Genomic DNA, 116,420 nt, shown 5'->3' on the forward strand with positions numbered 1-116,420 from the left:
AAAAAGAGTTTGGTTATGAGTGTTGATCAGAATTTTCAGTAATGTGAAAGTAGTATGTTTTGTTATGAGTTATAACAATTTGAATTAAGTTTTGAAAGCTCTTTCCAAAACTCATAACCAAATAAATTTTCTTACTTCACATGTCAAATCAAACTTTTAAAACTCAATTCCACACTCAATTCAACACTCTATTCAAAAATCATAACCAAACAAATTTTCTACACTCAAATCATAATTTCAAAACACACAAACTCAAAATACAACTTATATTCTCAAATCATAGTTAAAAAGTCTTACCAAACGGAGCCATAAAGTTTCAATATAATTTTTGTATTTTTATATATTTATTAATTTTTAAAAGTATTTTTTTACAAATATTTTATTTTTTAGATATATCTAAAAATATTCACTAAAATTTTAAAAATAAAAAAATAAAATTTTAAAAAATAAAATTTTAAAAATATTCACTAAAAATAAAAAATACAAAAAAATTAATTTTTAACAACAATGTGTTAAGCAAAACGGGTCCATTTTTCCAAAATGACATCGTTCCATTCCATCCCCTTTCTACTAGATGACGTGGACATATTCAGACCCTTAGATTGTCTGCCTACCACGTGTCCCAATCTCCTTCGTATTGTTGGACAGAGCTGGATAGAAGAAGGCCGGAGAGGAGGCTGATCCATCTTAGGCGACGCATACGTTAGCGAGTGACACAAAGGTAGTGTTTGGGGAGAAGTTATTGGTGCTCCAATAGGATTGTGACTGGGGGATGGTTTAGGTTTATGAATTTGTGTTGAGTGGTCATAAAGTATGTAAAGATATGCCAATAATGATAGGGAAAGAATATAGTTGCCAAATGAAATCATTTTTTTTTATTGGAAATTGGAAACTCTGGCCCTTTTTGTCAGGTTAGATTTTAGCTTCTTTTTTTTTTAATTAAAATTTACAAAAAAATAAAATAATAAATAAGATAAAATATCACATAATCAATAAGGTGCCGTTTGGTAACACTTACGTTTTCAGTTTTCTGTTTATATTTATAAAAATTTAAAAAACTCAAATAAAAACTTGTTTGGTAAAATTTTTTATTTATAAATCAGTGGTCTCAGTTTATAAATTTGGCCAAAAAATACAAACACAAAAAATGTGTTTCCGTTTTGAGTTTTGAGTTTTTTTTTTTTTACCACCTAACATTAGCCACCACCCGCCAGCATTTTCCACCACCGTCTTCCGCTACAACCACCCACACCCCACCCCCCACCACCACCTGCCACCACCCACCACCCACCACCCGCCACCACCACTCACCACCCACCCACCACCCACCTGCCACCCACTCGCCACCACCACCCACTCCTCACCGCCAACGCCGCCGCTACCACCACCACCACCACCACCCACTTGCCATCCACCCGCCACTCGCTACTACCATCCACCGCCCGCCACCACCACCCGCCACCTACTTGCCACCACCACACACCACTCACCACTCACCTGCCACCACCAGCCACCCACCACTACCTGCCACCTACCACCTACCCGCCACCACCTGCCACCACGACCTACCACCCACCCACCAGTCACCACCCACTCGCCGCCGCCACCACCTACCCCTCGCCGCCACCACCACCACCACCCACCACCCGCCACTACCATCCACCGCCCGCCACCACCACCCGCCACCTACTTGCCACCACCATTCACCAACCACCTGCCACCACCAGCCACCTGCCACCCACCAGCCACCACCACCCACCATTACCACCATTACCCACCACCCACCGGCCACCCACTTACTATCACCACCCACCACCCATCACCACCCACTCGCTACCACTTACCACCAGTCACCGTCACCGTCACCCACCCACCCACCCACCACCACCACCACTACCACCCGCCATCTGCCACCCACCTGCCACCACCACCACCACCACCCACTCACTACCACCCATCACCCGCCACCGTCACCCACTCACCCATCATCACCACCCACCCACCACCACCCGCCATCCGCCACTCACCTAGCACCACCACCGCCACCCACTCGCTACCACCCGCCACCGTTACCCACACACCCACTACCACCACCCGTCACCACCACCCGCCCGCCATTACCCACCACCACCCGCCATCCGCCACCCATTTGCCACCATCACCCACCACCCACTACCACCACCACCACCACCACCACCCACTCGCTATCACCCTTCACCGTCACCCACCAAGCCACTACTACCACCAGCTACCCACCACCCACCGTCACCACTTTTCACCATCGTCTTCCGCCGCCACTTGCCACCACTTACCATTTCTCACTCTTTTTTATATATTTAAAATTTTTTAAACATTTTGTCAATTACCAAACGCGTTTGTAGTTTATGTTTTTCTAAAAATAAACAAAAACTAGTTTATAAATTTTTTGTAAATATAAACTGAAAACGTAAACGTTACCAAACACACCCTAATTATTTTATTTTTTCTATCAAAAACATCACATTTAGGCCTCGTTTGGCAACCGAACTTTTTAGCCAAAAAGTTACTAAATTAGCCAAAAAGCCAACAACCCATACCAAAAAGTCAAAGATTCTCTTTTCTCTCTACTTTTTGCATATCTTTTCGTAAAAAATTAAAAAGTCATCACAAACATACTAATTTTTTTTAGCTCATATTTTAGTCAAATAGCCAAAAAGTTACTAAATTAGCTTGTTCCCAAACGAGGCAATTAAAAAAAAATTTAACTATCTTCTCAATACAAAAATTAGTCTACTAAGGGATTGTTTGGGGTGTTTTAAATAAGTGCACTTTTTGTCTTTTTAGACTAAAAAGTTGAGGAAAAAAATATGAATATTTGTATTAACTTTTTGACTTTTTATGAAAAAATTATATAAATAAGTGTGTAGGAGAAGATAGTGTAGTAGGCCGTACAGATGGGCAGTGCAGTCGGCTAGGTGAGTAAATGGGAAAAGATTGCCTCCTTTTCGGATTTTGATTGGATGGTGTTGTTCAGCCTGTTGGGGCCCACCGCGGGTCCCCTTTTTCTAATCGAAACTGTTTAATGTGTAGAACTCGTCGAGTACTATATGTTTGTAAAAAATCATGTTGATTGGATATCGATAGCTCTCTAATCGTGTTAGTTTTTTTTTGTCGACTGTTAACTATAACACCATCCAATTTTTATACAAAACTGATTTGATCATATAGTTAGCGATATTTGATAAACGTGATTTTTTACAGCCATATAGTATTAGATGAGTTCTACATATTGAACAGTTCGGATTATCAAAATAGGACCTATGGTGGACCCCACGACCCCAACTTTTCGATCCAACTTAGTGAATGTACACATGTAATTTTTTTTTTTCCTTTCACTGCAGTTGGCTTGACGTCAGTACGTTGATGGACCAAAAAGTTGATTTGCTTTTTAATATTTTAATATTTATTTTTTATTTATTTTTTTTGTGAATAGTGATAACTTTTTTATTTTTTTGGTAACTTTTTGGCTTTTTTTAAACTTGTCAAACCAGCCCTAAAGCTATGTTTAGTTTTGGATTTTTTGCTAAAAAAGCACAAAAGACAAAATTTGTTACATAAGCCAATAAGACAAAATGTTATATCCAAACCATAATCATTACACGTTTTCTCTCACAAAAATCAAAAAAATCAAAAATAAAAATCAAACGAGGCTAAAATAGCCAAAAAGCCAGGCTATTGGACTCGTTTGTAGGAATGGCAACGGGCCGAGGCAGGGCCGGGGATCACACTCTCCGTCCCCGATCCCCGACAGTGAAAATCCCTCGTCCCCAACCCCTAACGGGGATCGGGTTTCCCCGATCTCAAAAATTCCCTAGTCAAAAAATAAACTAAACTAAACAACAACAACATATCTGATATTCAACAACAACAATAGATTTGATATTCAATAACAATAGATTTAATACTCAAAAACAACAGATTTGATATTCAACAACAATAGATTTAATATTCAACAACAACAAAAGCTCTAAATCTGATTTGATATTTAAAAAATGCTTCAAATCTGCCATTTTAAAAAAGTTCCAGATCTGATATTCAACAACAACAACAGATTTAATATTCAACGACAACAACACAACATATTTAAAAAATAAAGAGAGAGAGAGAGAGAGAGTAGAAATTGCGAGAAAGAGAAAGAGAAAGAGAGAGATAGATCTGCGATGGTGAGGCCATAATAGAATGGCAAAGGTGGTGGTGGAGCAACGGTAAGAGAGGGAGAGGAGATGAGTTGCGATCGAATGTCGTCGTCGAATGGTGGAGGCGGTGGTGGAGCAGCGAGTGAGAGATTGAGGGGAGAGGAGCTGCAATCGACTCTTGTCATCGAATGGCGGAGGGGATGAGACGTCGTCTCTGGTGGCATCCTAGTTGGTTGGGTTGTGGGACTCCATCTCTATGGTTTGCTCATCTGCTTCAATCGATGTTGGTTTGAGGTTAAGGTTTCGAATGAGACAGAGACAGGGGTTTTAGAGGTCTAAGAGAGAGAGAGATAGAGGTTTGAGAGAGAGAGAGTGGTTCAAATCTACGTAAGAGAGAGAGAGATGGGGGTATATATATATATATGAATGATAAAAGGGTATAAAGGTAATTTTACTTCGGGGAAAACAGGACGGGGATGAGGCTGGGGATGGGTCGGGTTTGAGGCTGTGAAAGCTATCCCCGTCCTTGGCCCGAAACTAATCGGGGATGCATTTTCAAATACCATCCCCAACCCGTCGGGAGTATTTTTCAAGAAAAAACCATTGTAATCGGGGACGGGGGGTCGGGTCCCCGTTGGGCCAGGTTTAAATTGCCATTTCTACTCGTTTGGGAAGTGGGTTGGTTTTTTAACTTGTTAGTTATTTTAGCCTATGATTAAAAAGTCTCATTTGGGAATGACATTTTGGTTTTTTTGACTTTTTATAAAAGAAAAAATGTAATGATTATGGATTGGATGTGATGTTTTGTCTTATTAAGCTAAAAAACCTATTTTGTCTTTTTGTGGCTAAAATAACCCTAAACCCAACCCAACCCTTCTTCCCAAATAGAGACTTTAACTCTTCCTAGACGAAGACTAAAATAATTAAAAATTAAAATAACTTACTAAAATAACTAATTTTCCAAACAAGACTTTAAAAAGAATGTACGTGGTTGAGATTAATTAGTGTATTATAAAAATACTATAGATTGTACATTAATAATCTTAAATAAATTTCGAAAATTTAAAAATTTATAACCTAATTGTTTTCTTATTTTGTTAGGGGCTGTTTCGAATAGTCTCCAAAGAGTAATCTTTCGAGCGGTTTGGATAGAGTCAAAATTTAACCCAATTCTCTTATTCTTCTTCTTCTTTTTTTTTTTTTTTTTGCTAAAAAAAACATTTAACCCAATTCAAAGTTGTAAGAGCATCAGCATCAGCAACGCTACAATAGCTTTGAAGCTATTGTAGACAGCAGAAGTGAAGAATATGTGCTCCATCAGACTCGGTATCTCGTTCATCCATTTTGCCAACGCTACAGTGCCTTAACTGATGAAGCGAGCTACTGTTCATAGGTTAATCAATTTTTTATTATATTTTCTTTCCCGCGCTTCTTTCTCCAGCCAACAAGAACACTATCTGTCATACCACCATTACTATCAACACCTACCAGAGCCATCACAAATTTCATTCTCACCATCTTGGAAGTTCATCAGGTTCTCTCTCTCTTTCATTCTCTGTAAATCACGTATCAGTTGATGAACTAGATTTTGTTGTTATACACATATATGTTATTGTATTGTAAAATCATGTATCAATTGATGAACTAGATTCACTTTCGTTATTATACACATATATGTTCTTGCATTGTAACTATTTGATAAAATGCCTCACTAGTTTGTCCAAGATGCTATGCCAACTGATTGATTCATTAGTAAATCAAGAATGTTGATTTTGAACATAGCTTTACAGAACACCAAAACCATTTCTGTTCTCATTTTTTCAACTTGGATCTCTATTGAAAAAAAGAAAAAGAAAAAAGAATTAGCTCAAAAATAGAACAACAGGGAGAATTCTTAACCTTCATATGAGCAACAGTTTTGAATACATGGAAAGGGTGTAACTCAGAGTTGCACCCCTTTGATTTCTAAGTTGCATCCTCTTTTTTGTATATTTTTTTCTCCCCCTACACTAAATTGTAATTTTCCCTTAATTGATTCCTATTGCACATTAGGATTGGAATAGTTAAGGATGATAATTTTGGAATTTTGTATATTTGTCATCTCTATTAAATAAATAAACACATGTGGTTATTTTGTTAAACAATTAGTGCACTCACAACTCTTGTAGGGATGGAGTCAAATGGAGACCCATTTTTTGCCAATCTTTTACAAGACGGATCTAACATTGATAGCCAATTCATGGAGTCTCAGTATATGAGTCAAGTTGGTCAAGTGGTTGCCCAAGAGTCTCCATTCTCTACTCAATTGGAATCCACTGCTAAGAAATCACGTTGAGGCAACTTTTCCATAAAAGAAGATAATATGGTTGTATCGGCTTAGCTGAATACTAGCTTGGATGTAGTGCATGAAAATAAGCAAAAAAACAAGACCTTTTGGAGGAGAGTTAGGGAGTACTTTCACGAGCATAAGACATTTATTAGTGAACGTAATGATAATTCTTTGATGAATCGGTGGTCAACTATTCAACTTGGCACTAATAAGTTTTGTGGTTACTTTGCCCAAATTGAATCATTGCATCAAAGTGGCGTTAACGAGCAAGACAAGGTATTAATTACATTGATCTTTATACTTCTCCTAGCATTTTCATTTTATGTTAAAAAGCTAATTATTGGTTTTCAATTTTTTATTTTAGATTGGCAAGGAAAAAATCATGTACCAAGAGGTTAATAAAACCTCATTTCAATTCGAACATTGTTGGAATGTGTTGAGGCATCAACCAAAATGGTTTGAGCAATGTCAAAAGAAAAAATCGAAAAGGATTAGAATGACCCATCATCTTCACCTTCAACACCAGACCCAATCAACCTAGCAGAAGATGATATCTCACCATTGGAAAGACCTATGGGTAGAAAGGCAGAAAAGGAGCGGTTGAAAAAAGTAAAGAACCATGACAGTTGTTCTCCAATTGTGGATTTACTGAATGAGGTGAAAGAAGAAAGAAAAAAAGGAACTGAGAAGAAACTTGAACTTCTTCAAAAATCTTATCATATTCATGCTTTAAGGGCTCGAACTGAACAATTGAAAAAGGAAGAGAGAATCATGATGATTGATACAAGTGAGATGTCCCCAATGCAGCAAGAATATTGTCATCTACACCAACTAGAAATCATTGAGAGTAAGAAAAAAATTAATGATGTGGAGTAATTGGATGATTTCTATTTGGATGATTGTAATATTTGACATGTTTGGCATGCTTTTGTATTTGGATGTTTTTGGAATGCTTTTGGAATGTTTATGTTTTGATGTTTTTGGAATGTTTTATGTTTGGATGATTGAATCCCAAATAGCTTCCTTGTTTATGTTTTTGGAATGTTTATGTTTATGTTTTGATGTTTTGATGACTTCGTGTTTGGATGATTGAATCCCAAATGGCTTCCTTGTATGTATGTTGTGGGAAGCAAAACTAAACTGGAGGAAAACCATGGCTGGTTGTCCCACCGGGTGTCCCACCGGTCGACCGATTCACTTCCTGTGTTACTGTTGCTCTGCCGTTGATCTGTTGCTGTCTTGGGCCTTATTTTATACCTATTTTAACATCATTTTGCACTCCAAAAATATGGTTAAACACAAGGATAATTTAAGGATTATAATGATTGAATTAAACCTTCTCAATTCAATTATAATCCATGTTTCAAAATAAATCAAAACATAATAAAAACAATCAAAAATGGAAAATAAAGATAATTTTGTTCCTTTCTTTATTTCCTTCACATGTTCTTTTCACACCATAGTTTTTGTTTTTATATTTTTCATTACTAAAACAAATAATTAAAACATAATACATTTATTTGTCTAAAAATAATTAAAACATGACACAATGTTCTACGACTGACTATATAGTTGCCACAAGTGCTCAACAAAATCTGATTGGAGTTGAGAATGAATTGCTCTGTTTCTGATGCGATGATTTTGTTGAATGAATTCTATAAGCTCGGTTGTACGCTCATGTGACACTTGTGCTAAAGGGGTTTCGTCGATTTGTTCAAAATCAATGTCTTGTGCTTCATTGTCATCTCACTCATCCTCAATGATCATATTGTGCAATATTAAACAAGCCTTCATAACAACTTTAATTGACTCAAGATTCCAAGATCGTGCAGGGCCATGCACAATTGCAAAATGTGCTTGAAGCACCCTAAATGCACGCCCTACATCCTACCTATACGCTTTTTGGGCCATAGCAAAATGTTTTTTCTTGTTTCCTTGTAGACATGGAATTGTTTTCACAAATGTTGGCCATGGTGGATATATATCAGCAGCAAGATAATATCCCATTGTATACTCATTACCGTTGATGGTGTAATTGACTGGAGGAGCACGCCCTTGAGCAAGCTCAGTAAATACAGCAGACCTTTCTATAACATTGATATCATTATGAGACCCGGGTAACCCAAAAAATGCATGTCATATCCAAAGATCATATGATGCAACTGCTTCCAAAATAATTGTTGGTTCATGGGTGTGACCAATATACATACCTTTCCATACAGTCGGGCAATTCTTCCATGTCCAGTGCATACAATCAATGCTTCCCAACATTCTAGGAAAGCCATGACTTTTGCCCACTGTTAGTAGTCTAGCAATGTCATTGTTGTTTGATGACCTCAAATACTGATCGGAATAAATTTCAACCACCGCTTTGGCAAAATAATATAGACTTTTCATTACGGTACTTCCTCCAATCCTCAAGTATTCATCCATAAAATCAGTTGCTACTGCATAAGCGAGCATTCTAAGTGTTGTAGTCATCTTTTGAAGGAAAGATAAACCGAGCACTCCAGCACCATTTCTTTTCTTGACAAAATATGATTCATGAGCTTCTACCGTAGATTGAATACGGAAAAAAAGAGAATGTTTCATTCGAAACCTCCTTCGAAATATATTGGAAGGATATATTGGTGGATCAGCAAAACAATCTAGAAAGAGTCTTTGGTGACCTTGCAAGGAATTGCGCCAAATGAATTTGCGGCGTCAATTAGAATTGTGGCGTGATCTTGATGAACTATTGGCTACTAGTCGTTGCCCTTCCATAGCAGCTATTCCAATTGTCTCTAACTCATCGTCGGAGTCAGAGTCATAAAGAATCATATCGTCTAGAGAATGAAGATCCATATAGAGAAAATAAATACAAAATGAAATAGCAAAATTAGATTGATGTGAATGAAATTAGATAGCAATTGATTTTATTTATATTGAAAGACTATGACCGTTGGAATATGACCATTAAAATATAGCCACTGAAAGATGACCGTTAAAATATAGCCATTGGAATATGATCGTTAGAATATAGCCGTTTTAAAAATATGATAGTTGGAAAAAAATATATTTAAATTGAAAAAGATAAAAGAATAAAAAAATAATATTTTAATAAAATAAAATTTTAAAATAGAGAGTTTGATGGAGTGTGTATATAAAAAAAAGGCTAGCTAAAATAAAAAAGTGAATTTTGGGTTATAATTTGATTCAAAATTTATTGAAGCTGATGCAGATGCTCTAAGTATGTTATAAATGATTTTTTTTTTTTTTTAAATAAAAATTGTCAATGAATAACTTTAGGAAAAATCACAATCTAGTATACCTTTTCAGAAAGGGAAACAAAAAATCAAATCAGTGGTAAATCTTTAGCAATTTTAACAATTAAACTCATAAATTTTTTTTATTAATTTTTAATTTTTTGTAATAATGCAGTGTAATTTTCTCATGTCTTTAAGATTTATTAAATAATAAAATTTAAAACAATTCTATATATGTTTTGTGAAATTAATTACACAAATGTCATAACTTAAAGTTGTAGGAGTTATAGGTAAAAAAAAATGAATTATACTCAAACACACATAAATATAATCAAATAGATTGTAGATCACACTAAAATTATAATAAATTATAATTAGCACCGTATTATATGTGAAATAATATCATAATTAGGCCTTGTTTGGGACACTCTAAAAAAATCAAAATGTCACTATCCTATTTAAGTCACATCATCTTATTTGAGTCATATCACTTTTTTACCATACCACTTCAAACACAACCCATACCTAATCCATATTTCACAAAAAATTAAAAAATACACTTATTTAGATCATCTCAAATAACCCTTTAATATCACAATATTGAGTGATAACCAACACAATAACATATTCAAAATAATGTATAACTAATACTTGGTTTGGTAACCTTCCAAAAAGACAAAAAGTCAAAAAATTATTTAAAAAGTTAAAAAATTATCACTATTCACTAAAAAAATATTAAAAAAATAATATACAAATATTCATTCAAATCAACTTTTCGGCCACTGACATGATGAACTACTTAGTGAAAGGAAGGGAAAAAAGATTTCCATATGTGTCCTAAACTAAATTGGATGATAAAGTTCGGCCGTATAGGCTCATCATGGGTCCTGTTTTGATAATCTGAACCGTTCAATATGTAGAACTCATCTAGTACTATATGCTTGTAAAAAAAACACGTTTATCAAATATCGTTAACTACATGATCAAATCAGTGTTGTATAAAAATGGATGGTATTATAGTTAACAGTTAACAAAAAAAACTAACACGATCAGATAGCTATCAATATTCAATCAACGCAATTTTTTACAAACATAATAGTACTTGACGATTTCTACACATTGAACGGTTCCGATTAGAAAAATGAAACACGTGGTGGGTCCCTACACGCCAAACAACACCATACAAGCAAAGCCCGAAAAGGAGACAATAATTTTTCATCTACTCTATAACCCACTCCACTGCCAGCACCGTACGGCCTCCTACACAATCTTCTCCTACACATTACTTTATATAATTTTTTAATACATATTTTTTTTTTAAAAAGTGAAAAAATTAACCCAAACATTCTTATTTTTTTTCTCAACTTTTTTGTCTAAAAAGTCAAAAAGTGCACTTATTTAGGACACCCTAAATAACCCCTAAAATATGTATAATTAAATTATAATAATAATATTTATTAAACCTAAATGAGAGTGCCCTAAGACCATCTCCAACGGTTCATCAAAGTTGACATCAAATTTAAAATTTGATGAAAAAGTTACTATTTGGTGCTCCAACAGTTGCACCAAATTGATATCAAAATGAGATTTCACCAAACAATTTATCAAACTGAGGACAGAAAGTAGATTTCATCAAAACACTGTTTGTAACCGTTGGATGCATAAACCGATCAACCAGCCGGTTGCCCGGCCGGTTGACCAACCGGTCGCCCGGTGTACCATATCAGTGAGTGGTTGGTTTGAATCCTTAGATGGTTGGTTTGAACTGGGTTGGATTGAACTGTGACCGTTGGGGGCAACCGGTCAACCAGCCGGTTGACCGGCCGGTTGACCAACCAGTTGACCGGTTTGGAAATTTCGGCTACAGTGCAATAACAGGTTGATCCTGGTTGGTTTAACTTGTTTGAGTTGGTTTATTTGGACTAAAAAATATTTTGTGGATTATGAATAATTTGCAGGGTGATATAAATTTAAATTCCCTACATATTTGAGAATTAGCCATTATAATAATTTGTCGTTGGATGGACATAGTATTTTGAAAATCTACTCTTATTTACCGTTAGATGGACAGAGTATTTTGAAAATCTACTCTTATTTACCGTTGGATGGACAGAGTATTTTGAAAATTTACCGTGGATGATGTGCTCTAGAAAATAGATGTGATTTCTATATCTTAAATTGACAGAGTATTTCATTTTGAGAATAGCATTTATATGTTGTGAATTTTTTTTCTTTTGTGTCATTACATATTTGTTTCCCTTGAAATTTTAATTAATATTATCTGATTCTGAGTTTGAGCTTTATATCATTACAATATTTTTTAGTAAGTGTATTGTCTTTTTTCCAAACTATGGAAGATTTCGAAATGTTTGAGAAATCACAAATGTTTGAGCACAACACTCATATTAATTTAATGTCGGAATCTTCACGAGAGCAGAACACGCAGAACAGTGATAATCATTTCATTTCAAAAACTTCTCGTGTTTCTCGTGGTAAAGCGTTCACAATTATAGAAGATGAAACTTTATGTAGATCTTGGTTAGCAGTCTCTCAAGATCCCATCACTGGTAATAGTCAGACTATGGCTATATTTTGGGAACGAGTACTTGTTTATTTTAATTCACAATTCAGTAGTGAATCAAATCGAAATCGTATTTCTTTGACTCACCGTTCGTCTGCCATGCAAAAGGCAATTAATAAATTCTGTGGTTTTCTTGAACAAATTCAACTGAGGCAACAAAGTGGAACAATTGAGGCAGATATGGTAAATGTATTTATGTTATTAAATATCAATTTTCTTTTTTAAATGTATACTTGTTATTGAAATCTTTGTAATTTTTTTTTTAGGTCACTGAAGCAAAGAGGATGTATCATACAATACAGAAAAAACACTTCACTTTTGATACATGTTGGGAGATTTTGCGCCAAAGTTGTAAATGGGATGAATTTCGATCAAAAAGAACCACACAACCTGTTGATCCATGTTCACATTCACCAACTGAATATGAGGCTTCTCAATCCAACCAGAATAATGCGGTGCACGAACAACCATCTAATACATCAACACGACTAATTGGTACTAAGGCAGCGAAACAAAAGTTGAAGAATCAAACAACGCACGATAGTAGATTTGATGAAATGGCTGCCAACCAATCCAAAATTTTTGAAGTGTTATCAATTATCTCCGCTAGAACTATTAAGCGAGATGAACAAAAGGCGATAGACCGTGAGCAGAAGGCTGCAGATTGTCGAAGAAGGGCCGAAGATAGGGAGGAACAACTAAAACTCCTATCTATGATGAATGAAAGAGAACAACAAAATGAAGATCATAAAATTATATCAATGGACATGACAATTTTAAATCTTATGCAATGAGCGTACTACAAAGATCTTCAACGACAGATTTTATTTCGAACAACTAATAAATTGCCTTGAAAGGTTTCGCATTTGTGGGTTTCATCTATTGGTTTTATTATTTACAAATATTTCGTCTAACTTGTATTGGTTAGTTTTATTGATTTTATGATTTTCCCCTGATACGTATTTTCGCCATATTTCAAGTTTATTATCTAATTGTTGCCATGTTTTTTGTATAGAGAGATCTTTGGCCTGTAGTTCAATGAACTTTTTGTAGCATTTTCAAGATGAATTACAGTTCATGTCCTTTGTCGACTACGCATTAAAATGGAAAACAACAATATAAAGGCTTAATAACTGCATAGGCCAATGTCATAACTTGGAAGGGTTTTCATTAATCTCGCCCTCTTTAACAAATTGCCCCAACAAAAGGTTGTGAAAATAACAACATATTCTCTAATAAATTTCATAATGTCAAACACATCAACATTCATTATCTGGTGGTGGTGGTGGTAGAGAAGGGTAGTAGTGATGGTATATGTCATTTACGCGATGCTCAATGTCCACACGAAAATCACCAAATTGTTGAATTAATGAGTTCTCTGCAGTGGCAAATGTATCAAACTGAGTACCCAACGAATTGACCTGATTAGCCATTTGATGTTCCCATTGAACGCGTTGATTATACCGTTGTTCTTCCATGGCTAAAAACTCAGTCCAATATTGAGGTTGTTCAGTTGATGGCATCACATTGGCAGGAGGATCTTCTGGAGCATCATCTGCTGGGACTTTATCTTCTGAATCTTCTGGAGCATTAACACTTTCCCTTAAATTGGAGGCTGCACCAGCACAGGTGACTGTATACTGATTAATGGGTGAGGAAAGTTTCATCTCCATTTCATCTACAAGGCGAACCTTAAAATGTTTGAAAATTTTTGTTAACAGTGCCCCAAACAATAATGACCGACCCGTGAATTGACCTTGATTTGCCAGTACCATTTCTTTCATAATTATGTAACACAAATCTAACTTCTAACCAACTTCAAAACAGTATAACAAATAGGCATTAAAATATGGGACCGCATCATGATGTCCTTTTTTTGGAGTGACATTTTCTATAATCCACCGGTGGAGAATCCGAAGATAAGGTTCTAAATGTCTTGCTTGTAAACTAGTCCCAGTAAATCTGTCCTGACAAATAGTAGTATACACATCAGTAGCATTACCAACAATATTAGCTAACTCAGCCTCAGTCTAAAAATGAATATTTTCATCACCTAACTCAACTCCAATAATGCTTGCCAAAGTAGGAATATCAAACTGTATACCCTTTCCTTTCACATGTGACAAAAGATTAAAATTTCCATCTTGTTCCTGAGTAGCTCTTAGGTGAACATGAAATAGAGCTACCAGCCGTGGATATACCTTTTGAGGTATATTAATTAAGTTTAGCCATCTCATTGCTTCAAGTTTACTAATTAATAGTGCATCATATTGAGATGGAAGATTTACCCTCCTCCCTGTTACAATTGGTCGGCTAGAGAAGTTTAGAAAGGCTAGTGCATGACTTTCAGTGAGAAAATCATCAGTAGAATATGACTGATTTTGAGGCTGTTGTTGTTCGCGTCGTTGAGGGTTGGAACTTTCACCAACTTGGGCTTTCGCTCTTTTAGTTCTAGGCATGATGTCAGTATCTGTTGAATTTTAATGAATATGTGTTACATATGAAAGCTGAAAACATTTACTTAGAATTCACATGAACATAGTTTTCATATTACAATGCATATTAATATGGGAAAACATTACCATATTTCAGTATGCATACTAATTATATGTTATTTTCATATTACATGTTTGATGTACCCTAAAAATCATTACTGAATATGCTGTATGAATTACAGTTCTATATGAATGTGTTGCCTTAATATGCTATGAAAGTCAATAGGGAGTTCAAAATTCATATGATACAGTCTCTATGTTGCCTTAAAATCAAAATTCATACCCTCAAAATTCAAAATTCAAAATTCATTTGTTGTATTACAGGTCTGTGTTGCCTTAAAATCAATAGGGAGTTCATTTTCATATTCAATGAATGGTAGTGAACATATTCTCTATTCTGTATGAATGATCCTAAAAATGATCATATGGCAGTACATCAGAAGTAAATTTTTAACAAGTTTATTTTTAAAATCTTGAACATGATAATTTCTAAAATATTGAACATAACATTGGATTAAAACATAAATTTCATGCTCTTCACAAAGTTAAAGTTGAACAAATAAAACATAAAATTGAAAAAAATACAGCATACACACTTGAAAAATACAGCATACACCCTGAAAGGCAAAAAATAAAAATAAAAAAACACAGGGCCGGTTGACCAACCAGTTGACCCGTGCCATTCACCTAACAGAATACCACCTCTTGGATGCTGCCTTCTTGTACCTCTTGGATGTTGCCTTCTTGCTCCTGAATATGCAGGGTTTGGGATTCACACTTACACTACACTCAATATGCAGAGGTTGGGATTAGATTTTGGTTAAGCTGAATTTGAGGGTAGTGGTGGAGGGAATACAGTGAATGTGTTCTTAGAGGCAATCTGTGGGGAGACAAGCAATCTGTGGGCAGAGGTATTCAGTGAAAGTTGTTAATTTTTTTATGGCAGGTTTGTATACAATTTTGAGCTGATATAGAGGCTCCATGCTTCAGGTAGGTGGTGAGGAATGGTAGTTGGTTCAAATGAGGCATGGTAGATGGAATGCATGCAATAAATGGTAGGTTATATATGTCAAATGAATGGTAGTTGAGGCAAATGTATGTAGTGTGTGGATAAATAATTGAAGCTTTTATGATTTGTAGGTGGAATGCAGTGTGTGCATTCAATAATTGAAGATTTATAACTATGTTCGGACCACCCCTTCCCCCCAACCACACACACTCAAAAAAATTAAATAAATAAATAAAACAAGAAGAAGAAGAGAGGAAAGGAAAACTTAAAGATTTTCCCCTGGTTCATGTTGTTTTAGGCTAGCTATTGCTCAGCATGGTAGTGCTCAGCATGGTTAGTATTAACATAAAGGGTAATCCAAACTTAAATTATTTAAGCATAACCAGAAACCTTTTTTCCACAGTTGCATTCTGATGTAACAATGATGCCAAGTGCCAACATTGAAGAAGGATACAAGAATAGAGAAAGGGGCATATATTTTCTGGAGCCTCTGCCTTCATGTTGCTGTCTGAAATCATGTGAACACTATTTTGGCAATTAATCAATTATTTTGGCAATTATGTGAACAATTATTTTGGCAATTAATCAATCATGTGAAGACTATTTTGGCAATTAACCAACAACCTTAGGTCTGTTTGCTTGTGCAGATGAATAATTTCATTTTGACTTGAGTAATGCAAAATAATGTTAAATTTGTAAATGACTTATTCTTAAATTTTGTGTTGTTATAAAATAGAATATATTTTGAATCTCTTGTCCCTTTGTATACAATTTTCAGCTGATATAGAGGCTCCATTCTTGAGGTAAGTGGTGAGGAAATGAATAGTAATTTCATATGCAGTAATTCAAGAGTTGACCTCGAATTAAGAATACTAATTGAAGACATTATTATTAAATTATGATTATGCACTTCAATAACAGTAATTGAAGACATTATGATTATGCACATGAACAGCATGAACATCAGTTATGTATAATTGAAGACATTAAGAATACTAATTGAAGACATTATTATCATTTGGAACTGATTAAGTTATGTATATTATCATTTGTAATTGTCATGAACTGAACACTTCACCATTCTGAATATTAAAGATAGAATCATTACAACAACACATCATCACATAACTTCTGAATTACTTAGTTAATATAGTGCCTCATATTGAAGATTACAAACAAGAGAACATTCTATTCCAAAACTTCAATATAGTGCCTCATATTGAAGATTACAAACAAGAGAACCTTCCATTCCAAAACTATAAAAAAAATTACATGTATTGATGTGGTGAATTTAGTGTTCACCATGAAGATGCCACATATGTTCTACTAAATCATTACGGAGGGCATGATATGCATCCTTATCTTTAATACCTAAATGACGAGACAAAAATGATTGGAAGTCATTGGTAGGAGTAGCGAAAAGTTGCACTGGTGTGTTGGTTGATAAAATATCATAATTGAAATCAAGGTGCTCCTCCCTCTCATCTTCGACAATCATATTATGTAATATAATGCAAGTCTTCATTATGTTGGCAAGCATTTTCGAATCCCAATAACGTACAGCACCGCTTATAATTGCGAATCGAGATTGAAGGACTCTGAATGCCCGCTCTACATCTTTCCTGGCAGACTCTTACATCATTGCAAAATGTTGTCTCTTTGCTCCTTGGAGAGAAGAAATAGTTTGAACCAATGTTGCCCACTGAGGGTATATACCATCAACAAGGTAATAACCCATATCGTATCTATGTCCATTAATCGTGTAATGGACAGGGGGAGCTTTACCTTGCGCAAGATCAGAAAATAAAGGCGATCGGTCCAACACATTCAAGTCATTATGTGAGCCAGGCATTCCAAAAAATGCATGCCAAATCCATAAGTCATAAGATGCTACTGCTTTAAGAATAATGGTTGGCTTTTTTTGATGGCCTACATATTGACCTTGCCATGCCTTTGGACAATTTTTCCACTCCCAATGCATGCAATCTAAACTTCCTAACATGGCAGGAAACCCCCGAACCTCCCTAATAGCAAGTAATCTAGCAATGTCAGTTGGTGTCAGAGATCTCAAATATTCTTCTCCAAAAATTCCAATCACTGAATTACAAAATTGTTGCAAACTTTGAATTGCAGTGCTTTCCCCAATACGTATGTAATCATCAACTGCATCTGCTGCGACACCATATGACAATATTCTTATCGCTGAAGTTATTTTTTGTAGGGGAGATAATCCAAGTACATAAGTTGCATCTTGTTTTTGAACAAAATATGAATTGTGTGTTTGGATTGCATTCAAAATTCGTAGATACAAAGGACAACGCATTCGAAAACGTCTTCGAAATATTGTAGGTGAATACACTGGACTTGCAGCAAAATAATTTGCAAACAATCTGTCATGACCCTGCCTTTTATCTCTGTGTATATATCTATGACCTATAACAAAACCACCTATCTTCTTTGACCTATCACTTGACTTAAGAATCTGAAGCATACTAGTATTATTCTGCTCATAAGCTCCTAAAAGTGTGACGATATATTCATCATCAGACTCATCATTAGAGGAAGAGGAAGAAGAAGAGAATGAAAATGAAGTAAATATCATGGATTTCAAGGTATTCATTGTGCTCTGTTTTGTTTAAGGTATGATCGTATTTGTCTGGCATATGGATAATAGGTTTATATGAGAGCATAATCCATATGCCAGACATATATGTAATAGAGGGAAAAAGAAATAGGAAAAATAATTGGGAACTGAAATGGAGGGAAACAAAAAAGAAAGAAAAAAAAAAAAATAGGCTGACCGGTCGACCAACCGGTCGCCCCCTTTCCCCGGTTCAGAAAGCTGGGTTCAAACCGTTCAAAAGGGTAAAACAAAAATAATAGCATTTTACGCATACAGGTCGACCAACCGGTCGACCCACCGGTCGCCCCACGACATTTGATGCACCGTTGGAGCAAGTGATATCAGATTTGGTGAAATGGGTCATTTTTTACTCAGATTTGATGAAAAAGGAAATGCACCGTTGGAGATGCTCTAATCTCTAGATTAGGGACGATTATTCACTAGGTCAAAATTACGACCAGCTGGCACAAGTACAAAAACTATCATCGCATACGCATGATCGCCAACTCCCAATTCTCTCTCTAAAAGAAATTACGAGAAGCATATACATAGGTTACGTTTGGTAGAATTTTATAAATATGATTTGAAAGTATGAGTTGTATTTTGAGTTTGTGAGTTGTGAAATTATGATTTGAATGTAGAAAATTTATTTGGTTATAATTTTTGAATAGAGTGTTGAATTGAGTTTTGAATTGTATACGAAATTGAGTTTTGAAAGTTTGATATAATATGTAAAATAAAAAAATTTGTTTGGTGGTGAATTTTTAAAATAATTTTCAAAATTTAATTCAACATATAATTGATAATCAAATATACAATTCATAACTCGATATCCGTATTTTTTATCAACAGTCATAACCAAATTATTTTTAAAATATTCAAATAAAAAATAATATTTTTTCAATTAATTGTTTTTAAGTAATTTTTTTGAATAATTTTTTTTCAAATAACTTCTTTGTCAATTAATTTTTCTGGCAATTCATTTTTTAGGCCTATATAAACATTAAAAATATTTTAAAATTATTTAGAAAATTAAAATATTAAAAATATTAAGAAAATTAAAATATTAAAAATATTCTGAAAAATAAAATATTAAAAATATTTCAAAAATTAAAATATTAAGAATATTAAAAATATTTTGAAAATCAAAATATTAAAAATATTCCGAAATTCAAAATATTTACAATTAAAATATCAAAATATTAAAATTAAAATATTAAAATGTTTTTATGAAAATTAAAATATTAAAAATATTTCGATAAAATAAAATAAAATATTTTAAATAAAAAATATTTAAACTAAAAGTTAAGTTATTTTTGAGTTTTGAATTGGGTGTTTGGTTATGTGTTTTGAAAAGTAATAATTATAGTCTCCATTTGGGAAGTGGATTGACTTTTTGACTTTTTGATTTTTTTGACTATTTTAACTTGGGCTAAAAAGCTTGGTTTGGAAAGAGTTTTTTAATTTTTTGACTTTATTATTTTTTTCGAAAATGTCTCGTAGCTCAAAAGGGTCGAGCTCGAAAATGGAAGAAGAGGAGGAGAGAGGGAGAAAGAGAGAGGAGAGGGTCCGTCGCCGTAGGTCATCGCCGATAGTCGCAGCAGACCGTCGCCTCGCCCAGTCCCGATCGTCTGTCCAGCCCCGCTGACGTCGCAGCACCACCGTCATCTGCCCAGTCTCCCCTCCTCCTCCAACCGGTTTTTATGGCCTCCTCCCCTCCCTCCTCCTCCTCCTCCTCCTCCTCCCTTCTCTTCTTCTCCCTTCTTCTTCTTCTTCTTCTTCTTCTTCTTCGTTCTGTAACAAAACCAGGGAAGAAAGAAAGAAAAAAATAAATAAATAAAAATAAAAATTCGACACCAAAACGACGTCGTTTTGGTGTCGAGCCGTGATTTCGAGCCGCGGTTTCGAGCTACGTAGCATGGTCGTATTTTTTTTTGTGAGAGAAAAGTGTAATGATTATGAGTTGGATATGAAATTTTGTTTGTTGTAGCTAAAATAGCTTATTTTATCTTTTGTGGCTAAAATAGTTACAAAAGCCCTTACTAAACGGAGCCTGAATGAGTTTTGAGAAATAAGTGTAAAATTATGATTTGAAAGCCGCAACTAAAAAGTTGTTTGGAATATTTTAAATAAGTGCACTTTTTAATTTTTTTGTAAAATATGAATTGGATATAGATTAAGTTTAAAGTAATAAAATAAAAAAGTAATGTCAGTCATATAAAATAACATGACTTAAATAAAATAATAATTTTTTAACCTTTTAATTTTTTTTTTTTTTTTTTTTTTTTAAAGATGCCCAACCAGCCTAAATAGCATACTCGTGGAACGATGTTTTGAAATTTAAACCGAAGGCCATATACGCTATCTCTGTCACCATTTTCTGTCTCTTCCATCTCTCTCCGCGCTCCTCCCATGGCGGCGGTGCAGATGGAAGAGCTAACCTCCGGCGCGAGCGGTCGCATCATACCGGTGTTCAAGGACCTCCGCCGCTCCGTACTCTCCTACGACTCCCTACGCCGTTCTCTCATATTCATCCGATCAATCTTCCTCTGGTTCTTCCTCCTCCTCCCCCGCAATCGCCTCTCCTCCTCCTGCTCTCCGCCGTCTTCCGCCGCCTCTCCGGCTTCTTCATTGGTGAAGCGGAGGTTTGCGATCAGGAGAGAGGAGGATGACACTCTGAGACGGCGAGCCCTCGCCGAGGGTTTGTCGATGGTGGCTGAAACTGACGACCGGACTAGCCCTTGCCAATGGAGTACGTCTCTGTTCTTCGGAGTGAGGCGCAACGCATTGTTTGTCCGCTCTTGGTTTCCGGTCTCCGGTGAATTGAAGTATGGTTTTTTTTTTTTTTTGCTAATTAAAGTAATTAACTAGGTTTTTTTTTTTTTTTTTTTAAGAATACAACTGAGAATTTCCGATAAGTTATCATTTTCGGCTTCTTTTGTGATTTGTTTGGTTACTGAGAAAACAGAGAAAATCGTTTCTTAGGAAATTTTTTTTGAAACTGTCAAATTTGTGTTCCATCTTGTTTTTCCTTTCTCAATAAATGTGACTTCAGTTTGATGAACACTGGATACTAGTAATCGAATTGCAAGTTTCTTTTCTGAGAAAAAAAAGTAATTATGTTTGATTTATTTATTTATTTCCTGATTCTGTGGGTTAGTATGTAAGAATTTTAATAGTCTGTTGCAACTGGTTGAAATATTAAATGGAAAAAGGAAGCATTTGATATTCTAGGTTAATATGAATTTTTTTCTTGTTAAACTTGCCTTGTCGATTAGAATAACCCTGTTGATATGATTAAATTATTATATTTTTTAGTTAAAGTGCAGATATAAAGTTTAGTGGTGCCTGCTTATTGATGGCCTTGTGTCAAGGGCATCTGATACTGATTAGTGAGTTATTTTCAATTTATATTCCATATTCCGTATTCTATATTCCATGCCTTCATTATTTAATTACTGACTTAAATTGTTTGTATTTCACCTGTGATTGGTTTGATGATTTTTTTGCTTTTTTCCATTGGAGAAGGCAAATAAGCCTTCGGTACCAGATAAAGCCTATGAAACTGAAAAATAAGAAATATGTAGTTTTATAAGAGGGACCAAGGGGGGGCCACCCGTACACATTACAAAATAAGTACGAAAACTAAGGAAGCCATCTCTTAATTTTACTTGTTATTTGGAGTGACTAATAGGGCGGTTAAATTATGTAGTTATGTATGTGCGGATCTTTACTCTATCTTCAAGGCAGCAATAGGCTTTTGACATAATGAAGGAGCATTGCTTTGAATTTCAGCATGGGATTAAACATAAGTGAAATTAGAGATGATGTGAAACTTATTAAAATAGATGCATATTGGAATTTCTTGGTCTTCATTCTTAATCACTGTGCTCTGTACTTGATTTGGAATTTCTTGGTCTTCAATTTGGAGAAGCTTGCTATTACATTCGTTGATGGGTTGAATTACTTGATTGGATTTTGGAGAACTATAAGGCTACTTGACCTAGTGATTCCTTCTAAATGGGCCTACAAGTAGCAAAATAGTTCTTAGGTTGCATATTTCACTTTATTTGTAACATTGTAAGGAGTTGGAACAAAGTTTGAAGAACTCTATATTTGCTGTATGCATAAGATTCCTTTTTATCTCAATGTACCTTATCCTTTTCTGTAATCCTGCGAGGAAGCTGCAGTCAGAAACTTAGCAAATAGAACCTGGAATAAATTCTGCTCCCACCTCCTCAACTTATGGCTGCTTTTATTAAACAGGAGGAAGTATATCAAAAAGTTTATGAGAAGCTAGGAGAAGATTTAATATATTCTTAAGGCTCTTAATGGATCCCACCACAATTGCCTTTCTCACTTCCATAATTTCCAGTGACTTTCGTAATTGCCCTCAATCACCATAAACCAGTTGGCATTCATAGAAGCTTTAACATAGAATAGAAAATTGTTTCAAGGTAATTGATGAAGACAATCCTTCTTTAGTTATTTCTCTCATGTTTTATGTCTTTATTTATTTTTTGAATCTCTTGGTTTTCACATGAGACCTCAAAAATCATGAAATTATGATCCCATGACTTTAGTTGATTTTAGTTTCATGATTTGTCAAATCATATTACTTCAGAATTCCTTTGAAACGAATAACTCTACCAATTAAATTTTGTACGTATGATTTAAACTAGAATGAAGGAATAATGGGCTTTCATACTATTGTATTCTGATCTTATTGTGGTTTTCGCTCCACACATCTGGTGCATATATTTATTTATTCCCTTCTTTTCTTTTGCCTTTTTCCAATTGCTCTCTTGCTTATAAACGCTTGAATGTTTGTGATTTCAGGGGTATCATGGTCGTTATACATGGGCTTAATGAACACAGGTAAAATTGATGACTTTTGTTTGACTTTCTCAATTTCTTTTGGATACTATTACTCACAGTGTCAGTGCTGAACTGTGAAAATTTGAGAGTGCAGCACTGCAGCACGAGGGGTAAGACTGCTAGTATGTGAAGCTCATTGGTGTATTTTCTTATATAGTTGAATAATAACGTTACAAATTTTTTGATGATGTTCATTTTCAGTGGACGATATGCTGATTTTGCAAGGCAACTAAATTCATGCAACTTTGGCGTGTATGCAATGGACTGGATAGGTAGCTATACTATGTGATTATATCTATTTTGTTCTTGTATCATTAAGTTGAAAATGATGCTGTTGTGTGTTTGTGTGTGTGTGACCTTTTATGTCAAATTCATTCCATATCTACTACATCGCATTAATAAGCCGAATTCGTGTAATGTATGTGATCCTTTCTGAGATTTCAAGATTTGATTTGATTTGATTTTTTGTCATTGTTCATCATCATTGGGACAGGGCCGTCTCCATTGTTTAGAACGATTACATTGTTGTCCACCAGAGAAGTTTTTGGTACACCTTGGCCTTAAAAGTTAGTTTACTGGATGGGAAGAATACGTGTATGAATGTTAGGAATCAAGGCGTGTTGGTTCAGCCATGACCACCATTTTTAGTTTCAGTAGCATTTACCCATTGTTTTGGTGTTTTAGTCTATTTCGTAAAAGCATTGATATGTGTGCTTTATGCTTCAACTATGACTTGCCACCAAGTAAATTATACCTTTTGAAGATTAGTTACTCCAATATTTCATTGTCCTAATTATTTCCATGAAATATGAAATTGTGCTGATTGGAATTTGATGAGCTTACCAAATACTACAAGAATGGCTTTTGGCTGGCCCTAAAAGCTGGTAGGTTTGCATTTTGGTGATCGAGTTATTTTGTTCTTTTTGTAGGTCATGGTGGGAGTGATGGATTACATGGATATGTGCCATCACTTGATCATGTTGTGGCAGACACTGTAAGTTCATTTTATCTTCATAACTTGCTCATCGTGCTACTTCTACTCAACTTGATCAAAGACAAGAATATTTTTGTCCAACCTATTTGGGGATCGATACATGAATTCTCTGCTCTATACAGGGATACACACTATGTTTTCTCATATGACAAATGCCTTTCTCACTATCTCAGCCTATACCCTTTTTCGGCTTTTACCATCCTAGCACACACCTTTAACCGAAATACCATCACTGGCACTTCCAGCAATTATCTTGATGAAGCATTTCAAAAGTAGTTCATCACTAAGAATTCCTTTTGTATGCATCATCGAGCTGGTTGAATTGATGGTTTATGTTATTTAATTTGATAAGCTCTCTTCTTTTTTTGTTTCAACAGGGGGCTTTCCTGGAGAAGATCAAATTGGAAAACCCAGGGATGCCATGCTTTCTCTTTGGTCACTCAACTGGAGGGGCTGTTGTTTTGAAGGTAAAGCATTTCAACAAATTTACATACTGTAAGTTCAATTGATTTCCAGTTACCATTTTATATTGGTGATCTGCTCCTTTATATAGGCAGCATCATATCCACACATTGAACAAATGCTGGAAGGGATTATACTGACATCACCAGCTTTGCGTGTCAAGCCAGCACATCCAATAGTTGGTGTAAGCTTTTGTTTTTTTCTTTTTCTCATGAACTACATATAAGCATGCTTTGACACTTAAATAATTATTTTGATATGCTAAACACACTCCAAGTTTGGACATTAAAGTACTCTAAATATAACCTCAAAACCAAACAACAAGGCTAGCTCACACCATTGGTGAATATGCTTCCATTCGGTTTTCTCTGGTTTCCAATCAGAAAATCTAGTCTGTTTGGTGAATCTTCTGATTGCTTAAAAACAGTACAACAAAATTGAATGTGGTTCTATCTTATGACATTATAAAAACGTTGTGCTGTGTCTTTTATGCAGGCCGTGGCTCCTTTATTTTCACTAGTGGTTCCAAGGTACCAGTTCAAAGGTGCCAACAAAAGGGGCATTCCAGTTTCGAGGGACCCCGCTGCACTCTTAGCCAAGTACTCGGATCCATTAGTCTACACTGGACCCATGAGGGTCCGAACTGGCCACGAGATTCTGCGCATCTCCTCGTATTTGCTGCGGAATTTCAAGTCCGTGACGATCCCATTCTTCGTCCTCCATGGAACTGCAGATAAAGTAACTGATCCACTAGCCTCGCAGGATTTGTATGAGGAGGCAGCCTCTGAGTTCAAGGACATAAAGCTCTACGAAGGCTTCTTGCATGACCTTCTCTTTGAGCCTGAACGTGAGGAAGTCGCACAGGATATCATTGATTGGATGGAGAAGAGATTGAGTGCAGCCAATCTTGAAAATGCTAATAGTCACTGGTGAATTATATTTCAACAGAAATAGCACAATATAATGATTATATATATATATATATATATACTGGGTTTTTCAAGGGATGGATCAGGTAGATGATTTGTTTCTTGAATTTAAATTAACCCGACCTTTTGAACAGGAAAGCATGTATCATGTGACCTGGGGGGTATTGCCATAAATGGAACTTGTATTTGATGTATTACAAACAAATAGATGTAGCAAGTTTCTGAAAATGTGCAAAATGTTGTTTTCTTTTGTGTTAAGTATTTTTGTTTTTTTGGAGGATATGAGGATACGGAGGATATGAAGGATATGGAAAATGATGAAATACGGCATTGCTTTTCAGTGTGATACAAATATGGGAAAGATACAATAATAATCCTAACAAAGCCTTGGCCTATTCAAGTCTCTTCTAAATACCCAGAAGATCTATTTTGAAAATGAAATTAGTGACGTGTAAATTATATTTATAATAATTATAATTGTACCTCTCTAAATCAAAATATTTCAGATCACTAATTGAAAACTTCTAATGATGTGGTGCCGATGTGGGTAAAGATTGTTGTTAACTCGCCCTTTTTTCTCTCTTTCTCATTGATTTCAAAATTTAAAATCATTTTCAGAGTTTTACATTTTTAGCTATTCGCTCCTTCCTTCCTTCCTTCTCTCTCTTTCTCTCTCTATTCGCTATTGTGTCTCTCTATTTTCGACCTAGAGCTCCTTGAGGAGCACAGCTCTTCAACCCTGGCGACGATTGAGTTTGGATCTGACCGAACCTCCCTCTATCCTCACTTACGACGGTCGTCGAACTCGTTTCTTAGTCCCAAAGGAGTCGCTTCTCTTAACTCTCTGTTTTTTCTCGACAGCAACTCTCTGTCTTTTCTCGACAGCTAACGCCTTCTCTCGACTCTTTGTCTCTCCAACCATATTGCTATTCCAATAGTTCTAACCCCGATCGACTCTCTATCTCCGAACCTAGAGGTATACAACTACAAATTGATTTAGGGTTAGGGCTTGTGTGTGTGTGTGTGTGTGTGTGTTTATAACATAATGATAAGAAAGAAATTGATTTAGGGTTTGAATGTATGTTTTAGTTTAATTTCTAAATTATCATACGAACTGGTTTCTAGAATTAGTGGTTTTTTTTTGTTTTTTTTTTTTTTTAATGAAAAAAAATTTGATGATCTGTTGTTGTTGTTAAGTATGGTATTGAAACTAAATTAAGTATCGTATTGAAACTACTTAAATAGCAATTTTCATAGTTGTACTTGACTTTTTTCTTTTTTTTTTTGGTTATACTGCTACATAATTGCCAATTAAATTGTTTGAATTGTTAATAAACCACTTTGACATATGAATTTTGAAAGCAATCTATTCCTTATAAAAAAAAATAAAAAATAAAAATAAGAGGAAGAAGACAGGAAAAAAAAGAAAAGCAAGTCCGATCCTTCTTCAATGGTGATTATTTTCTATTAGTGCATTGGATTGCTATACAGTTTCTTGTTGCTTGGTTTGCATTGTTTTAGGCGATGACATGATGAGTAGAGAATCTAAAGGTCTTTTCTTAGTGCATTGGATTGCTATACAATTTCTTCTTGCTTGGTTTGCATTGTTTTGGGCAACGACATGATGAGCAGAGAATCTAAAGATCTTTTCTCACTATTATTTATTTATTTTTTCTTTCTTTCTTTCCACTAAGTAGTTCATAGTTTTGCCTACTTTAGTGTATATTTGGTTTCATAATGTGAGTAATTGTTTTGGTTGATCATTGTCTTTGACCTTTACATTTTTTGTATATCAAATTAATAAAAAGCTATATTCATTATTTATGTTATCCCCATAGTTCTCTTTCTTCATTCGATTACTCCAATTGTATGAATTCTTACATTTTTTCATATGAAATTAATGGGAATCTTGGGATGAAGATTTGTAGGCATTGATAAACTTTGAAATGTTGAACCAAAAAAAATGGATAAGAAGCCCACATGATATGTTTGTTCTTTTGAAATGTTACAAGCTATGCTTTGGATCTTAGGATAGTTATAGGTTCTTAAAAATTGAAGATCTTAGGATAGTTATAGGTTTTTAAAAATTGATGATTAGGTGGTCTAAATTAGTAAAATTTGGCATCATATTTTTTGTAGATGTCAACTTCAAGTGTTAACGACAGTACCTCAGATCAATTGACATATTGCGACAAAAATTGTCCTAAATGTCAGAAAAAAAACAACTATTCAAATTTCTAAGACGGAGCGAAACAAAAACAAGTTATTTTATTGTTGTCATGATTGCAGTGGTTTTATTGGATGGTGCTTCCCTACAAATTCACAATGTAAAGATGAAGAACAAGAGTAAATGAACAATATACCAACTGTCATCGAACAATTTTGAAGTATGAGCGAACAACTTCGATTTCAAAGCGAACAACTTCGATTTCTGAGCGCGCAGATGCCAAAGTTGGTGTTGTATTTATGGGATCTTCATCTTCCTTGTAATTAGTGTTGTATTAGTTATGAAGATGTAATAAATTATATGCAAGTTAGAGGTTGAAATAGATAATATATATGAATATTTATGATATATTGCAGTCATTTTTTAGAAGTATGAAGATGTAATCATGTGGATTGTTTGTTTTGTTTTTTGAGTCAGTTGGCATAATTTACAAGTATGAAGAATGAGATGAAAAATCCACTGATCAATGAAACAGATATTCTTTCAAAGCTATTCTCAGAAAATTTTGAACACACATTACTTATATGTTTGTCTGTTTCAACATAGATTCTGATTGGAACTTTCAAATTTTGAACACAAATATTGAACAAATTTTTGAACAAAGAGTTTTAATAGATTGTTAACACAGATTTTGAACACAGATTTCTAAACAGATATTTTGAACACAGATTTTTCAACACAGATTTTGAAACACAGATTTTGAAACATAGCTTTTCAACACAGATTTTGGAACACAGATTTTTCAACATAGATTTTCAACAGCACTAACATAGATTTGAAATCAGTTTTTTATCAGATTTTGCACAGATTTTTAACAACACCTTCACACATCCAAATCAAAAGCACAACAAAAATAAACCAACACACACCACGCTAGCTCCAAGTCCGATCCTGCAACATAAAACATTCCCAAAAAAGACCAATCCATCCACATCTGTATACAGTTAGACAGCAAATGCATTAAAATGCATCAAGTAACAAAGAAAATACATTAAATTATATTAAATTACTCCCACCACAAAATAAACTCCAAGTTAAGTCACATAAAATGCATTAAAATTACAAGTTTCCAACTAACGAAAACGAGACTCATTTCGGTCCATTTGTTGATTAAAGTCAACAAAAAAAGACGGTACGGCTCCATAAATTTAATTCGTAACACTCATGGATTGTTGAGTTCTCATCGTGTCAATAACTCCTGGTGTGCCTCCAATACATTCCGATGAGATAAGAGATGTATCGACTCCATAAATCTGAGTTTGAGCAGTCATCAAACTGTCTTATCATAATGTCCATATTTCCCGGTGTGCCTTCAATCGCATTTACCATTTATTCTTATTCAATTACACTGACATGAAAAAACAGTTTAATATACATTGCTAAAAAAAATAAATAAATAAACTGGTCGATGTAAATACATATTATGTACACGTACCGGCACATACATACTATTTTGTATGCCAACCATACAAGGATAAAGCTCTCTACGTGCAGGTTGAGGTTGAGATTGAGCTTGAGCTCCAAGCACCTTAGTATCCTATATTAATCAAGATGAATGAATATAGATAAATGATAAGTTCAATAGAGAGAAATGATACAGTATTGAAAAATAAATAGAGAACACTATAATATTACCTTTGATTTGTTAATGTTTTGTTTTGCTTGCTTTCAACCGATTGACTATTTGATCTAGTTTGGCGACCTTTCATTTAGTAACTGGACAACCTTTTCGGCGAGCAACCAAAAGACTAAGCAACTTCGTATTACTGATTGCTTTCTATTAATGCTCCCAATCAGGGAAGATGGTACATTACTAGTAATAGGTGGTACATTACTAGTAGAAGCCGGTACATTACTCCCACCACCCTCAGCATCTTTCATCACTCTTGCTTTGATTTCATCCAACCCACGGTCGATAATTCTGATTTTGCCTTCAGAGTTCCCAGCTACTTGTACAATGCCAATCAATTTTTTGTTTATCTTATCATAGACCTTTGCATTGAAATCATCCCCAAAGCTAGTGTATGTGGTTTTGATGCACGTGTACCCTTTATCCAAATCTTTTCTTCATCATAGTAGAATGAATTTATTTGGAACCTCATTTATGGATCTTGCAATGAGCACAACGAGTGAGTGGGCATAGATGATGCCCCTAAATTGAAACAACCGACACATACATTGAACATCGAATTTAGTTGAATTACAATGCACAATAAAGTCCACATGCTTCATCTTCCCAAAAACTACCATAGCTTCCTTCACAAAATATGTGCAAATTAAACCGTCTTCTCTCACAAGACACGGCTGACAATAAACTAGTCATTTCATCTTTGCCTGCATTTCTTTGAATTTTGCATTGGTAATCAAACACTTTGTGTTGAGACTTGAAGTCAACTTTCTTCTTTTTTTCTACCTTATTTCTCAAGGCATTCTCATATTGTTCAACAAATTACTTTAACGTAGTCTTTGGGTTGACATATCCATCAAAAAAAGGCATTCATGCTCTCACTTCATTGTATAGTTGACATGTTAAGCCAAAAATTGTCTTTCACATAGACAGGAACACATCGATGTTGTTCATCATATAATCCCCCCAACTACTGATTCTCATAAAGATTAAATTTTGCAATCATCTCTTTCAATCTCATCTCAAATTCATCATTTGTGAAAGTGTCATACACTGCATTTTGCAAAGCCAACTTCATGGATTCATATTGGGAATAGCCTTTCAATTTCTTCAAAATTTTCTTCATTATATGCCATAAACACCATCGATGTCGAGTATTTGGGAAGACAATTTCTATAGAATTTTGCATAGCTTTGCATTGATCAGTTATTATAGCTTTTAGAGGATGATCTACCATGCAATTTAACCATGATTTGAATAACCAAACAAATGTATTAGTGTCTTCACTAGATAACAACCCATAACCAAGCAAAATTGACTGCCTATGGTGGTTAACTCCTACAAACGGAGCAAATGGCATATCATATTTGTTAGTGAGATAAGTTGTGCCAAATGAAATAACATCTCCAAATTCTTCATAAGCTGCTCAACTCATTGTATCTGCCCAAAACAAGTTTCTAATGCGAAAGTTAGTATCAACATCAATCATATTTTTGTGCATGCATCCTCAAAAAATATTTTTGAAGTGCAACAGAATCTCCTTCTCCAAGCCTCAATCTTCTAGCTCTGTCAACGTAATTCATTGCATCTCGCTCATTAAATGTTAATGACTCATGACATGGGCAAGCCCATAAAGGTTATAGCCCACCACTTAGGGCCCAATACATAATTCAAATACTAAAGCCCAGCGTTGTTGGAACTCAACATGGCATCAAGAACCAATGACATCTGAACACGTGGCAAGAAAATGACAAGTCACATAAGCAGACAAAGATCCTGCAAAGTTATTGCACTACACATCAGTCATTAATGAATTTCCTTACAGCATTTATTGCGATAACCCATCCCCGTCGAGACAGAACGGCCTCACCATGAACAAGGCAAGCTAGACTATAGACTTTCAGCCAAGATGACAGGTCGGAAGGGACAACGAAATGATTACCAGACGAAATAAGGAGACGTCGAAGACAAGAAGAAGGTTAAGCTTTCTATCTCTAATCTATCTCTACATTCCACATCTCTTTCTAACTTGCTCGTCGGAGGGTTCGCTGGGGGACTCCCTGTTCCCCGTTGAACTCTTGTGCAGGTCTTCTGGTGGGCTTGGTACCTCGGGCACTGGTTTGGGAGGCGTGGATCAGTCCGACCCGTTCCATCTGGAACCCGCAGTATCATCAGTTGGTGTTGTCTGTGGGAAGCCTCTTGCTCCGCGCGCCAATTGTGCTCATTGTCGCCGGAGACCCCCTTCCCAATATCCCGTTCCTACCACCTGTGAAAGTGGATGGTCACAACTAGATCCATGGCTTCTCACCACAATGTTGTCGACCACCAAGCCGACCCTCCTAATCCAAACAACCCACCACAGTATTTCACCGAGCTCACCAACAACATTAACCGCCTGGTCGAGCAAAACCAAGCCCTGATTAATGCCCTACTCCAAATAAACCTTCCTATGCCTCCTCCACCACCCAACCAAGAACGAGCCCCGAGCCATACTATCCAACAACCCAATCCACCCAACTTGGAAGGCTTGCGACCCCCTCCCCTAGATATGAACCCGCCACCTCGGGCCCCGCATCCATCGGTCCCGACACCAACCCCCGAAGCAGAGGCAAGAAGCGTCCAGGCCCCGCTGCCTTCCGGTGGTGACAACATTCCTCTCAGGGATGCAGAACTCCGAGCCATGAAGCTTCAGCTTCAAGGAGTCATGCAGAACATACAGCATAAACCATCTCCCACAGCCAGCTCCCCTTTCGTTGCCTCTATCACGGACAAACCTCTACCTCCTAAGTTTAAAATGCCCTCGATTGATTCTTTCGACGATACAACGGACCCAGTCGATCACTTGGAGACCTATAGGACCCTCATGATCCTCTATGCATTCCCTGATGAAATCATGTGTCGGGCTTTCCCTGTAACACTTAAGGGGTCGGCTCGACTGTGGTTTAGTCAACTCCCGACGAACTCTGTCTGTACCTTTCAGCACCTGTGTGACTCCTTCCTCAGCCATTTCATTGGTGTCCAGCGCCAACGGCGTCTAGCAACTTAACTCCTCAACATCCGTCAGACGGAGGGAGAGTCACTACGCAACTTCGTCACCCGCTTCAACACTGAGGCCTTGCAGGTGGCAGAAAATGATGACAAGGTCATTCTCACGGCTTTCATAGCCGGTCTACGATCACCTGATTTCCTTTTTTCCCTCTCTAAAAACCCCCTGACCTCTATGGCAACCCTACTTTCTAAAGCCCAAAAATACATGAATGCCGAAAATTCCCTAGCCGCCTGACAAGATCCTATAGCCAAAAACCCGACCCCCAGAGAGAAGGGGAAGGACTCAGAAACCAGAAACACCCAGTACACTCACCAAACACCTTAGTATACAGACCGACAACCCCGAGCCGACCGGTCGGCGTCAACCTGACCGCCCGGCCGGTTCGAATGATACACCTCCCTCAATTCCCTTATGGAACAAGTCTTGCACCAGATTCAACGAGATTATCCCCTAAAATGACCCCAACTGTCACGTTCTCCTTCCAATCGGCGAGACCAGTCCAAATACTGCCGTTTTCACCAGGACCACGACCATAATATCGAGGAGTGTGTCAACCTCAAAGACCAGGTCAAGGACTTGATACATCAGGGATGTCTTAGTCGCTTCACGGAAGCCCGCCCTCAACAGAGGCAAAGGACTGAACCCATCAGAAACAATCGCCGGCGCACTCCTTCCTAGCAACCAGCACCACCTAACCAAGGTCATGATCGCCCTCCACAGCAACCCCGAGCACAAGGTAACCCTGCCCCCCTATTGGAGAGATCAGAGTTATTACTGATGGGTTTGCTTGTGGAGGACCATCCCGCTCGGCTCAGCGGGCAGAACTCAGAAAAATAAGGCAGGGCTCAGACAAAGAAGTTGCCACATTGGACCGACCCTCCAAACAACCCAAGCAGTGGACAGAGCCCATCACCTTTACAGACGCCGACAGCATAGGCATCCGTTACCCCTATGACGACTCTCTCGTCATCTCTGCCCTCCTCTCCAATTACAAAGTTAGACGGGTTCTGGTCGACAACGACAGCTCTTCAGACATCATCTTCCTAAATGCCTTCTGCCAGCTCAAGATCAGGAAAAAAAGTCTATCCCCTCTCCAAACCCCATTGGTCGGTTTTACTGGAGATCAGGTGACCTCCATCGGCTCCATTGATCTTCCTATCACAATCGGAGAATACCCACGGCAGACTACCAAGTTGCTCACCTTCCTAGTCGTCGACTGTCCCTCGGTTTACAACATCATCCTCGGCCGCACCGCCCTAAATGCTTTCCAAGCTATCACATCCACTTTCCATCTTGCCGTCAAATTCCCCACCAACCTTGGGGTCGGTACAGTGAGGGGCAAGCAGACCGTGGCCAGGGAATGTTACGTCGCTTCACTTAAAAAGGTCAAGTTAAAGGAGGCTATGATCATTGAAGGGCTCGACGTCAGGGACGAGGATGAGCTGGTCAGAGGGGAACCAGTGGAAGAGCTTGTCAAGGTCCCCATCGATCCTACCAACCCGACAAAAACTGCCAAGATCGGCAGCCAACTATCCTCCCAGGCTAAGGCCGACCTTACGACCCTCCTGACTGAGTACAACGACGTATTCGCTTGGACCCATTCCAACATGCCAGGTATTGACCCCTTCTTCATCACCCACTGTCTCAGCATTGAGCCCCATTTCCGACCCATCCTCCAGAAGCAGCACATCTTTCACCCGGAGTGCAATAACCTTATTGCTTCTGAAGTAGATAAGCTCCTTAAGGCACAGTTTATCACAAACGTGGACTACCCCAGATGGCTGTTGAATGTGGTTTTGGTTCGTAAAAACAACAGCAAATGGCAACTCTGTGTCAACTACTCCGACCTCAACTGAGCTTGCCCCAAAGACAACTATCCCTTTCCTTGCATAGATCTGCTTATTGACGCCACGGCCGGTCATCAAATGCTCAGCTTCATAAATACCTTTTCTGGGTATAACCAAATTCTGATGCACCCGTCTGACTAGGAACACACCTCCTTTATCACCGACCGAGGAATCTATCATTATCATGTCATGCCATTTAGGTTGAAAAATGCCAGAGCCACTTACCAACGGTTGGTCAACACCGTCTTTCATCATCAGATAGGCCGGAACATGGAAGTATATGTCGATGACATGCTAGTCAAAAGCAAACTCTCCACTGATCATCTAGGCGACCTACGAGAGACCTTTGGCACCCTACAAAAGTACCAAATGAAGCTCAATCCAGAGAAATACGCCTTCGGCGTAAGATCTGGGAAGTTCTTGGGTTTCATGGTCAGCCAGCGGGACATCGAAGCTAACCCCGAAAAAATCAAGGCCTTAATAGAAATGCAGTCGCCCAGAATGGTTAAGGAGGTTTAGAGGCTTACTGGCACAGTCGCCGCCCTCAACTGCTTCATTTCCTGTGCAATAGACAAGTGCCTCCCTTTCTTCAAAGTTCTTCGGTAAACTTTTCAGTGGACGGCAGAATCTGAAGAGGCCTTCCAGCAATTAAAGCAATGCATGGCCAACCCCCCTTACTTTCTCAGGCAATCACGGGTGAACCCCTTTTTCTCTACTTAGCCGTGTCAAACATCGCAGTCAGTGCAACACTTATCAGGGAAGACAGCTCTGTCCAACGACCGGTCTACTACATCAGTCGGGCTCTCAGGGGAGTAGAACAGAACTACCCATTGCTTGAAAAAATGGCCTTAGCCTTGGTCATAGCCTCAAGACGACTCTGTCCTTACTTCCAAGCCCATTCCATAGTGGTCCTCACTGACCAACCTTTGAAGAAGATAATGCAACAACCAGAGCTGTCCGACAGACTCATGTAGTGGTCATTCGAGCTCAGCCAGTTTGACATCTCCTACAGACCTCGAACGGCGATCAAAGGGCAAGCTGTTGCCGATTTTATCCTGGAATTCACTAATCCCACTTCGACCACAGCACCACCGCCCCCGCCACCCCAGACTGAGGCGGAAGACCCCCACTCTTGGACCCTCAACGTCGACAAATCATCCCACAAAGAAGGCATTGGGGCTAGTCTCATCCTCACTGCCCTCGAGGGTGGTTATTTCAAGTGTGCTCTCCATTTCTTGTTCGACGCAAGCAATAATGATGCCAAATATGAGGCATTGATAGCAGGTCTCCACCTAGTCAGAGACATTGGTGTTAGCCATATCCAAGTGTTCAGCGATTCCCAGTTCATTGTCGAACAAATTACGGGTGAATTCAATACCAAGGAAAACACAATGGCTTACAGGGATATTGCACTCCCCCTTGCTTGCCTCTTCAATACTTTCCACATCAAGCACATACCTCGGGCGGAAAACTCCAAGGCAGATGAGATGGCTCAATTAGCTTCTGCAGATCAGTCAGACCTCAACCACGGTGTCTGCCTCGAGTACCTGGCCCACCCTGTCATTTCCCTAAACCAGCAGTAAGTCTACTTCCTCCAAAATGAACCTATTCCATGGGTGGCCGACATCTTTCTAGTTCTGACAACGAGGGAACTGCCGGACGACAAACAGCAGGCCGCCAAAGTCAGGGCCCGGTCGTCCAACTACATTCTCATCAACGGCCTCTTGTAGAAACGTGGCTTTTTACGCCCATACCTACGATGCCTCAATCCAGCTCAAGCGACCTACGTGATGAGGGAAGTCCATGAGGGTATATGTGGTAATCATTCGGGGGCCAGGTCACTAGCCCACAAAATACTTCACATTGGTTATTTCTGGCCTACTCTCAATCAAGATGCGGCTGACTTCGTGCTTAAATGTGATAAATGTCAACGTTTTGCCAACATCCCCCATGCTCCTTCTACAGAATTGATCACACTTTGCAGTCCTTACCCATTTGCCAAATGGGGGATCGACCTAGTTGGCCCATTGCCTACTGGCAGAGGCCAAACCAAATTTGCCATCGTTGCCATTGATTACTTCACTAAATGGGTGGAGGCGGAACCCCTCACCACAATCACGGAGCGGAACACAACCAGATTCATCTGGCAGTCGATCGTGTGCCGGTTTGGCATCCCTCAATTCGACAATGCCAAGTTCAGGAAATTCTGTGCAGAACTTCAAATCCGGCCATGCTTCTCTTCCCCAGGTCATCCCCAAGCCAATGGCCAAGTTGAGGTTACTAACTGTTCTCTTCTAAAGATCATCAAAACTAAGTTGGAAGTTGCTAAGGGACTCTGGGCTGAGGAATTACCAAACGTACTCTGGGCCTACCGCACTACTGCCCGAACCCCCACTGGGGAGACCCCCTTTCGCTTAACATACGGCGCTGAGGCGGTCATCCAGTGGAAATCGGTCTGCCCACCCCAAGGGTTCTGTACCTGAATCCGGAACTAACTGAAGAACTGCGTCGGGCAGACTTGGACCTGATTGAAGAGCTCCGAGAGGCCACTACTGTCAGACGGGCCTCATATCAACAAAAAATGAGAACACATTACAACCGCAAAGTCTGACCGAGGGAGTTCTCCGTGGAGGACCTTGTTTTACGGGAAGCAACTCTTGCCACCAAAAATCCGGCTGAGGGCAAGCTGGCAGCCAAGTGGGAGGGACCTTACGTTGTTAAGGCCAGACCTCGTCCGGGTACTTACCGACTTCAGGACATGGAAGGCCGAGACCTCCCCCATCCATGGAACGCCGAGCACTTGAAGCGTTATTTTCAATAAAAGCTGTATCTTTCATATTGATCAATTGCTATATTTTCTTTTTGACAATCTACACTTGAATGTTCTTGTTTTTCTCTCACATGATGTAAGTTTCTGATCAAATGGGCTACACGTTAAATAACAACAATTTTATATCTCAGTTATCTGTTTGGTATTTCAATAGCGTCCTGATTGCAGCACTCAGCCAGACTAAGTTACTTAAAGCCTCAACCAGACTGAGCATAAAGAGCTCAGCCAGACTGAGTTATTTAAAGCCTCAGCCAGACTGAGCATGAAAAGCCTCAGCCAGACTGAGCATGAAGAGTTCAGCCAGACTGAGTTACTTAAAGCCTCAGCCAGACTGAGCATGAGGAGCTCAGCCAGACCGAGTTAATCATGGCTCAACCCAAACTGAGCACGAATGAACAGCTCAGCCAAGGCCATTCTTGCAACTTCATGATTGTGGCATAGCTGCCATACTTAGTCAAATCCCAGGTCCATGTTTTTACGCCTCTTAACACTCTTTACATTTTTTAACTTTCATTTCCCAACCCAACCTTTCATTTATCAACACTCTTACAACATGATTTAAAACTTCACATTTTAGGACCTTTGCAGTTCAACGTTTTCCAAGTCAGACTGGCTCCCTACTAGGTCGTGATTCGAAACTTCACATTTTTAACATTCTCACATTTTAAACTTCCCTTTGCGTTGTGGTTTTTTTACAAGTTAGATCGGCTCCCTACTTCTCAACCTTTACCGTGATTTTTACACAAGCCTTATGTGAATGACCATTCTCATTTTTTTCAGATCCACAAAACATAAAGACAATAGTATGAAAAACACAACTCATAATTTTATTCATTTACAAACTTACATATAAGTCCACTACAGCAATTACACACAAAAAAAAAAACAACAACAAAATTTTTTACACATCTGATCTGCCTCCATCAATCATCTTCACTCGACGCAAGGTCTTCTTCATCAACACCTTCGTCTAGGGGGGTCTGGGCCACATCGTTTTCATCTATTCTTGCACTGCTGAAGTCCAAGTCAGGGAACAGCTCTTCTGCCTTACGCTTAAACATCTTCCAGTCGTTGTCCCAGAACTCAGCCATCTCATGTTTGTAGAAGTCCGACCGCTAGAAGCTCTGGATCACTTCCTCTTCGCTCTTACTTCCAGTGGTCGCTCCTAATGGGCCAGCCCCCCTATCCCCCTCTCTCGCCAAGCTGCTGGCGACTGCGGCATCAATTGCCATCTGGAAGTCAGCGGACCCCTTGAACTGCTCCACTGCTGCAACACATAGATCGGGGTATGTCGCCCTCTCAGATGCCAACTGGGTCTTCTCCTCCTCCAAGGCTTTCTCTAGCCCTGCCTTCTCAGCCATTGACTTGACCCTCTCGTTTGCCAGCGCCCTCTCCAACTCAGCGATCTTCAGATCTGCTTCTTCTTTTTCCCTGATCGACTGAGCACGCAAATCTTCGTTGCACGTCATGGCCTTATCCCACTGTTCGTTGGCGACGGTGCAGGCTTTCTGGGCCTCTTCCAACTTCTTATACTCGGCAGCCAGCTGGAACTCGAGTGACACCACCTTGCGGCGCGCAGCCTCCAGCTCTAACTTGGTTGCGAGTAGCTCAGCATCGGCACGGTCGGCGGAATAGCGCTACACGATCGCCAACACCTCCATCTTCTTGGTCTTCTAGGCCTCTTCCAGCCCTCTGGCACACGCACTTCGTGCAACCTTCCTCCAGCCTGCGGTCTCCCTCCTTAGACTTCCAAGTTGGGACTCCACCTCCCTCAGCTTTGCCTTCAGTGGCATCACTTCGCCTTTTGCAGCCACTGCCTTTTGCAGTAGGGTCCCTGCTAAGGCAGTCGCCTCCATTTGGGCAGAGCATAACCCCCTTAACAATTCGGTCTCAGTGAAACTGGCCATTAAGCGCACGGCCGTGTCCTCTACCATCCCCAAAAGGCGATCTGCAGCAGTCCTGGTTTCAACTCCTTCTCCTTCCAGTCGCCCGGCTACTGCTGGGGCATGGTAAATGGTGGTCTTCAGCCTAGCCCTCTCTCCTTCTCCTTGGGGCGCAAGACCCCCCTCAGGCTGTTGCTCTGCCCCCTCCCCGCAGTCAGCCGACCCACCTTTCACTTGTATCTTGGGGCCCATGGCACTCATGCATTCTTTTTCCACTTGGGCCCCTTGACCTTTGTCTCCTTGCACCTCTGGGACAACCAACCCTTCTAGAGTAACCCCCACACCCTCTTCCTCTACCTTCTCCGCCACGGGCGTGTCCTCGTTACCAACCCTCATCTTCTTCAAAACGGGCACATCCTTAGCCCCCTCAGTGGCGACTCTCTTCTTCTTCGACTTCCTTAGCCCTGCCTCCACCTCTCGTCTGCCCCTCTCCTTCAATGGGTATATGGGTTATGGCAAGGGGGAAAACTCAGTCAGGTTCTTGTCCCCTAAAGGTTTAGGACAAGGTCGGATCCTCTCATTCACTACAAATTTCGGAGCGGGCCCCAAGTTTGCCTCTTTATATTTGTCCGCTCGAGCGAACAATCTCCTCTTCTCCTCCTCCTCCGCCTTCCTCTGCATTTCCAGCTCTTCCCTTGCCGGATCGTCCCCCAACAGTTGCGGCCCCAAGTTCAAGGCAAACAACGTCGAAGGAAGGACTAGCTCATCCCACCGCACTCCCTTTTCTTCCCTCCATTCCCTCACCCACCCTCTTCACTCGGTCCTCGGCCGCCCTGTCTAACTTAGGCTCGACTGATTTGGTGGGCACCTACCACGTTATGCGAACTCCTGCCCCACCGTTCGCTGTCACAAAGAACCATCTCGACTTCCACCCCTTTACCGAAGATGGAAGACCCGCCACCAGACCTCGCCCCGCCACTACTTGCAGCGTCACCCAAGTCTCCTGCTGACCGGAGGCCTTGTAGCATGAGAAGAACTCCTCTACTGTCATGGCCGTCCCTCCAGTTGCTTGCTGCCAAGAACTCGCATACGCCATCAGTATCTTCCAGGCGTTTGGCATCACTGCCCTAGCGTCACTTCCAACTTATTCAACATATCCACCACAACTTGCGGGAGAGGTAGCCTCAAACCTCCTCGCAACGCTTCCTCGTACAGACTGAATTCGTCCGGCCTCACATCCGACGCCCTCTCCCTGGATGTGGGCAGCCTCAGCCCTATCTCCGAGGAAATTTGGTACTTCTTTCTTATTCCCTCAAACTCCTCTACTGTCAGTATGGATCTGTTCGGTTTGGTGTGCCAATGGTCCGACTCCACCTGACTAATAGGTCTCACGGTCGAAATCATTATCCTGGGGCGAGCCCGCACCTCCTGACTCACTCCCTCCCCCTCCCTACGCTCCGTACAATATTGTTCCTCCAAATCCACCGCATCGTCGTCGCCTAACGGATCGACCCTTGCGGTTGCTGCTTCCTCTTGGGCCATTTCTCTTGTGTGTCTACGAATGGCCTCAGACGCGAGCATAAGAAAGTTCATGAAATGTTGCAAAGGTGTATCACTCGACACGAAAGAATTTACTTCTGGAACGTTTTGGTTCTTTGCAAAAAGATAGGTAAAACGGATAATACCAAAAGCCCAAGGCTTGCCTATATTCCAAAAGTCACAATTAAATTTTGCCAGTTTGAAAATTTTCAAAAATCCGCCAAAACTGGCTTTTCAACACCCTATATTGACCTATCGTTTCATTGCTTGCTCAACGCCTAACCTTCCCCATTACGGGATTCCGCCACGTGTACGACCACGATCCATTGCCTTCTCCCCTACCCTGTCTTTTCCACTTCAAATCACCACGTGCTCTGCCACTTCTCGAGCCCCGCGCACCGCCACTTCTCCCTCCACTCGGCCACCCTACGCGGTCGGCCCTCCTCATAGTTGGTCCTTCCACTCGACCACCCTTCGCGGTCGACCCTCCTCATGGTCGGTCCCTCCACTCGGCCGCCCTTCCCGGTCGGCCCTCCTCATGGTTAGTCCCCCCACTCGGCCACGCTTCACGGTCGGCCCCTCCGTTCTGCCACCATTCGCGGTCAGCCTTCCTCATGGTCAGCCCCTCTGTTCGGCCACCCTTCGCGGTCGGCCCTCCTCATGGTCGGCCCCTCCGTTCGGCCACCCATCGCCGTCGGCCTTTCACAACCATCGTCTTCTTCATTATTCCCTTCGTTGGACTAAAGCTGCACTTGGGAATTAGGGACTACTGACATGGGCAAGCCCATAAAGGTTATAGCCCACCACTTAGGACCCAATACATAATTCAAATACTAAAGCCCAACTTTACTGGAACTCAACATGGCATCAAGAACCAATGACATCTGAACACGTGGCAAGAAAAGGACAAGCCACATAAACAGACAAAGATCCTGTAAAGTTATTGCATTGCACATCAGCCATTAATGAAGTCCCTTATAGCATTTATTGCGATAACCCCTCCTCGTCGAGACAGAACGGCCTCACCATGAACAAGGCAAGCTAGAGTATAGACTTTCGGACAAGATGACAGGTCGGAAGGAACAACGAAATGATTACCAGAGGATGTAAGAAGACATTGAAGACAAGAAGAATGTTAAGCTTTCTATCTCTAATCTATCTCTACATTCCACCTCTCCTTCTAACTTACTCGTCGGAGAGTTCGCTGGGGCACTCCCCGTTCCCTGTTGAACTCTTGTGCAGGTCTTCTGGTGGGCTTGGTACCTCGGGCACTGGTTTGGGAGGCGTGGATCAGTCCGACCCGTTCCATCTAGAACCCGCAGTATCATCAACTCATAACCTCAATCTTCAACAACCATTGAGTTATAATTCCTAGACACCCCAATCCTTGCTTGATCATTAATTTCTAATCTTCTTTTCACCGGAGTAAGAATTTTCTTCTTCATTGCAAAACAACGTGAGTCGATGGGAATCAAGTCATGATTATGGTCAAGGTTAACTGTGGTTAACATAAATCTCCCATCCTTTTGTAAGGTCACTAGAACCCATGCTTTGCAACCAATTTTTGTGGACAAAGATGGCTTTAGAGGGTTTACTTCTGATTTTTTGGTTCTCTTTCTCGATCGAGAACATTCTGTCCCAAAATATTTTAATTCCCCATCATCGCCACAAACTTGTGTTTTATAAGCTATGGAAAATGCAACATGTTTAGCATATTTGGCATAAAATGTGTACACTTCTTACTTTGAGCTAAAACACAGACCCCTATTAGGTTCCTCAACTTCTTCACTCTCATTTACTAAAGGATTCTCACCACTATTTGAATCAATCTTCATTTCTGCTCATTCAAAAATTACAGCCCAATATTTATCAACCATTTACAGTCCAAAATATCAACATGGGATAAGCATATATGTAAGAGTACAAGTAATCAACATATAAATGTCCAGAGAATCACTCATCAAAATAATCCCAAAATCAAATAACACTTTTAAACAGAACACTAACAGATTGAACAGAACAAACAGATTAAAATAGCACTTTTAAACAAACATATTACAATTTCTGTTTAAACAAAATCAAATAGCACTTTTAAACAGAACACTAACCTAAAATCAAGCTCTGGTATTGAAATTTGATTACAATTTCCAAACAAAAAAAAGATTGAAAAACAGAATGAGTTTCCAAATAGATTGAATAACATAATAATAGAATAACAGATTTACTTTCCAAACAAATTGCAACACTGAATAACAGATTGAAAAACAGATTGACTTTTCAAACAAAAATCATTCTCAAAATAATGAGTTTTGGTATTAAAAAATAGAATGAGCTCTAGAGTACTCAAAATCCTATTGTGTATACATATATATATATATATGTGTGTGTGTGTGTGTGTGTGTGTGTGTGTATATGTATAAGAACATTAAAACAGAGAAGGACATAAAATAGAGAGACAAACTGACCTGGAGGAACGTGGAAGTCCAAGTCGGAGGAAGACGTCGGACGTTAGAGGAGAGAGAAGACGTTGGACGGTAGAGGAGGGAGAAGACGTTGGACGGTGAAGGAGAGTGATGGCGGACGGTGGAAGAGAGTGATAACAAAGGACAGATCTGCAGATTCAGAGTAAGAAAAGAAAGACAGAGAGAGAGAGAAGAAGACGGAAAGGGCGAGGAAAACAGCGAATGCTGGACGGTGGAGGAAGAAGAAAACGTCAGATGGTGGAGGAAAGATGTATAGTTGGTAGAACTGGAGTAGATCTTGAAAATGGAACATCAATACTTTTACATTTGAGGGGGATTTCTAATTTAATTTTTTTTTTTTTTTTTAACACAGTGCGTGAAACACACGCACTATATATGCAAATGTTCTTCATCTTGCCTTGTTGGTTGCCAGCTCGTTAGTTCTGTGTTTAGAGCTACTGATTTAGTGCTCTAAATCGGAACTGTCTCTAAATATGTATCTATTTACTATTTTGCACAGGAATAAAGTGTCAGATTTGAAGAGTGCACTTTTAAGTGTTAAACCATGTTTTTTTATGTAGAAAGTGTTATGAAAGGAAAAAAAAAAAAAGAACGGAAAACAACAACTTTGAGGCACGGTGAATCGTTTTCTTTAAGGCGAAATTTGCACCCACTCGTTTAGAGTTTGCTAAAAGATTCCTAGCAAATTGCCTCCTGGCTACAACAAAGCCAAAAACCTACAGATAACAATTCTAGAGGTTTTCTGTAGAATTTGTATAATAAACTGTAACTGACTGAAATAAAGAAAAAAGTGAAAGAAAGAAAATATACAAATGCCATGGATCTTGGGCATTTTATAGAAATAGAGGAGATGCAACTTGATAAAACATGTCTGTTCAATCTGAATGAACATATTTGTTCAATTCAAATAAAACTAAAATACTAAAAAATTATTATTATTATTCAATGCATCCTAGCACATGTTGTTATTAGTAGATCGATTGCATCGCACGCGCCACGTGTCCAAGCGCCAAGTGTGCCTCTAAAGCGCCACCGCCCACGCCACGCGCGCGCGCGTGTGCACTCTAGTGCTTCGCACTTAGAGCACATGGGATCCTCTCTCTTTATCTTATACCAAGACAATAGTCCAAATGGGTCTCTTATTAATATACCTACAAAATTATCTCTCCACTAATGATGTGGGACTCCCCTATTTAACTATTACAACCTATCCACTTTGAACTCCACAAAGTATAACAATCCCCCACTAGGTTGTAATATTAAAGATTAAGCGATAGTCAATTTTGACAAGTTTATGAATACAATAAGGTGTCTTTCGAACTAAACCTTCAATTAATGTAAACTTTCCAAAGTTTAGACGAAGACAATGGTGGCTATTGCTTAAGCCATATCTTCTTTGTGTCAGAACTGGGAAAACCACATACATGACTTTGTCCAGTTTAAATGAAAAATTATGATATCTTGCAGCACGTTTTATGGCCATGTGCTACGTTTTGGTTTCATGAACATTTACAAGAATTAAACCCAAAATCTTGTTAGGAGCGGCACCACTTCCCATGCTCATATAGGTGAAGTTGGCATATGTGTCCTTGTTATCCTGACACCATTAAACTTCATTAAGAGTATTTAACTCATCCTCCTATTCACTTGTAGCACTCTGCACTGAACATTCTGCGGGGCATAAAATTTCAGTGCTTATTAAATCATTAGTAACTTCTTGTTACCTAATAAACCTTATCAGTAGTTTTGCTAAAGTAAGGTTGGGTTTCTATTACTAGTGACTTTCTTCAAAAGGTTTAAGCCCCATAGCTAAAGTGGTTACCCTTACCATTTCTCTTGTCAAGCCTTCGGTAAAGGGATCTGCTAAATTGTTGTTTGTCCTTACATATGTAATGGTAATAATGCCATCTTTAATTAGTTGTTTGACATATTCATGTCTCATACTAATATGTCTAGACTTACCATTATAAATATTGCTATAAGCTCTAGCCAACGTAGCTTGACTGTTGCAATGAAAAGAAATGGCTGACATTGGTTATGGCCACAACTCTATATCTAAAAACATATTTCGTAGCTTCTGCTTCCTTGCCTGCCGCTGCTAATGCTATGACTTTTGATTCCATAGTAGAATGTGAAATACAAGTTTGTTTCTTTGAAGCCCATGAAACAGCACTTCCACCTAAAGTAAAAATCCATCCACTAGTGGACTTGTTATCACCTGCAGTTATGATCCAACTAGCATCAGTATAACCTTCTAGTACAGCTGGAAATTTTGAATAAAATAGTGCAAGTCTAGAACTCCGCTTAAGATATCCAAGTAATCGTCCGATTGCTTTCCAATGATATTTACTTGGATTAGAAGTATACCTTGAAAGCTTGCTTACTACAAATGTTATATTTGGTCTAGTACAATGCATGGCATACATAAGACTTCCAATAGCACTTGCATAGTCAAGGTAAGCAACTGCTTTTCCTGAATTTATTGTTTATTTCATACTAGAATCAAAAGGAGTATTTGTTTCTTTAATCTTAAGATGCTCAATTTTTTCAAGCACTTTTCCAGTGTAATGTGATTGACTTAGAGCAAAACCTCAACTATGTCTCTTAACTTTGATTCCCAAGATAGTATCTACTTCATTAAGATCTTTCAAACTTTGAAGTAAGATACTTCTTAGTTTCTGTTATGCCTTCAATATTGGTGCCAAATATTAGCATATCATCAACATAAAGACATATAAGTACCCCATATTCCTTAGTGAATTTTGAATATATACACTTGTCAGCAAAATTATGTTTGAAACCATTCGATAGTATCATGGAATCAAACTTTTCATGTCACTGTTTAGGTGCTTGCTTTAGACCATAAAGAGACTTAGCCGATTTACACACTTTCTTCTCATTACCAGGTAGAACAAATCCTTCAGGTTGTTCTATGTATACTTCTTCACTAAGATCGTCATTTAAGAATGTAGTCTTAACATCCATTTGGTGAACATGTAAATTATAAATAGAAGCAAGAGCCATCAAAACACGAATATAAGTAATTCTAGTAACAAGTGCATATGTGTCAAAATAATCGATGCCCTCTTTTTGTGTAAATCCTTTAGCTACTAATCTAGCTTTAAAGGTTTGTAAGGACCCATCTGTATTGAACTTCCTTCTAAATACCCATTTGCAACCAATTGCCTTTGATCTTGGAGGTAAATCCACTAAGACCCAAGTATTGTTGGACATAATTGAGTCCATTTCATTATTGATTGCTTCTTTCCAAAAACCCACATCCCTTGATGTCATGGCTTCTTTGAAAGTCTTAGGATAATCTTTTAAATGTAAAAAAATAGGTATTTTAGAGAAAACTATATCTCTATTACCTTCAACTAGGAAAACAATAGCTTGAGATGAAATAAAATTAGGATCCAAAGATTTCTCTTTTCTAACTCTTTGACTTTTCCTAGGCTTAATTTGAGCATTATTCGATTTCCTCTTATTTGAAAGAGTTGTTTGTGATAGAGTAGGATCTTCAGTCACTGGAGCTTGTGTAGGCTCTTCAATTATTTTTGAATCTTGGATTAGTTTATCTTCAATAAATTCAACATCTCTAGATTCAACTATAACTTTAGACTCTAAGTTCAATAAACGATATGCTTTTGATCTTTCTGCATATCCTACAAATACACTCCTTAAGGCCCTTGGTCCCAATTTCATTCTTTTTGGACCAGGAACTCGATAGAATGCTAAACACCTCCACACTTTGAGGTGTTCCAAATTTGGTTTTCTACTATTCCATAATTCATATGGAGAAGAAACCAATTTCCTAGATGGTATTCTGTTATGAATATAACAAGCTATGAGTAACGCTTCGCCCCAAAGATCAAAAGGTAGCTTTGCATTTATAAGCATAGCATTGACCATATCAACAAGAGTTCTATTTTTTCTTTCAGCCAAACCGTTTTGTTATGGTGTGTACGGTGTAGATTGTTGATGAACAATTCCATGTTCTTCACAAAATTTTGAGAATTCATAAGGAAAAATTCTCCTCCTTTATAACTATGAAGCAGTTTAATCTTCTTTTCTTTCTGATTCTTAACTTTAGATTTGTATCGTAAAAACATATCAAAAGCCTCATCTTTTGTTCGAATCAAATAAACATGAATATATCTCGAAAAATCATCTATGAAAGTTATAAAATACCGTTTGCCTCCTCTAGTTAAATGACCATTTAATTCACAAATGTCAAAATGTATAAGTTCTAGAAGTTGAAAATTTCTTTCTACCTTAGGAAAAGGTTTTTTCGTCATCTTAGCTTGAATGCAAATTTCGAATTTCGAATTTTGAATTTCGATTTGTCACGAGTTTTAAAAGAAATCAAACCTTACTTAGACATATAATTCAATGAACCATAATTCAAATGTGCTAAACGGTTATGCCACAAACAATCAGACTCAACAATATAAGCAGAATAAATAGTCTTATTATTAATACTGAGTTTGAACATCTCGTTACAAGAATAGCCTTTTCCAACAAACACACTGCCCTTAGACGGAATCAACTTATCAAACTCAATAATAGCCTTAATGCCATTCTTACACAACAGATTTGCAGAAATCAGATTTTTCTTAAGGTCTAGAACATGCAGAACATTCATCAAAGTAAGTTTCTTTCCAGAGGTGAAATAAATCTCAATGTTGCCTTTGCCCAGAACCTTAGTGATTCACATGAGTACTTCTTTGACACTAGAAAGGTCATAGTTCATAAATTGATTTTTGTCATTGCAAATATGCACAATTACACCAGAATCAAACCACCAGTCCGAAGATTTTTGTACAGCAGTCATATTCACTTCGGTAAGCATTCTAATTTCCATGACCGAAACCATGGCTACAAGTTTTTTCACATCTTCTTCCAGTATATTTGCAACATGAGAACCAGTGCCTTTGTCTTTATCTTTCTGTTTCTTTAGGACTCTACACTTACGGATATAATGCCCTAGCTTTCTGCAATGAAAACAGGCTCTTTTTACCTTCTTGAAATTCTTCTTGTTAATGCTCAAACCCTTTCTCTTGTTCTTGTTTGCTCCAACCCCATCAACATGATTTACAGACGACTTTGGATAAACACCATCACAAATCCAATTTTCTTCTTTAATTCGTAAGTGCTTTTCTAATTTCTCGAGAGTAAGTTCTTCTGTTAGATGCAGTAATTTCTTCCTATAATTATTCAAACTAGGAGGGAGTTTTGCTATAATAGCCCCAACTTGGATAGATTCAGGAACTTAAACATTAAGATCACGAAGCTTACTCACTATCACTTGCATATCATGCATTTGGTCCATAACAAGACTAGTATCAATCATCTTAAATTCAAAAAAATTCAGAATTAAAAACTTATCTGTGCCAATTTTCTCAGTCTTGTATTTGAATTCAAGGGCCTGCCATATCTCTTTCGGTGACTTGATTGGCGTGAATAGATCATAGAGACGGTCTAACAATGTGTTCAAGATATGCCCTCTGCAGACCACTTCATCTTCTTCACATTTCTTACGTTGTGCATTGATCTCATCTGTATCTTTGCCACTAGGCAGTGGTAATGGCTGTAAATCCGAATTCAACACATAGGCAATCTTTTGTTGTGTAAGGAAAAACAGCATTTTGTCTTGCTAGCAAGTGTAGTTTGTTCGATCGAACCTATCCAAACGAACAAAATTTTGATTCATGATTTTAAAAGCCGCAACATCTAAAGTTCCTTCCATTGTCACAATTTTCGCTTTAAAATTGTTAAGAAAAAAAAAACAGAATGGAAAACAATGACTTTGAGGCACGATGAATCGTTTTTTTAAGGTGAAATTTGCACCCACTTGTTTAGAGTTTGCTAAAAGGTTTCTAGCAAATTGCCTCCAGGATACAACAAAGCCAAAAACCTACAGATAGGAATTCTGGAGGTTTTCTGTAGAATTTATATAATAAACTGTAACTGACTGAAACAAAGAAAAAAGGGAAGGAAAGAAGATATATAAATGCCATGGATCTTGGGCATTTTATAGAAATAGAGGAGATGCAGTTTGATAAAACACGTCTGTTCAATCTAGGACTAAAAAGTTTGTTTAGTATGGCATATTTGATTTTTTTGATTTTTGTGAGAGAAAAAGTAAAATTATTATGGTTTGAATGTGACATTTTGTCTTATAAATTTATTTAACTTATTTTATCTTTTGTACTTTTTTAGCCCCAACCATAACTGTCAAACGAAGTCAAAATAATCCTAGTTAGAAACTACAAAAGTAACTATAAAATTTTTTGAGAAAATTGCAAATAAGTAGTACTTTACAAATTCATAGAAAATTTTATGACATTTATTATTAAAAATAATAAATTTTTTCACTGATTTGTAATTATTTTTAAAAACTTGTATTGAAGTAATTTTTTTTTTTTTACTTTTCTCTTTAATTTTTTACATGTAAAAATCAAAAAAAAAAATTAAAAATCAATTTCCAAAACATTTGAAACCATTCCCCGTTTGAGGATAAGTTATTGGTTGGTCTTTGAATATTGCTTCACACCATTTATTGATAAACAAGTGTCTCATTGTCTCTTAAAAAGAAATAAAAATGTGATAGGTCTCGCTAATTCAACTAATGACAATCAAGTTGGAACACCAATTCAGTTTGCCTTAGGAGCAAACAATGATTTCCCCCGTTTGAGTAGTTAGATTTTTAGTTTAAAAAATTAAAAAATTATTATAAATTATCACATTACTCTTTTTAATTTCTTATATTTTTTTATTAATTTTTTATTAAAAAAATCAAAAAACAAATCAAAGTCAAAATAAACACCCCTACCATATGCACCTTAAAGTTATGTCATTTTTTTTTCATTATGATTAATTTTTTTCTTTAATTATGACATTATTCTAATTATGACTTATAAAATCTTTTATTATATCTCATGTATTGTTTGGTTATGAATTTTTTATTTTATTTTAATTATAACTCAAAAAGTATGAAATTATATTATTTTTCTCTTTAGTTGTAAGGTGCATACGATATACACTTTTAAGGGGTGTGTACCACAGGTACCGTTTGGTTTAATTTTTAAATTAACATTTGGATAAAATAAAATAAAAATAAAAAAAGCATGTTTAAGCTGCATACGATATACACTTTTAAGGGGTGTGTACCATAGGTACCGTTTGGTTTAATTTTTAAATTAACATTTGGATCAAAAAATAAAAAATAAAAACATGTTTGATTTATCATTTTTCAAAACTATATATCGAGAATTATTTTTTCTCTCTTTTCTCCTTATCTTTTTTTTATTATTAATAAATCAATCAATCATTTTTTTTCTTCTCTCTCTCCACTGCTCTCTTATTCTTTCACATTCTATAAAATAATAAAATTTTCTCTCAATCAATCAAATTTTCTCTCACACTCATCTATTCAATTACAAAATAATAATAATAAAAACAAATATCAAAATTATTTTCAAAACTCATAACCAAACAAATTTTTAATTTTCAAAATTCTTTTCAACTTATTTTTCAAAATAATATTCAAAACTCAAATTATGATTCAAAAACTAAACCAAACAGATATGATTCTGGATTGTTTTGGAAAGTTGGTTAAAAGCTAACTTTTTTCGTTTTTTTGAAAAAAAAATATGTAAAAAAGTAGAGAGGTGATATGACCTAAAGAAATCAAAAAGCCAAAAAGTTAGCTTTTCACCAGCTTGGCAAAATAGGTCGTCTGGTTTAGTTTTTGAAAATAGTTTTGATTTTTGAGTTATATTTTAAGTTTCGAGTTTTTGAAATAAGTTTTAAAAAGAGAAAAATTATTTGGTTATGAGTTTTGAAAAGAATTTTTGAGTTTTGAGTTGTATTTTGATTTTTTTTAAATATTTAAAAATTTTCTTAATTTTATTTTTTTAGGGTAAGTATTTATTTATTTATTTTAATGTGTGTTGTATTACTACATTTGTGCGCTGTATTTTTTTAAAATCTTTTAAATATTTTTTTAATATTTAAAATTTTAAAAAAATTTATTTTTTATTTTAAATATGTAATTTTTATTTTAAATATTTTTTGAATTTTAAATATTTTTGGATCACCCATGTATATATTTAAATCATAACAAATTATTTGGCCAATATTTAAAAAAATAACAAAATATTTTTTTTTGAAAAAATAAAGAGATAAAAAAATAAAAAATATTTTTTTTGAAAATAAAAAAAAATTAAAAATTTGAATTTTATTTTAGAAATATTGTCTTAAAAAAAGTTTGATTATAAATTTTGAAATTTTTTTTTTTTAATTTTGTGGTGATCTGGGAACCCAAATAAAAGCTGCGTTTTACAGCTTCAAAAATGCAACCTGAGGCAGCTAAAAATGTAAGAACACTATTAAGGAAGTTAGCAAAACGCAAGGTGTGAAATTACATGAACTACCCTCCATGTTTAAAAGTTGAGGGCCAAGGCAAATCACCATTTGGGGATATATTAGTCATTTTAATATGATGTGACATCATAAATAAATATTAATTCAAAAAGTAAAAAATAATTTTTAATCAACTTCCCAAAAAAGCCAAAAACACTTGATTAAAAATCAAAACACTTGGTTTGGGATACACTAAATAATACAAAAAGTTAAAAAGTCACTATCCTATTTGAGTCAAATCATCTTATTTAAATCACATCACCTCTCTAACACATCACATCAAACCCAACCCAAACTCAATCCATATAAGCCAATAAATTAAAAAATACATTTTTTTAGAACATCCCAAATCAACCCTAATCATATTTCCAAAACACACTCTTTTTTTTATCTAAAGCATGATAGTTTTAAACCAAGTGTTACATAAAAATTAATTTTTTGATTTTTTTTTTAAAAGACATATAAAAAATTAAAAGATAATGTAACCCAAAATATATTTAAGGCCTTGATTAGGAACAAACTATTTTAATGTTTTTTTGATTTTTTGACTAAAATATGTGATAAAAAAATTAGAATTTTTGAAATGATTTTTTAATTTTTTAAGAAAAAATATATAAAAAATAAAGAGAAAAAAAGTCTTTAACTTTCTGATGTAATTGTAAACTTTTTAATTTTTTAAATATATTTTTTTATTATTTTTAAACTAAAAATGTTACATGCGAAACGAGACTTAAAAAAAAAAACTTTTAGTTGCGTTTGGTAGAGTTTTCTAACTATGATTTGAGAGTATGAGTTGTATTTTGAGTTTGTGAGTTTTTAAATTATAATTTGAGTGTGGAAAATTTGTATAGCGAAAGAGTTTTGAATTGAGTGGAAAATTTTTGATGTGACATTTGATACAAAAACTTATAACTCATGATCAAACATACAACTAAAATTCTATTAAAGCACATAAAATTTTTAAAAAATTTGAAAAATATTTTTTTTGAATATATAAAAATTAACATATCAATTGCAAAAAAAATATATATATATATTGCACTGTTCCCATCAACTGGCCGAATAACCAGTAGGATGTCCATCGTCTCATAGGATGTCCGGTTAAGCCAAATTTCAAAAACTAAAAAATGAAAATCATGGTTTCAAACAGAATTTTTTTACAGAGTTATGAAAATTAATTTCACATACTTATCCAAACATCATCTATATAATAAGGCAAGAGGGATTTTGAAAATGTCTTCAAATGTATGTGAGATACATTTTGATCCAATGGCTGAGATCAATTCTAATATCTATCCAATGGCTGAGATCAATTCTCCACATTTCTGTTTCCTGCCCAACATGGCTGTTTCTCCACTCTTCTCTCTCAGTATCTAACCTTTGTCTTCCCATCACAAATGATTTACCTCCCTATCTACCCTCTGTTTACCCACCTTCCCTCTCTATTTCTCTGCCTACCCTCTCTATCTCTCTATTCCTCTCCGCTCTTCTTCTTGATTTTTTTTAAAATCTCAGCTTTTGCCTTCATCACAGCCTTCATCACAGTCTTCATCAGAGCCTTCATCAGAGCTTACACCGTTCCACTCTCACCATTGTTCACTCTGGCTCGACATCACTTCGGCTGTTGGGTTAGTTCATCACTTTGGCACTGGGTTAGTTTATCGAAAACTGTTTCACTTTGGCACTAGGTTAGTTTATCGGCTGCTGGGTTAGTTCATCACTCCGGCTGGGTTAGTTCATCTTGCTTATTGGCAACTGTTTCATAACTCATGCTATTAACACTTTGGCTGCTGTTTTTAAACAAAATATTTTGTGTTAATCACTTTGGCTGCTGTTTTTTTCCTGTTTTTTAGTTTGTTATCTATTGAAAGGCAGAGTTTATTTAAGGCATCAAAGTGTTAATAACTCATCAAATTCTGTAGTCATCAAAGTGTTGTTCTTATCTATATAATAAGTCACAAAGTTTTTTGAAAATGCCTAAAATGTATGTGAGATTTAGATCAATGGGTGTTCCCGCCCAACACAGTTCCTAAGTGTATATGGATGGTTTAGATCAATGGGTGTTCCCGCCCAACACAGTTCATTTGATTTGTCTGTGTTTGTATCAGTATCTACTCTCTGTCTCCCCCATATCCTGTGTCTGCCATCTGTCTTCCTTGCTCTGTTTTTGTGTTTTTGAGTTATACGGGTGATATGGTTTGAGTTATACGGTTTGGATTTGGATTACCCGTGTGTGCAGATTTTAGTGTGTGCAGATTTTATTTTTGAGTTATTATGGTGTGTGCAAATTTTATTGGATCTTGAATGCTTATTGAGTTATACGGTTTGCAGATTTTTGCAGATTTTATGGTGTTTGCAGATTTTATTGAGCTATACGGTTTGCAACAGATTTCTTTTCTGCAAATCAAAAGAAATTCTACAAATCAACAGATTTCTTTTCTTTTACACAGTTAAGAATTTCTTTCCAACAGTTAACTTGAATATTATTAACTTCTTTCCAGCAGTTAACTTGAATATTATAGAATTTCTTTCCAGCAAAATTTCTTTTCTTTTCTTTTACTTGAATTCAAACATAAAATATTATTAACTTCTTCTTGAATTTTTTAACTTCTGCACAAACCAATCTATAGATATATGGAAAAGTATTATTAACTTCTTCTTGATTTTTTTTTTTTCCTCTCACAGCTTTTGCCTTCATCAGAGCTCCTGTGGATCACTCTGACCACTCTTACCGTTGTTCACTCTGGCTACGACATCACTTCGGTTGCTCGACATCCTGCTCGGTTAGTTTTGAAAATATTCAACAGACCACTATACTTCTATAATTAGTTCTCTATACTGGTATAAGACAGTATATAATCCTTGAAGCTAAGCTTCTATATAATCCTTGAAGCATATTGATATTAACTACCCCTGTTTGGCTCCCATTTTTTTCTTCGATTTTTAATTTTAGTAAATTTTATATGCAAACATATATATAGGTTGCTAATATAACAGGTATGGATCCAAATTCATTAAAGAACTTAAATAGCATCTAGATTTCAAGCTCCTACTTTATCATCCCAAATAGATAGATAAAAGATGTATATTCTACATTTATATCTGGAGGGATTGTAAGCACTTTGTACAAACTTCATTTCCTTCCACCATCAATCTACTTAGTGACAAGTAACAAAGGGTGTAATAGAGAATTGATTTTTTATTTAACATCTTTTCCCCTCCCCTTATCAGACTACATTTTCATGTCCTAATTTCAATCTGACATCATAGTAAATATTCACACTCACTTTTTTGTCTTGCTGATATAGATTTTCCTACCTCAACAAAAAGAAAAGATGTTCTCAAAAAAAAAATAAAAAATAAAAAGCAAATTGGCTGTTAAAGGCAAGATGTTATCAATGGTTTTCAAAAATAAAGGGGCTGTTTTGTTCATTTATTTTTTCTTTTTTTTTTTTCTTTTGTTATTGAGCCAACTGATATATACGGGTGAATTTTTTTCTTTTGTTATTTCTTTGCTATTGAGTAAAACTAAAGAAGAGTAGACACTACCTTACGAAGGTATGACATTAGGCAACTAACATATTTCTCTGATAGCACAGAGGAATAATTACTTTGTTCCCATATCAAGGTTCCAGAAGAATGATCTTCAAACTTTGATCACCAATACATATATGCTTGATTTGTGATATGCTCTTCTCTGTGTGTGTGTGGCAAATCCCATTCCTCCAATTACAAACAAGGTTCTGATAGCACACACACAGAACAACAATAACATATTTCTCTGATAGCACAGAGGAATAATTACTTTGTTCCCATATCAAGGTTCTAGAAGAATAATCTTCAAACTTTGATCACCAATACATATATGCTTGATTTGTGATATGCTCTTCTGTGTGTGTGTGTGGCAAATCCTATTCCTCCAATTACAAACAATGCCCAATAGTATTATGACATAAATTAATCAGTTACAAGGTTCAACACGCTTAGGCGCCCATATATCTTTAGTCACCCTTTTAATGAAAGAACATTTCATTTAGTAGGTCACACATGTATGCAAGATATAGAGAGAGACATCACTACGATATACCTTTACACAAATTGTACCATTCAAACGTAGTATATTTGTTGTGTGATTCTAAAAAGAAAGGAACTGTTTTTTTTTTTTAATATCTACAGCTCCTAATTAAAAGAAAAATTTGAAAGATTTGGCATTTTAACATTTATGTGTAATATGGCAAGAGAGTTTATGTTTTTTTTTTTTTTTTTTTTTTTTTTGTACAGATGATAAAAAAAAATGTATTAAACTTACAAGTATTTAACTTAACGCAAGTATTTAACATAATCCGTTTTACTTTGAATCAAATTCACCAAGTATTTAGCTTAACCCACAAAAATGTATTTAAAATTTTGTTATAAAAAATTAAAAACAAAATTTGTACCATTTAAATGTAGTATATTTGTTGTATGATTATAAAAAGAAAGGGACTATTTTTTGCATATTTTTTTATGGTACTGAATATCTAGAGTTCCTAATTAAAGAAAAATTTGAAAGACTTGACATTTTAACATTTATGTGTAATATGGCAAGAGAGTTTATGTTTTTTTTTTTTTTTTGGCATCGTTTTAAGGGAGTATAGTATGCTATGTTGTATTTCCAAAAAATTTGGTCAATGTATATATGTGTGTAAGTAACATTTAACATTTTGTTATAAAAAATTCAAAGCAAAATTTGTACCATTCAAATGTAATATGTTTGTTGTGTGATTATAAAAAGAAAGAGGCTGTTTTTTGCATATATTTTTTTTTAATATCTAGAGTTCCTAATTAAAAGAAAAATTTGAAAGACTTGGCATTTTAATATTTATGTGTAATATGGCAAGAGAGTTTTTTTTTTTTTTTGGCACCGTTTTAAGGGAGTATAGTATTCTATGTTGTATTTCAAAAAATTTTGGTCAATGTATATATGTGTGTATTACTTTAGTTGTGTTCATGAAAAAAAAAAATGTATTAAACTTACAAGTATTTAACTTAACACAAGTATTTAACATTTTGTTATAAAAAAAAAAAAATTGTACCATTCAAATGTAAAAAAAAAAAAATTGTACCATTCTAAAAAGAAAGGGACTATTTTTTTTCATTTAATTTTTTTTGAAAGACTTGGCATTTTAACACTTATGTGTAATATGGCAAGAGAGTTTATATTCCTTTTTTTTTTCCAACCTTTTTAAGGGAGTATAATTGAATATGTTGCATTTCAAAAATTCTGATCAATGCATATGTGTGTATTACTTTATTGCTTATAAAATGGCTTTCTTATGTGGTGATTTTTTTTTTTTTGGCATAAATTTATGTTTGGAGTTTCCAAGTCATAAATGGTGAACTTCAAAATATTTATGATTATAATGGGTTTTAATTTTGGTTTTAATTTCATCTCTATAAAATTGAAGTTAGTTAAGAAAGAGAAAAGTTCAAATTCGGACAATTATTGTGCTCGAGTTTTAATTTATCATTTTAATGTGATTATTAAAAAACATCTATTCTAAATGTTGGGTTGACTCAGAAAATGTGAGTTTGATTATGGGTTTCTCAAAGAATGTAGGGAGAGAGAGAGAGAGAGAGAGGGAGAGAGATAGATGTAGAGATAGGTTATTACGGCAAGGAACTGTTTGTTTGGAGCTATTTAAAAAAAAATTAAGGGTGATTTATTTAGTTGATCTTCCTGCAACAAAAAAATTAAACTCACACTCAAAAAAAATTATTTAACATTTTATTTGCTGTGTAATATATTTATTTAGTTGTACCATTCAAATGTAATATATTTGTTGTGTGATTTTAGTTTTAATTTCATCTTTATAAAATTGAAGTCAGTTAACAAAGAGAAAAGTTCAAATTTAGACCATTTTATTGTGCTCCAGTTTTAATTTATCATTTTAATGTGACTGTTAAAAAACATCTATTCTAAATGTTGGTTTGACTCAGAAAATGTGAGTTTGATTGTGGGTTTCGCAAAGAATGTAGAGAGAGAGGGGGAGGGGGAAGGGACTGTTTGTTTGGAGCTATTTAAAAAGAAAGTAAGGGTGATTTATTTAGTTGATCTTCCTGCAACAAAAAAATTAAACTAACACTCAGAAAATTTTATTTAACATTTTATTTGCTGTGTAATATATTTATTTAGTTGTACCATTCAAATGTAATATTTATTTGCTGTGTGATTCTAATGTATAGATGATAAATATTTTTCATTTAATTTTTTTGTGAATATCTAGAGTTCCTAATTAAAAGAAAAATTTGAAAGACTTGGCATTTTAACATTTATGTGTAATATGGCGAGAGAGTTTATTTATTTATTTTTTTTTTTTGGCACCGTTTTAAGGGAGTGTAGTATTCTATGTTGTATTTCAAAAAAATTTGGTCAATGTATATATGTGTATAAGTAACATTTAACATTTTATTATAAAAAATTCAAAGCAAAATTTGTAGTATATTTGTTGTGTGATTATAAAAAGAAAGAGACTGTTTTTTGCATATATTTTTTTTTTAATATCTAGAGTTCCTAATTAAAAAAAAAATTTGAAAGACTTGGCATTTTAATATTTATGTGTAATATGGCAAGAGAGTTTATGTTTTTTTTTTTTTGGGCACCTTTTTAAGGGAGTATAGTATTCTATGTTGTATTTCAAAAAATTTTGGTCAATGTATATATGTGTGTATTACTTTAGTTGTGTTCATGAAAAAAAAATGTGTTAAAATTACAAGTATTTAACATTTTGTTACAAAAAAAAAAAAAATTGTACCATTCTAAAAAGAAAGGGACTATTTTTTTTCATTTAATTTTTTTTTGAAAGACTTGGCATTTTAACATTTATGTGTAATATGGCAAGAGAGTTTATGTTCCTTTTTTTTTCCCACCTTTTTAAGGGAGTATAATATTTTATGTTGCATTTCAAAAATTCTGGTCAATGCATATGTGTGTATTACTTTATTGCTTATAAAATGGCTTTCTTATGTGGTGATTTTTTTTTTTTTTTGGGCATAAATTTATGTTTGGAGTTTCCAAGTCATAAATGGTGAACTTCAAAATATTTATGATTATAATGGGTTTTAATTTTGGTTTTAATTTCATCTCTATAAATTGAAGTCAGTTAAGAAAGAAAAAAGTTCAAATTCGGATAATTATTGTGCTCGAGTTTTAATTTATCATTTCAATGTGATTGTTAAAAAACATCTATTCTAAATGCTGGGTTGACTCAGAAAATGTGAGTTTGATTATGGGTTTCTCAAAGAATGTAGGGGGAGAGAGAGAGAGAGAGAGAGAGAGAGAGATAGAGATAGGTTATTACGGCAAGGAACTGTTTGTTTGGAGCTATTTAAAAATAAATTAAGGGTGATTTATTTAGTTGATCTTCCTGCAACAAAAAAATTAAACTCACACTCAAAAAAAATTATTTAACATTTTATTTGCTGTGTAATATATTTATTTAGTTGTACCATTCAAATGTAATATATTGGTTGTGTGATTTTGGTTTTAATTTCATTTTTATAAAATTGAAGTCAGTTAACAAAGAGAAAAGTTCAAATTTAGACCATTTTATTGTGCTCCAGTTTTTATTATATAGATTTTAATGTGGCTGTTAAAAAACATTTATTCTAAATGCTGGTTTGACTCAGAAAATGTGAGTTTGATTATGGGTTTCGCAAAGAATATAGAGAGAGAGTGGGGGAGGGGGAAGGGATGGTTTGTTTGGAGCTATTTAAAAAGAAAGTAAGGGTGATTTGTTTAGCTGATCTTCCTGCAACAAAAAAATTAAACTGACACTCAGAAAATTTTATTTAACATTTTATTTGCTGTGTAATATATTTATTTAGTTGTACCATTCAAATGTAATATTTATTTGCTGTGTGATTCTAATATATAGATGATAAATATTTTTCATTTAATTTTTTTGTGAATATCTAGAGTTCCTAATTAAAAGAAAAATTTGAAAGACTTGGCATTTTAACATTTATGTATAATATGGCGAGAGAGTTTATTTATTTATTTTTTTTGGCACCGTTTTAAGGGAGTATAATATTCTATGTTGGCATAAACTCAACATAATATTCTTCATGAACACAACATAGAATATTCTATGTGTAATATTCTATTTTTCATTTAACATTTTATGTTTTTTTCTTTTTCCACCTTTTTAAGGGAATATAATTCTGGTCAATCTTTATGTGTGTGTGTATTACTTTAGTTGTCTTCATGAAAAAAAAAATGTATTAAACTTACAAGTATTTAACTTAACGCAAGTATTTAACATAAGGATTTTTGTTTTGAATCAAATTCACCGAGTATTTAACTTAACCCAAACAAATGTATTTAACATTTTGTTATAAAAAAAATTTTAAAAAAAATTGTACCCTTCTAAACAGATAAGGCACGTGCCTCTGGTATCTGTTGACCTTTTTCTTTTTCTTAGAAGTTTATATTTTTATTTATTTTTTTTCCTCTTGATTGTAACCCGTTAAGTATTTTCTATTCATGGCAGTTATTTATTTAAATAAAATTTTGAATTTTATTATTCGATTTGGTAGCAACATATTTGGAAATAACATTTCATTGCCAATGAAATCCATGTTAACTTTTATTATTGCTAATTTTTTGTTTCTTTGTGTCTAAAATTTTTAGGTTGAAGTACAACAGTTATGAACAATATCACTATTTTTGGTCAAGTAAGTTTTTTTTCTTCTTTTTTCTCTTTATATAAATTTAAGTACCTCTCTAATAAATTTAAGTACAATAGTTATGGACAATATCACTATTCTAATTATTTTTTTTCCTCATGCTTTATAGGTGGATGGGGACTTACACCGAACCGTAATATCTCCTCCCTTTACTAATTTTCTTATTTATGTGTATAAAGTTTTATTTATTACTCTAAAGTTTTTGTATGTATAGGTTCGATTTCTTCAAGAAAGAAATGTTAATGTTGTTATTCGTAATGAGGGTGACCTTAATACTATTCGCATTCATGAGGTAAGCATAAAAGTCACTTGAACATTGGACATGTATTTTCTTATCATTTTAAAAATAATTTATAAATATATTCTACTTATTTTTTACAGGCAAAGACAAAGGAAAAAGACAAAGCAATATCAAAGGAAACAAAAAAAGCTATTCCTTATGGCAAAGGAAAGGAAAATGCACATCCCATGGTATGGTTTCTCAACAATTTTTAAAAGTTTCTTTTTCAAATATTATATAGATTTTTTTAGGAATTGCGTAGTGTCATATACTATTTTTTATGTACATTTTTCAAAAGCTTCTTTTTCAAAAATTTATTCAATTCTTTTTATTGAATGTGAAATGTTTTTCTGAAGCATGTTAAAGTAAGTATTTGTACAACATGCTAATGCATTTGTATGAACATTAATTTGAATTTTTAATATGTTTGTCTATTTGTATGATAAAAATATGTTGCATTTGTACAATATGTTGCTTCTACAACATAGCATAATAAAAATATAATAGAAGAAAACGAAAAAGGAAAATAAGAAGAAAGAACAAATATGTGATGAAAAGGAAACTGCATAATATAATTTTTTTTTAATTTTTATTTTTCTTATAAGAAGTTCTTAAGGAAAGAAGAAAAAGACAAAAATGTATTTTAATATAACAGAAACAACAAGAAGAGAGAAAAGGAAAGTACAAGACATTACACGCTAATATTCACATTTTATGTACCCAATGATCTAATATTTACCTTTTCAACGTACATTTTGTAAAGAGATGGGTAGTGTCTTAAAACCAATAAGTGCGTGCATAGTGAGTTTGCAGTTTTGTGTGCTTAATGTGTTTTCAAATTATTTTTCCCTTCCTTTTTAAATTTCATAAATATATGCATTGGTTCTTATATGACTAACAACTTAACCGAGTGAAGAGGAAAAGTTAGTTAAAAGGAAGAAAAAATACATGATGAAAGGGAAGCAAGTTAGTTAATCTTCACATTTTATGCACCTTCTTATATAATATTCTCATTTTAGGCACACAATGATAATGTGTTATCAAAAGCTGCATTGGCCCAACGTGCACGGCGAGAACGTGAAAAAAATCAAAAGCCATGTTCTGCATACCAATTGGGACAACGCCTGCGATGAGAACGAGAAAGAGAAAGATCGAAGGAATGTATTAACCCAAGACAACCTTCTTTAACACCAAATTGGTAAAAATAAAAAGAATTTTTTACCCAAGACAATCTTGAATTTTTTACTCTTACTATTACCACTTTATTATATAGATTTTAATTGACTTCACAATCTATTTCTGTAGGCCTCCTCCTACAACTCCATGTAGAAATGTTGGTGTGGTCATCCGTGATGAGCACGACCTTAATGTTATCTGTGTTCGTACGGTAAGTACAAAATCAAGTCAAACATTATATGTATTTTATTTATATAAGATTTTTTTAATCTTTTCAATATTTTATTTATATTTGTTAGGCAAAAGATAAAGAAAATGTCAACCCAATGTCTAAAGGAAAAGAAAAGATGGCTCCTTCCGACAAGAGAATGACAAATGCATGTCATGTGGTATATATTCTTTTTTAAAAATATGATGCAAAACTAATCAAAATTTTGAATAATTAAAATATATGAGTGTATAAAATGAATTTATTGTATTATGTTGTTTTTGTAGAATGATTGTAATATGTTTTCTTGTAACTTGCTATTATTTGTATGTGTTTTTCAAATTTATTTATTCTTATTTTACATGGATACATGTGCATTTATAATGTATCATCCATAAGTTGCTACTTATATAAAAAAAATAGGAAAAAAGAAACGAAGAAATAAAGAAAAAATATATAAAGAAATGAGAAACTAAATAAGATAGGTTTTTAATTCTTATTTAATATATAAAATAGAAAACAAAGAAAGGGAAAGAAAAAGGGAAAGGGAAGAAATAAGAAGATAGAAAGGGAAGAAATAAGAAAAAAAGAAATAAAGATAACACTATTAAAGGTATAAAACAAATAAAATAGAAAACAAAATTAAGAGAAAGGGAAGAAATAAGAAGATGGTTTTATTTTAAGTACAAAATATTCACATCTTTTGCTTCAATGATAAAATATTTTCTTTTTAGGCACAAAATGATAATGTAATATCAAAAGCTGCATTGGCCCAACGGGCATGGCGAGAGCGTGAAAAAATTGAATTTCAATGCTTGCAACGAGAGTAAGAGGGATTAGAAGAATGTGTTCAACTAAGACAACATTCTTTAACACCAATTCGTCGCGATCGCACTCACTCGGAGTGGGAAACAATAACTGAGATTCTCAGTCGGCACAAAAACGAACAATGGTTACCCATCATTCTACATGTTCGTTTTCTATGCCAAGCACATCTTCAAATTCACAAAGGAATCGGTAAACTACTATGTCTAATCTTGAAATACATACTTTTACTCATACCGTTTTGTTTTACAAAATCTTATTTATACACAAATATTCGTAGGTCTACTCCTATAAATCGATTTTTTTAACAAGATCTATGTACTGATGATGAATTAGAAGATTTTCCTACGAGTATATCAATTGAGGCCCGGGCACACAAAGATTCTTGCCGCCATTATCTTGGCAAGATGGATGTATAATGTCCTTATTGTTCAGCCTTACATTGGATGGATGAAAACTTGACAAAATCATCTATAAAGCGTCCCTTATTCGGAACTTGCTGTTTGGAAGGAAAGATTAGGCTACCTTTACTTATTACACCCCCTCCACCACTTCAGGCATTGTATGATGGGAATAATGATCAATCAAAATCCTTTCGAAGTTATACTCGAGTGTACAATGCAGCCAATGCTTTTACGAGTCTTGGTGCTACATTGGATCCTAGAGTACTCAGTGGAAGGGGCCCTACATCATTCACAATTCATGGGGAATTGCGACATCGAACAGGATCACTACAACCACAACCAGGGCAGGATGCGAGTTATGCTCAGCTGCATATCTATGACCCTTATTCAACTTTAGAAATTCGTAATCGTAGAAATCCTAACTTGATAAGGGATGTTCTCAAAACTATTCAGGATAGTTTGTTGCAAGTCAATGCATTTGTAGATAAATATCGCCAGGCTCATGCCATTTTACATCAATTAGACTCGGTAGGACACAATCTACCTGCTCATCTTCATTACAGTTAAACAACTAATCGACGTCGGTATAACCTACCAACTGTAGATGAGATTGCAATTGTAATACCAGGTGATGGAACAGAGGTAAATGGAATGAGAGATATTATTTTACATTTCCGAGGAAATAATGAGTTGATGCAAATTAATGAATGTCACTCAGCATACTTGTCATTACATTATGTTCTATTATTTCCATATGGTGAGCTTGGAAGGGAACCTGAGTTGAAATTGTGGAATGTTCAGTATGATCGACCTTCAACTGATCGACTTACTCAAATGAATTTTTATAGTTATCGTTTGTTTGAACGACCCACAGAGTATTCAACAATTTTGAGAGGTGGGAAACTATTTCAAGAGTTTTTGGTAGATGCTTGGGCTTCAACTGAGCAAAATCGATTGACATACTACAAGCTTAATTAAGGGAAACTTCGAGCTGAGCTTTACCAAGAGTTGTCAGATATGGATCCAGATTATGTGCGACCTAGACAAATTGGTCAAAGGTTTGTTTTGCCATATTCATTTACTGGTAGTCCTAGACATATGTTTGAAATCTTTCAAGATTCAATAGCTATCACACGATACAACCAACACCCAGATATTTTTCTTACCATGACTGCAAATCCCAATTGGCCAGAAATTACTTCAGCATTATTACCATATCAAAAACCTATTGATCGTCCTGATTTAATTGCCTGTGTTTCTGAGTTGAAGAGAAAATGTTTGATAAAGGAGATAGAAACAAATAAAGTGTTTGGAAATAAAGTTGCACATGTTTTTACAATTGAATTTCAAAAACGAGGCCTCCCTCATATGCATGCACTTTTATTTCTCAAGAGTCCAGACAAAATTCGGACATGTGCTCAAGTAGACAAATTGGTCTGTGCAGAATTTTCAGACCCAAAAGATGATCCTATGCTTTTTGAAACTATCAAATGTTGTATGGTACATGGACCATGTGGTGCTCGAAATCCGCAAGCACCATGTATGGAAAATGGTAGATGCACTAAGAGATACCCTCGAGCTTTCACAGAAACAACAACTATGGATCAAGATGGATACCCTATCTATCGTCGTCGCAATAATGGTCAAGTACATACTGTGAGAGGGCAAGAAGTTGATAACAGGGATGTCGTACCATATAATACATATCTTTCAAAACTTTTCAACTGTCATATAAATGTGGAAGTTTGTGCCGGAATGAGATGTGTCAAGCATATACATAAGTACATTTATAAGAGTTATGATCGTACAACGATGGTGTTAGGAATGATAAATGAGATTCAATAATATCTCGATGCAAGGTATATTGAACCTCCAGAAGCTGCTTGGCGAATATTTGGTCATCCTTTGCATGTAGAGATGCCAACAGTTGTACGATTGGCACTTCATTTACCTAGAATGCATCGTGTTGTTTTTAACCCAGAAGAGTCATTACAAACGATTCAATCTAGAGCTGGTAAACAAATGTCAACTCTTACTGGCTTCTTTGCATATTGTGCTACCAGTGAAGATGAATGTCCATTCACTTATCAAGAATTTCCACAACATTTTGTTTGGCTCAAGTCAGAAAAGAGATGGAAATCAAGAGAAAGGGGATATGCAATTGGTAGAATGTACTTTGCTAGCCCTAATTGTGGCAAAAGATTTTATCTACGTTTGTTACTAACCGTTGTCAAAGGACCAAAGTCGTTTCAGTTTTTACGCACGGTCGATAATGTTATGCGTGATACATTTAAATTAGCATGTGTTGCAAGGGGGCTTTTAGAAGATGATGAAGAATGGATACAATGCTTGAAAGAGGCTGCAGTCATAAAAATTGGATATCAATTGAGGAGATTGTTTAGTATTATTCTCACCCAGTGTTCTCTACTAAATCCATGTGCATTATGGAATCAATTTTCAACGCATATATGTAATGATCTTGCACATAAGATTTGTACATTGCTTGTCATTTCTAAACCAACTGAGGCTCAAATTGAAGATTATGGTCTCCATCTTTTGAATCAAATGCTTCATGAATCAGGCAAAAGTTTAATTGACTTCCCACCCATGCCACAACCTACTGCAAATTGGAGTGCAGTAGTTGGTAATCGATTGATAATTGAACATCAACAACTACAGAGTAAGGCACAACATGAAGATCCACAAATTACTATTGATTGTCTCAATAATGGACAGCGGAATGCTTATAATACAATCACTTCTTCAGTTTTCCAAAATAAAGGAACTGTTTTCTTTCTGAATGGGGGTGCAGGAACAAGGAAAACATTTCTATACAATACGATTGCATTAAAATGTCGTAGCCTTGGGCATATCGTTGTTACTGTGGCTTTGTCTGGAATTGCATCACTATTACTAATAGGAGGTCGCACTGCACATTCAGCATTTTCCATTCCGTTAGATGTATTGAAAAATTCACTTTGTGGGTTCAGCAAACAATCGTTACAAGCTGAGTTATTTAGAGAAACAAAACTCATAATTTGGGATGAAGTTTCTATACAACATAGACATTGTGTTGAGGCGGTTGATCGTACATTGAGGAATATTTGTGATAGTGAAAAGCCATTTAGGGGTATTACTGTTGTTCTTGGAGGAGACTTTCTACAAATCTTACCAGTTATACCCAAAGGAGTTCGTGAGCAAATTGTGAATGCATCATTAAGACACTCTGTTCTATGGAAGCATATATATATCTTGACTTTGAATTTAAATATGCACTTGAATCATGAAGGCCATGAAAATGCTAATTTTGCAAATTTCTTGATGGAGGTAACACTACTTTAACCTATATTATATAGATTATTTTAAATTAATAAATTGTGTTTACACTTACTTTTTTATTGATTTCACTTTTTTTTAGATTGGGACCAATCCTCAAGAAATCGTTAACCTTCCATCAATAATACACAAATGTCAAGATTTGAATGAATTACTCTCTACAGTTTATCCACAATTGAATATGATAGAGACGTCAACCCTAACATTTTTAACTGAACGCACAATTCTGTCTGCGCATAACGATGATGTCAATGACATTAATACTACTGCATTGAATATCTTTCCAGGGAGATTATATACTTATCTTGCAGCAGATAAAATGTCTGAAAATAATGAAATTGATCCTACCATTACAAATAGATATCCTAATGAATATTTAAATTCATTGGATCCTCCTAGGTTGCCAACTTTTAAGTTAGAGTTGAAAGTGGGTTGTCCTATAATATTGTTGAGAAACATTGCACCGAAAGATGGACTATGTAATGGTACAAGATTGATGGTTACAAGGTGCGGCACTCGCATAATTGAAACTCAAATTTTAATTGGAGAAAAGTTTGGCAATTTGGCATTCATACCAAGGATATCTTTGACACCATCTTCTTCAGAAATGCCTTTCCAAATGACAAGACGTCAATTTCCAGTCCGATTGGCATATGCCTTGACCATTAATAAATCTCAAGGACAATCTGTGAAATTTGTTGGGGTTGATTTGCGTATACCAATGTTTAGCCATGGGCAATTATATGTGGCATTGTCTAGATGTACATCCTTTGATCGTATAAGTATTCTCCTCCCTAAAGATAATTTGAATTTTACTACAAATATTGTTTATCCTGAAGTATTGCTGTAGTATTCTATGCAGATTAAATGATTTTTTTTAGAAGGTAACCACGTAGATTTATTTCTGTTGATTATATAACTTTTTAAAAATTTTCAATTTAATAATAACTTGAAATTTGGACTTTTGTAGGATTGGACCGAAAAATTCATGGAGCTCAAAAGGAGAAATACAACTACCTTGCTCCGATGGGGATGTAATAAGGTAATTTCAATCTGAAAGTATTTTTACATGTATATTTCCAACAAATGTACTAATTTATATTTTTTTTGTTTCTACAAATTACCAGATTGTTGTACATATTTCTCATTGGGGATACATAAAAGTTGATACAAAGACTTTTTGGAAAGTAATGTGGAGGAAGTTTGGGCAAAAGCATATTTGAAGACATGTTATTGACACATCTTTTGTAAAACATACATATTTTTGGTGTATGACAATATAATTTTTGATGTATGACATGTTAGTGACCCATCTTTTATAAAGCATACATATTTTGTAAAGCTTTAACGCACTTTTTGTAAAGTTTTAACCTATCCTTTTGGTGTATGACAGTATAACTTTATTTCTGTTTTTTATTCAGTGTTTACACTTTTTTTTACTGCCTTTTATATTTTGATATGCAATATAACTTTAAATCTTATATGTTTGTTTCTTAATTTGCATTAAGATTAGGGAGAGTTGTCATTTTATTTGAGTTTTGTAGAGCGTGTAATACAAGCAAAATTATTATAAGTTCTTCAAGAAGAAAAATATTTTAATATATTTTTTCAGTATCTTTATCAAAAAATAACACAAATTTTATAAATTTTAACATAATACGTATAAATTATAACTACATTTTAATTTTAAAATTATTTACACCGTACCTTTAAGCACGGCCATACGTTAGTATTCAAAGGAAAATGTCTCGTAGCTCAAATTTTGTGGCTCAAAAGTGGCTCAAATGGCCAAAACGACGTCGTTTTGGCCATTTTTATATTGTTCTGTACTCAAAACGACGTCGTTTTGGCCATTTGAGCCACTTTTGAGCCACAAAATTTAAGTTACGTAGCATTGTCGGTATTCAAATATGGCAGTAGAAAGCTCGTTTGGAAATCGTTCCAAACAGAGTCATTGTCTTTCCCTACCGCCATGAGTACTCTGCAACAGCACTGTCAGTCTATCTATTTCTCATTTCTCTACTACTCACTCTACTACCCCAGTATATTCTCTCCGAAGCTTTCTCCTCTATTACCACTATCGTCTCTCGTAAGCTACTATCGCATTTTTCATTTCCCTCCCTCCCAAATTGTTTTTCACTTCCCTCCGCGCCAAAATCCCTCTCTCTCTCTCTCTCTCTATTTATATACATACAAATTGTTTATACAAAACTCTGATTTTTTCTCGTCAGAACCTCTTCTAACGATAATCAATTTCGCACCTGTGTATTTCGCTTCGTATAACTGTAGATTTTTTTATTTTTTATGTACAATCGATATGGTTCAACTGCGTAGCGGAGTGCGCCGTGGCCAACTGCCGAAGAAGAAGGAACTTATTGCTCCGATCAAACCACCACCACCGACACGACAAGGGAAGAATAGGAAGAAAAAGGAGAAGGCGAGAATGGTACGGAAACCTCAGAGGCGAACTAGACAGAAGCAGAGGAAGGAGGAAGATGAGAATGATGGGAAGAATGTCGATAACTGCAATGTGAGCCCCCCGTTGAAGGAGGTCCAGGAGGAGGGTGATCAAAAAATCGTACGGAATCCTCGGAAGCGAACTAGACAGCAGCAGAGTAAGGATGAAGTGGAGGATGAGAATGTTGTTGTGAAGAAGGTGGATAACTGTAATGTGACTCCATTGAAGGTACAGGAGGGTAATGAAGCTGCTAGGGTTAGTGGCGGTGGTACTGAACAAGACGATTTCTTCGGTACTACTGACGAAGATGATTGCTTTGGTACTAGTGACGAAGATGATGAAGAAAACACAGATCCAGTTCCTGAATTGGTTAATTTCTCTCTCTCTCTCTCTCTCTCTCTCTCCATATGCATTGTATCCACAGCAATGTTAGCTATCATGAAAAACCTTTCATGAAAATAATTATGAAAGTTTTGTGACTCTTGGATTACACTTAGAATAAAGCACCCCACACTAATCAAGGTAATCCAACGATCATAAATTTTTCATGATCATTTTTATGACAAAATTTTCAGGATCCCTAAATTTTCTCTTGTATCCGCAGCGCCCACGTCTCATTTTGTGTTTATGTTCCAGCATTTCCATCTCTTCACTATTTTTTAAAAATTGGAGTCTTTTATTATTGATTTTTTTTTTGAGAAAGTAATGATTGAGAGCCTACAAAAATTTCACCCGTACAACCCTTGTATCATTCTATGAGAGAGAGGATAAAAAAAAATAACTTGGGACTAATTACACACATTTAGAGGTCATGGTATTTTTAAATTAGGGGTCTCAAGTTTTTTTCCTTTTTTTGATGTGGCTTGGGTCTAACTGGACTGTTTGGTATGCCCCGTGGGTCTATTAAGGAGTCCGTATCCATAATTTAAATTATTTAATAATTTAAATTATTTAATATGTAAGATTTGTCGGGTATTTTATTTTTGTATAAAATCATGTTGATAGTGGTATTTTAAGAAGTTGGTAAAAAGTTAATTTTTTGACTTTTTTAGTCTATTTTGTCTTTTTGTGGATAAAAAATGTGAGATGTGATATGATCCAAAATGAGTAAAATACTTTTTACTGGGTTGCCAAAGCATCCCTAAATATCGATAGTCACTTAATCAGATCATATTTTTATATATTTCTGTCACCGTCTAGTATGATTTGAAAAAGTAAATTGTTAACAAAAATGTGATCTAATCAAATTGAAATCAATATTTGATCAATGTGATTTTTTTTAAAAATAAAATACTCGATAAGTTCTACACGTTGAATGATTTAGGTCATTGATATGGCTCCGTGAGAGACTCGCGGAGGCTTAACAGTACAGTCCGGTTTTGTACCGGTGACAAGCCTTACCCATTTTTTTCTCCTTTAATTTGATTTCAAATTTAATTAAAGATTTGAGAAATACTATAATGCATATGCACCTTATAACTTAAAAAAATAGTATAATTTTAATTTTCAGAGTCATAACTAAAAAAAAGAAAAAAATTTTATAGCTAAACATAATTAAAAAAAAATGTTATGACTAAACATAATTAAAAAACTTATGAGTCACGGAAAAAAAAATATTGGTCATAAATAAAGTATAAAATGACATAATTAAGGTTTTGTTTGGGAACACGTTATTTTAAAAAAAATTTAACTAAAATATGAGGTTAAAAAATTAGTATTTTTGAAACTTTTTAATTTTTTATGAAAAGATGTGCAAAAAATAAAAAGAAAAGAAAATATTTAACTTTTTGGTATAAATTATAGATTTTTTTATTTTAGTAATTTTTTGACTTTTAAGTTAAAACAAACACTTGTAAAAATGGGCCTAGGAGTGTATATGATACACATATTTTAAAAGGATATATATTAAAATTTATTTGTTATGAATTATTTTAACTTTTTTATTAATTTTTTTAAAAAAAAATTCACCTTTTACCGAGCTAAGCTCATACCCAGGTTGGGTCGGGCCAATCCAATTGTGACTTGGGCTTAAGGTTTGAAGCTGGACATGCCTGTTGGCAGGCAACGTGAGATCCGGTCCGGCCCACAAGCCTAGTAGAAAATATGAAAAACCAAACTAAATATGAGTTATATTAGAGATTTTAAATAATTTATCAAATTTTTTACTAAAAAGAGTGGGTTCTACTCATATGTGGTGGGTTTGTATGGGTCCTACATCCATGTGGGAGTTTTGATAGAAAATTTGGTAAATTATTTGAGATTTGTAACATTTTTCAAGAAATATAGGATTGAATCTCAAGTCTCGTTTGGAAATAAATAATTTTAGTAATTTTTTGACTTTTTACAAAAAAAATGTGTAGAAAAGTAAAAAGAGTGTAGTGACTGTGGGGATGTATTTTCTGAATACCAACACGTGGCATGGTGACGCCGACGTGTCAGCCGAGGTGCCACGTGTCCTGGTAGTTAAGCCGAGATAATCTCGGAGAAGCCGAGGTTATTTCCGAAGATATCGGAATCCGAGATAAGGGACAAGAGTCCTAAGACGGAGAGGGGACTTGACTAAGATAAGGATAAAGCTCTTAGGGAGTTTATCTTTATCTCTTAAAGAATCCAAAGTAAACATTGAGATGAAGTTCATAGAAGTCATACTTCTATTGGGACTTGGATTGAGTATATTATAAAAGAGAGACACTTCCATGGGTCTAAGGTATGCAATTTATGTTTTGAGTATTCAGTTTAGCACTTGATTATCTTTGAGAGATATACTGACTTGATCGTCGGAGTGCTCCCGGGTGGAGAACCACCGCCGGAGCTTTTTCTTTCTGTTACAGGTTGCTAAAGCCATCTATTCTGCCTGTGCTCTCCAGCTAATCACTAAACGGGCAGTGTGGTCAGATTTTCACCCACACAGTGACTTTTTAGCTTTTTGGTTAAAACATGTAGGCCTTGTTTGGTTTGCTTTTAACAAAAAAATTTTGGAGAAATTTTTCAACATTTTGTTTGATTTAATGATTCTAGAAAAAAATTTTCAAAATCACTTTCTCTTTCTCACACATTAATCAATCATTTTTTCTCTAACATACATCTATTTAATTACAACAAAGTATTAAATCATTTCCAACTCTCATACTCCAAAAGTATTACCAAAATATAAAATCAAACAAACTAAAAAAATTTCTAAACTCTTTTCTGAAAATCTTTTTTGAAAATTTGTCTCTCAAAACCAAACCAAACACACCCGTTGTCGCCAAATGAGGCCTCAGTCCTTTGGACTGAACCAATAGGCAGGCCCATTGCCTTGTGGGAGGTGGCCCGTTAGCCCGGTGGGCAAGGCTTGGCCTAAGCTTTAGACTCACAGCCCAGCCCGACATGGCCCATCAAAGAAAGCCTGCTGGACTTAGCCCGTAGGCGGGTTTGGGCACCATTTTTGAGGACTAGCCCGGCCTAATACCAATCCTAAGCAACAAGGATGTTAGTACTTGGCACTTGTTAACTTGCGTTTAAGTTTGCAAATGAACCGAGCTGTTTATGAACAAGCTCGGCTCGGCTCGTTAAGGCCTCGGCTCGATTCGTTTAGTAAATGAGCCGAGCTCGAACTCAAGCTCGCATAAGCTCGGCTTGTTTACCTTTATTTAAATTATATAATAAATATATTATTTATATATTATATAATATATAAATATATATAAATAATAATATAAATACATTATTTAAATATTAATATAAATACATTATTTAAATATTAAATAATATTTAAAAAAATTATCGAGCCGAGTCGAGTCCAACTTTTATCAATATTAACGAGCCGAACCAAGCCGAGCTCGAGCCTAGTTTCTTATCGAGTTGAGCTCGAGCTCAATAAACGAGCTCAATAAGTAAATGAGCTGAGCTCGAGCTCAACAATGCTCGGGTCGGCTTAGCTCGGCTTGGTTTGTTTGCAGCCCTACTTGCGTTAGAGGCTGGAAGTGCCATGATGGATAGTTGATTAATTCATTTATTTTCTCTTTTACCACAGGTTCAGGTTGGCGGTTCCCCAGCATACAAAGTTGAGAGGAAACTTGGAAAAGGAGGGTTTGGACAAGTATATGTCGGTTGCCGTATTAATCCTCCAAATCCAGATGAAAAAACTGGCCCGGGTGCTGTAGAGGTGATGCATTTTTGTATACATGGTCGAACAAATTCATTATGATTGCTACCTGATTTTATCGTCTTGACTTGTTTTGTGATCTACTGAAATTCTTACTAGGTAGCCTTGAAATTTGAGCATTCAAGCAGCAAGGGATGTAATTATGGACCACCCTGTGAGTGGCAAGCTTACAAGTGAGTTTTTTTTGTGTGTGTGTGTGTGTGTGTGTGGCTGTTATGCAACATTCTTGTTCATTCTAATGGAATTATTTCAAAATTATTGGCTTATGTTTGGCTGGCTCTGGTATTTGCTCAGAGCACTTGGTGGCAGTCATGGTGTGCCACAAGTACATTACAAGGGCCAGCAAGGTGACTACTACATAATGGTGTGTGTCATGAACTTATGTGTAGCCTTTTTGATATCATGGCTTTTGTATTTCTAGCTCTTAATCAGTGTGCTTCTTTGGATAGAAAAATAGAAATAACAAATTCACAATGATTGCAGGTGATGGATATGCTTGGGCCTTGTTTAAGGGATGTTTGGTATAATAAATTCCCCAGGTATGCATCACAAATTTGATTTCTAAAAAAGTATACATTTTATCATAGTTTTGGGGCTTCTTGATCCTATTGGCGTCGTCTAAAGTTTTCTTTGTTTTTTCCAGCATCAGCATGTCATCGATTGATATGGTTATTTGCATTGCCATTGAAGCAATCTCTATATTAGAGAAGATGCACTCCAGAGGGTGAGTCTTTTACTCCTATTACTTGTTAATTATGCTATATATATATATATATATTTGTTTCTTTAGTGTAAAGAGAGATTTTGTTCTGTATACATAATAGACATAGTTTTAGTTTTTTGGGCACAAGGATTTATGTTAATGTGCCAATCCGAATCATCCAACATGTGTAGAATCCAAAAGAAATTAGTATATGTCGTAGTATGGTTCTGTATATTACTGCTGCAACTTTATGCAGGTATGTACATGGGGATGTAAAGCCTGAAAACATTTTGCTTGGTCTACCAGGGACTCCCGACGAGAAAAAACTGTTTATTGTTGACCTTGGATGTGGTAAACATTTGTTCTCTGCAATACAAATATTTGACACAGTACATTACCGAATTATGCTCAATATCTCGTCATTCTCAAATCTTAATACACAATTTGAAGTGCAGCTAGCAGATGGCGTGATAGTTTGACTGGTCTACATGTTGATTATCATCAAGCACCTGATGATTTTAGGTAAATCTAGTATTTGAATATTTCTATGATCTTAAATTAGTTTCAATCTAATGGTTTCTAGTTTATGGAAAAGTCTACGGAACGAGAAAAAGTACCAAGAATTTTAAATATATGGTCTTGTTGTGGACCACACGTTCAATGAATCTTGGACATAGATTTTAGGTTGTACCTTTTTGGGCTTTTTTTCCTTCTTGGGTATGTAGCATTGTTGTTTTATTTAGGCTAGATCATTTTGGTGCTTCAGGGGAACAATTTGGTTTGCGAGTGTGCATGCGCATCTTGGAAGAACTATGAGCAGGAGAGATGATTTGGAATCTCTTGCTTACACACTTATTTTTCTTCTCCGTGGCCGGCTTCCTTGGCAAGGATATCAGGTTGGCATATCTAAACTTGGAACAGGGGTTGTTTTTGTCATTTTCATATTAATTCAACGCAATTGTTTAATTAGGGGGAGAACAAAAATTACCTTGTTTGTAAGAAGAAGATGGCAACTTCTCCAAAAGCCCTTTGTTCCGCTTGTCCTGAACCTTTTAGACGGTTTGTAGAGTATGTGGTGAACTTAAAGTTCGATGAAGAACCTAACTATGCCAAATATGTCTCCCTCTTTGATTGGTTACTCGGTCCAAATCCAGATCTCAGGCTTATTAACACTGATGGTGCTACAAAGGTACTGTATGGCTCTTTCTTTCAACATTTTGTAGTCGCACAATTGTACTAAACTTTCACTTAAATTGACCTGGGAGTGTCTTTTAACTCATCTACATGTTGTATAGCTTCTACGGGAGTTTGACCATAAGAGAGGGCAATCAACAATTGAAGAGGAAAACAATGAACGGCCGAATAAGAAGGTACGAATGGGAGTGCCTGCAACACAATGGATTAGTGTTTACGATGATCGCTGGCCTATAAAGCAAAGGTTTGTATTTTGAATGTTACATATTAATTTCCTTCAAATTATAGCGAAAAGGTTAAAGGACTTGGCGGTCACATTGTGTTGTAGATATCACTATAACATGACAGATGAAAGGCTTTCCCTTCACATTGAGAAAGGCAAAGGAGATGGATTATTTATCAGCAGTGTGGCATCGTCGTCAAATCTGTGGGCCTTAATCATGGATAATGGCACTGGCATCTATGCTCAAGTTTATGAGGTCTCACCTGATTTTCTTCACAAGGTTGCTTCTATGTGCTTTTTAACCTTCAACAATCTTTCACTACCATGCCATATGACATGTTAATGTGATGCATTTTTGCAAATTAATGCACTCTATGTACTTATGCTTTACAATTATCTTTCTTGAAGGAGTGGATAATGGAACAATGGGAGCATAAATATTATATTACCGCAGTAGCAGGAGCTAGTAACGGGAGCTCATTGGTGGTGATGTCCAAGGGTTAGTTCAACAAAATTTAAGCTCTCAAGTTTGGCAAAACTGATTTTTTTTGTCTTCAGTGAATTTTTTAAAATTGTGTCAAAATTTTATTTTTCAGGTTGTTTTAGTCTAGAATGATCTCAAAAGTAAAAAATGATTTTAAAAAATAAAAAAAAATAAAAAGTTCACTAAAAGACAAAGTAGAAAAATCAAATTGTTTTAGCTTTTCTTTTTCGTCTTTAATGGACTTTTTTCAATTTTTTTTTATATTTTTATTTTTAGAGTCTTCTATTCTAGTACAATCTAAAAGTGAAAATTATCTTTAAGAGGGTTCAATTAAAGATGAAAAATATTTTTAAAAAAAGTTACTAAAAAAGTAATCATCTGTCAGTCAATAACCATTTTCTTTTAACTCAAAAATCTAGTTTTCAATTTTGTTACTTCAAAATTTAGGTCCCCTATATTCGCAGCAATCATATAAAGTCTCCAACTCATTTCCATTCAAATGGATTCGCAAAAAATGGCGTGAAGGGTTCGCTGTCACTGCCATGGCTACTGCAGGTAGTACATGGGCAATTGTCATGTCTCGAGGAACAGGCTTTTATAATCAGGTTCTATTGGAATTTTATTGGGACCTACGGTTAGTTAGAATACATCATTTTGCTGGCAAAGAGCAATTTTTGTTTTTATTTTTATGGAGAATTTCTTTGTTTAATTGTAGGTTGTGGAAATTGATTTTCATTATCCTAGTGAAGGTCTTCATAAGAGATGGGATGCTGGTTTTCGCATTACATCAACCGCAGCAACTAGTAACCAGGCTGCTTTCGTTCTAAGCATGAAAAGAGGACAAGATGATGATCAAACACAGGAGACCCTTCGGACTACTGCTTTTCCTAGTACACATGTCAAGGTTGATTGTTCATATCTATATCATTTTCACATCTGTTTGCTTTATTAAGAAGCTTGTTTTCATTAACCAGGTTGTTTGGGGCTGTTTTTTGCAGGAGAAATGGGCAAAAAATCTTTACATTTCATCAGTGTGCTATGGTCGGACTGTTTCATGACAGTTCCTTCCATATTTTGCTCTTTTGTGAAGCAAAGATGGCAGCCTCGTCTTTCGAAGCCATATTGAATGATTCATGTCATTTGGTATGCAAACCTTCACTGACCAACACCTGTGCAACTAGTTTAAATTATGTTGAGAGAAGCTTCTTAGCTAAGATCATTTTTTTTGGGTACCAAATGATGATATGGGGCTTGTTTTTCATTGTCAAAAGTTTGTACTACAGTTTTGAGAAGTAATTATTATTATGTGCATGGGTGATCAAAACATATAATTGAAGGTGTTTTGGAAAAATGTGATTATAGAATTTGGAATGAAACTTTTTCTTTTCTTTTTTCTTTTTACATGGGTGGAATGGAACTTGTGCATATCAAAATGTCAATCATAGCGTCCTGTTTATATTATTGATTGAACAATTGTTAAGCTTTTTCTCCGTCCCTCATCTCCTTGCTTGATACCCACTGCTTTTCTTCTTATTTTTTATTAATTTTTTTTTTTATATAAATGGACTGGATTTAAAAATTTTCTTATGATGCAACCTGATTGATTATTAATATGTAATATATATATATATATATATAAAATTAATTAATTTAGTTTTATTTTGTTTAAATAAAAAATGCATTAAAGATTAAAAATACAATTATTTAAGACTCTTATTAGAAAAAGCAGTGCGTTATATAATTTTATTTATTTTCTCAATTCAAAACACAAGTGAATGGGGGTCATGCATATATCTCTCACTTCTAGATACCAAATAATGGGGTTTATATTTCTAAATGTATATGAGACTCATACACTTGTGTATAAGAAATAGAATTATATATAACATTTTCATATTAATAAAGTCATAATTTAAATTTAAATATAAAAACAAAACCCCTCGAGGTTGTAACTTAATAACCAATCAAATCATAATTTTTCAATTATTTCAATTAAAATTTTTAATTTTTTAAATGATATTAATTGTAACCATTTGTTTGTCTTTGTTGGTTATAACTAATAGGAAGAGATAATTTAGATAATTTAATCTTTTTGTTGGTTGTAACCTAAATTAGTTTTTATCTGTTGAGTGACAACCTTTCACTTAGCACTGCCGGATCACTAAAAATGAAAAATGTCCTACCTTGGAGTGTAGTTTTGACCTATTGATTTTACATAATTGGAAGTAACTAATTAGGTTAAGACACAGCAGAGGCCACGCACAGTGATAACTCCCGTCCCAGATAGTTCACTTATCGCGTGTATATTCCTGCAATAAAAATTATGTTATGTCATGTCATGTGTATATGAAAAATTCTTTATATTTAAATAATGATAAATTATGTTGGCAGTATATGAAATTTACATCTTGTGTCAAGTTAATTCCTAACTTTCTAATTGTAACACATTTTTATCCCGCATCAAACAACACAACCACTATGTCCCAATCGCAGACCTCAGCAGAATATGAAACAAACAAAATAAGTTTATAAACCTCTTCCAAACCTTTTATCAAATTGCTAATGGGCAAAGTTGCTAACGTTATGTTTGGTTAGGATTTGAAAAAAAAAAGAAGGAAAAAATTGTGTAAAATTAATATAAATATATATTTTTTATTTTTTTTCTTTTCCTTTTCAAATCTCCTTTCAAATTTTCTAATCAAACAATGCACAAATCTCCAATGAACATTTTGCTCCCAAATCTCTTCAATTTATGTGTAAAACAAAAAACAAAATATAAATATAACAGGAATGGGTGTTGGGTAAAAGTGGTGTTGGGTAAAAGGGGTGTTGTGTTTTTCTGTCCATAAAAAATATAAAAAAATTATTTAATTAATTAATGATAGTGTATTCCATTGACCTAGGGGGCAAAATTTTGGAGAATAATGTTAGAAATTTTAAAAGTTTTATCAAAGTTTTTATCAAATGTCTCACATGGGTGTGGGACTCATATAATGTGAGTGAGTTCCACACTCATGTGAGACATTTGATAGAACTTTTGATAGAATTTTTGGAATCTCTAGTATTTTTAAATTTTGGGAAGCTCTCCTCTCTGGTTTGGATGAAGTATTGATTTGGTGTAGTTGAGTGTGTTGGAACATCAAAATAAGTGACTTTAATTGGTTGAAAAAAAAAAGAAAAAGAAAAAAAAAGAGGTGAATGAATTGATGTTGTTGCCCTTAAGACGTGGTCGTGTGTCAAACGTGATCAATTCTGTCAAAAAATGTGATAGTTGTTATTTATTGTCTTTAATTGACACAAATTTTAAAATACAAAGTCAAATATGGTGCAATTAGAAAAATCAAAACCAAATTGACCCAAATGGTAAATTTCAAAACTATCAGTGTAATTTGTCAGGATTTTTATATCACATGAGAAATCACATAACAGGTGATGACTTCCGATGAAACATTGTGGAGAATATATAACCATCCTCAATTATTAATTTTTAGTTTATATTACTTTTTTATCAGAAATTTGGTAGTAGTAAGAATGTAAAAATAATATTGTCAGTGTTTTTAAATTAAAATGTAAATTTTATTTTGTTTATATTTGTATTTTTATAATATTTACATTAGTTTTAGTCTTTTTAAACTTACTAAAAGAAATGTCATTACAATTATGTCAAAACTGCAAGTATCATTATATTTTCTCTAAATTTCAAAGGAGGTTTGTATGATTTATCCTATATTGTAATTTATTTTGTTAATAAGCCTAGGAAGCCTCCCTAATTTACCCAAAAATTTATCAGCTGGCAACCCATCTCAATATGAAATTTGTTTTTATTAAAAAAGAATATCTATATATATGTATACACAATAATTGAGCCTTAATATAATTCAATTAATTAAGTTATCAATCAATATTACTCAAAAATAAAGGGACAATAAATTTATATGAATCTAAATAAGTGATTATTAATAAAATCATGTAAATAGCAACCAAAAAAAAAAGGCCTCACTTAAATAATTTACAAAAAGAATAAGTTCATCTTTAAATATCAACATCTTTTTTTCTTTTCTTTTGATTAAAAAATCAATGAACCTATATCAAGCTTTCTGATTCAATTTGTTTGTTTGAGTTTTCAACAAAAAAAAAAAAAAAAAAAAAAAATCTAAAAAAATTCAAAAATTATTTTGATAATAAAAAATAAAATAAAATAACTCATTCTTTTTATATGATTTTTCCTTTGTTGATAAATAATAATTTTTAAAATGTGTTTTTTAGTATTTATTTTTGTCAAACTAATTTCTAATTTTTGGAGAAAAAAATGGAAAATTTAGCCATAAACCCCTCCCGGCTTCCTTTTCTTACTAAAAGGACAAAGAAAAAATTTAGTACTTTCAAAACCCTTTCATAATTATAAAGTCTTGTATGAAGGACAAAATTTGTTATTTGAATATTTTATTTGATCATTATACCTTTTCCTTCTTCTCTCTCTTTTACAGCGCGCGCGCACACACACACACTCTCTCTCTCTCTCTTCACCAACTCGATGATTGTTCATCGTCTCCACCATCTTCATCCTCTATCGGTGTCGTTCATCCTCATCGTCGGCCGACAACCACTATTTTTACTAACAAACCACCACCATCTCAGATTTGATACATACGAACTCACATTTGAGATCAATAACTTCAGATCTCAGATTAATAAAAAAAAAAAAATTAAAAAAACTTAGATTTGATAATAAAAAAAAAATGAGAAATCGAGATATTGCAATAAAAATTTAGAATTTTTTGTTTGCTTGTCCATAGATCTAAAAGTTTAATTTTACTTTGGTTTGTTCATTTAGTATGTACTCTGTTTTTGTAATAATAAAATTTTACTTTGGTTAACAACATACTGATTTACTTAACGACAGTAAAAATTTTCTCTTATTTATTTATTTATTTCATTACAGAGTAAAATTTTATTCTAAATCAAAGTAAAATTTACTATGATTCAAAGTAAAATTTTATTCAGAAACAAGCTGCGAGGATGGCTTTACAGCAGAGTGTTGTGTCATGAATCAGAGTAAAATTTTACTGTTGGAAGAACAGAGCATCATGAGAAGAAGAAAGAGAGATAGAGAGTTAGAATTCAAAAATAAAGGCTCAAGAGAAGAATAAGAAGAAGAAGAAGAGAAGAGAGAGAGAGAGAGAGAGCGCATAAATGGTGAGTGAGATACACACACACATACATAGAGAGAGAGAGAGAGAGAGAGAGAGAGAGAGAGAAAGCATGAACCATTAGAACCAAAGAGAGAGAGAGTGTATGTGAAGGATCTCAGATTTGAGATTTGCAAACCGTCGCAAATTGTCATTTTTCAGCGACAATAATTGTGAGTGATCTCAGATTTGAAGTTATGGATGCAACAAGTGACGGTGACGATGAAGATGGTAAAGAAAGAGTTCCATAGTAAACGACAATGGCGCCGATGAAGAGCGGCGATGGCGCCGATAGAGATCAACAGTGATAAGAGTGAGACAGAGAGAGAATAGACTAAAATGAAAGGGAGTGATTGCAATTTTATATATATATATATATATATATGAGGGTATTATAATAAAAGAAATAAGTTCTAAAATATTAGGGGGTTTTGATAGGATCTATTTAATTTTTATCCTTTTTAAGGATAAATTTGACACTGAAGGGTTTATCACCAAACCCAAAAAAAGAAAAATTAGAACACAAATTCTAAAATGAGTAATGCTAGGCATCACAAAAAAAGAAATATCATGAGAAATTTTGTGAAAATTCTCCACCATTAGAATACACACAATAAAACGCTACACACTAATCAAATGATGAAAAATCTTCATGAAATATTTCATGATACCTAGTATTATTCTTTTAAAAACTCAACCAAATAGAATTATATATATTTTCCGTACGTGTTTATTTTATTTTTTAGTTCTGTGTATCATGGTGCTACAATCTTAAGACATATTCTGAGGGGAAAAAATATATATACATATTTTCTCTACTCGTCTCTATATAGTAATAACAAATTGATAACCTAATTAATTAGAATGCTATTTTTTTCTTGAAAGCCTCCACTGAAGGTGAGTTATCATGTAGCCAGTTGGTAAATTTTTATAAAAATTGGGAAGACTCCTAGTCTTATTAATTTTCTATATATAGATACTATGATTGCTAGGCTACACTGTGAGTAAACCCTGTTGATTAATTTTTAATTTTAGATGTAACTTTTCTTATATGTATTACGCTTGTGTTTGTTAAAAAAAATAAAAAAAACTTTTCTTCGTATTATAAACAATATATCTCCTAAATTGAAGGGGAAAATAAATCATAAACTCAAATCATTGGGCTAAATCTGCTGTCCTCACATGACAGCCTCCCTTTATAAAAAGGAGTTGATTCTGAGAGTACCTACTTCTGTTTAATGGATGGACGGCGCCGTAGGCTCTTGGCAAAAATTATCTATACTTTTTTTGAAACATCACCTAGTGTGTCATCATGCTATTAATATTTTGTAATTTTTTTATAATATTTTTATTTTGTAAAATATATAAATATATAGTTGTTTACTATTAGATAGACACAATACCAACGCAGTTTTAATCCCAAATCTACTCATGGTAGTTCTGACTGTACTGAAAATAAATCGAATCCCATTAATTATGTTAATTCAATTGATCACTCTTGTATTTTTTAATTGAGAGATTATGAGGTTAATTCTTGCCAAAGACAGATTAATAATTTCTTTCTTATTTTGGAGATTTCGTTGTATTGAGTTTATTTTCTTTTATTATGAGCTCTTTTTTGTATTTGTGTTGGATTTGTTAGAATTTTTGTGTGTTCGTGTCGGATTTGTAAAAAGTTGAAGATCTTGACGCATTGTTGGATCAACATGTACTTATTTCAGTTAATAATTTGAGAAGATATTATAACAAATGAATGGTCCAATACTATGTGTTTGTGTCAAATTTGTTAAAAGTTTTTCTTGTATGTGTGGGATTTGTTAAAAGTTGAAGATCTTTGTGTATTGTGAGACCAATCTATACCTATTTCAGTTGACAATTAGAGAAGATATTATAACAAATAAATGATCTATGATTAAAATTATGTATGCCAAACATGTATGCCATATAAATAAAAATATAAAATGATGTTAGATTAATTTTATTTTTTACATGGATAATTTTTTCGGCCAATTATATGAAATGAATGGTTTAGATCAATTTCATTATGAACTCTTGATTGTGTTAATAAGAGTGTGACTCGAACCTAAGAGGTCCGGTTTAATAAATAAGACTTTTACCACTGAAACAATATATGGTATAAGTCTTTTTAAATCAAAATTAAAATTTATTTTTTACATATTTAACAATACACTCATCGAGTGGGCACACACTATTAGTACTATTATTAAGCCAATAACCAAGTTGATATAAATGAAGCTAGCTCATGTTGGTAACTGCGTTGAACAGTTTTTAATCTTATTTGACTGTTTCAATTTGTATTCATCAATCTAATTGTTTTATTCACACACAGGTATGCGTGTGAAACTCAAATAAGTAGAAATAAATAAAAATATTAATCATGTATTATGTATTATTCAATTGATAAGTGTCGGAAAAATTAGTTTTATAAGATTTATTTTAGGTTAATTTTGAGTTTAAAATTGAGTGGGTTCCAAACGTCTTTTGGGGTGGGTCCGAAGAGGTGACGTGTTCTTTACCGCATGGCAAGTCGCACAATGAAGACGGTTCGTCAAAACCATTTATGAATGAATGAGAAGTTGACGTCATTTTCAGGTTCGTGGAATGGACAATTAAAGAAGTAAATGTGGATTTTCTTGAATTGGGTTGTCCCACATTGAAACTGTAAGAGAGCTTTTGTAGGTATACAAGCTCTTGGTGTACTAACTTGGGTTGGGCCCCAAGGGGAATCCCAAGTTTGTAGAAGGGAGGAGTTATAGACAAATGGAACCTTGGCTCGAACCACCACACACACACGCGCCGCCGCTACCGACCGAGCTGTGCCGGGTGTGGGTCAGGTCAATTCTAATATTAAAATTTTGAGCCAAAATTGAAATTAATTTTACGTCCATATGTTACTCGGTTTCCAGTCCATTTTTCAGCAAGGCTCAAACTGTTTTAATAGTGTTAAAAAAACTACCCAGCAATTTTAAAACTGCCAACAGATAATAAAACTGCCACCAGATATGTTCCTTTGAATTTTGCACCTGTTGACTTTATTTGTACCTGTTCGGATCTGTTTGATTTTACATATAAATAGAAGGTTGTTCCAACAGTTTTTTACATCAATAAACAATCTGAAATTTTCATTTTGCTGTCCAGATTTTGCTCCTTTGCATATATAATCTTCATATTAATTTTAGAAAAAATTCAGAGAGTATAGAACACAAGGTTCTAGTCGCTGGACAAATTTGTCTGGAGTGCTACTACAAATTTGTGAAGATCATTGTATCCTGGGAGATAGACGCCACTTAACCGTAAGCACTGTAGCAGGACAAATCTGTCTTAAGGACAGAGTGTCACACACTCGACTTGGTTTTTTTATTTTTCATTCGGTTCGAAAAAATAAATTCTGTAAGTTATTTATTTTATTTATTTGATTTTGTTTCAATTTATTTATTGTACACAGAAGATTGTTCCAACAATCTTAAGGCAGATTCGAATTATTCTATTTACAGAATTTTTCGTTTATTTCCTTTTTTCTTTCTTCTTCTTACAAAAATTATTTTCTGTGATTTTACAAAATAATATTCTGGTTAGAAAACAAATAGTAGTAATATACTGTCTATTTTTTTGACAACTAGTAGTAATATACTGGTGTCATTAACAATTCAGAATATTTATTTGTGAAGTTTGTCAGAAATTAATTTTGGTTTTCTTAAATAATTTCTGAGTGTTCATTAATTAAAAATAAATTCATTTTTTTTTAATTATTGAAGTGTTACAGAAAATTTAATTTTCTGTGTGGAATTAATTTGGTTAAATAAAATTTTATTTTATTTCCAAATTAATTGAAAAATAAAAGTTACATTCTTGTTTCTTTTACAGAATTTAATTCTGTGAATTTGGATTAATTTTCTATGTAGTATAAATTCTAATTATAATTTTGTTTTATAATTTAGAATTCATGGCTACTGAAACAAATGCTCAAACAAGTATTAGAATGATGGCTGCAATTGCGCTAACCCCTTCTCCTGTTGTGACAGTACCGGTAAATCACGGTAAGAAGCTAGAGAAGTTCTCAGGAATTGATTTTAAAAGGTGACAACAGAAAATGTTGTTCTATCTTACAACTCTAAACCTGTCTCGTTTTCTCCGTGAGAATGCTCCTACTCTAAATGAGGATGAAACTAACCAGCAAGTGGTTGCTGCGGTCGATACTTGGAAACATGCTGATTTCTTTTGCCGAAACTAAGTTAGATCAAAATGAGGAAGAGAAACCTAGGCGTAGTAAACGTGCTAGAACCTCAAAATATTTTGGTCCCGATTTTCGAACATTTTTGTTAGAAAAGCCTTTAACTTTTAAAGAGGCTATGTCCAGTCATGAGGCTCCTTTATGGAAAGAAGCTGTCAATAGTGAAGTTGAATCCATCCTGTAAACTTACACTTGGGAATTGGTGGATTTGCCACTAGGTTGTAAACCTCTTGGGTACAAGTGGATTTTCAAAAGAAAAATGAAAACGGGTGGATCAATTGACAAATACAAGGCAAGACTTGTGATCAAAGGTTTTAGACAAAAAAAAGGTCTTGATTACTTTGACACATACTCACCGGTTACTAGAATAACATTCATTAGAATGCTAATTGCCATTGCATTTTTATACAATCTAGAAATTCATCAAATGGATGTGAAAACCGCTTTCTTAAATGGTGAGTTAGATGAAGAAATTTACATGGAACAACCAAAAGGTTTTTCTGTTCTAGGAAAAGAAAAGAAAGTGTGTAAATTAGTTAAATCATTATATAGTTTAAAACAAGCACCAAAGCAATGGCATAAAAAAAATTGACAAGGCAATGATGTCAAATGGATTTAAAATTAATGAGTGTGACAAATGTATTTATATTAAAAACACAGACAAAGGTTATGTCATTGTATGTCTTTATGTGGATGATATGCTCATCATAGGTAGTAATAATGACATGATTAAAACTACTAAGAAAATGTTGAATAAACATTTTGACATGAAGGACATGGGCATTGCTGATGTAATTCTTGGTATGAAAATTACCAAAACATCAAAAGGATATGCTTTGTCACAATCTCATTACATTGAGAAAATACTTGACAAATTCAGCAAAGATGTTGATCATCTTGCTAGAACACCTGTGGATGTTAATTTGTTTCTTTCTAAGCATGTGCAGGAAAGTATTTCTCAATTAGAGTATGCCCAAATTATTGGAAAATTAATGTACTTGATGAACTGCACTCGCCCAGATATAGCTTATGCAGTAAGTAAATTAAGTAGATATACGAGTAATTCGGGAGTAGAACATTGGAAAGCAATTATAAGGGTTCTAAGATATCTCTGATTTACTCGTAACATTGGGCTGAGTTATACTAGATATCCAGCAGTACTTGAAGGTTAGTGTGATGCAAATTAGAATTCGGATACTAAAGACTCAAAATCCAACAGTGGGTATATCTTTACTCTTGGTGGGACGGCTGTATCTTGGAAATCTTCCAAACAGACTTGCATTGCTAGGTCTACTATGGAATAGAATTCATAGCTTTAGACAAAGCTAGGGAAGAGGCAGAATGGTTTCGCCACTTCCTTGAAGATATTCCAATGTGGCCAAAACCAGTGCCTGCTATATGTATACATTGCGATAGTCAATCAACAATAGGTAGAGTACAGAGTCATATGTATAACGGTAAGTCACGACACATTCGTCGTCGACATAATACCGTAAGACAACTACTCTCTAATGGAATTATTTCCATTGAATATGTGAAATCTAAAGACAACATGGCAGAAACACTAACCAAAGGATTAGCAAGAGAGCTAGTTGAGAATTCATCGAGGGGAATGAGACTAAAGCCTATTAAATAAGAGTTAACACAACGGCAACCCAACCTAGTTGACTAGAGATCCCAAGATCTAGGTTCAAAAGGAGAACCGAGTTGTAAATGACTCAGAAAAATCACTGGGGAGTCCAACTCCTACCCATTTCTAGGATAAAATAGTGATGCCTGTAGCGTTTTAGGTTAAGTAAAAGTTTAATAATTCTTATATCTAGGTAAACCTAGTGGAGTACGACATGATACTCTTTATAAGAATCATCTATGTGAGTGTGAACTGAGCCGGTTCTATGAGATTTGTGAAGGGTTACAAGTCTTTAGAGCACTCATGAAAGACCAGGTTGTTCAGGGCCAAAATGAACACAATAGTGAGAACTAAATTATGTCTGGTAATATACTGTGTGAGTTCTATTGTCTTGGTTTACACAAACGGCTGAACAGTTCAAGACATCATGTTCACTGGTTAGCTACTAAATCCGATAGTGTCTCACAAGGGAAGGTTCAAAGCCAAAAGCTACCTATCATTTGCAGAATATTTTCAATTTTCTGTACTCTCTGTAATTAGATCATGTTATTGCATTTTCTCTCCGTCAAATTCCATTCATGTGGGGGATTGTTGGAAAAATTGGTTTTATAACGCTTATTTTGGGCCAACTTTGAGCCCAAAATTGAGTGGGCCCCAAACGTCTTTTGGGGTGAGTCCGAAGAGGTGACGTGTTCTTTGTCGCATGGCAAGTCACACGATGAAGACGGTTCGTCAAAACCATTTATGAGTGAATGGGAAGTTGACGTCGTTTTCGAGTTCATGGAATGGACAATTAAAGAAGTAAATGTGAGTTTTCTTTGGGTTGTTCCATGTTGAAACTTTAAGAGAGCTTTTGTGAGTATATAAGCTCTTGGTGTACTAACTTGGATTGGGCTCCAAGGGGCACCCCAAGTTTGTAGAAGTGAGGAGTTATAGACAAATAGAACCTTGATTCAAACCACTACACATACGCGCGCGCGCTGCCGCTGCTGGCCGGCCGGCCGAGCCGAGCTATGCCGGGTGTGGGTTGTGCGTCAAGTCAATTCTAATATTAATTTTTTGGACAAAATTTTAATTTGAATTTTTCCAGAAATTGTTAATGAAATTAAAATTTTGAGCCAAAATTGAAATTAATTTTCTGTCCATATGTTACCCGGTTTCCAGTCTATTTTTCAGCAAGGTTCAAACTGTTTTAACAGTGTTAAAAAAACTGCCCAACAGCTTTAAACAGTTTTAAAACTGCCAACAGATAATAAAACTGTCAGCAGATCTGTTCCTTTGAATTTTGCACTTATTGACTTCATTTGCACCTGTTGGATCTGTTTGGTTTTGCCTATAAATAGAAGGTTGTTCCAGCAGTTTTTTGCATCAATAAACAATCTGAAATTTTCATTTTGCTGTCCAGATTTTGTTCCTTTGCATATATAATCTTCATATTAATTTTAGAAAAAATTCAGAGAGTATAAAACACAAGGTTCTAGTTCACATGACAAATTTGTTTGGAATGCTACTACAAATTTGTGAAGATCATTGTATCCTGAGAGATAGACGCCACTTTACCGTAAGTACCGTAGCGGAGCAAATCTGTCTTAAGAACAGAGTGTCACACACTTAACTTGATCTTTTTATTTTTTATTCGGTTCGATAAAATAAATTCTGTAAGTTATTTATTTGATTTTGTTTCAATTTATTTATTGTACATAGAAAATTGTTCCAACAATAAAAATGTTAGGTATTATGTTTAAATCCCACTCTCTTTTCTATTTAATTAAAATTTTGGTTTGGAGTAGAGAAATTGACACTTAAAAGAAAGGTTTCCCAACCCTAACAAACATGTTCACTTTATTTAATGATCTATATATATATATATATATATATTTTCTTACCAATTGGAGTTATAAAAAATAATAATAATAATAAAAATAGTCCAAGGAGCAACCGACATATTCAAAGTTGGACTCATCTGAAGATGAGAGGTTCAAAGCATAACTGTTTCTTTTTTTTTTTCCTTTAATACAAACTTGCTTTGAAAGTTAAAATTGCTCATTTACTATATTATAGTCGTTGTCAAAATAAAGTTTTTAAATTTTCATTCTTGATAGAGACATACTCTAGATGCACCCCCAAATAGTTATCAAGAATATTAGACCCAAAAAAAAAATTAAATTAAACAAACAGACTAAAGGAAAAGAAATTTAATTAAAATAAAAGTTATTGTTCAATTTATAAAAAGTTTTTGTACAGGAATAATTCAAACTTTTTTGTGATGTATAATTATTTACCTTTTATAGAAAATGAACTGAGAAAAAATATTCATTTCAAGAAAAAAAAAATTATTATAGGATTTATATTTTTTAAAATAGGAAAAATTAACCATTTAATGGTACTTTTAAAAAATTATTACAGATTTATGGAAGAGTTTTAAGGCTTTAATTATTGAGTATGCTGCACTTACCACCTCCAATGTACCACCATGTGTTAGCATATCATTTGATATTAATTATTAACATTTTTAAAATTTACCGACTGACTTGTAATATTTTTTCTTAACATACACTGAATTGATATTTTTCCTTTTAAAATAACTAAACACATATACAAAATTATATGTATACAAGTTATTAAGACTCCCACTCCACATTTATGAACTTGTGCATTTTGACAATCTCAATTTTAAAAATATATCACTTTCACTTTTCTAAATTATCCTTAAAAGGAATATATTTATAATATTTTTATAATTAAAATAATCAATATACGAATTTATAATAAAATAATATCTAAAGAGATCTGGGTGTAATTAACCTAATATTCTTTTCTTTTCTGTCTTGTCAATTGAAGGCAACATAAAGTGATGGAAAATAGAGTCATCAAGATTAGTGGGGGTATGCTTGAAGATGAGAAGTAGCTCATACTACCTCTCAATTCCAATTTCATACGCAATCAATCATTGACAAAAACATGTCTTTTAATAATTCATGATTTAGAGCCCTGGTGTGAACCGCAGTGATTCATCCCTTAAAATTAGAATTTTAAGTAAGCTTTAGTAAGATAGAAAATTAAAAAAAAAAAATTAAAATATTAGATCAAATGAGATTTACATACAAATTAAAGCTATTAAAGCTCTCTTCCTAGAGCTCTCTAACATCTATCTAGTGTGAATTACTGACTTCTATATGTATACTAATTTCGAAAGTCGGTATAATGTATGGGTTATTGTTATAATATATTTATATTTTATATTTTGACTATTTTTTAAAAAATAAAATATTATTTTACGAAATTAAATAGAATAAATCATTAGTATGGGGATATAGTTTCTGAGTACCAACATGTGGCTAAGGTGACGCCGACGTATCAGCCAAGGTGTCACGTGTCCTGGTCATGACGCCGAGATTATCTCGGCGAGGCCAAGGTTACCTCTGAAGATATCGGAATCTGAGATAAACGGGTAAGGCACAAGAGTCCTAGAATGAGAGAAGACTTCAGTTTGGGTAAAGATGAGACTCTTAGAGAGTTTATCCTAATCCTACTGGAAGTCCAAGATTAGCAGTAATTCTAAATCCATTAGAGCTAGGCTTCTATTGGGACTAGAATTGAGTTTGCTATAAAAGAGAGGCACCCCCATGGGTCTAAGGTATGCTTTTGATATTCTGTCTAGTGAGTTAAGAACTATTGGTTATCTTTGAGAGATATTGAGTACTGACTTGATCGTCGGGGTGCCCCCGGGTGGACGAGCCACCGCCGGAAACTCTTCTTTCTGTTGCAAGTCGTTCGGGCTTAATCTATTCTGCCGGTGCTCTCCAGCTGGGTACCCGTTTGGCAGTGTGGTCAGAAAATCACTCACACAATTTGGCGCCGTTTGTGGGAACGAAAGGAGAATAGATGGCCAGTAACGAACAGAAGGAAAAGATTAGAGATGACACTCCTGCTGGGAGTGGGAGACCTATTGACTTTGATATCATAGGAGACGAATGCAACGCAGAAACTCGTGACCAGAATCACGGAGTGAAAGACGTCGACCAGACTGACGACGCACCAAAGAAACCAGATCGAAGTGGATACTACAACGAGGACGACCTCCAGATATGGAAGGATAGGTGCCTGCGGAGGGACGAAGAGGTAAAAGAGATGGCAAACAAATTGGCAGACCTACAGTCGGTCGTCAATTTCATGAAGCAAAATAACGTCATGCAGCCACCGTTCCCGCTGCACGACACGCCGATTCCAGTGGCCAATACCCAGAAGGGAGGACAGAAAACAATCCCCGTAGCCCCTCAGCATAACGGGAGCGAAAGACACTCTCACCGACCCTCCAAGGAAGTCGGACGAAGAGTGTCAAGAAGAGAAGAATCACGCATCACACAAAGGAGGCAGACCCCAAAGGACATCGGCATGTTCAGGGGCAGGCGATGTGCTTCGACACAACTCATGGAGAAGGATCGAAAAGGGCTCACCACGAGGCCGAGAGTAGTGTACCGAAAAGACTGAAGTCGAAAGATAGCCGAGCTCCTGGGCGAAGCAAAGAAGACTTGAGAGATTACCTCAAGAGGAAGCAACAGAACGCCGATGCCAAGGTAACTTCACCTATTAAGCCGAGAACACCATTCTCGGTGAAATTAGACAAATTTGAGGCACCAAAAAGATTCAGTATGCCGAGGTTTCAAATATACGATGGTAAGTTAGACCCTAACTTCCACGTTGGACTATACTTGAACTCAATGACATTATATAGTGGGAACGAGTCGTTGCTCTGCAAAGTGTTCCCCTCGTCCTTCGGGGAGATTGCATCAGATTGGTTTCACAAACTACAAAAAGGAAGTGTAAAGACCTGGGAAGGCCTGGCCGAGATGTTTGTGGCCAGGTTCGTGACAAACAAACTTCAGCCATTAAGAGTGGACGCATTAATGGTTCTGAAGATCAGCAAAGATGAAGGCCTTAGGGCCTACGCCAAAAGATACTATGAGGTGTTCAACCGAATACCTGAATGTAATCAAGAGGTAGCGGTCGTATCTTTCAAGAACGACCTGAAAGACAACTGTCCATTACGAAAGTCTTTGGCAAAGACATTGCCAAAAAGTATGGAAGAGCTCATGGCGAGAATCGAGAAGTATGCCAGAGCCGAAGAAGATACGTCAGGGACTAAGGAGATAAAGCAAGAGAAAGGAAACGGCCCGCCGAAGCGAGGCCGAGGTAATAATGGATTGAGCAAACAAGAGGCAGAATTGAGGGCCACACAAGCAGCAACAACTGTGTTCCAAATCCCAATTCACAAAGTCTTGGATCAAATTCGGAACCAGCCCTATTTCAGAACGCTAGAGAGGACTCCAGAAGAGTTCATGGGAAGAAACATTGGCAGGTATTGTGCCTACCACAATGAAGATGGGCATACAACTTAGGGTTGTAGAGCCCTGAAAATACATTTGGAAGACCTGGTGAGACAAGGACATCTGAGAGACCTTGTCGATGAGACCAGGACAAGGGAAGAACGGGCAAGGTTGCCTTAGGCACCAACAGCCCCACCTTCTCCAGCACAGTAGCCGCAGGCAGGAGGACCTTGGGTAATCAACGTAATCCACTCGAAGGTCAACGAAAACGAAATCCGAGGAGAGACCCAGAAGGTAAAACACCTACAACATGTCTACCAAGTCGGGGAAAAAAGATATCGGACAGAAGAGTGCCAGGGACCAATGATAACCTTTACTGAAGTCGACCTAGAGATGGTCCACCATCCGCATAATGATGCCTTGGTAGTATCCCTCCAGATTGGGGAGTGCCAAGTGAAACACATTCTGATTGATCAAGGCAGCTCTTGTGACATCATGTACGTCCGATGTTACAAGGAGCTCGGCCTTCACCTAGATGATATGGAACAATCCAACGGCCCAATGGTTGGGTTCAATGGAACGCCGACATGGCCACTGGGAACAGTAAGCTTGGAGGTGCAGGCTGGCACCAGGAAGATCAAGACAGAATTCACCATCATTGACACACCCTCCCCTTACAACATCATCTTGGGAAGGCCATGGCTGCATACGATGGGGGCAGTTCCCTCAATATTGCACCAACTATTGCGATTCCCAACAGAGCATGGGATAGAGGAAGTCAGAGGCGATCAGCTGCAGGTGAAGAATTGCTCCATGGCAGCAATGAAATCTACCTGCAGTATATAAGAGCCAGAAAAGGCATAAATTGAAGATGAGGACGTGGAAGTCCTAGTCAGCAAGGAGCCAGCCGAAAACAGCGAAGAAGCACTGAAGAAAATCCTCGTCCTGGATGGGGATGAAGAACGCTTCTTTCTTCTCGGCTCGGGCTTAGCCGAAAAAGAAGAAAAAGAGTTGGAAGCTTTTTTTAGAACAAATATTGAGGTGTTTGCTTGGACACCTTACGAAATGCCAGGCATTGACCCCGAGGTCACTTGCCATAAGCTGAACGTTGACAAGTCAGCCAAACCTGTAATTCAACGAGCGAGAAGACCGACGTTAGCACACGTCAAAACAGTAGAGGAAGAAGTAGACAGACTTCTGGAGGCCAGGGCCATTAGAGAAGTTCTCTACCCGACATGGCTATCCAATACAGTGGTGGTAAAGAAGAAGAATGGTAAATTGAGGGTCTACGTAGACTTTACCAGCCTCAACAAAGCCTGTCCCAAAGACAGCTTTCCTCTACCCAAGATTGACCAACTAGTAGATGTCACTTCAAGGCATGGAAGAATGAGCTTCCTAGATGCCTACAAAGGGTACCACTAGATAGTCATGTCCCCCCCAGATGAAGAAAAGACCGCGTTCATCACCCCAAAAGGCCTGTACTGTTACAGAGTAATGCCTTTCGGGTTGAAAAACGCAAGAGCAACTTACCAAAGGTTGGTAACCAAAATGTTCAAACACCTAATTGGCCGAACAGTAGAAGTCTACATCGATGACTTGGTCGTTAAGACCAAGGAGCCTGAGAGTCATCTCGCCGATCTAAAAGCAGTCTTTAAAATCCTTAAAACATATCGGCTCCGACTCAATGCATCGAAGTGTGCATTTGGAGTTGGATCTGGTAAGTTCTTAGGATACCTGGTGACCAGAAGGGGCATTGAGGCCAGCCCAGATCAGATCAAAGCCATCCTAGAGTTGAAGAGCCCGGCGTCAGCAAAACAGGTGCAGATGCTAACTGGAAGGGCCGCAGCCCTGAACAGGTTCATAAGCAGAAGCTCAGACAAGTGCAAATCTTTCTTCAACTTAGTGAAGAAAGCCACAGACTTTCTTTGGACAGAGGAGTGCGAAGAAGCATTAGCCGATCTGAAGAATTACCTGACCACAGCTCCAGTTCTTTCGAATCCAAAACCTGGGAAGGAACTGTACCTGTACTTGGCAGTTTCAGAACATGCGACAAGTGCAGTACTAATCCGAGAAGAAAAAATGGAGCAAAGGGTTGTTTACTATGTAAGCAAAACCCTAGCCGACGCAGAAACGAGGTATCTACCCTTAGAGAAATTGGCACTGGCTTTAGTAATGGCTTCAAAGAAGTTGAACCATTACTTCCAGGCCCATAAAATTGTGGTACTAACAGAACATCCATTGAAGTCCCTATTGCAGCAGGGAGACTTAACAGGAAAAATAGCCAGATAGGCAGTCGCCCTAGGCCAGTATGATCTGGAGTACAAGCCCAGAACAGCAATCAAAGGCCAAGTTCTAGCCGACTTCGTGGCCGAGTTCACGCCAGATTCCATCGTACATCGGGCTCTGTTGAGCTAAGATGAACGATGTCCAAACAAGCAAGGAGAAGCCCAGGCAAAGGCGAAAGAACAAAAGAAAGAAGAAAAAATCAGACCCCGCAGCGTTTACATCGGCGACTCCTTTCGACTGTTCGTTGATAGGAGTTCAAACCGACAGGGAGTAGGAGCAGGAGTAGTATTGATATCCCTAGATGGACAGGTACTAGAACAATCAATTCGTTTGGGGTTCAAGGCCTTAAACAATGAAGCAGAGTATGAAGAACTCATTGCAGGACTGAAGCTGGCAACAGCAGTGCAAGCAGATGAGGTAATAGTTTTTTGTGATTTACAACTGATAGTTAACCAGACAACGGGCGAGTTTGCAGCCCGAGATGAACGAATGTTGGCCTACGCGAAGGAGGTCATCAGGTTGTCAGCCTTGTTTCAGAACTGCCGACTACTTTAGGTAAGCCGAGATGATAACAGCCACGCTGATGCGTTGGCTAACCTAGCTACTGTGGTACAACCTGGAAAAGCAAGGACCATAATGGTCGATTACTTGTCGGGCCCGAGCATCAAACCACTGACCACAGAGCGCGAAGCGATATGTGTAGACATGGGACCAAGCTGGATGGATGCAATCATTGCATTCCTAAAAGAAGGAAAGCTATCAGATGACCGTAATGAGGCACACAAGATCAGATTGAAGTCGGCAAGATTCAGTCTGACAGTAGAAGGACATCTCTAGAGAAGGTCCTTCACTGGACCCCTTTTAAGGTGCGTACACCTTTACAAGTCGAAGATTTTTTATATAAAATACATGAAGCAATCTGTGGAAGCCACGCTGGGGGCAGATCACTCGCTCATAGGGCCATCACCCAGGGATATTGGTGGCCTTACATGCAAAAAGATGCAGAAGCCTATGTAAAGAAGTGTGAACAATGCCAAAGGTTTGAACCTCTGATACACCAGCCAGCAGCAAACCTGAACCCTGTATCCAGTCCTTGGCCATTTGCCCAATAGGGCATGGATCTCGTCGGGCAACTGTCCTAAGCAACTGGACAAAGGAAGTATTTGCTGGTAGCAACAGATTACTTCACTAAATGGATAGAAGCTGAACCTCTTGCCAAGATCCGAGATGTGGACGTAAAGAACTTCATTTGGAAGAACATTATCACCAGGTTTGGGATTCCAAGAGCAACTATTGCAGACAATGGAACTCAATTTGACAGTAAGCTAATCAAGAACTTTTGTGCAAAGTTCATGATCAAGAACTACTTTTTAACCCCAAGCTTTCCACAAAGCAATGGACAAGCAGAAGCATCTAACAAGGTAATTCTGGATGGGATAAAGAAGAGGCTGCAGACAGCGAAAGGAAAGTGGGTAGACGAATTACCCAATGTACTCTGGGCATATCGGACTACGCCGAGAAGATCAATAGGGGAATCCCCCTTTGCCATGGCTTATGGCACAAAAGCAGTCATTCCGCTGGAGGTCGGCATCCCTGGGATCAGAACCCAGGGGGTAGAGAACGGGACTAATGATGTACTCTTAGCCCGAGATCTAGATCTTCTAGAAGAACGAATGGAGAAAGCTGCAATTCAGCTCGCAGCATACTAGCAACAGCTTGCCAGAGCTTATAACAAGAAGGTTAACCCAAGGGAATTTCAAATTGGTGACCTTGTCTTAAGAAAAGTCGTCAGTAACAAGAAAGATCCCAGAGAGGGCAAGCTTGGCCCAAATTGGGAAGAACCCTATAGAATCATCTCGGTGTTGGGCAATGGGGCATATCGGCTTAAAGATAATGAGGGCAAAGAGTTGCCAAGGCCTTGGAACACTTGCAATTTGAAATTTTTCTATCATTAGAATTCCTTTGTTCTTTTGTCATTTGCCGAAGTAAATAAATAAGGATTCAACTTAGTTTTCTTTTCAAGATACTTGACATTGTCTCTAAAATACATCTATAATGAGAACCCAAGTAGAACTTAGGTTCACATAAGGGGGCAGAGAGAGGCGAAATCATTGTTTAACACTTGTTGAAATTTGTAGACAATTTACAAGTTGAAATTAAACCGAAATCATTGTTTAACACTTGTTGAAATTTGTGGACAATTTACAAGTTGAAGTTAAACCAAAATCATTGTTTAACACTTGTTGAAATTTGTGGACAATTTACAACTTGAAGTTAAACTGAGATCATTGTTTAACACTTGTTGAAATTTCTAAACAATTTAGAAGATTGAAGACAAAGGTTAAACACTTGTTGAAATTTTATATTTACGAGGTAAAACTAAGATTACGTCGAGAAAGGTAGTTAGGTACTTGCAGAGATAAATCATCAGTTTGTACAACCGAGGTGTGTCACCCCTAGGAGGTTGCACAAGGATTGAAATGTATATTGAAGACATGCCAAAACTTCTAAGTATAGAATCATGCAAGAGCAGTAAAGAGAAGACAAAGATACAAGCACTCAGAGAAGGAAAGTTGTATTAATATTCAGAAAATGCACGTCGGCCAAAAGCTTACAATCGTTCCCAAAAAAAGAAAAAGTACAAAAGATGGAAGAAAATAAACATCAAAACTAAGAGTCTTCAGCAGGCTGGGTTTGAACCTCGGAGGATTGCTGAGAAGACATCTCGACAACCTTCTCGGTCGCAAGTTCAGCGTCGATTTCTTGCAGGGTTTCATCTAAGCTCTTATCGGCAAGAGGAACATCGAATAAAGCTTTCTCAAGAGCAGCATCTTTCCGAACCTCCTCATCCTCCTCATCCTGAGTCAAGTCCAGGACTTGCTCATTTTGAGGAGACTTGGCCCTAGCAGCATCTTTGGACTTCTTTACCAAAACCTCCTCCTCCTCGGACTCAGAGTCGTTGTCACCAGATTGAACTGGAGTTGGTGTTAGAGGGAATGGAAGAGGAATGGCGTCGGCGTTTCTCAAAGGCGAGTCGTCAGAGACATTAAGCTTTTTTAGAAGGGACATCCAACCAAGGGTGAAACCCTTGTTGCATGCCTCTTTCACTTGCTTTTCGTAGGCCTCCGTGACATCGGCCATGCCCTGGGCATACGCCTTCTCGTCGGCATCCTTGATTTCAGCTTCTTTGGTAACCAAGGCCTCCTGCAGCTCTTTTTGGGCCTGGGCCATCTTCTTCTCGGCCTCTCTTTTTTGGGACTCAGCAACCTTCCTAATGGCCTCAGTAGACTCAAATTTCTCTTCGGCATCGATCTGAGCCTTGATGGCAGCTTCGACCTGGTCCTCTAACTTCTTCATTTTCGATTGAAGGCTTTTGTTGGCTTTTTGAAGAGTAAAGAACTCCCTCTTCATCTCGGCCAACTTCTCCCAATTTTCAAAAGATTGAATAGAGAAAGAATGGGCATGCTGGATAGCCTGAAAAAATACAAGATAAAAGTTATTACAAAATCTTCTAAAGTACAGGAGAGGAAAAATTACCAAGTAAAGATACTTACCTGAACAGATCGCTGGAGCATCAAAGCATAATTTTCGTACTCACTCAACTTGGCGTTCCGGTCGAGATCGCCGAGAAGAAGTAGAGCAGTACTAAGGGCGACACCAACATTGATATCATTGGCGCTATCACTAGCCATAACAGGCTTATCTTCCTGAGTAATCTCGGGGGTCCAGGGGGCATCAGGCTTCTTAGACCCCGAGGTCGTTGCAGAAGATGACCTTGGCCTTTTGGATTTGGTGGATTCGTATGGAAGTGTTTCAGTGGACCTCTTCGTAGGGACAGAGACAGTTTTTTCACTTGGAGCCAGTTTGGAAATTGGCAAGGTATCCTTAGAATCGATCTGAGGCACCTTTGCCTTTGGCTGAGCCTTTTTGATTCGTTTTGGCTTTGAAGGAGGCTGGGTTTGTATTGGCTGGGCGTCAACATCAGTTGGAATATTAGCCAGGAGATCTTTGGTAACTGGTTTTGGGCGACCCATCTCAATAGTAGAAACTGTTCAGCGTCGACGGCGGCGTTGGGATATTGGAATCAGGTATGGAGCCGAGATTGACGGTTGCTCAGCTGGATCAGAGGTTGACCCTTGGTCTGTCCGAGATGTGGATGTGGTTTGAGGAGTTGTGGCAGATGGTGGAGAAAGGCTTTTCTTTCTCTTTCTAGAGACGTCAGGCAGAGCTGACTTGTATGTTGGAATACAATTGAGAAGCAGAGGCGCCTTCTGTTTATGGATTGGCAAGTCCAAAAGACTCTTCAAATCCTTGTTGGGAATGAAGGATTGGCGAAAGTTTTTTGGTGGCTTAGGAACAGTTGCAAGAAAAACGAACATTAAGAAATAGATAAAGTATGAAAGACTTTAAAAAGCAAGTAGGTATGAATGCAGGGCTCTTACCATTGCCCTCTACAAAGACTGATCGAAGGAGAGGGAAGAGATGGAGGTCTTCATCTGGGGCGAACTTCCGGTTCCCCGAAGTAATGAAATAATCGTCCCCAGCTCCCTTGTTGGAGTCAGGGAGGTCGGCAACGATTTTGTATTCAATGGACCTCGGCTTGAGGTAGTAAACGTAGCCGGTGTCTTTTTTGAGGCCACACATAGTGTAGCAATATTGGATATCAGCTAATGTGATCCTAGCATTTTATTGTTTGGCTAAGGCTATGATACCATTGATGGTTCGATAGGAATTGATGGAAAGTTAAATTTGGTTCAACTTGTAATAATGAAGTATTTCACGGAAAAGGGTGTTGAGTGGGAACCGAAGTCCACACTCAATGAAGGCTACCACAGGGAAAGGCATGGAGTCATCAGTAGGCATGATGGCTTCATCATCCCCAGCCAACCTCAGATGGACGTCGGCTGGGATTTCAAACTCTTGTCTAAAGAATTCTAGTTTGGATGGGGTGTTTACCCTATGTTTCCACATACCCATGATGTCGGCTTAAATGGAGATATCGGATTTCAGGAAGAAGTATTTTTGGAAGGTTTAAAGGACCTCGGCCAAAAACCTAAGAGTACACTTTGGTAAGGGTTTGTATGGATCTAGAGGGAGTTCGTTTCAGTTTTTCCTAAATTGTGGGTTCTACAGAAAAATCCCAAACCTAAGTCTATGGAAATGAAGATTGAAGGCACAAATCTGGAAAAGACACAAAAAAACAAAAAACAAGAACAAGTCTCAGAATCAAGAACAAAGATAGACTATCAAGAATATAGTGAGTACAAGGGGTACAAGGCCAAGAACAGTGGCAAAAGTGCAAGAAAGTGGTGAACAATGTGTGTGTTCAAGACATGGACAAAGAGCAAAATTATGAAATAAACATGTTCAGATACATGATTCGCAAATCAAATATTCGGGTAAAATAGCAATGGCAACTAAATGATAAAACAGAATTTCATGAAACACAACAAGAACTGAAAAACCAGGAGGAATGGTAACTTACCAGAGAAAGGAAGCCGGTGTGAGGATCGCCGAGATCAAGTGACGGTCGTGAAGGCAACGGAACAATGGAAAATCCGCCGGAATGGATGAATGGAACGAGTTACAGAGCAAGGAGAGCTTGAACAATGGAGGATTTGAAGAGAAAAGCTAAAGAGAGAGAGAGAGCAACAGAGACAATGAAAAGTGAAAGGGCAAAAAAAGGAAACATATTTTGTTAAAAATTGGAAACGGCGGCAAAAAGGCCATCAATGCGCCTAGGAAGACGGCTTTGTTAGACGGTGCACGCAGGCGCGAGACGGTTTTTAGGTGCGTCGCAGGTACGATCCAATATAGGAAAGACGCGTGTCGTAAACGGTTGAATTATTGTATGACAGTTCATACGCGTGAAAAGGTTCTTCAAATTCTTGTTCTTTAACGAAGACATGTCGGCCAACATAATGATCTCAGCTGAGATACTGTAAACCGACGTACTGGAAGAAAGGAACGATATAGGTTCTATCACCTCAGAATGCCGAGGTAATAGAACCTAGGGGGCAGTTGTGGAGATATATTTTCTGAGTACCAACACGTGGCTAAGGTGATGCCGATATGTCAGCCGAGGTGCCACGTGTCCTGGTCATGACGCCGAAGTTATCTCAGCGAGGCCGAGGTTACCTCCGAAGATATCGGAATCCGAGATAAACGGATAAGGCACAAGAGTCCTAGAATGAGAGAAGACTTCAGTTCGGGTAAAGATGAGACTCTTAGAGAGTTTATCCTAATCCTACTGGGAGTCCAAGATTAGCAGTAATCCTAAGTCCATTAGAGTTAGGCTTCTATTGGGACTAGGATTGAGTTTGCTATAAAAGAAAGGCACCCCCATGGGTCTAAGGTATGCTTTTGATATTCTGTCTAGCGAGTTAAGCACTATTGGTTATCTTTGTGAGATATTGAGTACTGACTTGATCGTCGGAGTGTCCCCGGGTGGACGAGCCACCGCCGGAAACTCTTCTTTCTGTTACAGGTCGTTCGGGCTTAATCTATTCTGCCGGTGCTCTCCAGCTGGGTACCCGTTTGGCAGTGTGATCAGAAAATCACCCACAATATATGATAGGATTATGTGATATGATACGTATCATTTTTTTATCTTATTATTCACCCAATGATATAAACTTCAATTCTATTATCATATCATTTTGGATAAATTTATGAGCTTTTAACATTTTTTCTGAATTTATATATAAAAAAAATTATGGTATGCAATTTTTTTCAATAAACAAATACTAAGACAATTCTTCCATCTAAAAAAAACTACTAAAATAGTTCACTGACCTAATAAAGAAGCAGAAGAAAATAAATATATATACAAATGATTAATTTTATTAATATATAAATCATACTCGCATAACAAATAACTAATTTTATTAATAAGTAAATCATTAAGTAAATTAACAATTTTTAATAATATGAAAAATATTTTTCAGTTAACCATTTTGTTAATAAATAAATCATTAAGTCAATTAACAATTTTTAATAATATGAGAAATATTTTTCAATAAACAATTTTGATAATTTATTATTGTATGGGAGAATTTTTTTTTCCCTCATTATTGTGTTAAATTAAAATTTATAACAATGTTGTAACTTCTAGCATTATATGATCAATTCATATTTTAAACCAACTTTATGGGTGTATTTGTAATTTGTTAAAAAATAAAAGATTTAAGTTTTATAATTGACTAAAAATGTTTACATAATTATGAAAAAACCTGTTTCATAATTGACCAAAAATGTTTATGTAATTTCGAAAAAATTTGTTGCATAATTAACCAAGAATGTTTGCATAATTACAAAAAAAACTTCACTCAATATATAAGCTACCATTAGTAAATTATTCAAAATGAAAAGACAAAATAAATAAATAAAAATGACGAATCTCAAGCAGTTAAGTAAGATTTTGATATTACCTATATACCTGGTTGTCAAAATTCCCTACCTGATTTTCTTACCCGGGAATTTTTACAGGGGGGTAAGGGATGACTACACCATTCACTGCTTAACATAAATCCTGAATTACCTATTTCAAAACCCTCATTAAACAGCTTACTCACCGCATTCACCGCCTCAAATTAGCTCGACCCACTACCAAAAGAGCCCAATACATCAATTACCAACAAATTCAAGCTCGCTGCAATTTACTTGCTCACAACTACAATTGTTTACATCATCATCAAGATTATTTAGATCTTCTTTCTGGTTGCTAATCATTGTCTCTTATTTCAACAGATGTCTCGCCCAAGGCCTTCTTCCAAGGCTTTGGTCCCATCTTCCAGTAAACCAAATCAACTTCTTGTTCCACCTCCTTTGGAGTCAGTCACCTCATCCTATTCACTTGATATGATTAATCGTTACCAAACCCTTGGTAACCTTTGTCGCCCTGATTACTCTACTGCATTGGCTTCTGATCCTTTTGCTCCTAGTCAATCAGTCTCAGTCACTCCATTCCCAGCTAACCCAGTCCGGTCATCCAAAACTGAATACACCAAATCACATATTACCAACTTATTCTATAAAGAACCCAGTCACCCAAAAAGCCAAATCCTTAATGACATTGCTAAATCCTATTTTGGTCCTGGATGCCATTTCACCCTTTCTCATCCAGAGAAAACACTCTCCTATTACAAAGATATTTTGCTTCATCATCAATCAATCCTGATCAAACCAATTCAAGATCGCACTTATGCTTATAAGATTCTGTACCATTCCATTTACATTCACAACATTGTTTCCTTAGCTGAATGGGGTCCTCCATACCAGCTTCGTGATCTACCTAGTCATTCTATTCAGTATAATTACCATGATTACATTGAGGCCCGGTTCAAGATTTTCTTGTACCAAAATGAAACTTTTAGCCATTCTTGGTTCATTTCATTTGATCAAAAATTCAAGTCTGAATTACCTTCCTGGTTTCTGCGATGGTGGTCTCACTATGGTGCCATTTCAGATATCCTCCCTGATAATCTGCTTGAATTAATCAACTATTTTGCTACTGTTTACCCATTTACCACCCATCAGAGAACATTCCCACTATTGTTAATTTTTATAGCCAAGTATAAAATCCCTTGGATATTCAAATGGCATTATGGGATTGATGGTAACATAATTATCCGACATCACTCAGTCAAATGGTGGGCTAAATTCAATTTGCCCCGCATATTTGAAATTGTTCGTGATGAATTTCCATCTAGTCAATATGCTCCAACTCCTGCAATGGTTAAAGCCCAGCAGATCCCAACTGCTGCCATCAGTCAAGGAAGTCAGCCCAGCCTTCCTCCAATCAATCTTGGAAGCCCCTCATCCAGTGGTTCCAAGCCCAAATCCAAACCCGTTCAGTCAACACATTCAAAATCAAAGGCTAAGTCCAAAGCTTCTCCAGCTCCGGCCAAGCCCAAAGATCAGTCCAAATCCAAATCAAAATCCAAAGCAAAGGCTAAGCCAATTTCACCTCCTGCTCAACCCAAAGCTAAATCAAAGGTCAAGCCCAAGTTATCCAGAGATGAACTGCTCCAATTAGCAAGACAAATTACAGATCAAGCTGAAGCCCAATCTGCTTCCAGTTCAGACCAGTCAGAAGAAGGTTCAGTCAGCATACATTCTTCTGAAGAATCAACTAATCAGTATTCAGGCCCCGAGTTTCAAGATGTTCAAGACCCATTTGCCTAATCAACATAGGATTCCCTATCCCTATAAATACAAATTAGCTTCAATCAATACTCTTTTGAGAAAAGCTGCTAATTTATATTTATATTGATTCCTTTATTCACATGTCCCAATTAAAGTAGTGAATAGTAAAAGTTACTGTTCACCGTCACTATTCACCCAATCAACTTTTGTGAAAGGCTGCTCAGCTGTGCAATCAATCCACCGAAAGCATCCGACAGCATCTCCTTTGCTGCATGATCTGCCAGCTGCTTTCAGAAGTCACATGCTCACTGTTCTGCTTTTTATTCCTTTATATAGTAATCAATTGTAAGCATTCAGGCATTCGAAAATTTTTCTTCCTTTGATTGTTGCAAGAAAACCAGAGTGTGCTGAGTGCCCTAAAAGCTTTCTGCTCTCCCTAATTAAGATCCTTGCAATTGCTACAATTGTAATTGTAAGTTATTTTCTGTATTTTAATGAAAATGTTTATTTTAAGTATATTTTAATATTTTAATTTCATTTTTAATGTTTTAATGTTTTAATTTCATTTTAATTTTATTCCAGCCTGTTGTCTTTTGATTTCATAATCCATCTCCTTCATGTATATGCTGCTTCCGCCTTTTTGGTATCAGAGCCAAGTGATGTTGTATCCTGTTTCTAACTGCTTAGCTACTTTTATTCAATCGTCTTTGTTGTTTGTTTAAATAATCCTGTTTTCGGTTCATCTTAATCACCCACAAGCTCAGTCTGTTCTATCCACCTAGTTTAAGTCACCCACTTCTTCCCAGTCTTGTGTAAGTCCTTCCGTTTAGGCAGAATCTAACTTTGGGGTTTTAAGATAGGGTATGTATGTATACTAGGTATGTTATAAAATTGACAAGAATAGGGTATGTATTAAGGTATCTGTAAAACTGGTTATTTATAACAAAACAATGAATCGATTATTTAGAAGTAACTCATCAGTCAGTTCTAGGTCAACAACTTTGCCCTCCATACCTAATCCAGGAATTTTAATTAATGAAGAAGATGTTGAAATACAAAATGATTCAATCAATTCTGGATGGAATATTCCAAAACTGCCTATTAAAGAAATTTATCAAACTTCTTTTTTACAGAATGTTTTTAAAGTTACTCTCCATGTTAAAACTATTGAACAAGTATATGCTCTCGAAAAACCCCGAGAAACCTGTCAGTTATTTGATAAAAAATTGATTAAGCGACATTTAGATCATGGTTACAATTTTATGCATGTTGGTTTAATTCAAATAGGTATCAATCCATTAACTATGGTAGGACAAAATACTTCTGTTTTATTATGTTTAAGAGATGCCCGTTTCCTTAATTACAATGCTAGTTTAATGGGAATGATGGAAACTGGTCTTAATAAAGGTCCCGTACATTTTAACTGCTTTCCTGATTTCACATTAAGTTTACGAGATCCACATATTCTCAAAGCATTAACATTAAACATTCAATTACATGGTGAATATACCGAAATGTTAGATTCTTCTCATAATATTGCTTTGATTTATCGTGTTCATTATAAATGCATGCAAACTAATTTAAATGTTCATGCTTTACATAAAAGCCCCAAAGATAAAACTTTACTAATCCAAAGCAGCAGTACTAATGAATCAAATATTAATATTCCTCATATGATTGAATGGAAAGATATTAATTTACCTGATCAATGGGTTACTGTCAATGAAAATTACAAACATAATCAACAAGAATCTTCAATCCAAGATATTAAACATATCCAGCAAAATAATGATGGTTCAGTTAATATTAAATTTAATCGAAGTCAGTCTTCTAGACATAGTACATCTAGTGTCCCTTCTGAAATATCAACTGATGACGAAATATTTAACACTCCGTTATTTAGGAAAAATAGTCAAATCCATCTTGGTCCAACTAATCCAATTTCCAAAAATAAATTAAAAGGCATTGATAATTCTACAACTTCTCAAATAAGCAAACTTGTCTATACTACTACATCACATTTCCCTGAAGAAGAAATAGCTTCAAATAATTCTCCAACTCAAACTGATTTTGAAGAATTTATACCACCTGTCAATCCTCAACTAATGACAATCAAAAAAGATTTTACTCCTAATTTAGATAAACTACTCCTTGACTTTAGATCCAAAGAAAATAGGACTAAAAGACATGCCTATCGTGCCCAATATGATTCTGCTCAACAATCTCGAATAACTAGAAAATGGTATGATTTTATGGTTCAATATGGTTTTGAATTATCTTTCTTTGATTATATAGATCAATATTACAAAAAGATTAATACAATCACTAAACATAAGTGGAAAACTTCTCCTAATACTTCTGTGAGCTCTAATCATCCTCCTTTAGAAAATATAATCATTGATCACCAAGGTTCTGAAGTTTCAGCCTCCCCTTTTAAACTACCCGGTACTGATCCTGAAATCAAAAAAGTTATTGAACAAAATAATTATACTAATCAATGTTTAAAAACAATTGGTAAACAATTAGATAAAATAGAAGTTAATCTTGAAGAACAACAATCTATGAAACCTATTAAAACCTTAGATCAACCTTTACTTAATCTCCCTAGTCATCGTTCTAAACGTACTAGTTTAGTGACTAATGATCAATCTACTGTCAAAGCTATTGAACAATTATTTACTAAATTAACTCCCAATGATACTTCTACATCCAAAAATAAAGGTCTTACTGTTTTAAATCAACAACCTCTTACCAACACTATTTCTGATCACTCCGCAACTGACACTACTGATAATGACATAGATCAATTGGCTCAACAGTTTCAACCATCTAATCTTAATAAAATTCATTATCCCAAAGTTAATCCTCACACTACTAAAAATTGGTATTCTCGACCTACTCCACCTAACCTCCAATTTGAAGAAACAAATATTAGTAATCAATTTTCTGTTTCTGCTAAAAAATTATACGAATGGAATATAGATGGTCTCAGTGAAAATCAAATTCTTCAAAAATTAAACCATTTATCTATGGTTGCCAATAGTTATCTCAGTAATTATCCCCAATATTCCCAACCTGAAATTGTTTCCTTACTTACCTCTGGTTTTACTGGTATGCTCAAATCTTGGTGGGAAAAATATCTTACTGAAGCAGACCGTGACTCAGTCATTTATGCCAATCAAACTGATGACAATGGTCTCCCTATTTTTGATGAATCTATAGGATGTTGTCACCCTGATGGAATTAATCAGTTAATATACACAATTGTTCGACATTTTATTGGTACCCCTACCAATATTTATTCTCGCATCCATGATCAATTAAGTAATCTCAACTGTCCAACCTTAAGTGATTTTAGATGGTATAAAGATGTATTTACCTCTCGAGTCATGTTACGAGATAACTGTACTAAACCATTCTGGAAAGAAAAATTCATTAATGGGTTACCTAGCTTATTTGCTCACAAAATTAGAGATGTTCTTAGTCAACCTACTGGTATTATTGAATACGATCATTTAACATACGGTGATATAATTAGCACTATCCAAAAAGAAGGTTTAAAGATGTGTATTGATCTTAAACTTACTCAAAAAGCTAACAAAGATAAACATAAAGCTAAGTATGAATTAGGAAATTTCTGTAAACAATATGATTTACCTCCTGTTGCACCCTCTCGTAGGAAATCACACAAATACTCCAAACACAAATCATCCTATAAACATTCCAATAAATATAAATATAAGAAGAACTATACTCCTTCCAAATCCAATGATAAATTTTATATATTATATATATATATATATATGTATATTCATAAAACTATATTTTGCTGGTAAGTTTTCAAAATGTATGACTGATTAATGTCAAAGGCATATGCTATAATTGATGACCAAAGAAAATTAGGATAAATTACACTGATGTTCTTGAAATTTAAAAAAAAATACAACAAATTTAATAATTTTAACATAATTGCATTGAATTTTTTTTAATATAATCATCTTATTTATATTGAAATGTATAGTTTTTCTTATTTATCTTTGTGTCTTGATATCATTTATATTAGTTCTAATCTATTTAACCTTATTAAAAAGGAGAATCAATATAATTATATTAAAATTATAAAATTTACTATATATTTTTAAAATCTCATAAAGATCAATGTAATTTAAAATTATAGTTGATGATAAAAAAAAAAAAAAAGTGACTATTTTAATAAGAGAAATTCCAACCTCTTACTTTTGTTGTAAAAAATTGATTTATCATTCAACGTCATCGATTATGACTTAAAATAATTATGTTATATTATCATAGGGAAAGGCGCTTAAAATGACAATATAATTAAAATCACTTCTTCGAGTCATAACAATTAGAGATGTACAAGATTGACAAATACACATTGCAGACAGCGGCGGAGGGGAGTCAAGGGCCTCTCCTTGCATGCTCTTACTTGCGCCCGGTCTACTTTTAGGCTTAATGTTGATAATTTGAACTGTTCATAATTTATGATTTATTCAGTATATCATACTTGTAAAAAGTCAAGTTGATCGAATATCAGAAAGTATGTGTTTGAAAAATTAAACTAAAAACTATTTTTTTAAAGAATTGAATAAACAGTTTTCCGAACATATGCTTTCTGATATACGATCAACTTGATTTTTTACAGGTATGATATACTGAATAAATCATAAAATATGAACGGTTCGGATTATCAAAATTGGGCCTAAAAGTAGGCCCAAAGACCCTGCAAGGACGGGCGCAAGTAGGAACTTGCAAGGAGAGGATCCTCATACGGCGGAGGGAGCATGTGACCGAGCCAAGGTTCTCTCCTTGCAACTTCGTACTTGCGCTCGTCCTTGCAGGCCTTCGGATCTACTTTTAGGCCCAATTTTAATAATTCGAACCGTTCATATTTTATGATTTATTTAGTATATCATACCTGTAAAAAATCAAGTTGATCGGATATCAGAAAGCATATGTTCGGAAAACTGTTTATTAAATTCTTTAAAAAATAGTTTTTAGTTCAATTTTTCGAACACATACTTTCTGATATCCGATCAACTTGATTTTTTACAGGTATGATATACTGAATAAATCATAAAATATGAACGGTTCAGATTATCAAAATTGGGCTTAAAAGTAGACCCGAAGGCCTGCAAGGACGGGTGCAAGCACAGGAACTACAAGGAGAGGATCCTCATTCCATGTGACCAGGGGTGACGCCCCTGATTTTGAGAATTTTTTTTTTTTTTCAAACATAAAAAAGATATTTTAAATAAAAAATTATAAAAATACTATTAGAGTGGAATGTCAATGACATTTTAAAAATTATGAAAACAATAATGGTTATTTTGATTAAACCATATTAGTTATGAAAAGTTTTAAATGTAACGGCGATGTCATTATTAATGATATACAAATATAAGTAATTTCACTATAAATATATGAAATTTATTAAATTGTTAGTTACATTTGACATGTAAGGTTCACTCTTTATGCGTTTATTTACCATTAGTGGGTGATATCACATACCAATGATGACATGGTATTACCATTATATTGAATTTTTAATCAAATTTTGTATCAAAAAATAATGTTATTATATAATTTATTTTAAGGCTTATATTCATTTTTTTTTTTTGTATTGTCCATGATAATCAAGTTACAAATAACATTCAGCTTATTTGTTTCCAGTTTTTAGAAAATTTACTTTTTTATTTTGCGTATTTTAATGTTTTGAATGAATTTTTTTAATATTTTAAGTAATTTTTTTTTATTTTTAGACACACCTAACATAAATACACTTAAAAAGTATTGTAAAAAAAATATTAAAAAAATACATTAAATACCAAAAAAATAAAAATAAAAAAACAAATTCAATATATTTTTTGTATTTTTTTGTATTTATTAATTTTTAAAAATAGTTTTTTACAAATATTTTATTATTTAGATACATCTAAGTAAGGTGCATCTAAAAAAGTAAAAAAAATTACTTAAAATTCAAAAAATATTCACTAAAAACAAAAAAAAAATGAAAAATAAAAGAAACTCAATTTTCAAAAAACTGAATTCAGAAAACTGAAACCAAACACACTAATTATTATTTTATTTTTTTGATGTTTCTTGAAATTAATCGTAAAAACTTACATAAAATATTTTTGTAAAAATTATTGTAATTAATAAATACCTCCTCTAATTTAATTTTTTGACTCCACTCCTGATTGCAGACCGACCCTATATATAAGTATATGATCAATTTATGGTGAGCATACCTCCGAGTTATGCAAGATATAGGTCCATATTGGTTTGTAAAAAAACAACACGAAGTATCATAATTACTGTCAATTCAATTTATACTTAAACATCGCAGAATTTTATAACTAAAATCAATTTAGATCAATTACTAAAACACAAAAAATGTCTCATAACTAACCACCACAAAGTTGCTTAACCAAAGTCATCACAAATTTGACCACCATAAAATCTCATAACTAAATATCACATGATTCATAAGTAAAAGAAAAATGTTACATTTAATCCCGTTCTTACATTTTTTTTTCTCACTCCTAGACACATGTGAGTAGGTCTCATGAACATTATTAATATGAATTTCATTACTCTGTGTCTAAAAATAAAAAATATATGGAATTGCTCTAAGGATTTGTTTGGAAAATAATTTTTTTTTTAATGATCGGGTGTTCAAGCCAACTTACGCGCACTTCGACTAATTCCAAGACCCATGCAAAGTGCCTAACTTTTTTTTTAAAATAAGAGTTGAAAAAAATTAATATATTTGGAAATAAATTTTTGAATTTTTTAAACATGCAAAAAGTAGTGCAAATGGAAAGAAATTTTTCACTTTTTAGAGTGAATGGAAATGAACGTTTAAATTTTTTTTTTATAATTTTTTAACTTCTTTTGGGGACTTCTTGATTTTTTTTTTAACTAAAATAGCCACCTATCAGATAAGACCTGATTAAAATAACAAAACTTCATGATACCGATTGAATTTTCTTCTGTTGAACTTGAATTTGGCAAGAGGTTTAAGTGCATGTTTGTAACCAATTTGACAAAATGTAGCACTCCCATACATGTATGTATAAACAAATTTAATATGTTTTGAGGACTTTTGTTTAAAAAAAATAAAAAATAAAAAAAGCCCTAAAGCATTCCAAAGTCAAAAGTCCAAAATTTGGTTCTGGGTCAGCATGACCAGGTCTAAATCTTTTACGGTTCAAAGTTCAAACTCATATTCATGAGTTTTAGCCTCCCCAGTAACCAACATCCTCAGAAAGCATTTTACATTGGCCTAACCAACAAAAGAAAAGATAAAAAAAAAATGAACATAAAAAATATAAAATAAAATAAAAATCAGAATTTTGAACAATTTGGATGTTAATTGTTGTTACTGAGCCCCTTTGGGAATTTAGTTTTTAACTTTTTGACTCTTTTATAAGGTGAAAAAAGTTAATATGTTTAAAATAATTTTTTATTTGAATAGATAATTGTGAGGGAAAAGTGACTGAGTAATGCGTATGATATTTTTTTTTATCTTTTTTGTGACTTTTTTGATTTTTTAATCAAAAAATATATTTATGAAAATTAAAAATATGAATATAAGTAAAATTTTTGTATGAGAAAAAAAATGTTATGCAATGTAGTTAAGAAAAATTCTATGGTATTCTTAGCGATGTATTGTCCTGGTCCTTGTGAATCATATGGTAAAATTTTGTGGTGGACTTGGTTATGAAATTTTAATTTATCTAATCAATGGAATTGAATTTTTAAAAAATGTTTAATATGCATGTTAAACATATATATTTAAGAACGTTTATAATTAATCTTATAATTTTTGGAGAAAGTTGATTTTTTTATATATCAATTTTAGGTCTTGTTTATTTATTTATTTTTATATTTAAAATCATAAAAATTTGACATGAAAAAACAAAAGTGTTTATGATAGTTGTGGTGGTTAGTGATAGTAGTGATAGTGACGATTGCGACGACATAATGTTTATGGTTAACGGAAGTATTTTTTTTATTTGAACAGTAAAATTCACTACACGAAGAATTTTTAATCTAATCATTGAAATTGATTTTTTTTTAAATGGTTTCATATGAATATTATACATATTTTTAGAGACGTACGACATTAATTTCATGACTTTTAGAGAAATGATTTTTTTAATCAATTTGGGATCTTGTTTATTTGATTATTATATTTAAAATCATAGAAATTTTGATATGAAAAATCAAAAAGTGTGATCATCATAAGAAAATATTCAAAAACTTATCTGTTGGTTAATAAAGAAATTTGGGTGCACAGTGAAATTTCACGGTTTGAGAACAGCAAACATAATAAAATTTCTTTTTTTTTTTTGGATTTATTTAGAAGTTCATATTTATGGGTGTTATTTGATAGATATCAACGTGAAAATTTTAAAAATATCATTTTTTACAAAAAAAAAAAAAAGAATGTCAAATTAAAAAATTATGATATTTTGAAGTTTGAAAAATAAAATTATTTATTAACGTTGTGTTTGGTTGAGGGATTTGATGAGAGATTTAGAAAGGAAAATGAAAATGATAGGTAAAATATGAATAAAATACACCTATATTTTATCTAATTTTACATATTTTTTCTCTTTTATTTTCTAAATTTTTCCTCAAATTTTTTAACCAAACATAACATAAGCGTAATTTTGAAATGATGTGTTGGGATATGCACGCATTTCGTCTTTGAAAAGAAAATTTATGTATGTGTCCGGTTGACAACTTTATTACGAGGGTCTTTCATCAAAAATCTTTTTCAAAGTAATTTTATATACACAAATAATTAACTAGGCTAAAATTATAAAACATTCTTTTAAAATCAAAAATCTTTTCTTTGCACGGATCAACTATTAATTGACAAAAATTATCAATTATTGTAACTAAAATTTTAAATGCAAATTATATATATATATTTTTTGGATAATTATAACAAAAAAAAAATCCAAAAACCATTATAGCAAAATAAATCGTGAGTTTTAAAATTTTCAATTTAAACTTTAATATTTTGATTTGATTTCAACCTAAGCTATTTGTCTATTTTCATTAAGTAAAACTGATAAAAAAATAATATTTTAGCCATTAAACTCAATGTAGGTGTGGATAAAGAGTACTGTTATTAGCACCACATCAATTATTTTAAACTTCCCATTTTTTAGGTTTTTTTTAATTACAATAATAATCTCAAATGAAATTACTAAAAAAGATATCAAAATTTTTGAGACACCTCATCTCACAATTAAACCTCACACACCCAACATGACAAACCACCAACCCAAACAAAGTTAGTAAAAAAATTTGAAAAATGCTATTAATCCTAAATAAATTATCAATTTTTTTTACTAAATATCTCACATGAATATAAAACTCACACACATGTAATTTGTGTAACTCTCACGTCTATATAAAATATTTAATAATTTATTTAAATTTCCTAACCTACTCAAAAACCCTATAGTACACTTCATCCATACGTGTCATTTAAAAACATTTCCTCAATCTCTTTCCAAGCAAAAGTCATGCGCCGACGTGGCACGTGTCCAACCACAGAGTTTGGGGCTGTTGTTGTACACCATGTGCAGCGCAATTGGTCGGCTCATTTCAAGTCTAATTTGATAAATTTATCCGTTTATATTTTGAAAAATATTAAGTAAAATATATTTATAAAAAATTATATTAATCGGATATCGTTAATTTTTTTATCAAATCATATTTGTATTTAAAAAAATAATAAATATAATTTAAAATATAAAATTCAATGTAAATATAATTTGATGAAAGAGTTAACAATATTCGATAGACATAATTTTTTACAAGTATGTTTTATTTAATATCTTCTAAAATATAAACAGTTTAAATTATCAAATTAAGTCTTGATATAGGCTCAATAAAATACACAACAATTATTACTGCACACCATGCATAGCAATCCCAATCATTCAACCACAACCCCAAATAAATGCACTAGAAAATCCTTTACGCTGTGTTTGGTTGGGGGATTTGGGAAGGGAAATGGAAATGAAAGGAAAAGGAGAAAGAATTAATAGAATTCCAAATCCCAACTATGTTTGGTTGTGTTGGTTATAAAATAGAATTGATGTCCTAAAAGGTCACCTATTTCTTTATTTATTTCTCACCCCCTTTCTTTTCCCATATATTTTTTATTATAACCAAACATAAATAGGATTACATTTCTCATTCTTTTTCCAAATCCCACCCCAAAAACCCCAACCAAACACAGCATTAGTAAGCTTCATCTGTATGTGGCTCCCAAACACGCGCTCTTAATTAATTTTCAAATAGACGTTTTGTTTGCTCTCTAAATTCTTATTGATGGCAATTGTGTCATTTGACAACTAAAATGACCAAACGGAGCTAGAGGAAATTTTTGGGACTATATGGTTAACAATTCCAACAATTAAATTTTATTGGTTCTTCTCCCAAATGTAAAAATTGAATTTTATTTAAAGAATTTTAATAAGGCAAAAAAATGACTTAAAAGCCCCCCCAAAATGAATTTTATTTATTTTTTTGTTACATGCCAAACAAGTTAAATTTACAAAAAGTGTTGGGAAGTTAATAATTTAAATTTATTCCCGTTGGCATCTTTTTGTTGTTTTTTTAGATAGGGGAACAATAGAACTAAAAGCTACCAGACTGCATAATTACAAACAAATAACAAAAGAATTGAATTCTTAATCTTTCTCTCTTCCTTTATTTATTTATTTTTTGATGATAATATTTTCTTCAAAACAAATAACCAGATTTTAGGAAATTGAGAAAAAGTCCTCAAAACAGAAACAATTTTTTAGTTTGAATGTATATAAGTCGCTTTTAGTTTGAATTGTTTTAAACAATTTTTTATTGCCTTGTTTACATTGACTCATATAAGAAATTGAGAAAAATTGGAAAAGTTTAATAAATGTTCAATAATGATAAGTGGTACAAGTTCAACTCCGCGCATTTCAACTAGTTGAAAAAGTGGTGTAAGTCGTGCTTGAATTGTATTGATAGTTGTTTAAACCCGTTCAAGTTCAGTTTGTAATTTGAACTTCTCTTTTCAAGTCCAATTTAAAATATAAGTGGTTGTTCGGATGTACTATATAAGTGTATTTTTTTAAATTTTTTAGTTAAAAAAGTAGAAAAAAAACATGTATGTTTGAGATAATTTTTTGACTTTTTACAAAATAATGTGTAATAAAAATAAAATGACAATTTTACCTTTTTGACTTTTTGGCTTGACTTTTAAATTGTTGAATTCAAAGGGCAAAATTATAATTTTACCCTAGGCTTTCCCCATCAGCTTCCCCCAAATAATATGATTTTTTTGACTTTTTAATAACTTTTTAACTTTTATAGTTTATGCCAAACCAATCCTAAATTGAACTTGAGCTAAATCTGAATTATTTATAAAAAAAAAATTTAAAATTTGAGAAAGAGTCCTCAAAATGAAAACATTTTTTTTTTTTAATTTTAATAAAAAAATTGAATTTTTTGTTTTTAAACTTTTTCTTGCAAAAAAATAACCAGCTTTTACGAAATTGAGAAAAAGTCCTCAAAATGGAAAAAATAATAATAATAATAATAGTTTGAATTGAAATAACTAGCTTTTAGTTTGAATTGTTTTAAACAATTTTTATCGCCTTGTTCACATTATTGTTTCATATAAGAAATTGAGAAAAATTGGAAAAGTTCAATAAATGTTCAATAATGACAAGCGGTACAAGTTCAACTTCGTGCATTTCAACTAGCTGAAAAAGTGGTGTAAGTTCCGGTTGAATTGTATTGATAATTGTCTAAACCCGTTCAAGTTCGGCTGGTAATTCGAACTTCTCTTTCAAAGTCTAATTTAAACACAATAAATTGAACTCGAGTTAGATGTGAATTATCCACAAAAGTTTTAATTTTTTTTTCAACTAGGCTAATTTATTTGTAAATGTTAGACACCTTTTATATTTATTTGGTAAAATCATTAACAACATTAAAAAATAAATTATATGGTGAAAGAGAGATAGAGAACGGAGCAATGAGACTTGAGGTATCAATATGTCAATACGGTAGTCTTTGTTATGTTTGAGCGAGAAAAAGTCACATCTTATATGACTTACATATATGTCACGGAGGAAAGAACGTCGGCCAGAAGGGCGGCGTATCGAAGAAATCGAACCAGAGCGAGTATTATAACGAGGACAACCTCCAGGTATGGAAAGATAGATGCCTACGGAGGGATGGCAAGATGAGGGAATGGGGGACAAATTGGCGGACTTGCAAACGATCGTCAATTTCATGATACAGAACAACGTCATGCAGTCACCGTTCCCTTTACAAGATACGCCGATTCCAGTGGCCAAGAAAGATGCCCAGAAAGGGGAATAGAACACAATTCCTGCAGTCCCTCAGCACGACAAGGCAAAGGGGCATTCTCACCGGCCTTCACGGGAGGTCGGGCATAGAGAATCAACGAGGACTAAAGAATAATGCTTGGGAGTTGGAATTTACAAGCTAAGGTTGGTTTAACACTTGTTGAAATTTTAAGAAAAATTTACAAGTTGAAGTTAAACCGAAAACATGTTTAACACTCGTTGAAATTTTAAAAATTTACAAGTTGAAGTTAAACCGATGATGTGTTTAACACTTGTTGAAATTTAAATTTACAAGTTGAAGTTAAACCGATGATGTATTTAACACTTTTTGAAATTTAAATTTACAAGTTGAAGTTAAACTGATATCATGTTTAACACTTGT

At 35.0% G+C, this 116,420-nt stretch overlaps 6 protein-coding genes and 1 long non-coding RNA gene across 8 annotated transcripts; 3 read left to right on the forward strand and 4 right to left on the reverse strand.

Annotated features, from left to right (window-relative positions):
* Positions 1–8,391: 8,391 nt before the first annotated feature.
* On the reverse strand, positions 8,392–8,985 carry LOC114256997 (uncharacterized). Its single transcript, XM_028196710.2, has 2 exons — positions 8,715–8,985; positions 8,392–8,591 (listed from the first exon to the last, which is right to left on the reverse strand). The coding sequence occupies exons 1-2, from the start codon at positions 8,983–8,985 to the stop codon at positions 8,392–8,394; spliced, it is 471 nt and encodes a 156-aa protein (XP_028052511.2).
* Positions 8,986–17,467: 8,482 nt separating this feature from the next.
* Positions 17,468–18,454, reverse strand: LOC114256995 (uncharacterized). Its single transcript, XM_028196708.2, has one exon. It carries the CDS (start codon positions 18,452–18,454, stop codon positions 17,468–17,470), a length of 987 nt encoding a protein of 328 aa, XP_028052509.2.
* A 2,317-nt stretch (positions 18,455–20,771) lies between these two features.
* LOC114256980 (uncharacterized) lies at positions 20,772–25,978 on the forward strand. Its single transcript, XM_028196695.2, has 7 exons — positions 20,772–21,285; positions 23,297–23,335; positions 23,537–23,607; positions 24,265–24,329; positions 24,707–24,796; positions 24,883–24,975; positions 25,287–25,978. The coding sequence occupies exons 1-7, from the start codon at positions 20,870–20,872 to the stop codon at positions 25,722–25,724; spliced, it is 1,212 nt and encodes a 403-aa protein (XP_028052496.2). The 5' UTR covers positions 20,772–20,869; the 3' UTR covers positions 25,725–25,978.
* Positions 25,979–28,942: 2,964 nt separating this feature from the next.
* On the reverse strand, positions 28,943–43,433 carry LOC145803038 (uncharacterized). 2 transcript variants are annotated; one of them, XR_014345106.1, is made up of 3 exons: positions 43,188–43,433; positions 29,383–29,484; positions 28,943–29,257 (listed from the first exon to the last, which is right to left on the reverse strand). It is a non-coding gene; the product is annotated as an uncharacterized LOC145803038 (long non-coding RNA). The 2 variants fall into 2 exon arrangements; XR_014345105.1 differs by having other exon boundaries at positions 28,943–29,281.
* Positions 43,434–47,916: 4,483 nt separating this feature from the next.
* Positions 47,917–48,852, reverse strand: LOC145802638 (uncharacterized). Its single transcript, XM_082895395.1, has 2 exons — positions 48,600–48,852; positions 47,917–48,476 (listed from the first exon to the last, which is right to left on the reverse strand). Exons 1-2 carry the CDS (start codon positions 48,850–48,852, stop codon positions 47,917–47,919), a joined length of 813 nt encoding a protein of 270 aa, XP_082751521.1.
* Positions 48,853–63,294: 14,442 nt separating this feature from the next.
* LOC145802639 (ATP-dependent DNA helicase PIF1-like) lies at positions 63,295–67,749 on the forward strand. Its single transcript, XM_082895396.1, has 8 exons — positions 63,295–63,780; positions 63,881–63,894; positions 65,112–65,464; positions 65,834–66,456; positions 66,671–66,909; positions 67,096–67,434; positions 67,559–67,630; positions 67,716–67,749. The coding sequence occupies exons 1-8, from the start codon at positions 63,295–63,297 to the stop codon at positions 67,747–67,749; spliced, it is 2,160 nt and encodes a 719-aa protein (XP_082751522.1).
* An 893-nt stretch (positions 67,750–68,642) lies between these two features.
* On the forward strand, positions 68,643–77,160 carry LOC114256979 (casein kinase 1-like protein HD16). The gene is made up of 16 exons (XM_028196694.2): positions 68,643–69,415; positions 73,062–73,193; positions 73,293–73,366; positions 73,488–73,557; positions 73,677–73,732; positions 73,837–73,917; positions 74,153–74,247; positions 74,352–74,418; positions 74,663–74,792; positions 74,867–75,085; positions 75,192–75,334; positions 75,419–75,593; positions 75,722–75,812; positions 76,245–76,402; positions 76,513–76,701; positions 76,796–77,160. Exons 1-16 carry the CDS (start codon positions 68,906–68,908, stop codon positions 76,853–76,855), a joined length of 2,250 nt encoding a protein of 749 aa, XP_028052495.2. The 5' UTR covers positions 68,643–68,905; the 3' UTR covers positions 76,856–77,160.
* The last annotated feature ends 39,260 nt before the right edge of the window (positions 77,161–116,420 follow it).

The sequence above is a fragment of the Camellia sinensis genome, chromosome 11 (assembly GCF_055761805.1).
Source record: "Camellia sinensis isolate YWXY chromosome 11, ASM5576180v1, whole genome shotgun sequence".
In the NCBI taxonomy this organism is placed as follows: Eukaryota; Viridiplantae; Streptophyta; class Magnoliopsida; order Ericales; family Theaceae; genus Camellia; species Camellia sinensis.

What these genes read in the sequence shown, in the direction of transcription:
- LOC114256980 (XM_028196695.2), top strand. Translation starts at nt 20,870, where the DNA reads ATGGCGGCGGTGCAGATGGAAGAGCTAACCTCCGGCGCGAGCGGTCGC. An exon ending in GTATGCAATGGACTGGATAG is followed by an intron (nt 23,608 to 24,264) that starts GTAGCTATACTA and finishes TTCTTTTTGTAG; the next exon opens with GTCATGGTGGGAGTGATGGA. An exon ending in ATCATGTTGTGGCAGACACT is followed by an intron (nt 24,330 to 24,706) that starts GTAAGTTCATTT and finishes TTGTTTCAACAG; the next exon opens with GGGGCTTTCCTGGAGAAGAT.
- LOC145802639 (XM_082895396.1), top strand. Translation starts at nt 63,295, where the DNA reads ATGGATGAAAACTTGACAAAATCATCTATAAAGCGTCCCTTATTCGGA. An exon ending in GTTTATCCTGAAGTATTGCT is followed by an intron (nt 67,435 to 67,558) that starts GTAGTATTCTAT and finishes GGACTTTTGTAG; the next exon opens with GATTGGACCGAAAAATTCAT. An exon ending in TCCGATGGGGATGTAATAAG is followed by an intron (nt 67,631 to 67,715) that starts GTAATTTCAATC and finishes ACAAATTACCAG; the next exon opens with ATTGTTGTACATATTTCTCA.
- LOC145802638 (XM_082895395.1), bottom strand. Translation starts at nt 48,852, where the DNA reads ATGCTGTTTTTCCTTACACAACAAAAGATTGCCTATGTGTTGAATTCG. An exon ending in ATACAAGACTGAGAAAATTG is followed by an intron (nt 48,477 to 48,599) that starts GCACAGATAAGT and finishes TTAATGTTTAAG; the next exon opens with TTCCTGAATCTATCCAAGTT.
- LOC114256997 (XM_028196710.2), bottom strand. Translation starts at nt 8,985, where the DNA reads ATGACTACAACACTTAGAATGCTCGCTTATGCAGTAGCAACTGATTTT. An exon ending in TTGCCCGACTGTATGGAAAG is followed by an intron (nt 8,592 to 8,714) that starts GTATGTATATTG and finishes TCAATGTTATAG; the next exon opens with AAAGGTCTGCTGTATTTACT.
- LOC114256995 (XM_028196708.2), bottom strand. Translation starts at nt 18,454, where the DNA reads ATGAATACCTTGAAATCCATGATATTTACTTCATTTTCATTCTCTTCT.
- LOC114256979 (XM_028196694.2), top strand. Translation starts at nt 68,906, where the DNA reads ATGGTTCAACTGCGTAGCGGAGTGCGCCGTGGCCAACTGCCGAAGAAG. An exon ending in GAGAAGATGCACTCCAGAGG is followed by an intron (nt 73,918 to 74,152) that starts GTGAGTCTTTTA and finishes AACTTTATGCAG; the next exon opens with GTATGTACATGGGGATGTAA. An exon ending in TTCCTTGGCAAGGATATCAG is followed by an intron (nt 74,793 to 74,866) that starts GTTGGCATATCT and finishes TTGTTTAATTAG; the next exon opens with GGGGAGAACAAAAATTACCT.